Source organism: Aulonocara sp. 'chitande type north' Nkhata Bay, linkage group LG7 (assembly GCF_057382095.1).
Source record: "Aulonocara sp. 'chitande type north' Nkhata Bay isolate Kocher_YH1m ecotype deep benthic linkage group LG7, A_spYH_male_GT1.1, whole genome shotgun sequence".
Taxonomy (NCBI): Eukaryota; Metazoa; Chordata; class Actinopteri; order Cichliformes; family Cichlidae; genus Aulonocara; species Aulonocara sp. 'chitande type north' Nkhata Bay.
Window position 1 is genome coordinate 66,328,633 of NC_141350.1, and position 115,870 is coordinate 66,444,502.

At 40.9% G+C, this 115,870-nt stretch overlaps 5 protein-coding genes across 9 annotated transcripts; 3 read left to right on the forward strand and 2 right to left on the reverse strand.

Annotated features, from left to right (window-relative positions):
* Positions 1–44,499: 44,499 nt before the first annotated feature.
* On the forward strand, positions 44,500–48,248 carry myod1 (myogenic differentiation 1). Its single transcript, XM_086302046.1, has 3 exons — positions 44,500–45,239; positions 45,893–45,974; positions 46,673–48,248. Exons 1-3 carry the CDS (start codon positions 44,652–44,654, stop codon positions 46,900–46,902), a joined length of 900 nt encoding a protein of 299 aa, XP_086158172.1. The 5' UTR covers positions 44,500–44,651; the 3' UTR covers positions 46,903–48,248.
* Positions 48,249–51,704: 3,456 nt separating this feature from the next.
* On the reverse strand, positions 51,705–63,800 carry LOC147326712 (troponin T, fast skeletal muscle isoforms-like). 4 transcript variants are annotated; one of them, XM_086302051.1, is made up of 12 exons: positions 63,678–63,800; positions 61,868–61,908; positions 61,606–61,616; positions 57,869–57,887; positions 57,688–57,733; positions 57,480–57,596; positions 56,941–57,018; positions 56,498–56,611; positions 56,315–56,427; positions 56,027–56,117; positions 54,995–55,035; positions 51,705–51,965 (listed from the first exon to the last, which is right to left on the reverse strand). In XM_086302051.1, the coding sequence occupies exons 2-12, from the start codon at positions 61,885–61,887 to the stop codon at positions 51,932–51,934; spliced, it is 684 nt and encodes a 227-aa protein (XP_086158177.1). In that variant the 5' UTR covers positions 61,888–61,908; positions 63,678–63,800; the 3' UTR covers positions 51,705–51,931. The 4 variants fall into 4 exon arrangements, with proteins under 4 accessions (XP_086158177.1, XP_086158173.1, XP_086158175.1 ...); XM_086302047.1 differs by lacking the exons at positions 61,606–61,616; positions 61,868–61,908; positions 63,678–63,800 and adding exons at positions 58,535–58,552; positions 60,415–60,561; positions 61,024–61,102; XM_086302049.1 differs by lacking the exons at positions 61,606–61,616; positions 61,868–61,908; positions 63,678–63,800 and adding exons at positions 60,415–60,561; positions 61,024–61,102.
* A 4,929-nt stretch (positions 63,801–68,729) lies between these two features.
* prr33 (proline rich 33) lies at positions 68,730–80,285 on the forward strand. The gene is made up of 3 exons (XM_086302052.1): positions 68,730–68,922; positions 69,284–69,332; positions 74,041–80,285. The coding sequence occupies exon 3, from the start codon at positions 74,056–74,058 to the stop codon at positions 77,074–77,076; it is 3,021 nt and encodes a 1,006-aa protein (XP_086158178.1). The 5' UTR covers positions 68,730–68,922; positions 69,284–69,332; positions 74,041–74,055; the 3' UTR covers positions 77,077–80,285.
* Positions 72,123–114,867, reverse strand: lsp1a (lymphocyte specific protein 1 a). 2 transcript variants are annotated; one of them, XM_086302054.1, is made up of 14 exons: positions 114,816–114,867; positions 114,510–114,616; positions 101,533–101,679; positions 96,304–96,691; positions 95,868–96,007; positions 95,357–95,612; positions 94,690–94,827; positions 91,782–91,825; positions 84,946–85,027; positions 83,509–83,646; positions 82,181–82,276; positions 81,604–81,690; positions 81,063–81,171; positions 72,123–72,980 (listed from the first exon to the last, which is right to left on the reverse strand). In XM_086302054.1, exons 2-14 carry the CDS (start codon positions 114,566–114,568, stop codon positions 72,958–72,960), a joined length of 1,707 nt encoding a protein of 568 aa, XP_086158180.1. In that variant the 5' UTR covers positions 114,569–114,616; positions 114,816–114,867; the 3' UTR covers positions 72,123–72,957. The 2 variants fall into 2 exon arrangements, with proteins under 2 accessions (XP_086158180.1, XP_086158179.1); XM_086302053.1 differs by having other exon boundaries at positions 114,510–114,861.
* On the forward strand, positions 84,584–89,122 carry LOC147326715 (uncharacterized). The gene is made up of 2 exons (XM_086302055.1): positions 84,584–85,872; positions 86,158–89,122. Exon 2 carries the CDS (start codon positions 86,908–86,910, stop codon positions 88,135–88,137), a length of 1,230 nt encoding a protein of 409 aa, XP_086158181.1. The 5' UTR covers positions 84,584–85,872; positions 86,158–86,907; the 3' UTR covers positions 88,138–89,122.
* Positions 114,868–115,870: the final 1,003 nt, after the last annotated feature.

Sequence of the window (115,870 nt, forward strand, 5' to 3'; positions counted from 1 at the left end):
TAACTGAATCATGCTCCCACATTTATAAGTGCTATATCAGTGTTTTTTGTGCTGAAAACTGAAGTAGACATTTCATTGTAGTTTGTGCATATTGGAATATCAGAACTACATGAAACATCACTGGCAAGAGCCAGAAACTGAAGGTTTAACACAGATCTCTGCCATCTGCTGTGACGATCATCCTCCAGTCAACAGGTTACCTGCTGCTTTGCAGTGATATTATGTCCAGCAAACAGTCATACTAAAAGAAGCTTGATGCCTGCACAAACTCCACTTCAATTAACCTGAAACAAATGTGATCTAAGCATATAAACTGGATAAAAAGCCTTTTGAGTCACACATGGACAACTAATCTCTGGTAGGACTTCAGACTGCTCAGGTAAAGTTTAAATAATTTGTCCTTCCAGGGTGAAATAAAGATTGAACTGCACTGTAATGAAGGCTGTCGTCCCCCAGTGGTGTCAGAATGGGGTGTGTGGTGAGTGCAGAGGTTAAAGATCATAGGAGATGGGGCGGCTGTAAACAGTTTTGGTGGGCTCTAGCAGGCAGGTACAGCCTGAGTTTTATTTATGAAGCTACAGCCGCGGCCTGGGTCATGGTTGCCAGGGGCGACAAGGGGGTCGTTATCTTGCCCACAGGGATAGGTAGTTGGTCACGGGGCCAAGGGTCAAGGGGGTGGGTAAAGGGGTAAGAAGGGTGGCTGGGTGGGTGTGTGTGTGTTTGTGGGCACGGAGGGGGTCGAACTGACAGGTGGGATGTCGCCGCTGCAGACTGGCCACACCTGCCCCGCCTGTCAATCAGCATCCAGCCACGAGTGTGCAGTTACAGTGAGTGAGCGCGCACGTGTGTGTGCGTGTGTCTGTTTTTCTGAATGAGATTAGAGAAGTTGAGTTAGACAGATGGACCAAACTATAGTTTAGACTTCTTTCACTTCTAACAGCAACAACCTGGGTTTGGTTTTAGAGGCGCGCCAAACGCAGAGATATTTTCAGTTTCCAGAGATGAGTGAGTGATACATAAGATACATTTAAGGTTTAAGATTTTATGAACAGTTATGTTAGAATCAGAACTTGAGTATTTTATGAACATTCTGAGCTTTTTTCAACATGACAAGACCAAAAAAACAAAAAAATATACAGATTTTTTAAAATGAGGTTTTTAGGTAAACATGAGGTTTGACACTACAGATTTTAGGTGCAATAAGTAAATCTTAGATCCTGAGTTGAGAAGTCACTCTGACTTTGTACTTTAAGAGGAAATGTAGAAAGAACATGAATACTATAAAAAGGATGTGTGTGATCAGATTATTGCTCTGAAGATTTAAACAACATGACAGCTGTTTTTCCTGACATGTGACCAGGGTTGAATTTTGAACTAATCTACATCCTTCTGCTTATACAAACTCTTAGAACCTAATGCAACAACTGGTATGTGACACGTGAATTTGCAGCTTAACTGTAAAGCTTCTTATATCTCATATGTTTCATCCACAATATTTCTGCCTCTCAAAATTTTAAGACAAGCTGTTGCATAATCTTTCTGACTCAAGGGTTTGTTCAGAGCTAAAAAACATTAGCAAACATTAAAAACAGAAAAAAGAAACATGAATGAAGTGCAACGGCACACAAAACAGAAGGAAATGAGCTTCAATCTTCAGTTTATTCTACTTATACTGAATCTGACAGCACAAACCAGGAAATTAAATGAAGAAATGAATCTGTGGGAGGTTTCCCACCCTACTATTACAAAATAATCCACTAAAAAGTTGCTGTAATAATTCAATGACAAACACAATAAAGGCACTAAAATCAGTTTCTGGCTGATAGAAGACAAAAGCAGACAACAGAAATGAAGGAGACAAGGGAGGAAAATAAGAAGCAGTAAATGTAGCGTGTATCAGTACAGATGATCCCAGTTATCCAAGCACTATTTCCCAGAATGCCCTGCAACCGGCTCCGTCTGTCTCTTCTAAAGGCTGGTTGTGTGAGTGTGTGCGTGTGTGTGTGTGTGTAGATACATTTGCTGTGTCAGTGGCAGGTGCAGATTAGATGGGCCGTTGTCCTGACAGTTGCAGTCGACCCCAAACAACACATGCAACACACACACATCCACCCTTTGGTGAGTCAGCAGTGTGCGTGTGTGTGTGTGTGTGTGTGTGTGTCATGTCAAAAGTACACTTTCAGTATTACACAGCTTTCATTTTGATTTCAAAGACAACAATATATAATTCAAGGTAACAGTGGTCTCCTTCAAACAAGCCTTTGTTTTTCACTCGTCATTAGCATGATAACGTTTTAGTTATGAAAAATCAAAGTGTCATCCTAAAAGGATTTTTCATGTAATGTTTCATGCAGTCACTACCAGAATAAAGCAAATGTATGTTACGTTGTTAATCACGTTAAACTAAAATTTTCAGTTAAGAACAAATTTAAAAATCTTTCAAGTTATAATTCCAGGAATCCAAGCTTTAATCCCCATCCTGAAAATATCTATGGTGTCCTTGAATTTTTTTGTGTCCACTGATAAAATCTTTGAGTAATTGTACAGTTTGATATCATCACAGGAAACAGCCCGCCAGTGCAAAATAAACTGATTCAATCCCCTTTAAAGGATTTTTGTGGAAAAATCTATTTTCCTTTTTCCTGCAGAGGCAGGGCAGCTCAGCTCATCTTCTAATTAAGTTTAATCTTTGTTTTAAAGTTCTGCAGGCCATGAAGGAAAACTTTTTTTCATCTTATGCTTAGAGGAGAAAAAAAAAGAAACACAAGTTTGCCCAGAGTTCAGACTTCTTGAAAACTCTGAGAACTCCACTAGAAAGATGCAGCTGCAGTTTTATTTGATGCTCAATTTGCACTTATTGTGCATGAAATCAGCCACAATTATTTTAATTTAAAAAAGCACACAAATTCTTTCTGCTGCGTGATTGCAGTTATTACACAATCTGTGCATGAACTTGTTTACCTTCATATGATCACTTTACATCAAGCATATATACTAATGCTATGACTGTCAGCAGTCCAAATTATTCAGGCCTTCACTGCACTGAGGACAAACATGAAGCATGAGCAAACTGTTCTGCACAGAGGCGAAAAAAGCCCTTTCGTCTCCAGAGGGCGCTAATCCTGTTGCACTGCCAGTGCGTGTGTGTACGTGTGTGTCTTTGAAGGCCATGAGGGACCCGTGGGACTCTCCAGTTGCAGGCCTGCAGACTGGCTGGCACCCTCAAAGTAGCTTCTTCATCCTGGAGACAGCTGTTGTCTCCGTGACGACACGTTCAGCCAATGAGGGAGTGGGTGAGGAGGCGGTGGATGGAGGGGGGTGTCGGCGTGTACATTTGTGGATTTATGTGTGTGTATCGTATGTGTGCATGTTGTGCAGCTAATGGCGCTCATATTGAGTGACAACATTCCAGTACGGTTCTTTTGTTTTTGTAAATATAAATAAATGCAGACAGAAAATAATTAAATGTTGAAATGAAATGTAGATCCAGATTCACACACGAACTTCAGGAAACGTGTGTGAATGGATGTGTGTGTTACAGTGTGTGTGCAAGTGGTGCAATCCAGTTGGCTCTGTGCAGTAAACACCATTCCTTCAGTCCCACTGTGGCACAAGAAAAGACTCTACATACATTCAACAACAAGGAAACATAATTCTGGGTCTGATCCTGCAGTTAGCAGCTGGACGTGTAAAGAGCCTGCTGGGACCAGACAAAGGCTTCACTTACACCCAGCTCACAGGCCCCACCACGACTGCACCGTGCCATTTGCCACATGCACGTATCAACAAAACGTGTCTGTCCGGTATAATATTCAAAGGTTGTGTCTGCTCGTCTAAAACAGTCATTTAAAATTCAAACGGTCCCTTATAGTAGCTCTGGAATAATTTAGTTCACAAGAACACATGAAGCAACTTTCTGGACTAAGTATTTAAGCCTGAAGGGCCAAACTTCCTCCAGCAGGGAGTTGATGCTGGCTCCAAAGTATCCCAGGCCCTGTAGGGTTCCAGATCAAAATGTCCAACTTTACAGCAGAAATAACTCTGTTTACAAGCTCTTAAATGTTTTTAGTTATGTGAATAGATACTGCTTGCACAAAACGGGGTGTCAAACATAAGGTCTGAAAAAGAGTTGCCTGCTAGACATCTTTGACAGATGTCCCCCCCCACAGCCATTCATATCACAACAAGGGGATTTTCAGCATTATACCAGACAGTTACACTGTACACTTCATGAATGCAGCTTGCTAACCAGGCTGGCTTGTGTTAACGGAGATTTGATTGGTTGTGCTCACTCATTTACTGTCAGTAAGTCAGTAATCATTAGGTTAAGAAATATGAAGGCAGTGAGCCTGCACTGCAATTTAACTCCAGTTCCAGTTCCAGTACGTTGGTTTGTATGCAGTAGTGCAGACAGGTGGAAAGTTGTTAGCAAATTTACATTTTAATTCAAGCTACCTTTTTAAAATGTAGAAATGTAAAAACTACAGATGTAACCATGTTATTATCGTATTTAAGTCAGCCTTCTTGGGGAAAATGGTCTCCTCTGCTTGTGTAGGCTCATTTTGAGAACTCCCTTTTAGACACAAGAGAGAAAACTCAAAGCAGACATTTGGCGTTGAAATGCCCGCAGGCTGAGGAGACAGGTGATGGTTAGAGATTTGACAAAACCCCAACAATAACCAAGGGAACAAATGCAGAGAAAGCTGAAAGTGATTGGCCAAACGATGATGTAGGGACAGCGTGTGACATTTGCTTCTTAGGAAGTGACCCAACACCTCTAACATGGTGTCCAGTGAACTCATAATAACCTCCTTCAGCAAAAAGTGCTGATGTGGTCGGACGGGGGTTAGGGTAAAACACTAATATGTTCTCAAGACACAGCTTCAGTAGAGAAAGACAGGTGTGTGTGTGTGTGTGTGTGTGTGTGTGTGTGTGTGTGTGTGTGTGTGTGTGTGTGTGAACAAACTGTCTTGTATTTAAATACAAAGGAGAAAAATGGAAATGTACTTCGAGTCTGGTTAAGGCTTTCAGTTCCAGACCCCTGGTTCAAGTATTTGTATCAGGATTTAAACAGGTCAGGTATTTGGCACACAGTTCATTAGATTGTGTATCAGAATCAACTAAAACAGAACATTGTGACAGCAACAAACACGGACAGGAAATAATTTGAACAAAAGCCAAGAAATACATATGTTTTGAAAGCTTACATGGTAACTTGAACCAACTGCTGCAGATATTTTACATTAGATTGACCATATATAAACTGCATCATCGCTCTCTTCTAAAGTCACTTTTCTAACCAGTCCCAAACGTGTCACTCCTGATTTCCAAAAGCCTTTACAGCATTCAACTCTGACATCCCAGGGCTGCGTACTCTGCTCCATAGTTTCCCCTGTGAGACCGTTTTAGATTTATCAAAAATTGCTGAGAAGCTTTCACTGCGTGTACAGTAGCACAGCATGTTGTCATCAGCTCTCAAACTATTCTGTTCACCTGTCCCTCCCCACTCTGTGGCATCCCCGCACACACGGAGCTGTGTTTGACCAACAAACAGACACAGTAACACAAAGTTACTGAATGGAGACAAACGGCCTTCTTCACTACCATGTGACAGAAATGCAGGAGCCATGAAGTAAGAAATATAATATTAAAAAAAAAATTGCTACATTTGAAATCAGTTTAACATTATTAACAGGTTATACAATAGTTTATACGTTTGACCACCATTGTCAATCCTTGTGATCACTGCCAAGCAACATGATTGAATCTTTATAATGTTCAGCTTTTCCTTTTCTGAGCTGAACAATCCATTTCAGCTCACTTAGCTGACATTTGCTTTTAGCTATCACGTTTAATTGGGGCAGGGAGAACACTGTTCATGACTGCTGGTCATTAGAACAGCTCAAGTTCACCTAACATGTGAGTCTCCAGCATCATCACCTGATTTAAGATAAACACATGAACCCAGCTGAATTTCACTGAAAGGGTTTTAAGTGCAGTTAATATTACATGTAATCACTCATCAAATTGAATCTTTTCTGCAGTGTGAGTCACTCCATCTGGTTTTTCTGCACTGCCACATCATCCCAGGCTTCATTCCTAGTAGCTGGACAGAGAAACCTGACACTAAGGATTCAGTTAGGAGAGGTCACACAGAGGTCAAGGCCAATGTCCAAATATCAGGAGCAGCTGATTAACAAGCTCAAGGTGTTGCAGTCGAAGAGTTTGACCCCCAAAATTTACTAGTGTCTGACATCAATCATGATTTTGTACCAGTACCAGACTTTGTAAGTATAGATTTTTTCTGAATGTCAGGTTTGAGAAAGTTGGCTTTTGGTTTGCTATTGTTGTAATTTGGATGACTAGAGTTGTGCTCACAACCTTGGACAATGAGGCTTCGCACTCTGAATACAAACATGTTCTGGTACAGAAAGCAATCAAGTGTTCAACGATGGCAAGAAACCAACATTTAATCTAAAAAGAAAGCCCCAAACATTCATCAGCACGTGTGTTTCAGTATGAAAAAGATAAAAAGATTCAAACCCAGGTTAGTCCCAATTTGATGTTTTCTGAATTGATGTTGACGAAACACATTTGTTTGCCATGGTATCTTTTGTTTTCTCTTCTCACCATCTCAGTAAAGATTAAATAGACTTTTTAAAAATAGATTTTTCAATGGACACAAAGACTTGTGTCTTGGCTGTAAACAGTCTAATCTAAAAGAACAGGAACCATCCTTTGCTCTATCCTGACCCGAGATCCAGCTGTATGCTGATGACAGAGTTATTTAATAGTTGCACAGAGCACCAAGCTGCTTCCAAACTTCCTGGTACAATCGGCTATATTATAATAAAACTAAATCCATAATGTCTAAATTTGGACGGTCAGTAGGAACACTCCTACCAGATTTAGAGCATGATTGATTGGCATTAATCTTACCAAGAAAACTCTTAAATTCATTTATTCACACGTATCTGACATGTAAGGCCATCATGAGAAACCACAGTTCTTACGACCAGGCTACATTTTTATAGAAACACTAATAAAGTGCTCACTTTTACACAGTTTATCTCTTAAAACACACTCCTGTCAGTTTCTGCCAGTCGTTACAGAAACAAAAATGTTGCAGGGACCATTTTCTGGCTACAGGACCAAAAAAAGTGAGTGATGACTTTAACCGAAATAAACGAATGTGAGAGAACCTTAAAACGGTTTAAAACTTTTATCATCAGAATGATTTCGCTGTTCAACCTGTGATCATAAAGACTGATCACAGTCTTTATGATCAGTGATGCACAGCTAGGCTTCACCTTACCAATGAAATTCTTTAACATCTTGACAGACTGATCAACCAGTCCTCCCCTCTCTGCTTCTGGATCTTCCTGGTCAGAAAGTCATTTGTCAGTATTAAGGGGGATCATGTCAGGAGCCACCGTAGGTACCAAGGTTAGGACACAGCAGTTGAGTAAACATCAGTTGGGGTATCGCTTTCAGTCTGGCTGCTGGCCTCACCTCAGAGTAAACACAGGCAGCATCTGAGTTCTGCTGTCACGTATCAAACTGACATACGAATGTGCAAAAAAAGGAAAAAAAGAGAAAAAAAACTTCTGACTTGTGCCACTGACTGTAGAGTAGACAGATCATGGCTGGGGTGTTTATGTCTCCTCTAGGATCCTGTCTGAGTGGAGGCTTCGCTGCAGGTCAACTTGTGACCTGCTGGACATGAAAGTTCCCCCAAACTTTAACCACAGACAAGAAATATTTACATGTTTGTCTAATTAAAATACTGGCACTGGGTTCCATTAAAACACACCTAAAATGACTTTAGTGAAGCTAAAACACTGCAGCAGGAAGTGTTAAATGATATAATTCAGTGTTCAATATCCAAAAACTGTATCCAAGGATGTGAGCACAACTCTAGTCATTCAAATTACAACAAAAGCAAACCAAAAGCCAACTTTCCAAACCTGACATTCAGAAAAAATCTATACTTAGAAAGTCTGGTACTGGTACAAAATCATGATTTGATGTCAGATCTGTGGTTAAAGATCCAGCAATCTTAAAATGTTTTTCCCATTCAATGAGTCAATCAGAGAAAACGTATCCTAGTTGTGTTTCTGAATTCCCTATCCACTCTTTAAAGCTAAAAAGAGGAAATGAACAGAAAGGTCATGACCTTGTTGCGACCATCCTTTTGCAGTTCTGAGTCTGTCATTGAATCAGCGAGTTAATCCAATCTTGTCAGGACCTAAAACACTCAGGGGAAAACAACTTCACTCCAAACAATGTGGACTTCCCTGTGTTGTTTTGAGCGACTTTCAGATTTCAAAAGGACTCTATGCAGTGCTGTGGAATTTGAAAATTAGCCCACTGCTGCTAATCACAGATGATTAACTGATCATCAGCTTCTGTAACCACATCTATCAAAGCAGATGTTTTGGCACTTTGTTGGTCTTAAATATTCACGTGTATATTAACACAATGCCACAATCTTTTAAGGTTTGGACTTGTCAGTAAATTTGTCCCAAAGTTATATCGTGCTTAAGTTGCAAATAACCTCAGACCTCAGAAAACTGTTAAATGTTAAATTTCATGAAAATACAATCAGAACTAGACTGAATGAGTATAGCTTGTTTGGAAGGGTTGCCAGGAGAAAACCTTGTTTCTCTATAAAGAGCAAGGCAGCATGAATTAGGTTTACAAAGCTGCATCTGTCATGGTCCCTGTGCCAGCCCAGTGTGGCCACAAGTGTTTGTTGTTTCTCTCTCTCTCTCTCTCTCTCTCTCTCTCTCTCTCTCTCTCTCCTACCTGTCTGCCTGGGCGGAGCTCTGATTGGGCTCCCGCCCTTGGCCCACTCACCTGCAGCTGATCTCGAGTGATTTGCAGTTGATCTCTGGCTCTTCTTAAGGCTGGGGCTCTGAGCTATTCGTCGCTGGAATATTGAGTAACCCTCGTCAGTATTGCCTGGCTTCATTGTGAATCAGTTGTTCCCGTGCTTGCCGCCAACTTACCCTTGTCTATGTTTATAGGTTTATCTGGACCCGGCCGTTTTGACTCCTGGACCCCGTGAGTGTGAGTGGGTTGCTCGTGTGAGGAGTGCTTGGACAAGGAGCGGAGCAAGTGTGAAGAAGTGTGTTTCCCCGGCCTATTGATCCCCGGGACCCTGGTGTCAAAATTTGTTTCAGTGCTACAACTTTACCGTCTTCCAATTGGGATCAAAAAGGCCAAGACGAGCTGCTTTTCATGAATAACTTGATGAAACCTGATACGTCACATTGTTTGTTGTTGTTCTAATTTGGCATTGAACTTGGCATCCTCCTGCATGTCTGTGACTCACTGTTTGACACTAAACTATCACGTTTCCAAAACAGCAGTGACTCTCCACATGGCCGATGAAATATTCAATGATGCTTGGGTTTCAGTTCTTCTCCGGCCTGAATCCAGCAGCTTTCTCTCTGGCGTCCCGTGAGGCAGTGGCCACAAGAGCATCAGCGTCCTCCGCAGTTTGGCCCTCGTCAGTCAGAAGCGGTCCCCTGAGATCCATTTATAACCCCAACCCAGGACTCGCAGGGCAGCACATATTCTCCTGCACTTCTCTGCAAGTGTTAAAAGAGGGGTTCTTAAAAATGGTGCAGCCATGTATGCCGGCTCAGAGCTTTAAATGAGCTTTCATCGAGATGGGGGTCGACTTTTCTCTCCTTACATCCAAAAGCACTCAGAACCAAGGCCAGCCACCTGCTGACAGGTCAGCTATCCTCGAGGATTTCTCCTGTGGTGATGTGTGGCATTCAGTGGAGAGCACCGATCCACTGCCGGAGGTTGTGTATCACAAACGACGAGATTATAAATCATAAGATTAAAAAAAAAGTTTAAAAACTGGTTTTCAGCAATTTGAAAAAGATTTGAAAATAAGATCAAAACTGGTGAAAACTAGATGTGACAAATTCAAAATAATGATATTCTTACATAGACTGTATATAAAAGATGGTTTTGGACTCCACATTCTGAATGGCCGTTGCCGTGTTGTTGAGTTTCAAAATTATTGACCAAAATGTGTAAAATTGCAAACAGTAATAATAGTACAGGTGTATATTCTGTATACATTTATTCTCAAGGAATTCCCAAATTTTATTTATGAGTTTGAACTTATTAAATGAAGCTTATGCGTAAGTTCAATAAGGAAAATCGATGGTCTCCTAGGTGTTGCTGGCTGAATCCAAGCTTCACATCGCTTCCACCTTCCCATGCTGTCAAGCTGTTTGGGACATCACTGGTCTTGTCCAATCATATTTCTCCCAGCCTTCTTCAGGCCAATCAGCAGTCATGCCACGTACTTTAAATCTGCACATCGGTCATTCTACTTTGCAGACGCCTTCGTGCAATGGTGTGTTGGTTGCTTTCAGTTCTAGGGCTGTCTTTCCTCTTATCAATGATGTCTGATTCTGCTGCTGACATGTTCGAGGATACCTCCTTTACGGGTTCCCTTTCCAGGAGGAGGAGCTCTTTCATTGCTTCCCATCAACAATCTGCTATGACAGTGGTTCCGAAAGTGGGGAGCGTGCCCCCTAGGGGGGCGCAGTGCCATTGCGGTGGGGGGAGGCAGTATGAATAAAAAAAAAGCATAATGGACAGGTTTTTTGACGGGGCTCCCACACAAACGCAAAGCAGAAGATGAAGCATTGCTAAATATGCTTCCAAACCAACTTCCTTTCAAGCCAAAGTCTAGAAAATATGATTAAGCATATGTTGCCTTTGGCTTCACCTGCAGAACGGTGGTACCAAGTGTGGGTTTCAATAATCAATTTTCCAATCGATTTATTAAAAACTGAATCGACTTTTGAATATAAATGTATTTTGCCCAAAACTTCAGAATCTCAGGTCAAAGCTCACAAAACTTTTTCAACAACCACCAAACAGCTAAAACAGTAAATGAGAGCAGGTACACGGATTCCACACCGACGTAAACACAAGCGCGAACCCGACGCATCAGAATCAGTGAGATGTTGGCTTTCTCACCCGACGACACGCACAAGCCGTCGGTGCTGAAAGCCGACATCTCTCTGATTCTGTTGCTGCACGGTTTGTCACTCTCCAATCAAAATTCACTGAACCAGCAGCAAAAGAAGATCATTAATTTCCTCTTACTTTTGCTATTTTGCTTCCACCACAATAAAAATCACACTTCCTGCACAGCTCTCTCTCTCTGTGTAATTCAAAAACAGTTTCCCATCTAAAAATCTCAGTTTTTTCCATTATTTGCTTGCTTATTATGCACGAGTCTACCGTTGTGTACTGGGCTGTCGGCCGCTGTATTTTATTTTATTTTTTCAAGAATGACCTCTGACGAGAAAGCCTCATTTCTGCTGTTCAATACTGAAGAAATGTAAACTTTTTAAAATTATGTCAAACAACAAAACACTGAGCTGTGTCTCTAATAAAACTTTGCTCTGCTTCACTTCAGCAGCATCAGGTAATGTTCATGTGTTGATTCATTGTTTTCTTCAGTTTTTCATCTACTGCAGAACATTTTTAAGGTTATCTGCTATAAAAAGCCAGGCCAAGAAAATCTGCTTCAATGTTTTTCTGTTTTATCCTCAGTTACTATGACACAAAGACATCTGCTGTGACGCTTATACCTCTGATGAAATCTCACAAGTGTCAGTCATGATAAATGATCAGAATTATAATATTTCTGACTGTCTGAGTCAAAATGGAATCGAATCAGAATCCAATTGATTATGAAAATCAGTGACGATGCCCTGCCCTAGTGCCAAGGCAGGTCTCCCTGACAGAGAGGCATTTTTTAAGAAATGTTGATAGCAGTGTTGATTATTCTTACACAAAAAAAACCAACTACACGAACAATAATTACACCATAAAGATGGTTTGTTCTTCTGTTATTTAAAAGAGGTAGTGGTTTATTTTATTGCTGTAACTGTAACTTTTTGATTTTCTTGTAAAACAAGGGGGGAGGCTAGCAAGGAAAGTCTGAGAACCACTGTGCTATGATAAATCCTCTCACCTGCCAATATCAATCCAGTTCCCAGCCTCAGTTCAATTACAGGAGCTTGTTGCTGCATCAGCCACTCCAAGGAGTCACGTCTGCCATTCTCTTCCTCAGGCCCTGTCTCCTGGTGCTTCTGCTCGACTCAATTCTTCAAATGAACATAAAAGAACCAGGACGTACAGCTATCACAGTCTGCAGTTCTTGCTGCCAAGGCTGGCAAAAGCAGTTATTAGGTTATCTTTATCAGGTTATCTTTCAGAAACTGTATTTTGCATTCGGGCTCTTTCAGTGCTGAGTGTTGACTACAGCTGCTCAAGGCAGAGCAAGCTATTGGGTGAAGGTAAGTACAGAAACCTGCATTTCTCTGCATGTGTACATTTAAAAAATGAACCAGCAGCAAGTCCTCCAAGCACACGCACACTAAATATTGCTGTATTTAATAGTTTGAACTTATCCCAGAAGAAAGCACCATTAGGAAATATAGACGACACCTCGTATTTACACCATTCCAAAACAACTGAAGCTGAACGTATAACTTTATACAGAAAAAACCTGTGAGCTTCACATAATTCAGACAGTTTTTTAAAGCTGGAAAACAAAACTCTAAAAGCCCAAATCCTTTTAAGGATCTGCCACAAATGTTTTTTCTTAAATGTTTTCGGAAATCAAACATCTGGTACAATTTGTTCCTGAAGTTTGAACAGCCCAGCTGTTGCCCCGGCCATGACAGAGGCATGTCTCTGTGGATGGCAATGTTAATATCTCAAACTAACACATGGACCACCATGACATTTTCTAGAAATGGGTCCCTTGAAGAATAATCTTACTGACTACCCAAAGACAGGATTTTACCAACATTTTCGCTCATCCAAATTCTGTAGACGTAGTGACACCACATTTTTAAAACTGGCAAAAATCTCCATGCAGCATAGTTAGAGTTAAAGGCTGCGAGAAAGCTCAAAGCAGCAGAATGTCCTCCATCTGGATGTTTTCACAGAGGAGAGCAAAGCGAGAGAGAGCAGCAGCAGCAGCAGCAGCTTTGTTTATGGTAAAGTACTGACCATGGGTTTTGTGCTACATGCTTTTTTGGGAAAGTTAATTAATTTAGTGATGAAACTGTTAAGTTGTGACACTGAGATGAACAATCACCGCTGTTAGTGAGAGATGTGAAGTGATCTAACTGAGATGGCATTTCCAGATGAAAAGTAAAACACAAAACTGGAATCCATCCATCATATTCTGCCGTTCCAAAGTCGGGTTGCAGTGGAAACAGGGTAAGCAGGTATTGCAGTCCTCCTTCCCAGCAACACTTCCTAATAATAGAACTCAAGGCATTCCCAGGCCAGATGACAGATATAATCTCTCCGGTGGGTTCTGGGTCTACCCCAGGACCTCCTTCCGGTTGGGTGTGTCTGGAAAACCTAGAAAGGGATGTGCTCAGGATGCACTTTAATCAGTTCCCCAAATCACCTCGACTGATACGAAGGAGCCAGTTGAGGTGATTTGGGCACCTCAACTGGGCTTTGTGTTAAAGGAAGCCCATACTGGAATATTGAAAGCTTTATACCAATTCACTGATTAAAAGTTTTTTTAATTACAATGTTAGTCAAGCTATTATTTATAGCCTGTAAAGAAAAATCCTTAATATTAACTACATTAAATGACATAACAGGAAGCTCTGTGTTGAAATAGGAGTCATGGCTCTGCAGCAGAGAACCGGAATAGTTGCATGATCCCCAAAATAAACCCCAAAGGTCTGAATGTCTTCGGTCGGGAATGTGCACTATGGACACCCTCTAAGCCCGGGACCAGATTCCTCCTTAAAATAGCATATTGGGTGAAGAGAGACGTTCTGAAGAGGGAGAGGTGTTCTCTGAAGGTATTTACACTTTACACTACTTCATAGCTTTGGTGGACTGTAATGAGACCCGAGAATATTTGTGAGCAGTGAGACTTTAAACTTTGACCAGCTTTTGCACATGTTGTTTTTGCAAAAACAGCAGAAATAAGTGGGATATATTTTATCTTCTATATTGTAAATTAAGTAAAGATTTTGGACATGTCTAACATTGGTTAATAACAACTTTCCAACAAACAAAGCACATGCCCACACTCTACATCTGTATCCAGCTCATTTAAATCCTCTTTAGCTGTAATACCTCTGCTTTCATGAAGCCTGTGAAGACTATGAGGCTGTTAGTCACACAAAGCAGCCTATACTGGAGATCCAGGGGCCACAGGAAGCAACCTACAACTTAAAGTTATCCTCTCACTGGTTACTCTCAAACTACAGAGACAAAATACTCAGCGTATATGATGTAGGCTTTTGCTAGGTATCTCAGCAATAAAGATGAATGAGCCAGTGTGGGAAATGTCACCTTAAAAGTGGACTGAGAAGCTCTAAAGGCCTAAAAGTCACTTCTATAACTGAAAAAGGGAAGAAAAAAGAATATGTGGTGCAGGGTTAACATTTTATATTTTTATTTTTATAGAGCAGCTTTACATTATGCACATCTGAAAACTATCATTTTTTATCAGATATTTTTCACAGTGCATGTTTGAGGTATATTCTTATATTTAACACAGTTTAGCGGACTACATACTGAACTTAGAGGATAGAAACAAAAATATGGTTAATATCACTCTAGTACTGATCTGATATTTGGTTTGATCTGCTTTCCTGTACTTCGTCTGATTAGCTGACTGTAAAGGACAGTAATGCTGTCTAAACCAGGGACACCTTACGTTCATTCTAATAAACCCCACAAGTTCAATCCATTCGAATGCTGCATGAGATGCAAAAGAGGGGAAACCTGGTCAACCAGTTACCATTCTGTGCTGCTCAGGATACAGATGCGTGTGAGTATGGAGTCTTTCTCCCCAGAGTTTTTATTTTTTTTATTTCTTACAATCAACTGTATAATCTACTTTAACCCTCTCAGGCTCAAATTAAGTTTTTGTTGCTAATGCACAAAAGAATACATGCAGTGGTACTTCTGAGTAAAAAAAACTCATAAAATATGTATGTGGGGTAATCAGGTTGTTAGTTTTTAACTGTTGCAAATCTGCAACGCCTGCCTTGAGAGGGTTAAAATACCTGTCAACAGTTGTCATGAACAGAAGATTCTAACAGCAGAAAAATAAGTGACTAGAAGAAGATTACACAAACCCTGTACCTACACCGTTGCCTTAAATGAAAAGTTGAAACTTTCCAGTGACTCCACCAACCTGATTTCTGTGGTTCCAGAGCCTGACTGCAAACACCTGTTTAGTTTTCAGCTGAATCAGACAAAAGACCTCAGCCAGAAGATGCATGTGGTAAAGTTATGGCTACAGGTTCTCTTGCCGCTTCCATACACTTGCACACCAGCAAAACAAACAAACAAACAAACAAACAAACAAAAGACAAACAAACAAACAAAAGACAAAACAACACTCATTAAATAAAATTATAGATGAATTATACAGACAGCTTTGCCACTGTTATTATTTTTTCAAATCAAATTCTCTAGAGATATGATGATAATTTACTACGTATATACATAATTTACATGTGTCTATCCATCAGGATCAGTCAGGGCTGTTAACGGCTCACAGTGAATCAGAGCTGTTATATGTTTCACAGATGGGCAGACACCTGTTATACCGAGACAGGGAGCCACTGTTAGCAGGTCAAAGGTCATAAGGAAATGCAAACACTATGAATGACTTCTGAACAGACAGAAATACAGGCATACAAATATAATTCATCTTTACTGAATTAAGAACTCAGAAACAACACAGAGAATATTATATGTCACATATATGTTAGACATATACTGGATAGTGCCAGATACTGTATATTTGCACAGAATAAAATAATGGGGCTGCTAGAGGAAATCATCTTTTATGATGTTACTGCACTTTTGTCCACATTAACTTGGGAACTTTCAGATTTTTGTCTGGAGGCATTCTTATTATACATTCTTGCATATGCACAAGGAATATGGATATCTCAAAGTAAATAACTGATTTTATGACAAATAAATAGAACAATCAGCCTCAGCTTGTCACTTGTTGCACAGTATGAACGACGGAGATTGTGTCAGACCAACAATATAAAACCCTAAACTGAGGATTAAGTGCACACAAACAGACCAAAGCTGCAGTGTCAGCAGTCCAAACACTGGTGGAGCATCTGGAAACTTCATCCACTTCCACCTCTGACACTGCTGCCAGCCTGCAAACACCCACCACCCCCTTTACAGGCTGAAGGCCGCAGGTTGAGAGCCTACAGGGAGGGAAGGGGACAACAGTAAGCTTGAGGACCCGAGGGAAGTGTGCAAGGAGGAAACTCCCATGGGAGGCCAAACGATCGTGCCATGTTACCAATCAGGGTGACGTGACCTGGAAGTCTTGTTTTCTACATCAGACTCAATATGGTAGACCACTCTCTCCACAACCAGCCTGGGAACCCAAAACATCAGCAAAGCACAAGAGAAAGTAGGGATCCTACAGGGGGAAAAACTGGACACAGCACAGAAATGACGGCAATTTATTTCATTTTTTCATTTAATGCCAGTAAGAAAACGAACAGTAATTTAATAAAAGGTTCAAATAAAGTACAAAAAGTACTAAAGAAGAAATAACAATGAAACACACACACACAGAGACACATATATTCCTACTGGACCCACTGTATAAAACACTTAAAACTGAACTTCATGAAGCGCTATCAGTGAGTGAAAAGCAGAGACCAGGCAAATTTTTTTAATATATATATATACATATATATATGCTTGAGATAACAAAGCACCAAAAATAAAAAGCACAATAAAGAATTTAAACAAGGTCAAAGGTGTGAGCAGAAGTAAAAGGGTAAAATTAATTCAAGCATCCTTTCTGCTGTAATCATGAAACAATAGAAACCAATAAAACAATCTTGAAATCTATTCTGAAGTTGACAGGAAGCCAGTGCAAAGACTTTAAAACTAGTGCTATATGTGCTATAATGCAATGAATAAAATCCTCCTGATACTGATCAGTATTTTTAATTACAATCAGCTTTCATTTACAGGTTTATTTGTTAAGTTTCAGTACTGATGCTTTTTGACTCACTGTATCTGGACTCCATGAAATAAAAATGCCTTGGTGATGTCAGAGGTCAGAGGCGACTGTTGTTGTGATTTGGTGATATATAAATAAAATTGAATTGAAATAGTAGAATGGCCAAACAGTTTCCAGCTGATAGGAAGGCAACAATAACTCAAATAACCACCTGTTACAACCAAGGTGTGCAGAAGAGCATCACTGCAGCAGAAGACCACACCAGGCGCCACTCCTGTCTCCGAAGAAAAGGAAACTGAGGTTTGAGGTTCACACAGGCTGACTAAAACTATTGAAAACTGGAAAAATGGGATTGAGGGTTTTTTTTTTCTGCTGCGACATTTGGATGAAACAAGTGCTGTCCTCTGTCTCCTCACATTAAAGAGGAAGTTTGAGTCAAAACACACCTGAGGCTGCAGTCTAATTCTCCATGCCTGCTCAGGTTACACCCTCAGACCCTGCAGCACTGCTCGATCGACTGATTCTGTGAGCTTCAGTAGGTTTGATGTTAAACCCGAAGGCGACTGGTGGTCCTGCCGTCCAGTGCTGATGCAAAGTCTGAGAAAGAAATCAAGTTCCTCAGAGTCCACCTGTTAACAGAGAGGACTTTAGAGCAGGTGGGATTCCAGTTTGATTTGGCATATATGTTTTTTTAACAACTGAGCTTCCTTCTTCAAAATCCCCTTTCTTTGAGCCATGGTGAGAATCACACATATTTATATCAAAATGATCCGGTTCACTGAGGGGAAAGTTCTGACCACAAACGCTGGTTCAGGAAAACTTTTGTTTTCCGGCAGCCAGCCCAGTTCTCACAGCTTCTTCATCTCTATCATCATCTGGACCCCACACTGCACTCCCAGATAGCCTGTCGGGTGGGTGTGTTCCTGTTGTCCCTGGTTGGTTCGAACTGGGGACCCCCCACCCTGCCCCTGGCTGAGTGCCGGACTGCGGAGGGCAGTACGGCGCCTTCACTACTTAGAGAACGAAATTCACCAGGTTCAGAGCTCTGTCTGCGAGTGGAAAATGGGATTATGTCCTGCGGTTTGTCTAAATCCACTGACTGGGGGAAAAGCAAAGCTCTCACTGTGTTTTTTCTGTGGCTGGTGTCTGATTAAGAGCCTGAAACACCATTACAGAACATTTGAGGTATTCAACTGGCGAGAGAGCAGAGCAACAGGCACTGACTGCAGCAGGTGGAGCTTTATGAGGCTGAAATTCAAACATTTTAATGATATAAACAGTTGAATGTATGAATGAACTGAAATCTGACCTGGTTATGATGAATAAAAAAATAAAAGCAGAAACACTATATATAGAAATGCACAAGGACAGCGGAGACCTCAGCCAAAGCCAATACACTGATCAAATGTTACAGTTATTTATTCAATAACATGAAATCCCTGAACTTTGGTCGTTTTAAGTCCAAGGTAATGTTTTTTAATGTTATGTAATGTTACATATTCATATCATCACATATTCACTCTTATTTTCAGAGAATGGGACTACTGTTGTTTCTGACAAGTTATTTTTTGATGCTACAGTTTACAGATCTTCCTTAAAAGAAAAACATGGAGGTAACCATAAAATTTGTGTTTTTAAAAGAGGAGTGCTATGGATAAAGTAAATGAATGTTTCTGTGGGAATGTGTCAATTTTCAGTGGAAAAAAAATATAATAAAAACACGAACAAATGAATAGAATACATAAATATGTAATGTGGAGATGGAGATGAAGCTAGCCACTGAGGTATGCGGGTGCATCGAGCAACGACTTGTAACTTTCCACAAGCACTTATTTATTTTTACATATCAAAAGTAAAAGTGCCAGCTTTACCACACTGGAGAGCACACCAGTGCGACTACAGGTGGAGGAATCCGTTACATGAGGGTTAACAATGAGGAAGAGTGAAAAAAAGGTGACCTAATGGTCATAAGACAAGTGGCGCCACCATGTGGCGATACACTGTATTGCAACAGCAACAGTAGCAACTGTTACAATATGTATTCGTTGATCTGGGGGCAGGGATAGCTCAGTAGGTAGAGTGGTGGCCCCATGATTGAAAGGTCAGGGGTTCAACTCCACTGAATGGCTACCCCGAGGTACCCCTGAGCAAGGTACCCTACACACTGCTCCCTGGGCGCTGCATTGGTGGCTGCCCACTGCTTCACTGGGTGAATGGGTTAAATGCAGAAGAACTATTTCCCTATGGGGACTAACACATACACATTATTATTATCTGTCCAATTCAATTTTATTTGTTGATAATATTTTACTACAGCCTTTAGAGCATGTCATAGGCATTAACGATACTGCGCTGCAGTGGTTTGAATCATATCAATCTTATAACTCCAGTTTGTTCATGTAAACGGTCACTCCCCAGAGCATAGACCAAGCTAATTATGGAGTTAATAATAAATAATAATAATGGATTGCATTTATATAGCGTTTTTCGAGACCCTCAAAGCACTTTACAATTCCACTATTCATTCACTCTCACAAGTTCGAGTTCTACAGGGTTCCATGCTAAGAACAATCGTGTTTACATTACGCATACCTCCCCTAGCCAGAATCATTAGAAGAAACATACATACAAAGCACATTTTCAATGCTATGCAGATGATACCCAGCTTTACCTATCCTTTATCTGTAAATGTATCTATAAAGCTCTCTATAACACTGCAGGTCTTTATGTCTTAAAGACATAAAGACCTGGATGACCTCTAACTTTCTTTTTTTTTTTTTAAACAAAAAAAACTTTTTTTTAAAATTACAATCAGTTTTCATTTCATTATTGGTTTATTTCAAGTTTCAGTACTCTAACTTTCTGCTTCTTGTAAAACTGAATTTCCAGTCTTACCTTCACCCTCCACATCTTCTCGAGCTCTTCTCGGAGCCCTTGGTATTTCTCCAGCTTCTCGTGTTCCTTCTTCCTGATGTTGCTGACTGCTACATTGATCACTATGGACATTTTCTTCTGTTTGTCTACCACCACTGTATCCGGTTGGTTAGCCACCACCATTTTGTCTGTCTGTATTTGGAAGTCCCACAGGATCTTAGCTCGGTCATTCTCCACCACCCTTGGGGGCATCTCCCATTTTGACCTCTGGACTTCCAGGTTATACTTAGCACAGTTGTTCCTGTACACTATGCTGGCCACTTGGTTATGGCTATCCCATGTATGCCTTGCCTGCTAGCATCTAGCACCCTGCTGTTATGTGCTGGATTGTCTCTGGAGCTAGTCTCTGTGATAGACCCAGCCTCTATGGATCGTGCACACAGAGCTTGTTCCTGTGCTGCCATGATTAGTTCCTCCGTGCTGTCTTTCAGTCCAGCTTTGTCGAGCCACTGGTAGGATTTCTGGGTATCAGCCACCTCCGCTATATGCCATCTGCAGGGGCCTGTCCTTCCATGATGGTTCCTCGCCTTCCTCCTCTTTCTTGGGTTTCTGCTGCCTGAGGTATTCACTGAGCACGCTGTCAGTTGGGGCCATCTTCGTGATTCATGGATGTTCGTTGTCTCATCCCGGACTGTGGTGCTGACATTCACCAGTCCCGGCCTCCTTCCTTCCGCTTAGCGTACAGCCTTAGGGTGCTGGACTTGGGGTGAAACCTTCAATACATGGTCAGGAGCTTTCTTGTCTTGATGTCAGTGGCTTCTATCTTGTCCTTTGGCCAGCTTTTATATATATATATATATATATATATATATATATATATAAAACATTTTTATTACAAACTGTTTAGATATCAAATGGGGGAAAAAAGCAAACAAGTCATGTCATTTGCCTCGGATCACGGCTCGTTGCCGTTGACACAATTTGTCTTCTAGTTAAAATCCATTGGCTGAACAAATCTCGCTAAGTCTAACTTGATAAGAGTAATCTCTGTAGCCCTTTTCAAGTTTAAGAAGTGTAGTCGGATGGTAACAAAGAGAGGGAAGGTAGTCAGAACTGAGGGGATTGAACTACCAGAAGGCAACATTGCAGACATAGAGGACAGTTACAAGTACCTGGGGATCCCGCAGGCAAATGGGAACCATGAAGAGGCCGCTAGAAAGGCTGCAACCACCAAGTACCTGCAGAGGGTCAGGCAAGTCCTGAGGAGTCAGCTGAATGGTAAGAACAAGATCCGGGCCATCAACACGTACGCCCTGCCCGTGATCAGGTACCCTGCTGGGGTAATAGGCTGGCCAAAGGAGGAGATAGAAGCCACTGACATAAAGACAAGAAAGCTCCTTACCATGCATGGAGGATTTCACCCCAAGTCCAGCACCCTGAGGCTGTACGCTAAGCGGAAGGAAGGGGGCCGGGGACTGGTGAGTGTCAGCACCACAGTCCAGGATGAGACAACGAACATCCAAGAATACATTGGGAAGATGGCCCCAACTGACCGAGTGCTCAGTGAATACCTCAGGCAGCAGAAACCCAAGAAAGAGGAGGGAGACGAGGAACCATCATGGAAGGACAGGCCCCTGCACGGTATGTACCACCGGCAGATTGAGGAGGTGGCTGATATCCAGAAATCCTACCAGTGGCTGGACAAAGCTGGACTGAAAGACAGCACAGAGGCACTAATCATGGCAGCACAAGAACAAGCTCTGAGTACAAGATCCATAGAGGCTGGGGTCTATCACACCAGGCAAGACCCCAGGTGCAGGCTGTGTAAAGATGCCCCAGAGACAATCCAGCACATAACAGCAGGGTGCAAGATGCTAGCAGGCAAGGCATACATGGAACGCCATAACCAAGTGGCCGGCATAGTGTACAGGAACATCTGTGCCGAGTATAACCTGGAAGTCCCGAGGTCAAAATGGGAGATGCCCCCAAGGGTGGTGGAGAATGACCGAGCTAAGATCCTGTGGGACTTCCAGATACAGACGGACAAAATGGTGGTGGCTAACCAACCGGACATAGTGGTGGTAGACAAACAGAAGCAGACGGCCGTAGTGATCGATGTAGCGGTTCCGAATGACAGCAATATCAGGAAGAAGGAACACGAGAAGCTGGAGAAATACCAAGGGCTCAGAGAAGAGCTCGAGAGGATGTGGAGGGTGAAGGTAACGGTGGTCCCCGTGGTAATCGGAGCACTAGGTGCGGTGACTCCCAAGCTAGGCGAGTGGCTCCAGCAGATCCCGGGAACAACATCGGAGATCTCTGTCCAGAAGAGCGCAGTCCTGGGAACAGCTAAGATACTGCGCAGGACCCTCAAGCTCCCAGGCCTCTGGTAGAGGACCCGAGCTTGAAGGATAAACCGCCCACAGGGGCGTGCTGGGTGTTTATATATATGTACTAGTAATTAATGGATGGATAAAACTTCATTGGCTCCACGTTCCACGTTGGCCTGTCGATATCAATTACTCTCCTTGTCAGGACACATCAGGACACATCAGGACACATGCCAATTTTGGTAGCAATAACATGGATTCCCTGATTAGTAACATGCTTGTTTTGGACTGACACATTATTAGTCAGCTGGATTTAATACTCTGGTGCATTGCTCTATAGTTATACAACTTCTCCTTTTGAATTTGTGAGTCATTTTTTCTCTCTTTGTCGTCAGTTTTTGGTTGTCACATTGTGTCCCAGAGGCCATGCTGTCTCTCTTTGTGGTTATTTTGAATCTCTTAATGCTAATTTTCTTACTTTTATTGGTCATTTTGGACCTTAGTTATCATTTTGTCTTTTATAGTGTTTTTTTTGTTTCTTTGTGGTTTTCTTGCATCTTTTGAGCTCCATGATCTTTTAAAATAAAAAGTAAAGGTTTGATACAGAGGTTCTGACTCGCCCTCAACATTTAGTTTAAAGCACAACTATATTCTCACAAAGCTGCAGTTTTCTGACTGAGTTCTAAATAAAGGCAGTCACATACACCACATACAGGAATACGCACTACATTTATAGAGATGCTACACACACATGTGACATTTCCTGTGTGAAGCATCTTGCAGTAGCTTAAGCGAAGATATTTGCAGTGTCTGCATCCCCGAAGGGACTCAAACCCTCCACCACAGCCGTGCCTTGCTCTCCTCGTGGAGCTGCACAGGACACTTGATCCGAGTCATATCAGAGGGTTTAAATGGCTTTAAATGAGGGCTCTGGGGAGTGGTGAAGGGGTAAGGAGGTGTGTGTGTGTGTGTGTGTGTGTGTGTGTGTGTGTGTGTGTGTGTGTGTGTGTGTGTGTGTGTGAGAGAGGGGGTGGAGGGTGGCTGGCGAGGGGGCATTCTGGGAACTGGTCATGCTGAGGCCTTCCTTATGGCTCTCTATGAGAAATGGAGAGAGTGTGACAAGAGCCAAATGGAAATGACAGCCAACTGGTTTGACTTCCTCTGCCATTCACACACACACACACACACACACACACACACACACACACACAAACTTCCATCCTCTATTTTTTTGTTTTTGTGTTTTTTTGTCTCTTCCATAATTTTGTTTTGGAAATACACCAGCTCGTGTTTCGTCTCGCTGAGAGCCACCAGCTCTCTCCAGCTTTCATGTGTCCATCCTGCTCCAGCCCTCTGCTACTTAAGGACCTTTGTTTAGCCGCGGCAGAGCTGAGGGCAGATTTTGGCAGACAGGCAAGTGCTGATAGGGACAAACTCCATAATGCAGAGAGAACCGCGTGCCAAGAGGCTAATAGCAGCTTTAAAAAAGTAGAAGCTGGAGGAACAAAGCGTCAGCTTTGGTGGGTCTGCCAGCGGAAAATATCTTCTGCATGCTGTTGTTCTTCAGAAGAGTGATGAGCTCATTATATGTGTACTGAGGGGCGGCTCAATCTCTTAGGACAGGTCACAGTTTAAAACCAGAATCATTACCTTTGATATTACCATCACAGTATTCAGTTCAATTCAATTCAATTTTATTTATATAGTGCAAAATCTCAACAACAGTTGCCTCAAGGTGGTTTATGTTCTAAAATAAAGACCCGACAATAATACAGAGGAACCCCAACAATCTAATGACCCCTTTTGTGCAAGCATTTGGAGAAAGTGGGAAGAAAAAAACTTTTTTAACAGGAAGAAACCTCTGGCAGAACCAGGCCCTGTCTTGATCAGTTGGGGGTGATGGACAGAAAACAGGACAAGAGATAGCACTTCTGTTCTTTCTAGAACAGAACTGTGGCTATATTAGATTAATCACAACATAATGAAAATCCAGACCTCCTTGGGTTAAACAGATGTGAAGGAGAACATTTTCTACTCATTTGTCAAAATTAAGAATGAACTGAGATGATCCAAACTGCTCAAACTTCAGAGAAGGTACTTTAAATTCACCTGACTAGCTTAACCTGCCTGCTTTAAAGAGAGACATTAAATCTATTCCTTCAAGATACCAAATGCTGACACTGGGCACAGAGTACCAGAAAAGGTTCACTGCACAAGCTGTTCTTGCAGAATAGAATAGAATACCTTTTATTGTCACTATACACATGTACAATGAGATACAGAGCATCTCCTAGGCCAGACCATCCCAAAGTGTGTGTGTGTGGGGGGGGGGGGGGGGGGGGGGGGGGGGCAGAGCTAGCACGGGGCGCCCACACAAACGCAAAGCAGGAGATGAAGCATCACTGAATAATATATCTGCCCTTTGGTTTCACCTGCACGAGTGCCGAGGTAGGTCTTCCCTGCAGGGTTGGTTTTCCCTTCGTCGGGAGCAGCGCTGGGCTGTTCAGGTCACGGACAAACAGGATCCTATATTCTTGATCTTTAGTTCACAAACACTTCTTGTAATGACTAACTACTCCTGACATTTTGGAGATGTTAGCTCTTTATACAGTAAAGTTCAGAGGTGTGGACTCGAGTCACATGACTTGGACTCGAGTCAGACTCGAGTCATTAATTTTATGACTTTAGACTTGACTTGAAAAAATGTTCTCAGACTTGTGACTTGACTTGGACTTTTACACCAATGACTTGGGACTTGAATTGGACTTGAACCGGTTTACTTGAAAAGACTTGATATTTTACCCCAAATATAAAATTTAACATGCATATTATATAGAGATTGAAAATGTGACGTCATTCAGGGGTAAAACCGCAAAGGATTCTGGGAACTCGTGGCAAGAGGTACTAGCGCACACAGCCTTTCAATTGAAATCAGTTAAACAGCGATAAAAAGAAACATAAAAATGTCAAGAAGCTGTTGTATTATTAACTGCAATAGCCGGTCGCATGACAGCCACGGGAAGCCGACGGGTAAAGAGATCGGTTGTTATCGGATTACGTCGTTGAAGAGAAATTGTTCAAGCCATGTTTCCGAAGTAACAAAGAGGCGACGGATGGCCTGGATTGCAGCCATTCAAAGATCAAATATAACGTCCCAGAACACTCCAGCTCACAGGTTAGTCTGCTCCAAGCATTTACACAAAGGCAAGTCTTCTGTTGTAGTTAATGCGTCATTTTCATAACATAATTGGTGATATAGGTTACAATCAAGTCTGGCGCTGAACAGAAATGGTCGCGCTATGCTCCTTTATTTATTGTGCATAAATAGTGAATTGTCCTGACACAATATTGCATTTCGCTTCTGTTATTATGGTACACTGACAAAAACATATACTTTTATTCACAGGGTAAAACAGTTGTTTTGTATCACTAATTGCCCAGTACGATTACAGCATACAGTATTATTGTCACTGCTACATTTCTGTGATGGGTACCAGAAATTATTTCCACTGCTAATTAATTACCGTTGAGCTCAAAGGTCCTATTAATAAACGGTTAAGGAATGTGTATTTATGAAGACGATTTGTGAGACTGGTAAACTTATGATACGTACGATGGTCTTTCGTTCTACACGGTGCATTTCAAGGTCCTGCACCCATCCGTCGGTAAACTGTACCTGGGCTTGTTGCAGTGACCTGAAGTTACTAAACTTCACGAGTGTATGCACTCACTCCAAGAAGCGTATAATTATAAATATGCATATAAATATGCTACGATGAGATAGCTGACTTCATCTAACTAGCAAATGTTGTCCAGGCTACGTTGGTGATGCAGTTTTTTTTAATATGTATGATATTTTTGTCATGCGATTTTAAAGCTGGTCCTACAACCGCATCCAAGAATGACATGCAGCTTATCTCAGAACTGTCGGTGAAAATTATTCTTGGAGCTAGGTTTAATTGAGCTGCATTTTAAAGAGGTGCAATTTCACAATTTGTGTATATTTTCTAAGTTCACTATTTTGTCATGTGTTGAGAAAAACACAGATTTAAAAATTACATGGTCTAATATTTACATTTAGCATATAACTGCAACATGCTTTTTTTCGTTTTTTTTTTAAAGACTCGAAAGGACTTGAAATTCAAAATTTCAGACTTGTGACTTTACTTGGACTTTTACACCAGTGACTTGAGACTCAACTCTGACTTGCCTGACATTACTTGAGACTTGACTTGAGACTTGAGGATAAAGACTTGAGACTTACTTGAGACTTGCAAAACAATGACTTGGTCCCACCTCTGGTAAAGTTACACCGTTCAAATCACAGACAAACAGGATCCCACAGCTGTTTATGTTTTTGAACCCATTTTGCACAGAGAGACATTTTTTGAAAAATGTATTGATAGCAATGTTGAATATTATTACACAGGAAAAAAACATCTACACATAAAATAATCACACCGTGACGCCTCTGCCTTTCTAAATGGAGGGACAGTAACTGCGTGTAAATGTAAGCATGTAAAACCTGCAGACAGTCAGTATTTTGTCTCTATCTGCCATTCTGCAATTCATCTCATGCAAACAATAACGTGGCGCACAGCATGACGTGAAAAAAGGCACATACCTTTGACATTGCGTGACGAACTCTGTATTCCTCGTCCACACGTAAACGCAAAAAAAGGAGTTTTGAAAAATCTCGGTGACTCGAAACGGCGTTTACGTGTGGACGAAACAGCTTCAAAAATACCCGTGTAGGTGTAGACGTAGCGTAAAAGAGTTAGTAGTTTATTTTATTACTACCTGTAACTTATTGCAGATTACTTGTATTTGAGGTGTGAAATAAACCACAATGGAACAAAATAGGGGTGTGCGCGCGGAGGGGGGGCAACATTTTTCTTGTAAAACAAAGGGGGGCCTAGCAAAAAAAGCTTGGGAACCACTATCCTAGGCAGTTGTGTAGTCTCTGTTCTTGTCCTTGGATTGGGGGGATGGAATGTGTTGTCAGTGCATGTGCGAGTTCAGGGTGGTTATGGCTTTTAGTAAAGACCTTCCTCACTATGTCCTGGAGACACAGTGAGGAAGGTCTGAGGAAGTCACTGGAGGACTGCGGGAGAATCGATAAGCTGGCATTAAGTGCTGAGTACTTGGAGTGTGATAAGCTGCCATTGGCATGTCGGGCTGGAAAATCAAAGCCACAAAGTGAGAGTAAAGTTAGAGCTAACCATAGCACCAAAACAAAAGGAAAAGTTGCCCTTGAGGTTTAATAGCAGAGAGAAAAAAGAAAGGGGAAAAACACACCAGGCAGTACTTGTATCATACAGATGTTGGAAATTGGAAATGATGTCATTCCAGCCACCTTTTCTCCTTCTGTGCGACCCCGCCTGCGGAGGCCTTGCGTAGCTTGGAGATCATTTGGGGTGTGTGGGTAGTGTAGCTGGTCAGTGCAATGGTAACACATATTTGGAATGATAGCTTGGAGTTTGAAGTTAAGCACACATAAGAACAAGGCATACACAGAGAGGCGTTATATGTAACACATGTAGGAACTATGGGTGGATTAGATCATTATTCAACAGTGAAAGGTGATGCTACAACTTTTCAGCAAGAAAATGATGTTTGTGCCTCCCTAGTCACACTGGGAAGAGAAAAAGCACCGGTGAACAGGAGGTAAGTGGCACTGGACTGATGTTTTGCTGATGGGAAAGTTTCAATAATGCTACTGAAATGCAGACAGCGGTATAATATTAGACAAAGCAGTGCTTAGTGACGTAGGAAGGACCTCTTCCCAGCAAGCGAACACGTGTCTCTGCTATCCAAAACTTACAGCACATATTGGTCAACAGTATATCGTTGTGCTGTCTTGGGAGGGAGACAGGACAAAAGCCACACTGTGTCTCTGAATGCATTCCAAGCAAGAAAAAACAGGAGGTGTTTTGATCCTTAGCAAGGTGGACCAGTACATGCATCATGTTTCTTAGTGTGCATGAAGGAGATTTTTAAAATGCAGCTTCAATCTTAAGCTTAAAATTTGATGTTCTGTATCCCTGCCTGTTCCTTCTGCTGCTGGTTTATTTGCTGTTAACAGCAGGTTGTGTCTCCCTCTCAGACCTCAGGATGTAGAATTCATCATGGTGCACATGCTGAAACCAGATCCCCATTGGTTCCTGGGGCCTCCCTTGTCCTCGCACCGGGCGTTTATGGCAAGCGTGCTACAGTTACAGCACTGCAGTTGAGGCTAGACGGCCTTTTACTGCCAAAGGATGGAGCATTCCTCCATTTTTGTCACAGCTATTTGCTCCTCGCTGCCCCTCTGTCCCAAAGGAGAAACCAGAAGAAAAAGAAGAAGGAGGAGGTAGGAAATTGAGATGATGCAAAGAGCTGGATCACACTCGCTTTGCTTTCCAGGACGAGGGAATTCCGCATCCATGTAAAAGAAACATATGAGCAGCTCTGCTGACTGGCATGTACACAGCACTGCATCATGAGAGAACCACACTGGCATGCAAATGACTCCATTTTACATTTCAGGCTTTACATTTAACCAAGCAGATGCAAGATTATTCTCATCAAACATGCAAATTCTGTGCAGGATGTTAAAAAGTGTATAAAACTAAAAAACTGTCAGAACAACTCACACAGTCTCCACAGGCCTCAGACAGCATGTTAAATATTAAAGTTCATGACAGTAAAGTTATAAAAAGACTGAAAAAGTGTGGCTTTGCTGCAAGTTATTGCTGCTAAAGGTGTTTCTACAAGTAACTGACTGATGATTCAATGATGTATTTAGTTTTTCACTGTAGTGCAGAGAGTCCTCTGAAAGCGTGCTTTTACCTATCACACTTCAACTGAAGTGATGTCAGAGACTCAAACTGTGTCCAACTGTCAAACAGGAAAGAGGTTTGGAGGTGTGATGAGTCCTGATTGCAGCAATTCAGAGGAAGTTAGTTTGTTAGCCACTCAACAGATGAAACAATACTTAACTACTTATTTCCTACCCTTAACCTTTGGATAACAAATGAGAGAAAAGAAAAAAATGGAAAATGATGTAAATGACAAGATAGAGCTCGCTCTGTTTGAGATATGAGGAATGCAGGAAAGAGAGAAACATGATCAAATATAACAAAAGAGCTTTTTTTCTGTCTTTTGTGGAACATTTGAGTCATAAACCTCAGTATGTCTCTTTTTATTGCCTATCTATAACAGCCTGTTTGTAAAAAAAATTAACGTTTTTCTATTCGAGTGTGTAAGCTGATGAAAGAGTGCTGGAAAACTTTGAGTACTGACAATAATTCTTGTTGGTTTTCTCTTTAATTACCAGCTTCATTATTAACAGTCAGGGCTTGCGTGTGTTTGGTTATACTGCAGTCCTGTTTTTTATGATAATGTTAAAATAAGAGTCAGTGATAGGGTTAGGATTGTTCCTAAAATAACTCTGCTTATTGACTCTGGTGACACTTGGTGTACAATAAGTTTTTCTAACCATCGAAAGAATGTTTGGATCCAAACTGCCGACTCTCAGCTCATCAGATGATCAAATGGTCCTGGAAGGGTGTTGATGTTTGATGGATACTTCACCATTTGTACAGAACAAGAATGTAACAAAGTGTGTGGACCACCAGGACAGAGATTACAGGACACCTTTGAGCCATCGTTAGGCTCTGACATCCAGAGGACGGTCATTCTTGGCTTGGATCTGTGTCCGTGTTTGGAGTCCCATCAGATCTGTTGGAGACCTCCTCTTGCTGTGAGTCCCCTCTGGCAGCTCAGCTGGAAGTCTGAGAAGACGCAGGGACTCAAACGGTCAGTAAACACAGGTTTCTGTGATCTTAGCTGCAGGTCTGCTGAGCCCCCACAGTGCCAAGCATCCAGGGGAACACCCTGTCCGCAGGGACCAGACCAACTCCAGTAGCACACAGGTCACCTCTGAAACTGCCTGCACATGTTGTGTTTCTTCTTCATTCACCTCTTTCACTCACCATGTTTACACACCTCTCTGCATTTAAATATGAGTTATTATTATTCTTTCTCCCAACCAGTCACGGCAGATGGCCACCCCTCCCTGAGCCTGGTTCTGCTCGAGTTTTCTTCCTTTTAAACTGGAGTTTTTCCTTCCCACTGTTGCCAAGTGTTTTTTCATAGCAGGTCATGTACTTGTATTATTGTAAGATATCTACCTCTACTGTTGTTGTCATTTGGCACTATATAAATAAAGTTGAACTAAACTAAATTCTCTTGAATTGAATAAAGACTCAAAGATTCCTCACTTTGAGGAGAAAGGGCAATTTGCACCTACGTCACATATCCATCAGGTCACCCCACCATCATATTCTCCATTCTGGACACATTAGCATACATGAGTGCCCCTCGCTGTAGTATAATCTTCAAGTTATGGTTGTAGCTTTTCCCTAATAAAACCACTATTCTTGCATGATTTCATTGTATAAAGTGGCCCAGAAGGAACACACAGAGATGATGTCAGTCACATAGAAGAAAAGTCACTCTGACATCTGAATCTCCACTCTGCTGCTTTCTGTTGTAAGTGGAAGCTCAAAGGTGAACACGGTTTGGTGTGCTTAAAGTGTGAAGCGAGGCTCTCAGTGTGTTGACTCAAACTGTGGAGCCTCCTCATGCCTGCAGGTTAAAGGGTGACAGACCACACAGACGGAGCCACTTCATGACCCCCCCCCCCCCCCCCCCCACACACACACACACACACACACTGCAAAACCTCCAAACACTCGGTGTAATCTGAGTCTCATCTGTGATTTGCTCTCTGCTCCAACAATAAATGCTGTGTCACACAACAAGACAACAAAGTGTATTTACTGCTACTGGTGTGTTAAACATGCCCAAACACACATAGACAACACACTGACACTGTGAGCTGTAACAGGTGGAGAATTTCGGTGGAGATTTCCAAAGACCTCAAACCATCATGAGAAAAACTGAGTCCTCCTTTACGGTTCTAATAAGAATTAAGAAGGAGGTATCAGCCAGGTGCTGCTTATTAAATGCACTTAATTACCTGATCATCAGGAAACAGATGTTTTAGAGGTTTGCTGGTCTGGAGAATTCATGTGTGCTCCAGTCTTTATCCCAGCCCATTCACCTCAAGGTCAAGGCTTCGCAAAGCTACAGCTGATATAGATACAAGATTCCCACAACAAGTCTGTGCACTATTTTTGTCCCTGGATTTGTTCGTACTTCAGGAACAAATCAGAAGTCAGTCTGACCAGGCTTACAAACAAATACCAGCTTGGCATCCTTAAGAATTTAAACATGAATTCAACAAACATGTATTCATTTTAAATTTATCAATTTAAAATGAACACTACTTTTAATATTGCAATAATTATTGTTGTTATTTTTATTATTGCCTTTTATTGGTTGTAGGTCATTGTTAATAGTTTTACAAAACAGTCGCAAAATTCTCAGAATTAAAATTTTTGAAAAGCATGTGAATAAAAAAACCACTAAAGGCCAAAGGTTTATGGTTTAACACTTGAATTTAAACATTTTATTATTTCTTGTCTTAACTTATTGTCAATGTTCTTAAATGTTCTTATTGCTTATTAAAAATGACTTTCATCATTGCTGGACGTCGTCGCTCACAGTACCATTTCTTGGCATTATGTCATCAATGCTGGAGAATCTGGATTTTTTTCTCACTTCTGGCTGACAAACCACCTTTACTCTCTTTTCTTCTTTTTCTTTGAAGTCTGTTTGTCTTTTTCACAACTACTTTGATTGCAGATCTTTTTTTTTTTTTTACACTAACCAGAGTGAGTGTTTCAGGGGAAATAATTGCCGTTGTTTCAGCTCGTCACTTTTTATTTATTTGCTTTAAATTTCCATCACTCCTGTAGAAACACTTTGGAAAGCTACGCCTCTTCTGGCTTCCTCCTTGGATCTCAGACACAATCCTTCCTGTTTTCTACAATCACAGTATCCAAACTCTATAGAGATTGCACAAGAATGCTGGTTCTAAATGATTCTGATCAAAACAGGCCAGTATGCATTTTTCATACATCAGATGGTATTTTTATGCTTTTGGTTTATTTTTTTTCTTCTAGGCAGGAATGCTTTAATGCAAATATTAACCAATAGAAAGGCTGACTGAAATGCTGTGGTGTGTATATAAAAGAATGCTTGTGAAAGTAAAACTGATCCAGAAGATGCCCAAACTACCAACATAGTCACAATGTCTCCTTCAGTTCAGTAAGTTGACTAAGCAGAGAAGAACTCTTGTAGATAATGATAATAATAATGATCTGCAGCTGCTTTTATCAGCACAACTCTCAATCATCCCTAACTTTAAGCCTTCACTTTAAGCACCAACCAGTAGTAGATAGATATCTATAAGATAACTAATCCTCTGCAAGGTTTTAAAAGGAATAAATTAGCTGAAACCAAAATGGGGTTTTTTGTAGCAGGATTAAACATGTTTACTTCTGCTGTAAAGTTGGGACATTTTAACATGCGTGTCTATGGGGACTGACAAGCTTCTATTCAATTCAATTTTATTCAATTTTATTTCTATAGCGCCAAATCACAACAAAAGTCGCCTCAAGGCGCTTCATAGATACAGAGAAAAACCCAACAATCATATGACCCCCTATGAGCAGCACTTTGGCGACAGTGGGAAGGAAAAACTCCCTTTTAACAGGAAGAAACCTCCCGCAGAACCAGGCTCAGGGAGGGGCGGGGCCATCTGCTGTGACCAGTTGGAGAGAGAAGGAAGACAGGATAAAAGACATGCTGTGGAAGAGAGACAGAGGTTAATAACAGATATAATTCAATGCAGAGAGGTCTGTTAACACATAGTGGGTGAGAAAGGTGACTGGAAAGGGAAAAACTCAATGCATCATGGGAATCCCCGGCAGCCTACGTCTATTGCAGCATAACTAATGCTGGGCTTACACTGTGCGATTTTTGGCCCATTTTGAGCCGATTTTTGAGTCGTGCGACCGTTTTGGCGATCGGCCCGATTTTGCCTTCATCGTGCGTCGTGCATCGTGTAGTATACGTGGGGTAACGAGAAGCGATTAACACCTCACGACCAGCTCCCGATCATCAATCGCTTGGTCGTGAGGGTTTGAAATCCTCACGACCGTCGTGAGGGTGGCACCGCAGTTTGTCACACTGCGCACGCGCAAACACAAATGTCAGTGAAAAAGACGGCGCAGCACGGCTGTGCAGCGTGTGATCTGGACGCAAGCGATGGAGGCACAACTTGTAGAACTTTGGAAAGCTCATCCGAGCCTTTTCGATGTGGCCTCACAAAATTATCACGACCACAACAACCGTGAAAATAGTTGGATCTACACTGCTGCTCAATCACAGCTGCCTGATCAATGTTTTTCATTAGCAATTTAGCAAAGTTGATGGTGGTGGTGGCGTGTCTGTGTGAGTGAAAGACAGAGAGAGAGAGCGAGCGACAGAATTTCTGTTATAACCTTCATTTTATGGACGCACAGTGTGAGCACTCAGGTCGCATCAGAGCATCGGGTCGTATAGTGTGAGACCTGCATCGTGACCTATGAACTTCTAACCCCTGCGAGTCAATCGTACAGTTTGAGCAGGAGCTGAATCGCGCGACTGAAGAAATCGCACAGTGTAAGCCCAGCATTAGGGAGGATTCAGGGTCACCTGGTCCAGCCCTAACTATATGCTTTAGCAAAAAGGAAAGTTTTAAGCCTAATCTTAAAAGTAGAGATAGTGTCTGTCTCCTGAATCCAAACTGGAAGCTGGTTCCACAGAAGAGGGGCCTGAAAACTTCTGCATTCACCTTCAAATGGACATAAATAAAAGTAACTGCAGCTTTTGGCTTTTGGTGGCTCCACTTGGTTCCACTTTGCAGCACTTAATACAAATGTCTGTGAATCTTCTTTTGCGATTTTGAATTTGAGTCAGAAACCTGAAAGCTGAATTTTCCTTCATCATGGTGGTCTAATTTCCCACAGACACCTCACATACGTAACAATGTGTTTCTGCCATCTCTTGAAATAGTTCTGGTTTTAACCTGTCCCTCCTCTGAGCATCATCATTCATCATTGTCTAATTTCTGCTACATAACACCACAGCATCCATTTACCCTCCATCCCTTGCTGGAACACACCACGCTATATTTGTCTCTTCAATGAGGAAGGGGGCATTCCACAGGCTTTCTGGGTAATCACAGCGTCTGGCTCAAAAGGCATTCGAGGAGTCTCGCTGGACCTCAGTGCCAACCTTGGATTTACTTTCCTCCTATTTCAGAGGGCAACAACATCTTTTAAATGGTGGGGTTTATTCATCCACAACAACAACAAACCGAACCAAAGGCTCGTGAAATCAGGGCCAGCACTGAGACGGGGTTACGGTCCCTGTAACGAGGCAGAGTCTGGTGTCAGGTACCAGCAGTGAAACGGGGCACCACTGTGGGCTCGGCTGTCCCTGCTCTCTGATCAGTAATTGTATTTACCTTGTCTCTCTCTTCCCTCCATTAAGGGCAGTAATGAGAGGAGTTGTGAGTTGAGGAGTTTGCTGCTGATGACGGTCCTGAGGATTCTTAACAGACAGCTGCTGGCTCGGTGTCAGGAGAAGTCCTGCTGATCGGTTTGACAGCTGTGACCCGCTGCAGGCTGGGCCAGCACCGGCGCTGCTCGCTGATTTCCAAAACAAGAAACTAAAATTTCTGCAGCTGGCTAACACAACTAATATTGATATTAACTGTACCTAAATATTCTCATTCCATCTCTATATTGTATTATTACTTCTGTCTTCTTGTTATGTGGGACTATTCCCTGTCTGTGCATCCTTGATGAGAGATTTCTCCTTACGTTAATCTTTTGTTATATGTTGTAAAACGAGTCTATGACTCTGTGCTTGATACATAAACTGCACCTAGAATTGAATTGCTATTTTTTAAAACCAATATTGGACTTGTAATATTTCTCCCTGTAATCTACTGATTGATAATGTAACTATAACTACAATTTGCTATGCCTATATGATGGAAAGAGTTTGGGGAAAAATCCAAAATTTAGCCCATCTGCATGTCAAGGTCTTCTGCTCGGGCATGTCCGGACAGCTTCCAGCGCGACTCCGTCGTGTGGATCGCAAACTGGAAACTCAGTTTTCACCACCTGTGTGCACTTCACAGATTCTTTCAAACTGACCTAAATTCACTGTGGACTGTCACTGTTGATGATTAGAGTTGAGTCACTGGTTACATCCAAGCATTTTTCCCCAAGGAAGAGACCAGAGTGTCAGGTTTTGCACCATGTTTTTGTTCCCTGGGGTGAGGCTGTCAGTATAGACTTCTACTGTAATGTCCTGACCAAACCATTTAAACTAAACAGTGGCGCTGGCTCAGTGTCATTTGAAAACTTAGCATAATCCTCAGTCACCATCTGGATCCTTCACCAGATCTGCCATCCTGTGACATTGTTAACACGTATAACAGAACTTCTGAGAAATCTGAAAATAGCAGCCATGTTGAAAATAGTACAGAGACGCACACGAGAATGAATGTGAAATTTAATATTTTTTTTGATTTTCTTGGATATGTTCTCAGAACATTTTGATCATATCTCATACATCTTTGATAAAAACGATGGAGATTTTGCCAACATTCAGCAGGAAACTTACAGATTTACTTCAGAAACAGCCCCCTGGGACAGAGTCCTGTAAGATTATCAGCATGTTTCCAGCTCAAAAATTGAGCTTATTGAATCAAAATCTTGCTCAGCCTCAGCAACAGCTCATAAAAAGTTATTGAAAGCAGAGGATTTCTGGTGGTTTGCTGTTATTCTTTGCTGTGGTTTGCTGTTAACACAACAGTTTCAGTTTCACTACTGTCTTCCTTTGCTGTAGTCTCCTGCATTGCTGCCACCTACTACACTGGAGTGGAGCAACCTGTTGCATCGTGCATGTATAACTAAAGTGTAAAAAACAGTTGCTAATTTTTCAGATGTAAACAGACTCTGATGTCTCGCCTTCTAGAGTCTTTAGACTGTGATAGGAAAAGTTAAGTGTCAGAGTGTTTAGATGAGGTCAAAGATGTGCCATCACACTTTAATATTCTGGTTTCTCTGGTTTCTTCTTTTAATATATTACAGGAGCTTGCTGTCATAGATGGGCTTTGTTCAGAATGAGATGTTCAGAATCTTTCAGTAATTCAGCCCCAAAGGGTTGCTTGATGCAACCGTAAAGAAAACTGATGGCATTTCAAGGTCAGACTTGTTCCAGGAGACTGAATCCTCTTCATGACTTTTGTTGTGTTGGGTGAACATTGAACACAAATGTTCACCCAACACAGCAAAAGTCAGAATGTAGTTTGGGGGAGTTTTTGTTTCCCTGCAGGAGTCAGATGATCTGTTTTTGTTGTGTTTAGTGGCCCAGCTGTTCGGTCTAAAGCATGAAAACATGATGCCTGACATGAGTCCAGAGCTGGGACGTATTTATAAGCTGGGTCATGTGATGAGAGACAGGAATTCAAAGTGAGGGCCGGCGTTCCTACACAGCCACGAGTCCACTGGGATCCTCTGAACAAAGCTGGATCCCAGATTTCTAAGGAAGCTGCGGGAATCCGGAGAGGCCGGCATTAATAATCTGCCATGGTCAACATGATAAAACTACAGAACAAGTTGATCTGCAGAGGTTAAGTGAAAGAAAGAAGTATGCTTTCTTTATCACACCCACAGGATTGATATCACTTTCAGTCTTTGGCTGGAAAACGTGCTGAGCCAACCAGAGCTTTGTTAGCAGCATTAGCAACAAAGCTCCGGCTCCCCACACTAAGGTGTCTGTTGGCTTTATATTTAACTCCAAAGATTGTGCAGAGTGTGTGAAAACAAAAATAGCGGTTTAATTGCATATATAACACAATATAAAGCACGGCGCTGGTATGTCAATGCTTTGAGTGGTCAGTAAGACCAGAGAAGCAGTATGAAATTACTACCGATGTTTGCGACTAGGCGTCGCTATTTTCACTAGTCGGTAGCAGAAGTACTAGTCCTTTAATCTAATTGTTTTACATTTAATTGATTCCCAATGATGGTAAATTGCTGTGTCCTAATGTTATACAACCATTCATTAATGAAGAATGTGATTAATGGTTAAAAATGCCTTTGTTTAATGACTATTTGACATTAAACAGTTCTCAAATATAACTTGATATCTGTTTCTTAGTTTTAGACTTTTTTCCCTCATTTAGCTGACTAAGAAATTAGTCACCAGGAACATCTCTAGCAAAAACCATCTTATTTAGTATTTAGACTGCTCCCTGTGGCAGAGAAGGAACACAGTGACAAGAATAGGCATCACAAATGTCTCGATGCATGGATAGGTTCATCGTGAGCTGTTGTAAGTAGAAAAGTACAAATAAAATCTCTCATCTGTACAGTTCAGACTTTCCCCAACCTGATCTGTTACCACGTATTATGGCTATTCAAGCTCCATCATACTAACTCTGCATTTTCCACCTTTGCCACAGAGATTCAGGAACTATAACTATAAAAATAGCTTCCACAAAACTTGATTTTTACACAAATCAATTTCTTTTCTCGAGTCTGCCTTCATCCTTTGAGTCCCCTCTTCTGTCTAATGTAGTTCCCTCTCTGTGAACTCCAGTTGCAGGAAAGTCAATCATATTTCGAAGGTGCTGGTGCCACCCCATGTACCCCCTTTGGACATGTCCCTGCTGTCTTCACAAAAGAAACTTTATACATAATGTAAACTATGTAACTATATGAAATAAACCAAACTTGCATTTCAATATATGTCAACTGAATAAATAAATTGTGCTCTTCCTAAATGTTCTTCATAAACGTCTGGACAAACTGAGTGTATGTTTATGTTTTTCACATCATGTTTCAGGCTAGACCATAATGACTCACATTCTGAAGTATAATTAATGCAGTGTCATTTTAGGAAATAAATACAATGCTTAAAATACAACGAAACAGCAATAAAACCATTGGTGGGCGTGTCTAATATGAAACGCATAACTCAGAAAAACTCTCCAGACATACCTGTTTATTTTATTGTGTCTCGTGACGTCTTTTTCTCGGCTATTATGGCATGTACTTTTTTATTTACTTCACTCTTTTGTGTTGAACAACATTTTGTGACAGTTTTTCTGTTAAAAGCGCTCAATAAATAAACGTTACATGAAGTCAACCTGGGCTTTAGAGTAGAAAAGGACGTTCAGTCTAAAGTCTCAGGCTTCAGTCCACAAACACAACAAACCCAACAACTGTAGAGCAGTAAATCTGTAGCTCCGACCTAATCCTGTTCTGTGTGTGTGTGTGTGTGTGTGTGTGTGTGTGTGTGTGTGTGTGTGTGTGTGTGTGTGTGTGTGTGTGTGTGTGTGTGTGTGTGTAAAGCAATCTGCCAGCAGTGGGGGACAATGCAGTAGTTGTAGTGTTGGTGGTTTACAGCAGGCAGCAGGTGTGGAGGCTGACACCTCTGCTGTCAGTCTGCAGGTCTGGCCCTTTTTATTTTTGTTAGACTTAGAAGTCCATTATTGTCATTAATAAAAATATAAAGTAGAATTTGGTAAGACAAAGCAGTACTTGTTCATTTTTTTATTTGTCGTGTTTAAGACTTTGAAAATGAAATAAAAGATCCTCTGCCAGACCTCCTTTAGCACAGCATCACCTGGTGGAAGCTGAGCGGCCTCCTGCAGTGTGTCTGTTGCAGTGGGGTCCAGCTCAGGTGATAACTGATGTGTCTGAGGGTCAGGGGCAGCTATATCGGTGGTGTGAGTCCTGTTGACCTCGGTCCCAGGCTGACAATCAGCCTTTATTTCCTCCTGGAGACCAACCAGCCCCTCCTGTCACTCATCCTGCCGAAGTGAAACAACAGAGGAGGATGAACGGAGGGTGCTCAGCTCTGAGCCAGTGAGAGGACACAGACACAAGATGAAAAAGATGCAGAAAATTCAGAAATATGGCTGTAGGACCCATCGTCTACTCATACTTAGTTATGGCAAGTCTTGAGCCGTCTCTTTCCGAAGGTCGTTCCAAGTTTTCCTTTGGGAATTGGCTGCTTTTTCTCTCATTTTCAGTCCAATCCTTAAGTTACTTAACACCACAAAAGGACACTTAAATGAATAGATGAACCAGTGGTGTGTCTACACACACAACTTAGCAAAGTATGCTTTCATATCATGTTGATATGATAAAATGTTTATCGAATTTGAATTTTTGACTACATTTCAATCACTTCGGTTGTTACAAAAAGCTAGAACTCTATTTATGAGACAGGATGTTTAGTTAATTAAAAACATGGGTGTTCCCATCATTATATTGATTGGTACTCTAATAAATTTATATTATAGGAATTTATATTAAACCTGAATGAAAAATATTAAATCTGACTATTATTTAGTTTCCTGTCATGTAAAAATCTAACTTGAAATCAGAGCTACAAACACGTCTTCTAAGTCTTTTGCAGATCTACACTCGCTCCACCTGATTCAATAAGTCAGGGACATAAGTTAACTGTTACTGTCCGTCATATTAGTGTTTCACAGTACTTTCATTGCTCAGCTATATGAGTAGTTTATAGGATTATTTAACACATCCTTGACATGTTTCTGATGAATTGCTTTAATAAGAATCTTCTTTTATGTGACACAAACTTGTGTAGTCTCATTTTAGTGTTTTGGTGACAGGACAGCCTGTAATGTTAAGTTGTCTTTTAAAAAACTACTATTTATCATGATGCATTAAATGAATCACTTCAGTAAAGTATTGCAGAAAAACCTGTCACATGTGGAGTGTCATACCTTGATTTTTAAGACTTGTCCTCGTATGAAGTGATTTGCTCATCAAACATCACTTTTTATCACAGTTAGTCATTAGTGGACAAGCCAGGCTCTGGTTGTGTCGATCACCCTCCGTATTTCCGACCTGCCATCTGTCGACCAGCAGCCTCCTTTGCTCCTAGCCGTAGCTTCAATACTTCACTTCAAATTTGCCAGCCGGGTACACATCACTGTCTCTTATTTCACGTATTGTTGCTACACTAACTGCTGGTCTCTTCTGTAGTTTGGGCATTTCTTCCACAGCAGCTCAAAAGTTTTTCATTTTATATAGAAACAGGTCTGAACTCATAGTCAGAGCCTCTGAGCAGGAGGATCCACATCCATGGATTTATCTATCACGCTTTTTCTACATTTTGCAATAATGCGTCTTACTGTCTATTCCACGTTTAACGTCAAACATACAGTATTTAGCAGTACTTGAGTTAATGTACTTTCTCACTTTAAGCCATGGAAAAAACAGACATTACCCGGAGGTCAGGGTCAAGAGCATTTGCTGCCCAGGGACACCTCAGTAGGCACGAGATGCCGTGATGAGCACTGCTGCTGTGGTAGAAGCCTCGTGGGTCCTGATGGCCATTTAAATTATCCAGTATGAGGAGCTGACTTGTGGATCCATTTTGAAACAATATTTACGATCTGAACTTTATCTGTGAGACAGAGAAGCTTCAGTCTGCAACTGCCTTCTCGTTTTACTCCGACAGCAACCTCACGTTCATCCCGGAACGTCTCAGCACGAGGATTTATTTCCCCCCCGCTATCCGTCATTTTGTCAGAGCAGGTGTTTCTATCTCTGCGTTTCTTTTCTTTTTTCAAACGGCAGATATCTCATTTTAGAATGAAGCTCTTCATTTGGGGCAGGCGTTAGTGATCGGACGGAGTGAGGCGGTGGAGGAAAGGGTGAGGGTAGGTTAAACCCCCGGAGACCTGCCCCTGACTCTGGCCATAAGCCAGTCAGGGTGTACATTTCCCCCCCCCCTGAGTTCCGGAAAATTGGCGAGATTAATGCTGTGGCAGAGGGATGGTGGTGCTGATGGCGTTTCCAGATGGCCAGTGGATTCGGCGGTGGTGGCGTTGGCGTGTCACAGCGTGGCCTCCGACCGCAGCCCCGGCTTTATGAGTCGTGTAAAATTGCTTCAGGCCTGAGGCCCGGGCCCAGTCAGCAGCAGTTTGGGACACCTTGTTATCTGTCTCTCAAATACTGTGTCCCTCCACAGGACAGCATTTCCCATTAGTTTGGTTTTTATGTTTCATTTCATTCAGTTAAAGTGCAAAGACTTCTGCTGAGGATCATTTTGCTTTGAAGTGACATAAATAACATCCCCAGACTGCTTTAAATACAGCAAGGATGCTTAAATAACAGGAACATATCATGGAGAAAGACTCAGTTACAAACACTGCAACAAAAGTGGGTCAACTTAGTTGGAGTGTCAAGTGTAAAGAAGGTCTGCCAATCTTTGATACCATATGAAAGTTTTCAGTGAAAAACAAAGTTTACGAGTCTACTGGCCTGCCTCAGAACCTTGAGCAATATGTATCGGTGAGAGAACCATGTTTTTGGAGCCTTGTTATGAAAAGAGTGAAAAATGTAAAGGTCTCTATGAGAGTGGATTAGCACAACACCAGAAGTTCAGCCTCTGGGAGCAGGAATGTGGAAATCTGCACATTAGATTCAAAAGTAGAAGTTCAGATTAGCAGAGGTGAAGCTTAGCCAATAGCTCGAGCTACACCCACCTGTATTTCCACCCACCTGTCATTCCATGTGGCCATGCACCTCATAAACAGAACTGTTTTTGCAGCAGCTTGGAAACATGTTTATTTCTGCTTCAACATTAGACATTTTAATTTCTTCATCTTTTGGCTATAGGGAGTCGCCACCATGGATCATTTGCTTCTATCCCTAGCATCTTCCTCTGTTACACCAACCCCCTGCATGTCCACTGCATCCATGATGGATGATCCAACCGCAATTCAGTTAAATTCAATTCAATGAAAATCAATTGTATTATCCAAGCACAGTTACCGACAATCAGACAAGCACTTAGCAACAGTGGGAAGGAAAAACTTCCTTTTAGCAGCAAGAAACCTCTGGCAGAAGCTCAGGGAGGGGAAAACATCGTCCATAACCAGCTGGGGATGAGGGAAGGAAGACAGGACAAAGACATGCTGTGGAAGAGATCCAGAGATTAATCATAACTAATAATTAAACACAGAGTGACAATCCCCAGGAGGGCTCAGTGTCACCTGTTCCAGCACTAACTCTATGCTTTATCAAAAATGAACATTTTGAAGGCTAATCTTAAAAGTAGAGCTAGTGTCTGTCTCTTAGATCCACATTGGGAGCTGGTTCTACAGAAGAGGGGCCTGAGTGCTGAAGGTTTTGCCTCCCATTCTACTTTCAATATTCTAGGTACCACGAATAAACCAGCAGTCTGAGAATGAAGTGCTCTGCAGGAACACAATCCAACATATTTGTTGAATATTTGCACTGAAAGACACATCCTGGTCAAAAATGCCTCCAAGATTCCTCACAGTGTTCATGTTCTTGAAGCAAACTTCATGTGTATAAGGATCTTTCTCAGCATGAAGCTGTGCTGCTGCTCACTGATCAACGCCTCTTCGCTTGTTAGTACATGTCCATCTCTATTTTCAGTCACTCTAACCTGTTCTCTAAGCAGTGTTTCTGCCTGGCCAAACAATACAAAAACACGGGAATTAGTCAATTAACTCATATTTGAAGCCTCAGATGAACATTGGAGGAACTGCAGGTTCTGGTTTTAATTTCATTTCCTTCATTATTATTTTTTTCACCCTAGAGATTGAAGCTTGGATTAAAAAAAGAAAATAACGTGGAGTTTCAGGGGTCTTTGTGATTCATTTTAACTGGTGCATTGTGTATGTCACAGAACTGGAAAAAAAAATGTGATAAAAAATAAAAAGTATTCTTTGCATTTTCCCCATTTTATCGCGTACTTATAGGAAAACCTACTTCAAGCATCATCTCAGCAAACAGCCTCTAACAACTGTTACCTCTGGATGAGTTCATAGCCTGCAAATTTCACCTCACGAGTAAAGAAGAGCGCGATATTCATCCTGCACACTGATGGCTGCTTCTTCGGCGCCCTCCAGCTGCTGCAGTTGTGCACTGCAGCTGCACAGCTGCCGGCGTGTTTTGGGAAAAGGGATAATGCGCATTTTGCAGTTTGTGGATGCAGCGGGTGCAGCGGTGACAGCTGAGAGGAGGAGGTCAGTCCTGGGTGCAGACAGTCGCAGGGGAAACACTGCATCTAAAAATAAACTCGGTGACATTTAAGTTGATTGCTCGGTTCACACTTTCATGCAGTATTTACACTTGAAAAGCGGCGCAGCAAAGACACGAAGCCTGATCGCTGTATGGAGACTTTCTATACAGTTGCATGAGTGATGCATCACTTATTGTGTTTTAATATAAATATATATTTGTTAATACTATTAATTGTTTTTTGTGTGTGTGTGTTTTAAGCTGTATTTTCCCTTTTTCTTGGAGGAATAACTCTGCTCTGATAGGACGGTACAGAGGAGGTCAGAGGTTACAATTATATCTACATGCATATCTACATTCGACATATTTGTCGAATTAAATGAATAAACAAACAAATAAATACACAGATAAAATAATGAATAATGAAATATGAAATAATAATGAAATAATAAACCCATACCACATTATGACAATAATAATAATAATTATTATTATTATTAATATTAATTGTGATTTTTTTTCCTACATCAGTTATATTTAGCCTTTAATTTGTGTTTTTTTTGTCAACAGTTTTAACCTCCTACCACCAAGTTTAAATCTTCATTTTTTAATAATTAATTTTCAAAAATTGTTCTAATTTCCGTTCTTTGTTATTATTATAATTGTAAACGCCAGTGCATAGACACGTTTTTTACTTTGGTTTACAAAGGCGTTTTATAACTGAACTGTATATATTTTCATTTTTTATATGTTTTGTTATTAATTAACTCGAACATGTCGTCAGTCCATCTTGCAAATTAAATGCATTATAACGCCGTGAATAAAACTATTTAATTAATGACGTCATGATTCCTTAGAGGTCATTAATATTCATTCAAATTATACAAATAAAGCATGACAATGAACCAATACACAGAAAAGTATACCACATGGAATAATGACAGCTATTTAACAGATGCATATTTACTTTGCTGATATCGATACGCATTTTTTAAATGTATGTATTAAACTTACATTTCCCACACGCCCCCCGCCGTGTGCAGCAGTACATTACTGCCCTGTGAGGGGTAATCGGACACTAATTACCGTGAAGCTGTAAACCCCTCCTGCCAGCAGCTGATTGGACAGACCTCGGTGGACTCCATTATCTTGAACCCGCCCCCCACTGTCCCAGGTATAAGGGGATCCAGGTCAACGGCTGGAGGGCAGATCAGTTTGTGACAGGACTGTACATTCCCTCAAAAGCCCCGAATCCTGCTTCACATTTCAGTTCTTCCCTAAAAAAGAGAGAAAAGTTTGGTCATCACTGGATTTTCTTCTTCCTGCTGTGTTCTGGACTGAACCATGGAGTTGTCGGATATCTCTTTCCCCATCCCCACCGCTGATGATTTCTATGACGACCCCTGCTTTAACACCAGTGACATGCACTTCTTCGAGGACCTGGACCCGCGGCTGGTCCATGTGGGGCTGTTGAAGCCTGACGACTCCTCCTCTTCATCCTCATCCTCCCCTTCCTCCTCTTCCTCCTCCCCGTCCTCTCTCCTGCACCTCCACCACCATGCCGAGGTGGAGGACGACGAGCACGTCCGCGCCCCCAGCGGGCACCACCAGGCGGGCCGCTGCCTGCTCTGGGCCTGCAAGGCCTGCAAGAGGAAGACGACCAACGCGGACCGGCGGAAGGCGGCCACACTGCGGGAGCGCCGGCGGCTCAGCAAGGTCAACGACGCCTTCGAGACCCTAAAGCGCTGCACGACGGCCAACCCCAACCAGAGGCTGCCAAAGGTGGAGATCCTGCGCAACGCCATCAGCTACATCGAGTCCCTGCAGGCGCTGCTGCGCGGTGGCCAGGAAGACGGCTTCTACCCGGTGCTGGAGCACTACAGCGGGGACTCGGACGCATCCAGCCCCCGCTCCAACTGCTCCGACGGCATGGTGAGTTCAAGGAGCGACAGGTGTGAGAGAGGCGCACGGAGCCGACCATCTTTTGAATTTAGCCAAAGGAATTGGGGATATTTTACTGTCTGCTCCAACTCTTATTTTAACTGATGTTTAATATTAATTTAATTCTTTTATTATGATGAATCGAGACAAATCAAGCAATTCGTTTTTTCTCTTATTCATGACGTTTAAATTTCATGTAAAATAGTGATTTAAAATAGAATCATTTAGCTGCCTGTGTGTAACTTTTTCATTACTGGCCATTTTGTGTCAGAATCGGAACGAAGCAAATTTAGTTTCAAAGTGTCTTTAAAACATTTTCTTTCGTCTCGTCTCACCAAACACACAGGAAACAGATTTAAACCGTTTTTAGACCCCAGATGTAACAAACGGAGAGACGTGGATGGAAAAAAATAATATCTGAGTTCAGGGACTTTATTAACGTGGTATGACACAAACAGCTACCGTGACTCAACCATTACCACACACACACACACACACACACACACACACACACACACACACACACACACACACACACACACACACACACTTATTTAGATTTATTTTCTAATCACTCTGCGGAGTTTCTCTGGTGGATTCTTTAGTGTCTCTGTCAATATTTAATTTTCTCTTTTCTTCTTCAGACGGATTTTAACGGCCCCACCTGTCAGACAACCAGAAGAGGAAGTTATGACAGCAGCTCTTATTTCTCCGAGACTCCAAACGGTAAGAAATGATTTTAATACGTGTTTAAAATAAACCACGCAGTAAAGTGACGGCAGTTAGCGGGGAAAGACAAATAGAAGACGCAATAAAAGCAGCAGGCCAATAAAAATAAAACAGTTGATGCTGTGCTTTCTTTGAACTGATTCTTTATTTAATTGTTTACAACGTAAAAGTTCAATGTTAATGGTAATTTCAATGTTAGGAGCAACGTATAAAAGTAAGATTATAAACCATACGCTGAATTAAAAGCTCATTTTTAATTTCAGCTGATGTAAAAAGAGAGCGTTTCTTCGTTTTTTTGTTTTTTTTTAGATCTTTTCGACAGTAAATGATTCATATATAATACAGAAGCTGAAATAGTGAGACAATATTCTGAGTTAAATTAAGCTCTGTAAAGCAGCCTAAATACAAAACAAGCGTGAAAACAATTAAACTAGATCTGTGATTAATGCTAACAACTAATTCGAAATAATTTGAAAATAAAGCTAGATTATTATTATTATCATTATTATTATTATTATTGGTTTGGGGTTTGTTTTGATGATGATGATGATTTGATTATGTTTTTTGTGTTTCCATAACAACAGTTTTGTCACCTTTGTCCCCCAATATGAATGATAGAAATAATTTTTTTTTTTTAAACTCATAGTAGCCTAATGATTTTTTTTATTTACTATGATGTCTTGTTTTTTGTGCAGGCGGTCTGAAAAGCGAACGCAGTTCAGTGGTGTCCAGTCTGGACTGCCTGTCCAGCATTGTGGAGCGGATCTCCACCGATAACAGCAGCCTGCTGCCGCCTGCTGACGGCCCAGGATCCCCACCGACGACAACTGTGCCGGTGGGTGAAGCAGGCACTGCCCCGGCGACCACTCAGGTCTCGTCTCCGACTGCCAGTCAGGACCCCAGCCTGATTTACCAAGTCCTATAGACCCTCACACATAGATATTCAACTCGGAAATTACAATAAATTAAAAAAATCCCCAAATCTTGTCAAGCCATCCAGCCATAAGAACACACACACACACACACACTGAAAATGATTATTTACACCAGCTGAACTGAGAAACCACCACTATGGTTGATCAGCTGCTTCTTATGTATTTATTCTCTTTAGATCAATGTATGGAAGCTCATTCCTGCCAGAAAAAAAGATCAGCAGTAAAAATCATTTTAAGTGTTTTCAATTGAGTTGCCAAGAAAAAAATCCCGTGGCTGTGAGGTCTAATTAAAAGTACACATACCTAAGATTTATTTTCAGTTATTAGATATATGTTTAACAAAGGAATGATAAAATCTAGAATTACTGATTTCAAACTTATATGTAAAGAAAGATTTTTTTTAAGCGTCCAAACTAAACATCTCAATGTTTCATGATCAGATGCGGTTTGTTGATTCTACACGGAGACGCTAATAAAAGGAGGAGCCTGAAAAAAATGATTTTAAAAAGTCATAGTCAGGAGCTGAAGTCTTAATTTTGACCTTGTATGTCATACAAATGAAAAGTTGCTTTTATCATTCCAAAGTTACCTACATTAGTTAATTTTCCAAACAGGAATGAGCTTCCACAGCCACCCCAGATTCCTTTTCTTGTTTCTGAAATAAGTCGAGATCAGACCACTTAATTCTATAGTTACGTTTTAAATAGAAACCAGTTCGGTTCTTGCTGTATTTTTATTTAATTTTAAGTTATGAAAAATATTTTAAGCCTCAGCTTAGTCTTTCAGATGGATCCCCCACCTTCCCCACTCCAGCCTTCTGTGTATAGTCTAGCTGATGAAGGACGGAGGCCAAAAACCACCCATTAACATTCCTCCACTTTCGTCTATCTGAAGTCCGAAAGGCCCCAGCTGTTCGATTCCCTCAGGAGGAAAAAGGAACTACAGTAACTGTTTGACATTATAGAAGGAAACTTGATGTAAAAGCACAAATTTCTGCAGTAAAAGCTTAACAGAATCCGGCCTGCGGGTACAGAAGTATTGTAGTGACTTTTTTTCCTCCCGTCAGTTTTGAAGTAGGTTCAGACCTCCTTCCTGTCCAAAACGGATTTTTAATTTCTTTCATTTGTCATTTCACTCACTGCAGCGGAGGACCACTTTTCTGTTTCTGTAAATATTCTGTAAATAAGAGCTGATTTGTTCCTACTGAAAGTATTAATTATGTATTTAATGTTTCTGTCTGTACGTGCTTTTGTTTGTTGTGAAAAATGTTAAACTTTATATTTATACATCTGAAAATGAGTGACAGTCTAAAGACAAATAAATGCTTATTTATACAAAATATATACATATGACTCTGACTTATGATGTCTTGTTTTTTTTTTAATGTCCAGAATTTATTTAGAAAATTTTATAATTTTTTGTGGGAAAATTTTCAAGAAAACGTTTTCATTGCCTTGATATTTAAAATAATTGAACACATAAATTTCAAAGCAGCTGGTGGTTTTTGTCCATAAAACTACTCATCTAAGATTACCACAAAGTAAAAGATCTCTCAGCAAAATTAGCAACATTTTAGGCACTATTGCTCCTATCAAGTCAGTGAGCTGGGATTTTTTATTCTAAACATGAACTACAGTTACAGCAACAGACATGGACGACTGGTTCCCCACACAACAACTCAATGTCCACTATGTGAAGCAGCCAAACACATGCCTGCTCCTCTCGTTAACTGAGATAAACTGCTGGCATATTTGTTTTACAGCTATACTGTCCAGTCTCTCCTGGTGGACATGGCAACACGTTATTCACGGTTACATACAATTTTAGACTGATGTGGGCCAAAGCCTCGCACATACTTGCACATACTTTTCAAAAGGGCTGGGGGGAGTGGTATACGTACAAAAAACTTCAATTTTACAATGTTTATTTATTGGATGAAAAAGTTAAATGTCACCGTTATTATTGTCCGGCCGGAAACAAGCTGGGGATGTCCAAATTCAGAGGCTGCGTCCACCTGAGGACCCGGTGTTGTGCCAAAAAGTGATTGTCTGCCAAAAACTGATTGCCTGTATTTAAACTGCTATAAATAACTTGTTGGTCTATAATATGTGAAACATATGTCAAGTGTATCCCAAATGTATCAAGTCATCCTGAGCAACAAACAACATTCCTGTAACAAGGTAGAAGCCGCAATCACTTTTTGGCAGTGACTTTTATGTATCCTTTATTTATGCAGTTAAAAAAAAATTATTGTTGGCTTTTAAAATGTCTCTTTCAAGAGTAATCTGGCCAAGAGGACAAATGCAAAAATAGTTCTGTAAATATATTTTAAGTGGACAAACGGGAGCTGATTGATTATAATGTAAGTACAATAACACAGTTACAAAGATACTTGACAAACAGGTAAATTTTTAATTTGATATATAACCCCTTTGTAATACCTGTTCACCAAAGTCTATTTAGCAACATACATAACGATATTACACATAAAAAACACACGGAAACATTGGAAATCACTTTTTGGCACAACACCGGCTCAGATATTTGAAGTTTACTCAGCTACTTTCTCCCTGGAAAATATGTTAAAAGTTTATTTTACGACCCAGAAAGAGTAATAAGAGCAATATTAAAACTAAGTAGATGCAGTAGTAGCCATTGTTGGAAACTGGAATTGGCTTGGCCGATATGGGATATGGTTTTTCAATTTTGTTGTCCGGGTGGAAAATCGGGAGAAATTCGGTAGAATGGTGGCTCCTGAAATTCGTGATTCTCCCGGAAAAATCGGGAGGGTTGGCATGTGGGCCTAGCATAGCCTGTAACGTTATTGTGACGGACACATTTTATGAGTGAACTTGACTTTAAGTGAGTTACAGGTTTCTTTGAAAAATACTTTCTTATATCCAGGGTCTTCCTTTTTGCTGCCGTCCTCCTCTCCTCCTCGCAGGTCCAGGCAGCGCAGGCTTGCTGCTGCTAAAACTAAACAGAGCTCCCTGAAAGGCTCAGCCAATCACATTGGATGTTTGTCAAATGAGGAAGGACTCCAGCAGAGAACGTAATTTAACTCTTTCTGCACCACAAGGTGAATGAGACGTTGACAGATCGGTTTTTATCTTTGTATCGGGTAAGTACTTTAGTTAAGAGTGATGGTGACTGTCACAATAACTCTGTTAACAATTATAATATTCAAGTTATTTTAAATCCCTAAATGACTAATGAAGGTTTGAGCTTTAAAACGCTTCTGAACAAACACAAACATTGTCCGATGCTGTTCCTGTGACCTTGACTTACATGCTGAGGCTCTGCTCCGTGGTACACAGACCAACAGCGCCATCATGTGATTCTACAGAAGAACTGCAGCAATTGGCACCTCCAGGTTTTGGTGTGTTTAGTCCTTTGCACTGCTGCCAACATCAGCACACGTGCATTTGTGTCATCACTGGTATTTGTGACTCCTCATACTTGTTTGTGTTTTTCCTTTTTGGTGAATAAAATAATGTTTAGCAATTTAGCTTGTCTTGTCTCCCGCCATTGTCACTGGCTGTGTGGCAGCTTGTGACAAAATAACAGTGAAAGTGATCTTTTTCTTTTTTCCACAAATAAATCATTTTTTCCTAATTTTTTTCTGTTCAGGAATGCAGGTAAATATCAGTAATATGAAAAAATGTAATGTGCTTTCTAAACTTTTTTCAGCTTTTCTTCTAAAACTAATAAAAATGAATAGATAATAACAATAATGATATTTAAATATAATTTTTAGTAAAGTTACAGTAAGTTTTGTGAGGTTATTTAGTAGAAAAAAAGAATATTTTACTCCTAAATATATATTGATTAGTGTGTAATTATGTCTTTCACCAAACTGATGCATTCTCATAAACAGCAGCTGGCACCTGTTTGTGAAAGCTGCCATGTTGCCATGTCAGTGGCCGAGCTGGACATCGCCGTTCCATCTTATCATGCTTTATGTATCTGACTAGATTTCAGACACATATGTAGAAAACCAAAGGCAGAGGAGACAAGAACCTGTGGGGATTTTGAATCCTGGAGTCAAATATTATTTTATAGCTGCACCTTCAGCCTCATGATATGAAGCATCATACCCGTGTTTCATTGTCATCAAAGAAGCGGAAAAGCAAAGGAAAGAGACAGTGTGACAGGCCTCTGAATAAGATGTTATCCTCTTCTGTCTTACCTCAAGCCTCATCTTCTGAAATGATGTCCGGGCTGCAGCTAACAGCAGCTAACAGCAGCTAACAGAGGCTAAATAGCAGCGGTTACCGACAGAAAAGTAGAGGAAATCCTCAACAACTCCCCTCAGCAGCACTGTCATTGGACAGAAGTGAGCTTCACTGACTCATTGACTCATATCAGACTCATGTCACAACATTTACAGCCTCCTCCAGAGTAGCTGGACAGATTGACTGCGGTAAATAACGGAATGTTCCTTGCATTAAATTCAACATTTAATATGCTTTCATAAGCTCCTATCTTAGATTAAAAATAAGATTTTTTTTTTATATAAGTAGTATTATATATAAACTAGTTTCCCTCCCTCAGTTACAAATGATAATGTGCATACTGATCACTTGCAAAACCTAAAATATTTGGAGACTCTGATAAAAGCAGGGCCTCTGTTTCCTGCCGGGTCATTTAACAGTGTTGAAGAAACGACTTTAAAATTACACATCTAAAAATACTGAACTTTATTGATTTACTAAAGAACAACAGATCTACAGACATGGCTTGAAGTGTCACACTTTATTTACAAAAATACTGAGAACCAAACAGTCGAGGGTGAGGAAGCGTGACGGCAACAAAGTTTAATGGTTTTTATTCCTACTGAAGAGCAGCTAAAGGCTCCTGGTTGCATGTTTCATAGTGTGGTTGGTTGGCTGCAGGGTAAACCTCAGCATTACAGGCTTCTTCTGAGCTAAGACCTTTGCCACAGCGTGCATTGCTTCATCAGGCATGTGTCCGAGATTTTCCTGGTTTGGTTTCTGAGCACTGGCGGGCCGAGTTGATCTACTTTCTGCGGCGGGCGGCTCCCTTCTTGCTGCTGTAATGCGAAACGCAAAGAAATTGGACATATTTCAGAACTTTGAGCTGTTCTCACATTGTGCGATGCCGTCGATGCTGATTTGCAAATTTATACTCAAACTCAAACTTCAGAGAACAGCAGTGAACAGCTCAAAGACTCCTTGGTAGAAGTCAAGCACGAGGAGAGTGCAAAAACATGTTTTGCATCATCACATATGAAGCTGAGAGCATTTCACTAGCTGCAAGCATGTTTGTCCAAAATCTCTTGAGGAAACTGGCTGCTTAAAATAAAAATCTCTTCTCAGTTAAAGAAACGGATGGGTGTGTTTTTATCCAACCGTACAGATTTAGATTTTTGTTAAAATTTTGTGCAGCAATCATTCAAAAAAAGTAACTGAAAATATTAAAATTATCTTTTTGAGATATGAAAAATATCTTAATTCAGAAAAAAACATGAAAATCCTCATAAATTGTTTAGGGTCTGTTTAGTGTATGTTTTGAGTGGGATTTTGGAAGCAGAAAAACAACCCAGGAAATTCAGCTCGCATGCACAACTCATGCTGTACTTACCTGCATGGGCTTAATTAATCCAAAGGCACTACCTCAAATCCATCCCCTTTATTTTCGATCGTGTATGCACCGTTACAGTCGTGTTTGCTCTAATTAAGACCTGTGAGTCTGTGAGAAGCTCAGGCCTTAGACTGCTCGAAACGTCCAGACAGTTTTTTTTCTATACTTAATAAAGAGCATATTTCCCAAATATGGTCAACGTAGGCACGCAGCTCAGTCTGTAAGCACCAAAGCTCCGCCCACCTGCTGCCAGAAAGAAAGCGAATGCAACTGACATATCGTGAAAGGTTTCATGTGTCATGTTTGATGTCTTAGGGTGAGTACTTAATGTTCAGGGTGGAAGCGTGATGATGCAGCTGCACCCTTCTATTAAACACCTCTGCATTAAGTACTTGTGCTCGTTAGTCTGGCTGACCAACAGAGTCCAAACAACATGACAGCTGAGATGTTTTTGGCCTGTGTCTGGACCGGGATTGGAACTGAACCATCTGTGGCATGTTACTGAGGTGTTCTTGTGTTTACTGTATGATTATTACTGTTTGAGGGATAAAACTAGTAGTCTTCTATCTAAAATTCATCATAAGATGCATGCTTGATTTTCTAAGACCTTTTCATGTCATTTTATAATGTTAATGATAAATTAAATGGTTAGGGTCAAGGCTAGGGTGTTATCACTGAAGGGTCTAAATCAGGGGTAGGCAACTCCAGGCCTCGAGTGCCGGTGTCCTGGAGGTTTTAGATGTGTCCATGATCCACCACAGCTGATTTAAAGGGCTAAATGACTCCTCAGCATTTCTTGAGGTTCTCCAGAGGTCTGGCAATGAACTAATCATTTGATTCAGGTGTGTTAACCCAGGGTGGGATCTAAAACCTGCAGGACACCGGCACTCGAGGCCTGGAGTTGCCTACCCCTGGTCTAAATTGACACGGAAAACAAATAATGCACTGTGATAACTCAGCTGTTATTCCTGCACACACAATAAAAGGCTGCTCTCTTAGACACTAAAATTTCCCTGCAGGGTGTCTAGTGTTTCATAGCTTGATGTACTCTGTCCCTATTAGTTTTCAGCCTTAAACCAACATGAACTGTCTCAGTGTGATGACAGTTATGTCTTTCCGAGGGGAGAGTTATCACATTATCACGTTATCATGTGGAATTAAATTAAGTTATACTTTGGGGGGGATTATTGGGTGCTGGCGAAGTCAGCAATGACAATACTCACTGCTTCTGCAACTCATCAATGCGAATCCTGTACGTGAGAACCTGGAAATGACACAGCAGCAGCTTTAACTTGCAGCAGGATACCTTTACCTCGGAGAACGACTCCTTCAGCTGAACGGGCTGAGTGGGCTGAAAGCTGCGGGCCAAAGCATCATGGGAAACCAAGGCAGCGCCGTGCATAAGAATCTTTTTGTTACCCAGAGTTTCTTCTGTCCTGTGATGTCACCAAATTAAGCACGTCTGCTGTGGTTTCCCACAAAGGAGCACAAACATTTAATTCCCCTTTAGCTCAGCTGTGAAACTTCACCAAACCCTGACTTACCTTTATGCTCGCTCAAACACATAGCTGAGGCTGTGTGATGTAAAACTGAGCATCACAGTCACTCAGCACCACCTTTACAGACACTTCAGATTATTCATCTGCTTGCAAACAGAGAGTTTGAGTCCAAAACTGGCACCGTGTTCATCCAGTTTCTCTTTGTTTCACCAACGTACAAGCAACTGTGGCTTACGACAAATATTGGAGTTTTACTAATTTAAAAGTGTGGTTGCAGTTCTCTGCAATGCATCCATTTAACATTAAATGCATGACATTAGATGTATATTTTACTATAATGCACAAATACTTCTACACGATCTGGAGTTGAACAACCAAACTTGGTATAGAGGCGCTTCTTGGGCCTATAAAGACTCTTGCCAAGCGTCTAAACGACATCTACCACCCCTACCTTTTTCTTTATTTTTCTCAGTAAAATATCTTATTTTTCTTTGCAGTTGTCACCTGCAAAACAGGTCAAACAGTACAGTAGCATAGTCATGTAGTAGTTATAATAATATAAACAGAGAGCTCTTGTGCTAATATAGAGGCTATAAATAGATTTATATATAGATATTATATACAGGTAAGCCCATTTTTTAAAGTATATGCAGGCAGGACCTCTGTCCACATTTAAACTCACTGAATATAAAATCAGTTCCAGTCATTTTAAGACTGGTTCTCTGAGATCCTTGTTTTAAAAAAAAACAATCCTGGCAAAAAGTTAAAACCCCCACTCTTATTCATAAGAGGTTCCTGGAATCCCATGAGCACGTGTCACCTTTTGGAAACAAACTCCTCCGTCCTCTTTTGTCTTTCTCGCTTTTTAATCAGGTGGTGTGTTGTTTCCTATGTCAGCCAGCGGGGGCGCTCTGCTCGGACTTTCCCCGTGCTAACATGCAGGGAGCCGGCATGACTGCTGCTCAGCTGCACTACTTACAATTTACTGAGCTCCTCGATTCTCTTACGCAGGGTAGTAACCTGGAGGAAATCAAGAGTATATCGAGGGTTCAAATCCCGAGGTGACCTTGGGATGCCAACCTCATCAACCAAAACCAAACTACAACAAACCTGGCACGTCTGAAGCACCGAGTCATTTGTGCTCTTAACTTTAGACTATTTATGACTATTTATCTATATTATTAAATGGTCAAATTTAATTTAATCAAGATAATTTGAGGTAAAGTAAAAGTCTGTAAATAAACATAATGTTTAACAACAATCAAGTAGATAAAAGTTCAACAAAAGCAAATTTGTGTCCTCTGTAGCTGAATGTTTATTATATACTAATTATTAATTTGCATGTAACCAATGATTAATTATTGTATGTAAAAAATTAATAATTCATTATATACAATAATTGATAATATAATTTGTTGCATAAATGATTACTTACATATATGATTTCTTAAGTCATAAAAAATATTAGGTGTCCCACAAATCTTTGGATTTAGTGAACTATAAAAAAATCAAGAGAATCAAGTAAATAAGAACAAACTAGTAGTGAAAGAAATCCCACCTTCTGGTTTTTATGAAATTGTAATGAAATATTTTCAATGTAAAATGTCCTAAAAACCTTAAATTTTTTAAAAACATAATCATATTTTAGCATTCAGTTCAAAACATGTTTAGATTAATGTCAGGATAAACTCATCAACTAATTATGGGAATAAACCAAAAAAATGTGATAAAATATATGGAAAGATAACTTTTTGTCTCATATAAAAGGGAAAACCCAGAAAATGAAATAACACATTTTAAACTGAAATCAAAGAAAAGCAGGAAAATAGTTTTATGGTATTTAAATAAGTATTAAATAATTCAAATGAAAGAAATGTAAAATATTATGCTTTTCTCATCCCACTGACCTCTCTCAAACCCGTCTTATTGTTCTTGTCTAAATGCATGAAATTGGCTGAGAAGTTCTCAGTCAGAGACGCCATCGTGGGCGCTCACGAGGACGCCGTCTCACCTCGTACTTCTGCCTCTTCAGTCTCTCCGTGTGGTCGAACTTCTCAGACTCCAGCTGGGTCATCCAGTCATGCAGCTCTTTGATCTTTTCCCTGCAGCAAACACAAGAACACAAATAAACCAAGCAGTTCTTCTGACAGGTGGATTTTGCTTCTGGCACATTCAGTTCCTTGTCTTTACTTTGTTGAGGTTTTTCACCATTTTCTAGGACATTTCTAAGACGTTCAAACTATTTTACACAGGCGTAAAAGTCTAAGGTTATAGTTTTAGTTTCACAGCCGAGTCGTACTTCAGCTTATCCTCGTTCAGATGGTCGATGTTCAGCTGCTTGCGCCTGGCGGCCAGGATCTTCTTCTTCTTCTCCCTCTCAGTCTCTTTCTTTCCTCCTCTCTTCTGGTCAGCCTGTTTGGACAGATGCAGGTCAACAGCTGATCCCATAGACACGTGTGTGTCTGTCTGCATGTATACTGACTCTCTGCAGGTGACTGCTGTACTGGGAGCCCATGCTGGACAGAGCTGACTTCTTCTTGGCATCATCATCTGCCTTCTTCTTGGCATCAGTCTCCTCTCTGATCCGCCTCTCCTCCTGATTTGACAAAAAATACCTCAGAGTGAGACCTCTGCATCCACCACCCGCTCTCTGATCGTCCCTGGTAACCACCAATTTGAACAGAGTACTTACAACATCGGGTCCCAGGACTAACATTAGCTGCACTTATTCATCCTGAACCTGGAAAAACTGGCTTTAAATACTTTGCTGCCTACAAATGGAAGTCACAAGAAACTCCAACTACGTTCGTTCTTTTCAAGGGAACATTTTAAAAGGTTATGTTTATATATCTGCACCAAGACATTTTGTCTTTGCTCCATATATTCATATAGCAGTCACATTTTCATAGTTTGAAAATAACACACCTCACGTCTGGCCTGGCGCTCCTTTTCCTTCTCAGCGCGGACCCTCTGCTGCTCGGCCCTCTCGGCACGACGCTTCTCCTGTGGGACAGGAGCAAACGTTGGGTTAGAAAACAAAGATAACTCACACACCACACAGTGAGTGTCCTTGTTTTTGCTTTGTATCTCTACTAAGATAATTGAAAGATTTTTTTAATTACAAAAATGTAAAAATTAAAAATATAGTGTTTTATTGTTCCCATGATATTTTTTAGTGTTTTTATTGTTGATGTTTTGTCTTTTCTCCATTTGATTTGTGTCATTATCAGCTTGTCTGTGAGCCAAATTTTATTTAATAAAATGAATCACATTGAGAAGACATGCAGAGCCAGCAGAGCTCAGCCTTTAGAAGCCATTCCTTGGCCAGAAATGAGAGCCAGTCACCAACTGCAAAAGGCAGGAAGTATTTCCTGTGTGGATGAATTATTGTGGAAGGCTTTTTGCAATTTTCCAGTTCCATGGAAATATGAACAGATAAAACTACCCATTAGCTAAATACTTACAATCCTCTCCTTGAGGGCGATCAGCTCCTCCTCCTCCTTCTTCCTGTGCTCAAAGTGAGCATCGATCAGGGCCTGCAGCTCAATCAGATCCTTGTTCTGACGTTTCTTCTGGATGTCCTGTGGGGCGGATCAACAGAAGCAGTATTCAGCTGTGCAAAGAAACACCCGGAAATGAACAAAATCTCTTCTACACTGCAGGCGGACTTACATCAAAGTCCACTTTCTCACCGTCTGGGATTTTTGGGGCGGTGGGCCTGCAAGAGAGCGTGGGGGTTTTGAGTGTACTGGCACACTAATTGGAACCTTTCTTTGTCTTTTTTGCCCAAATAACTCCGATTTAAATGTCTACAGGAATCATTTCAAGTCAGACTACATAAGAAGGAACTTACTTGAACTTTGGCTTCTCCTCTGCAGGTTAAGAAGTGAAGAGGGGATGAGTGAATTTCACCAGATTAGAAAGAAAACAGATTATTTCAGTAAACCCAAGCATTACTCAGTGTGGCTTTGGATCAAGGTGACAGATTAGACAGTTTAAAAGGATAGGCTATTCACTTTTTAAGTTAGGGTTAGAACAACAGTCAAATAAGAGCAAACATGTATTGCAAACAGTTTAAACAGGTGTGCAGTTAAAGTAAACCTGAATTGTTAACGTTGGTCTTTGGTTTCACACTGATACAGAGAATATGTCTTTTTTTGTTTTTGGCTTGACCCCAAGCAAAACATTTCCCTGTTTCCTTCATTTATCTGAACCCAGATTCTGGCGGCTTCATGCCATGCAGATGACAAGTGGCATAGCAAGAGTGTGGGGTTGCTGTGCAGTGAAGCACGTGTTAGCATTTCATATTCATTCACCCTTCCTTCTCCACTAGTGGTTCCAAATTTTTCACCTTCATATTTGGATGCCAATTAGGGCCAGCGCTCCTGGATTCACACAGACAGGTAAAATTTGGACAGACAGCAGGCGTTCCCTGAGTACAGATGTCAGACCTGGACACTGTAGTCCTTCCCAAAACCAGAATGACAGATTTAAGATTGAAGTTTTTAAATCTACATACCTTCCTCTTCAGTGGGGTCTGCATGCAGCAGGCATCCAAAACAAAAAGCAGAACAGAACAGCATTAGCGGGAAGCCTGGGAGCTGCAAACTGTACAGAGTCTAACTAAGGCACACAGCTGATCTACTCAAGCTTAGCATGTTTAAAAAAAATAAAGAAACTGGTTACCACAATCAACTGATTAAGAAAGCCAGCTGCTTATAAGGGCAAAGTTTTACCTTTACTTCGATAACTAAGATGGTAAAACAGTAGTTCAATTTGTACGGAATCACATTTATGTATAATATTTTTCATGTTAGCTTTAAATTACAAAAGAAAACAAACAAACTGTTTACTAAAGTTATAGAAGGGAATAAGCTGTCAAAAAATCCAAACTTATTCATATTTCTACTGAAGGGGTTGAGATAAATACATCCCTTAAATATTAATTGATCATTTATGATTGGCTGCACCAAGTCCTTGTTTTTATCGAGGTCTCAGCTACACCTTACCCTGCATTCACCCTTTTCACCATAGAGGCTGGACTGAGAAGATATAGGGATATGTACGTAGTTTTAAAACAAATTAGCATGTTTTATTTTTGGCATGTTTTGGCATATTTTTTGCATGTTACATGATTGAGCAGAATACAAGATTAAGAGGAAGATGAAAAATGAGTCTATTTTTTAAAATCTTTTTTTCCTCCTATTAGCACTAAGGGTTGTCTTCCCACAGGGAGCAATCAGATGTAGCCTATCCTGCAGGTATGGTACCAATTTTATCCAATTTTTAAATCCTATCAAAGAGAGTAATTGGTTGCATGTTGTGCAGTAGTAAACACAGGGTTGAAATAAAAAAAAATCTATTTTCTATTTTTCTATTGGTTGTCTTAGATTTTTCAACTCTCAAATGATTTTGTGGTAATATTTTAGCATACAGTGAGCTAGGCTAGTGGAAAAGCCACCTAGCAAGAACTGTAAAATTATTTGTTACTAAAGAAGCAGATGCAAATTTAATGGTGTTTAGAAAGATAACTCCAAAAACATGTCCCAGCTTCTCAAAGATAACATTTTTAGAATGGAGAGCTAATGGAAAGTTAAAGTATTAGCACAACTCTATTAGCTATAGCTGAAGGAGTGAGCTTATTAGCATGTTTTCACTTTCTGACCATAGTAGTTCAAACATAGCATTTTCAGCTTCTGCATGAACTCATGAACTCATTCTCTGAATTCATGTGGAGGTAAAAGAAAGGTAGTGTTAGCTTAACATTAGCAGACATGGAGAAGGTATAGACCAATCTCACAGCAAAATGTTCAGTGCTAAGTGTTCAGGATACAAACATGTTGTGTGTTTACAATACAGGGTGTATAACTGTGGACATTTTTTGTGGGAAAAGAAGTTGGGAAAAGGCTAAGTCTGTCTAAAATTAACCAAATGCTTTTAGTTTGCAAACATTGAAAGAGCATAGAAAAAAGTGCGGGTGTGAATGGGTGAAGAGGCAAGTTGTGTAAAGTGCTTTGAGTGCTCAGATAGAGCTATATAAGAAGCAGACCATTTACCTTTTACCATAACCAAAGGGTGATTGAACATAAACTAGAAATGACAGTAAAGTCAAATATAAATAAACTCAAGAGGTTGAATGTCATGTCAACTTTCACTGAAAGACTTTAGGGGCTTTTCAACAATCATGTCTTGTGGAGTTACATGTATACGAACATAATTACATGTTTAAAGCCTTTATTGTGACACTCATGGGGACCAGCATTGCTCCTGCTCATTTTGCAGTGAGACTGGGCTGCACATCAGGGTTAGTTATATCGAACTAACTGGCTGTAGCTGCCGGAGCGCATGTGACGCCTGGGAAAGGATCCAATACCCTCTTCCCCCCTTCATGCCACATACCTTCAGGCTCAGGCTCAGGTTCTGGTTCTGGTTCTGGTTCTGGTTCTACCACTGGTTCTGGTTCTGGCTCTGGCTGTGGTTCTGGCTCTGGCTCAGGGGCCACCTCAGGGGCCACCTCTACCTCCACTACTACCTCCTCTTCTACAGCTACACAACATGCAGCGAGTCAAAAGGGGAGAGGAAGGGCAGTGAGAGGGTTAATGGAAGCAGGAGAAATGGAAGAGGGGAGGAGGCGGTCAGTGGATGAAAGGAGGAGATGTGAGATATGAGATATGAGGAGGTTCGTGGTGAGGCAGTTCAAACGAACTGTCACCGGATGATGCTAAAGCAGGTGAGACCGCAAGCAGTTACAGGAAAGAAAAGGTCAGTCACTCATTGATGAAATGTGATCGATTCCTGGAAATACCTGCACTGCAATTGGATGCAGTCAAAGACAAAAGAGAGATTCTAACCTGTCGCCAACCAACTTTGTTTACAACCTGTGTCTTCACTTATCTCAGGTTATGTTAGAGTTAACTAGCATGCCACAAAAACCTGTTCAGGGACGACTAACAAATTAGTATCAGTGACGTGAGACTTATCATCCGGAGTCTGGAGGTTGTGTCTTACCATCGTATTCTTCACGTCCGTCCGAGAAAGAGAGGAGCAGAAGAACATTATCAAAAGATCCCATATGTACCCATTTTTGACAGAATACAAAAGCAAAATGTGGGTACACTGGGGATCCATGCTAAGCATACACAAAACAGTCCTCATGAGCTGATTGGAGCAAAACTTCCAAGTTGTTTTCAAAGTGTGTTCAGCTCAGGAGGACTGCACATTTGCAGATTGTCATGCAGAGCTGCAGGACTCTCTGCCAACAGGACTGCGCCGCTTTATGCGATTTATGTTTCTAAAAGTTTATATTTTAATCTCACAAAGCATAAAAGGCACTGTCCTGTTGTCAGTGCTGGTGTGGTCATTTGCTTGAAGGAGAGAGAGCATTATTGCACAACTTGAATCTGGAGGAGTCAAGCCAAACCTGCAATTTGTCCAGTTCAAATAACTCTCTACAGGGGATGGAAAGTCAGTTAGACAAGATTCAGAAGTAATCCTGGGCCTTTAGCATGGAACTCCCGACTGTACCTGGACCTAATTTTAGGAGTGGATCATTTTTTTAGATATATAATCAGGAGTGGTGGTGCTACTTACCCTCGACCCCACTGCAAGACAGAACACAAAGGAATGCTTAGAATTGTTGCAGCTCATCAAAATCAAACATGAAAATTTGTGGTTTACAGTGAAAACGGCTATTTGACTAAATCATCTTAGCTCAGGATCTTCTTTATTAGTGTTGTCCAGCAATTTAAGATTCTAGCTCACAAAAAGGCCTTAAGTCAAACGTTTTTTGGCCAATCTACTGCTAGAAGATTAAAATCTTAGAATTTGTGAATAAAAATGTCGGTTGACTTACACTTCCTCTGTGTCGGACATGATGACAGTGGACTTTGCAACCTGAAATCAGAAGAGAAAACAGAAACTTTAAGTGTGTGTAAGAAGCGACTGCCCAGCCTGCATGTATTTATAACTCAGGATTAAGTTGCAGATGTCTTAAATATGTCTCAGTGGCTCCACCCAGACCATACCTCACCCTGCCTGCCTGCACAGTTTTCTCCAACACCTCCACAAAATAATAATATAGAAATCTTTGAGTAGAATTATTTAGAAATGATTGTCAATAAAATTTATCTTGCATGTTGCATTAAAGGCATTCCTAAGATCTGTCGCTTCCAAATCTTCTTCAGTTTATAATTAGACTGTCGACTGAAATTTGAGCCTCAGGGCTGAATTTGCTTCTCTCATGATAAGTGAGAAGGAAGCCAAACATAGATTTATGCAAATAGTCTTTTTTCCAGCTGCTCAGAGGATAGATGTTGGGCTGCTGTCGGGTGAAAAAAAGAAACCTTAAAGAAACTTAAATCTTTTCCATCACCATGTGTCAAAGAATAAAGGATGCTGCCACTCTACAGTCATCAACAGTATCCTGATCCTGCTGGAAAATCCCGGTTTGGATCTAAGATCTAATCAAAAGCCTGCAATGATAAACACACATGACCTGGATTTATGCATGATTTAATTTCCCAGTGATTAGATTTCGGATTAGTTGCCCATTGGCCTCACTAGCGTGAGACCACCATGAAGGCGTCCGACATCACAGCTATTTCCAAGAGACAGCTGCACAGGTCCCACAGATCCAGTTTCAGTGCACCCACTGTTAAAGATTGGGTTCCTTCTCCTGGACCACAACCCATCATTCCACCTTCATTTCCTTATCAGGCTCTCCTCTCACATGGTTCCTTCAATCATCCTTCTGAGGATCCCTATCACCTGGGGGAACTTTGCTCAAGAATTAAAATAAACCCAGGAAGGCCGCCTTGAAGGTCTAATTCCCAAATGTCATAAATTCCAAGCTCGGTGTAATGACAAAATGACGATTCCTTTACATCCACTCGTGAGCCCCTCGGCTCCTGTTCGAGATGATAAACTGTTTATCCTTAAGCTATGTGAGGTTCAGTTTGAGAACATGCCACGCCCTTTCACAGCTTCACCAAAATGTAACGTAAATAAGAGAAAACCTGCAATCCAGAAAAGATCTGAGGTCAAATACCAAAAACAACAACGGGATTAGTCGCCGCAGTTCTCGTGGTGTTATATAACTCGTTAGTGTCACCTTCTGTCTCCTGAAGCGGAAAGCTGCTTCAGAGGCTTTAAGCCAACTGTAAATCCCAAAGGCATGAACCCCCACTGGGTCACTGGACTCAAACCAAACAGCAACAGGAACAACAACAAAGTCCAGCTGCTTGTCTGGTGAGAACCTAGAGAACTTTCAAACGTCTGAAACATCAGCTGAGGATTTTAGATAGATTACAAACTTGCTAAAAAGTAATCCAAAGGCTGAGCTTCTTTTGGGTGCTCACAGATACAGAAAGGCACTAAACACAAGTTGTTTACCAAGGTTTCAGGCACTCAGCACCGTCAAACACTGGACTTCATTAACAGGGTTCAAACACAGAAGAGGGAGGCCTTTTTTACTCCGAGATCCACTATTAATTGTTTCCTTCTCACACCTGCCCTCAGCAGCAGCCTCTGCTACTCATGGCAGTGATTTTAGCACATGTGGACTCAACTGTCCTGAGGCTGGGTGATGTTTGGGGGACATTAGGCCTAAACCTGAGCTTCCTCGCTACCATTCACACTCTCATTCACTCCCCTTACTTCCTTACCTCAGAAAAGCTGAAAGAAACGAGCTCCCGCTGGCCAAGACAGGCTGTAAGGTTCTGCAAACTTACCGCGCTGATTATGTCCTTCTGTTATAGTGATACTCGATCCGCTCGGCCTCCCTATTGGCCAAAGAATGAGCTCAGAGGCGAGGCCGTCCACCGTGGCAGAACATGGTCCACGCCTTTGCTGCCCCCACCTCCTTCCTCTGGCACTCAATAAGGAGATGGATGGGTCGAGTGCTAAGGAGGGAGGCTCAAGTTTGGAGAAGGGGACAGCCAAAATGACCCCAGGATGCTATTCTGGGGCTGCTGCATTAGGCAAGCAAATTTCATCTGAGAGCGAGAGATGTTGGACGTCAGGGAAGCGAGGCAGGTGGTGTTTCTGATCCTCCCACAGAAGTCTGGGACACATAAACATAATGTACAGCATACTTGTGCGAGCATGAGAAGCTGAGAGATTTGTCAGTTCAAGCTGTAAATCCAACATGTTGAACCACCTCTTGTTTTGAGGCTTTGATTCGCTGGTTTAAAAGAATCAATCTGACGGACAAATATAGTCCTGCTAAACAGTGGCTCTGATTCAGATCGTTTTTCTGACTGCAGTAGCCCAGAATGCAAAAGCAAATACTAGATGGAAATGTTTTGCCATCACTAGTGCATGGAAGTATAGTTAAATTTAATGATATAAATATTTAAATTACTACTTAATTAAATGCGACTTATGTGCTGAACTTGTGTGTCTCGCTTAGTTATGTAATTTATTCTGGGTCAGGGCTTCTGTGTTTCTGTGGGACCTTTGAGTTAAGCGACATTAAATTATAGATGAGTGAGAGCTGCATTCTTATATCCTCCAGAAATCATCTCCAGTCTGAACTGTGATGACTGTCTTTCCATTCAGCTGTGAAGTCTAAATAAGCTGCTGCAGGAACCCTTCAGTAAAGTCTCCACTAGTATATGGTCACACAGATACTGACAGAGCCTGCAATTTCCTCCAGGGGGTGCTACAGTAACAAAATTAAGGACACAGAGAGAAGTCTTGGTTACCTGCGTATGTGGGAGGTTCAAACCATCAGTATCACGAAAACACAAACAGATGAAACTTCATCAAGGATTTTATCTTTGATTTTGTTGATGCAGAGTTACAATTTACCTGACCTCCCTGCTGGGTAGAAACAAATGTAATTAATGACAAATATGATTAAATGCTTTTTTATATTAGCTTTAAAAACACACAATTACAAAATCCTTGTAGGATAAAATGTACATATTGCATACACATCCCAACCTTATGATGCATGACTGTAAAACAAGTAGAAGATGTAAAAGGTATTTATGTTAAATTTAACTAAAGCTCTTAACAGAAGAAAACTAACCACCCTGGCTTCATGTTGGAAACATTTATGTACTGTTTTTAAGTGATCTCAGCTGAAGTCATAAAACCAGGGCTGGGCTGTAATTTCATGTAATACAAATTTGTAACACAAGATGGCGAAACAAGTCAATCTAACATTTATTGCCCAGGTAAGTCACTGAGAATTCATCCATTCTTCCTAAAACAGCAGCAGCACACATCAGGAAACATTTCAACACACCAGTGTGGTAAAACAGCGCCCCCGTTGGTGACATGTTTAGAGTTATATTTGTGGAGGGCAGTTAAATTAAATACCTTTAAGAAAATGGCAGCTTATTAGAGAAACATTATTGATGAGTGTAGAAACAGAGATATTGATCTATCTATCCATATATATATATATATATATATATATATATATATATACCAGGCAAGACCCCAGGTGCAGGCTGTGTAAAGATGCCCCAGAGACAATCCAGCACATAACAGCAGGGTGCAAGATGCTAGCAGGCAAGGCATACATGGAACGCCATAACCAAGTGGCCGGCATAGTGTACAGGAACATCTGTGCCGAGTATAACCTGGAAGTCCCGAGGTCAAAATGGGAGATGCCCCCAAGGGTGGTGGAGAATGACCGAGCTAAGATCCTGTGGGACTTCCAGATACAGACGGACAAAATGGTGGTGGCTAACCAACCGGACATAGTGGTGGTAGACAAACAGAAGAAGACGGCCGTAGTGATCGATGTAGCGGTTCCGAATGACAGCAATATCAGGAAGAAGGAACACGAGAAGCTGGAGAAATACCAAGGGCTCAGAGAAGAGCTCGAGAGGATGTGGAGGGTGAAGGTAACGGTGGTCCCCGTGGTAATCGGAGCACTAGGTGCGGTGACTCCCAAGATAGGCGAGTGGCTCCAGCAGATCCTGGGAACAACATCGGAGATCTCTGTCCAGAAGAGCGCAGTCCTGGGAACAGCTAAGATACTGCGCAGGACCCTCAAGCTCCCAGGCCTCTGGTAGAGGACCCGAGCTTGAAGGATAAACCGCCCGCAGGGGCGTGCTGGGTGTTTTTATATATATATATATATATATATATATATATATATTTTAAAAAAATTCCCCACTCGCCCCTGTGGGCGGTTAATCCTTGAAGCTCGGGTCCACTACCAGAGGCCTGGGAGCTTGAGGGTTCTGCGCAGTATCTTAGCTGTTCCTAGGACTGCGCTCTTCTGGACAGAGATCTCCGATGTTGTTCTCGGGATCTGCTGGAGCCATTCGCCTAGCTTTGGAGTCACTGCACCTAGTGCTCCGATTACCACTGGGACCACCGTCACCTTCACCCTCCACATCTTCTTGAGCTCTTCTCTGAGCCCTTGGTATTTCTCCAGCTTCTCGTGTTCCTTATTTCTAATGTTGCTGTCATTCGGAACTGCTACATCGATCACTGTGGCCGTCTTCTCAGGTTTGTCTACCACCACTATGTCCGATTGGTTAGCCACCACCATTTTGTCCGTCTGTATCTTCTTGCTAAACATTCCTCGACATTTTCAGTGCACATGTTGCTGACACTATAAGTGCAAGTAGTCTGACTGTAAAGGGCAATCATGGCAGTCCTCCTGGCAGCTCTGTGAGACCGGAGATTGACTGTTGGTTTCCATATTGTTCAGGTAAGGAGCTATCAGTCATATAGTATAAAACTCGTCATCCAAAGTTATCGGTTAGAAAAAACATGAATGGTTTTTGGTCACTGCCACATTCTCTACACAGCACTTAATATAGAAGAGGACAGACTGAGTGAAGGTCTCTAGGTCCTGCTGTTTAAAGATGGACCAGTCCAAGTAAATTCAGGAACTAATGAGAAAAAAATAAATTAAATCTCTCTCTCTCTGAAAAAGGTTATAAAGCCATTTCTAAAGCTGTGGGAGTCCAGTGAACCACAATGAGAGCCATTATCCACAAATGGCAAAAACAGAACAGAGCTTAAACTTACCAGGAGTGGCCGCCGAACCAAAATTACCTCAAGAGCATAGCGATGACTCATCTAAGAAGTCATTAAAAAAAAAAAAAACAGAACAGCATCCGAAGAACTGCAGGCCTCACTTGCCTCAGTCAAGGTCATTGTTCATGACTCCACCATAAGAAAGAGATTGGGTCAAAATGGCAGGAGCAGGAGTTCAGCGAGCTGGAGGGGCTCGTGCTGCCCGAGCAGGAGCCCAGCGAGCCGGAGGAGCTCAGTGAGCTGCAGGAGCCCAGTGAGCTGGAGGGGCCCGTGCTGCCTGCAGAGGAGCTTGGCGAGCCGGAGGAGCTCAGCGAGCTGAAGGAGCCCATGCTGCCCGTGGAGGAGCCCGTGCTGCCTGTGGAGGAGCTCATTGAGTGGGAGGGCCTCAGCACACCAGAGGGGCCCGCGCTGCCCAAGCAGGGGGTCAGCACACTGGAGGAACAAAGTCCATGTCCAGCACAGCCTGCACGGCCACGTCTACGTTCTGCTTGGCTGGCACGTCATGGATTTGTTGCAGTGCTACGCCGGTAGCCGCCGGAGCTGCCACGACTGTGGCCGCCGGAGCTGCCACCCATGCCGGGTGACATGACACGGGAGTCTAGAGAGCTAACGGGATTTATTGTGTTCTTGTTATTACATTTTTCTAGTTACAGAAATTTTAGAGGGATATCCCTCAATACTGTAAATGCACAAGAGTGTCTTGCTAATTTCATTTTTGACATACACTAATTCTTATATTATTGTGCACAATTTGCAAAAAACAGCATGTGCATTAAAATACACTATGTCCTAGGAGCCATACAGAAAGGCAAACATGAATTTCAATAGCAGCAGTGAACCTTCGATAGGTTCTATAAGGAAAAAAAATACGACATCATTTTTGGTTTCTGCAGGTAATGGCGGCCATATGACAGTTCCTGTTGACAACATGATGATGTTTATTCCAATGTAGAAAGTGCTATGAACACCTGATGTTTTTGTTGCTGCGTGCACAAAGGAAATCACAACCAGAGACATGTTGAATGCATATGTAATTAAATTTTCATATGCAATAAAGTTATTCCTCTAGCTTATTTGGTTGCAATTCTATCCGGATTTAAAATTACTTACCCAAGGGCACCATTTTTGCTCACTGCGTTGAGTCCAACCCGCAGCCCTTTACTGCCCAACTTTCCAGTCAAACATACAAAAAAATAGGAAATCTGGGAGGGGGCAAACACTTTTTCACATCATTGTACACATCAAAAGCACTAGCAGTGAAACCAAATAGAAACCAAAAACAAAAAGCAACACAAAACCCAGGACCAGAGAGTGGTGACGAGTGATAACAGCGCTGAGAGGATGCTTAAATAAAACCTGTTTGAAGGTTTTAAGGTTAGCCACTGGGAGACTTCTTTTTTCTGACTAGAAAATTAAAATGAGGTCTGATTTTTAGATTTAGTTTCACCATACACAGTTCAAAAATGTCAAAAAATTAAAAGTCCCATCAATAAGGACCCTTGAAGCAACAAGGATGCTAATAGACTGATAGAAAGTTAAGCATTTGTTATTCTTGGGAGCACACTTCACAACCCTCTGTTGGACCTTTGGTGCACCCCTGAAGGACCCCTGGGAGGCCCTCAGACCCCAGTTTTAGAGCCCTGAGGTGGTGAAACCTAAGGTGCCGTGGTCTGTCAGTGATGCATCTCGCCTCAGCTCGCCTTGCTGTCACAACTACGCTGCTGTCACTGAGCAGCTCGCAGGGCTCAGGATTTATTTTTGGATTATCATGGCGCCTGTTCCTTCCATTTGCAGAAGGGGGGTCGAGTTGGGCTCAACATGAACCTGCCGCTCTGACACTCCGGGCTGGGACAAGCAGGCAGCAGCCGGCCGGCCGCCCCCCAAGCAGCAGTCGCACAGGTAAACACACCATAATTACGCCTTTTGTTCTCCAAATAGAGCGTAGGGACACTGTTCGCAGGGTTAGTGAGGCAGAATCAACCCCCCCCAACTCGGCACCAAGGTGTCTGATGTGATTGGGGAGCTCAGGGTGCTTTTTCTTGTCCTCAGTGCAACATTAAAGCACCAGCAGGGATGAGCTAGGTGCTAATCACGCACTGTTTTGGCTTCAAAAACACACTCTGTCCTCTCGGTTATTTGTCCTCTTCTGCAATGAGGTCAATGAGATTGACTGTACTCTTATCTTCTTTTGTGTAGTTCTTGAGAATAAAGCTGCTCACTGTTTTACAATGAGCTTGAACCTGTGCTCTGTTCTGTTAAGGGGAACCTGCCTGGAGTGCTTTTGAACATCAGCAACAAGTTTTTACCTGGTAAGCTCTCCCATTTTTCATCAAAAACCACTGTTTGCTGTGATTGATCGTCATAACTTCAGGTTAATGACTTTTTGGGGTGGATTCATTTGCTTAAGCAGGGCATTGTGGAGCAGCTTGGCCTTTATTACACAGCTATTATTACTCTTTCCTCTTTTGAACTAGCATCCTGAAGGCACTCCAAATACCAAAACTACCAAAGCCTTAAAAGGAGCAGTGAGCATCTCATGTGTCAGGCAGGCAGCAGGTTCAGACAGGGAGATGTGTGCATGCAAGGGTGGGTGGGAGGTCTAAAACACAACCAGCACTGGCCTACATTTCACTGAGGTGACACACATAGTAAACTGAGGGTATCAAACACTCGTTTTTGCAGACTTCATGATGTCAGCGTTGCTTTATTTGTAACACGAACCTTCTTATTACTTCTTATCAAAAACATTTCTGCATCTTATTTTAAGCTGACCTCGACTCTGCTGTCTCATTTTCCATTAATTAAAAAAGAACTACAGAACAGTCCATTAGAAAATATATCTCCTAGTCTGAGGTTCATGATCCATTTCTGTTAAGTGGTGCTGTCATGTGATTGGACATTCTCAGTGACAACATATTTCCCAGGCCCTATCAGGCGTCTGGGAGCTGTGATGTCATAAGGTCTATATAGACATACACGTCTATATGTGTGCTTTTATTTATGTGGGGTGAGACATGAGAGGATATGTGATGGAGCTGCCCTCCATTTCTGTCTGGTATTAAATATCAAACTATGATTTATGGCCTGACTGGGAAAGCAAATATAACCTTTTTTTTTTTCAAAATAATAACACCAACACAAGGTAAATATGTTGAATTCTTAAATTTAAAGAAAGAAAGAAAAGTCTACGTGCAAAGTAAATCATCTCACTAAATAATAGGGAGATACCCAAAAATCAGCCATTTATTGATTCTACTGGTTTTGACATTGGAGAATGTACAGGATTATTGTGACTCCATGACATGTTCTCTAGCATCACTATTACCAAGAAATATCTATGCATGAAGCTATATGACACAAGTCAATTAGTTAGACTACAATAAAATAAAGGCCTGGATGTAATAACTTTTTCTATATTCAGACAAAATTGTTCTTAAAAATCTAAAAAAAAAATCACAGAAACATGTTGTCTAAATACACTGGACGGTATTACCTTAGTCGCCGGCAACACTATGGATGTAGCGTCTTTACCTTACAGTATTAAGCCCATTTATGTGGCTGTTGTTGTAATTTGGCACTACATAACTGAACGTGAGGTGAATTAAAACTAATACACATTATCCTCCATCTATGAAAATTATCATATTGCAACTCCCCACATTTTATAACCTTAAATCTTGAACATGTAGAATGAAAGCCATAATAAACTTGACATTATTAGCTCTGATATTGATGTATAGCAAACTGTAAATAATGTATTGTCTATTGGGAATCTACAGATTCAGTTATAAGATTTTAAGGTCACAAATTGACAGTTTCTTCCCGTTTCTTTGACTTTCTGTTGAACTCTGAAAATACTTATACTAAAGATACTAAATACTAAAAAATACTAAAGTGACAATTCTTTAAGACAAAGATATAATTTTGTGAAAAGATTTCTGTGTAAGTCAGTAAGTTTACTAAGAATAGACTACGCGGCTGCAGTCAATGGAGAAATATAGCTTGCATTTATATACATTCATCTTACTCACTTCTCCTGTTACACCAAGTTTGTATCTGATGGCTTTAAGGCAGCTGGTCCTGCAGAGACTCCATCTGAGAATCCGCATCACAGCTCTCTGATTTATTGTATTTAGGAAAGTGATGCGGCCTGTAAAAAACCAGGAGTCTTAAAAAAAGAAAGCAGGTGATTGGCCAGCGTCCGCTTTGCCTTCAAACTAAAATTAGGCTGTGAAACAGGCTTCCAGCATCAGCTGTGAAGGGGTATCATAGAGCAGGAGGAGTTCAGCTTGATTCTTTGGGTGGGTGTTTCAGCCTGAATTGCCAATATCCGTCTTCCATCAGGACATCAGTGTTTGAGGCACAGGAAAAACTTTTCGAGAGAAGTTGATGTATTTTAACTCTTGCCAGACTAACGCCTTGTTCATATGCTAAGAATGCACATCTTTTCCATCTGTCTCCAATGGAATACCTTTGTATTGCTAAAATTGGGAATAAAATATTTCTGAAACAGACTGAAACCTTAGTAGTCTATAGTAACCCAATATCATTTTACCATACTTTGTACACTATAGGTGCCTGGTTAGTGGCTAGTAAAAGCATGCTAGCTCTCTGGTTAAAGGGGTTATTTTTTGCTGTTCATTGCCTTTAATGAAAAATGTAAATAATAATAATGATAATATATTTGTGGTAATAAGTAATGGATCAGTATACTGCTGCCTGTCCAACTGGTTGCTCATCCCATGGATTCCATTTCTACCAAGACTGGAAACAGTCCCTCCCCTGCATTATAGCCGTGTTGAGTTTGGCATAAGTGGGACGTGAACCAATTATATGGTAGTGTTATTACCAATTATAGACTTTACTGAGCAACGTTGGAGAAGCTTCCAAGTCTGAACAATAAAGAACAATTAAAAACTGAATACTACATATTTGTTCAGAAGGCTAACGGAGGGTGACTGCTGTGGTTGCAAAAAGAGTCACATTTGCATTCTTACTAAACACTTTCCAGATGAATTCACGGTCTCAGGTGATAGTTCCAAATTTAACTGCAATAAACAGCAAACTAAGCTAAAGTGAAGACACAACTCAAGTAAAAAAAGAAAGAGATTTTAATTTAATCAAGAAAATGACTTAAAAACACATACAGGTAAACATTGCAGGACATTAAAGGTGAAAAATGTCATTTAGTTTGGATGTTATTAGTCTTCTGAATTGCAGTATCAGTCCCATACACACCAACTTTAACTGCCCCCCTTTATCTTCCTGCAAGCAGAACAAGCTGCTGCATTGTAATCAAAGTTAAACAGTGGAACAGATTATGTAGACATCTAGTGGTTTTGTGAAGAAGTGTATACTGAGGCAGTAAATGTGAAATTAAGATAGCAAATGTCAGCTGTGTTTCAAATCTCTCCCAAGTCCAGCTTCTTTTCAAGATTGTTCTTTAGCAAAGGTTTAAGTTCAGAACATGTAACACGTCAAAGGGTGAACCAACACTTCTATGCAATTTCTAAAATGTAGATGATTTCTATAGGACCCCTCCCCCATACATTTAATATTTCACAAAACATCACCATTCAGTGATCAACTAGACTTGAATTATGATTTACCAAAAACTGCAGAGGAGAAGAAAAACAAATAGCAAAGTTTACAGTCAGATATATACACAATACTAGAAATGCAATGCAAGAAAACATGGAAAGAAAGAGAAAATCGGTTAAATATAAACATTAAATGATCAAATGGTTTTGGGCTTGAGCTGATGCTTTCTTGTATAATTGTACAACCTCCACAATCTTGAGAAACCGCTATTTAACAGTTTCCCTGTAGGTATTAACAAAGTTTTTCTGGTTCTGGTTACTTGTGTTAGATGTCTGTATCACCAGCACATTGTTGTGAGATCAAGATGGAAACCACTTGAAGAGCAGCGCCATTTCAGTAATCACTGTGACATAAATCTGCAAAAAACAACAAGAAAATTGTTGCAAAACAGTCAAACTCCCATTTGCGCAATTTTCAGAAACATTTTCAGGACCAACTTACTAAATCCTTCATTAATTTAAGTTAAGTTAAGATAAAATGCTGTGAGTCTGGTTACATTTCTGAAAGAAAAAGCTCAATGACCAATGTTAAAGACAGAATTTAAATCAATAGTGTAGTCTGTGTATATACACAGACTACACTATTCAAGGGAAAAACTTCACAAAATGTATCCAGAGTGTTCCCCCCTCTGTGAAAAATGCAAGATACACTATGGAAATCTGTTACATTGTTTTGCACTATGTCCAAGGCTTCAGGGTTTTTGGTATGATATTTTTACTTATATGTCTAATATTTTTAAAAGTAAGATTGAACCAAATCCGACAGTAATCATCTTTGGGATTTCCAACGAAACACAAAATTTACAACATTCTCAAAAAAGGTTTATGGCATATGCTTTGATTATTGCAAAGAAATTGATCCTGCAGCTTTGGAAAGGCAATGAGACTCCTGTATTAAAAATGTGGCTTACTGAACTTATAAACACTCTTCACCTTGAAAAAATAAGATATAGTATGAATGACAATGTAAAAGATTTTGAATTAATCTGGCACCCTTTACTTATATACCTTGGGAAAATATAAAACTTTGTTTACTTGTTTCTCTTCCCTTTTGCCGACAGCCGGGGTATTGGGACCCCTTATGGGTGACTGCGGGTTTTTTTTTTTTTGTTTTTTTTTTTTTCTTGTTGTTGTTGGTGTTGTTTAATTATTTGCCTTGTTAGTTTAGAGAAAAAAAGGAGCATAAGCTATGTTATGTCAATTTGTAAAAACTACAATCATGATACTTGCTCTCAATAAAAAATATTTGAAACAGAATTTAAATCAATGATTGACTTACAGTCAGAACTAAAGACGAGGAACCAACCATTATTATAATCTTATTTATTTATTGGCATCTGGACCAGTTTGGTATTGTACAGGTCCAGAGCTGTAATCTTTGTTAGTTTTTGACAGCTTGTGACTTTTTTCTCCTTAGGGTGCTGAAGCACTCATGGCTGTCGCTTATGGTAGTGTCACCCAGCCAGGCCTGCTTTCCCAGCAGTACCCCCCACCCCTGCTTCCCAAGCCTGGAAAGGACAACGTTCGGCTTCAGAAACTCCTCAAAAGGACTGCCAAGAAAAAAGCTTCTGCTCAAGCATCACAGTCTACCGCACTTTTCCGCTCCAGCCTCTCCCCTGTAAATGAAGCAAGCCCTGACCTTGAGCACAGTGACCACTCCACCCCACCTCGCACTCCAGACACACCACAGAGCATCTACAGCAACCAACAGCCACCAAGGTTCATCATCAGGCTTCCGTATCAGCATGTGGCATCGCCATACCCACAGCGTGCAGCTTATGGCAGAGGAGCTAGGATGTCACCTCCAACAGTGGCAATGCCTTCATACTCTTACTCTCAACATGTCACCACAGTTTCTTACCCAGTTTACCCTGAAGGAGTCTCAGCAGCCCTGGGACAAGTCACTCAGCCAGGGCCACCCAAAGTGCTGCTGTTGGCTTCTGAGGTGACAGTATCTGCTGCTGAATTGGACACAGCTGTAGCAACCGCACCTTCAAAACCTCGAAGTCCAGGTCCAACTCCATTTACAATAGCTGGGGGTCAGCCAGTGATTAGACCTCTCACTGTGTTGACCCCACTGGTCAAACCCAGAAGTCCACGTCCAACATTTAAAGCAACCGAACCCTCAAAATCACCCAAACCCATGTTTGATGTCCCTCAAATTAGGATGTACACTGCAAGCACATCCTTTTACGAGAATTCCAGGATGCCACCAGTGTATGACACAGCTGGATTAACTGCTATTGGTAGTACATTACCTCAAAGTAAGACACCAGTTGAGACAAAACAAGCTACTCAGAGAACAACACCAACTTCAGATATTAAGAGAGGCATTACACCAACAGCAGAGATTAATGCCACCATTGTTCCTGCTTTGGAGATCAACACAGCCACATCAATATCTGAAATCAAAAGAGTCACGCCAACTGCCGAAATCAAAAGAGTCACGCCAACTGCCGAAATCAAAAGAGTCACGCCAACTGCCGAAATCAAAAGAGTCACGCCATCTGCTGAAATCAAAAGAGCCCCACCAACAACAACTGAAATCAAGAAAGTCACCCCAACAGCTGAAATCAGAGTTAAAACACCAACTTATGAGTTCCAAACATCAAGAACTGCAGCAGGAAGGCCTAAAACACCAGCGCACCATGTAAACCGCGCTGCAACACCAGTATTTGAGATCTCAAGACCCAATCCTCTCTTATTTGCAGTGTCACCAGTCACAGTAGAGTCAGAGTGGTCGAGGGCACCTCAAACAGTGGTAAGCAGTTCATCTGCTTCCCAAAGTGTGAAGACTACAGTGCCTCTTGAACAAACATTAAATAGGGACATCCACTCAGACATGATGCCTTCAGCAAAACCAATACAACCAAGTATTAGAAAGTCAAAGTCGGAACCCATGCTGTCAAGCAGAAAGAGTTCAACTGGGTCTGAAGAGCCCAAAACTTCAATAACACCAGCAGTGACTGGGTATCAGAGGGCTAAGACTCCAACATATGAGGCATCCCGACTTATTACCACATCACCTGGCTATAAAAGACCAAAGACACCCACCTATGGGACATCACCTTTAAGTGGGTCACCTATAGGCTTTCAGAGACCTAAAACACCAACTCAAGTGTCTCAAAAGTCAAAGTCTGGTTATCGTGGACTCACACCGGCTGAATACGCTGCTTATGGAGGAATCAGAACTTACTCTCCAGCATTTGATATTTCAGTTTCAACTACGCTGACTAAAGAGGATGATAAAGCTAAAAGAGAGATCTCTGAAGAATCAAAAGCCCCCAGCCAAGAACCCTCTGAGCCATCTACAGTCAAAGAAACACCAAAAAATGTTGCTCACTACCACCAGAGAGATGAGAAGGTTGCTGCCACACCTCCAGTCCCTTTTATTGTTGTTACACAAGCATCTGACTCACCTGGAGCGATGTTAACACAAGAGAAGAGCACTGTATCTGGTCTGGTTGCAGCAAAAGGAGATACAACAATCATTCAAGAAATGCCAAAAACTATACTTTCAACAGCAGAGAATGAGAAAGTGGAAACACTTATTCAAGAAACTAAACCAAAGACTCCTGAAACCAAACATCCTTTGCCTAAAGGTGGAGACCAAGATCCCCTGAAGGCAGTAAAGAAGCTTCTAGGTAAAGAAAAAGTCCCGACTGCTGAGCAGAAATCTATACCTGAGAAAAATGCTGATGTCGCAGAAATAAAGGAACAAGGAAAACCTGTAAATGTCACTAATATCACACCTAAAGGCTCAAAGCCAAGTACTGCAGCATTTCCTCTGCTTAAGGTTTCTGCTGCTGTAGCAGACAAAGAACAGGACAGGAAAACAGAATCACCTTCAGGAGATCAATTGGCACCTGAGAAAAAGGACAGTGATGAGAGCCTACCAGCAGGCGAGTCTCTTCTTAAAGCCATATTAAAGCCGAAGGGATTGAAATCTAAAGCGAGCGGTTGGTCAAGGCTCAAGACACACATGGTGGTGGAGCAGGCGGAGCCCAAATTCCCAGATACAGGCTCTGAGAAGGTGGTCACGGGGCAGGACCAGAAGGAGACAAAAACAGTGGAGAAGGCTGGAGACGAGCCCAGCACCCAAAATGAAAACCAAACCAAAGACTCTCCCAAGGCGACACAAATGTGGGACGCTGTCCTCTTCCAAATGTTTTCTTCCAAGGAGAACATCATGCACCAGATTGAGTTAAATAAAAGTGAGGAGGAGAAGAAAGAAGAGGGAAAAGATGAGCTGAAAGAAATACCGTCATTCGCGTACAGGTTGCCTGTGCTGCTTTTCAGTCCAAAATTTGATGCTAAAAAGCTCAAAGAGGCAGCATCGAGGCCGGTCACAAAAATTTCCACTGTATTTGAAATGGGCCTGATTGGGCGAAAAGGTAAAGATGAGGAACCAAAAGACTTTAATAGAACAGCAAGGGGGTTCACCACTTCTTAAGCTACACCCAAGATGAAGTGCCAAGACAAAAGTGTAAAAAACAAAACAAAAAAACAAAAAACCAAAACAGGATTCTATGTTTAATGTACAGATGCAGAAAATCTTAGCCACAGAAACAATGTAAAAGTCTGGAGTCTTAGTCCCTTGTTGCTGCAGTGCTGAAGAAAACTTCGGTCAGAACTTTATACTTGACAAATGCTTTGTGTGACTGGCTGTCAGGGTGTTAGCATACATGTCTGTATTTGTGGATTAGCTTGAAAGAGAGCTCTCTTTGTCTTAAAGTCATTGAGACATCACACCAAGTGTTGTAAGAGCTTCTCGTTTGTTCTTTTCTTCAAAGTGTTCACAATAAACAGACACTGTTAGATTATGAATTAGCGAGATTTTAAAAGTGCCCTGTGGAGTTTTCTATTAAGAAACATACATGGGGGAGACCGGGGATAGTTGTAACATTTTTGACATTTCTGTCTGTAAATTGGAGCTCTTTTAAGGTAGTGGATTCAAAATGTAATGCAAAGTATTTACATGTCTCGGCTATTAAATAGTGCAACTATTTTCTCTGCAGCACAATTACCCATTGCATGGTATGGTCTCAAACACAAAGAGTGAAATGTTCCAATTAACCCCATAGTCTGGGTTAGTTGTAACCTATCCTGGGGTAAAATGTAACACAATGAAATAAGGGTACTAACAAAACATTAACATGTAATCTTTGTTTATTCAACACATGAATGCACTTAGAGCCATTTATGTAGTTATGTGTGTGTGTGTGTGTGTGTGTGTGTGTGTGTGTGTGTGTGTGACAGAATGCAGAAATCTAGCTTTTGAACATATTCCAACCCCCCAAAAAAGACAAATTATGGAATTTTCTGCAACTGAATATTTCATTCATTTTGGTTGGTCTTCCTTGAGTTTGGCCTCATTGGCTCAGTGGGCATTATAACCTACAACTCTTGCACCAATTTTGAACATAACAATGAAGCTGAAAAAATGTAGTTGTTCACCAGCATCGCAATTCCATTACTTTTTATCATGGCTTACCTTGGTGTGGTTTGCAAAGTGCTTCAGAAAGATGAGGAAATCTGTTTCGTGCACCCATCCTGATTTATTTCCACTACCAGTACTTCCTACTGGTCCATCTCTGACACAGTGGTCTGCATAATGTATGTGTGGGAACACAAACAGTGGAGGAATTGTGTTGCCAATGGCATTAACCGCATATACAAATGCGACCAGTGAACCTCTCTCTGCTGATGTCGTTGCCCCAACTTGTTTAATATAAGTTAAAGTAATAGTGTGGTAAGTTGTAACATCTGCATTATTGTTACAACTGACCCAGACTGTTGCTGTTACAACTGACCCAGACTCCTATAGCCATGAACTAGCTAACATTACAGCCAACGGCTAAAACACTAGCACTAAAGACTTACACAGAATATATCCCCATAGACATACAAATAACATAATTTAAGTTTGATGAGTTTAACTGCAAAGCAGATAATGCTACTAGAAATTGAAATAAAGTAGAAAAACTTACTTTTTGGCATACAAATTACTTTTTTTCGTGTTAAATTGTTTGTGTTTGACAAAATGTGCTGATTTTTCACATGTGATAGCACAACTGAGTTGGGCATGCACAGGATGAGTCACATCATTTGAAACTTAGCTCTGATTGGAGAAATTGGAAGTGTTACAACTGACCCACGTTACAACTATCCCCGGTCTCCCCTACTGTTAGGTGTTTAAAAGGTCAGGGTGTTGAGTGTAATTTTCATTTGCAAAGCATTTTGAAAATATGGTTCTTATATTTCTGGTTCTTAGCTTTCATCTTTTCTGCTTTGTTGGTGCATTGCTACAAATTTAGGCTTTGGCTTCACTCTACCAACTGTATTGAAAAGGACAAAACCTAAGAGAGATTAAAATTGAGATATTCTAACTGCATGAAACAGGTCTTATAGTGTATGTAAAAACCACAACATACTGCTAATAGTGATCAGAAAACTCCATAGGGTACTTTTATTACAGAAATGTGGATGCTTAGAAAAATAAATTAACTTTTAGTGAATAAAAATATGTTTTTATGGCTAATAAATAAAATGTAAGTGATTTTATGATACATAATTTGTTCAATTATTATTCAAATATGCAGTTTTATTCAAACTGGTGCTACTTACCTTAGGGTAAGACTTCTCGTTATGATTTTGTTTTTCAGGCTGTAGATGGTTGTGTTTTGCGAATAAACCCTCTTAAAATCACACTCCATGAACATTTTTGAGATAATTTAAAATCACTATGATCTAACAAAAAAAAAGGGCAAATTGGAGGGAGTTTATTTAAATCTGACTAATATTATAATTTTCATGTTTACAGGTTACATATTGAGCCGCAGTACATTTTTACACATGCTTACTGGTAGCTGTATACGGTGGTAAATGCTGCATAAATAAAGCACTGGGCTTTGCTATGAAAAATATAATTCCCATATAAAGTTCAAATTACTATAAAATAATTTTAGTGATTTTCAGCTCAACATGTTAAATTTTACTGTGACTTAAAGACGGTTGATGAGCTAAAAGCGTGTGAAAGTTGTTTGAAGAACGATGAAGAGCAGCCTCCACTGTGATGGAGGTCAGTGGGATAGTGATCTGTGAGGTCAAAGGTAAAGATGCACAGAAGGGATTTGACTGTAATGCATGGTAGGCACTCCAAACTTTATTTTAAAAGCTTTGTTTGTTTTTTGTCCAGCCCGAGTCAGGAGAAGTCTTTCACTAGTGATCTTTTTAACGTGTGTGTTGGAGCTACTGATTATTCTAGGTACAGCTTATAAAAGTCATCTTTAGTTGCTGACACTGTCAAAATAAATCTTAAGCAGAGTTACCCTCATGTTCAGTTTATTTACAGTAACACAGGAAATAAAAACTGCTCTGATTTTTTACTTTCCTACAGTTGGAAAATGTAAAAGAAATCTTTCTCTACCAAATTCAGTTCTTTTCATTTTCATATCTCTATCTAGGTTACTCTGTTTGAACATAGCTTAGCATTTCATAATAAAACCAAATTGTGACTTCTGTCTCTGTTGCTGTATTTTCGTTATCACTGCTGTTTTATTTAAAGTGAAGCACTTTGAACTGTTTTCTTTTTCTTACGTGAAGCTTGCTGTACTGCTGCCCTGCACAAAAGGTAATGAAAAATAAACAGTCTGACTTAAATGTTTCTCAACATGTACATTTTTCTTGCCCATAGGTTCAATTCAGCGTGGAACATCAGGGGCAGAGATAGCTCAGTAGGTAGAGTGGTGGCCCCATGAAGGTTGGGGGTTCGATTCCCCTGAGGTACCCCTGAGCAAGGTACCGTCCCTACACACTGCTCCCCGGGCACCCAGTGGCTGCCCACTGCTTCACTGAGTGAATGGGTTAAATGCAGAGAGGAATTTCCCCACGGGGATCAATAAAGTATACATTATTATTACATCAGTATATTTTTAAGTCATGCAATGAATTGAATGAAGAAAAGAGACAAGCTGAAACAGCTTCCTGCTGATCACAAGCTGAAAGACACTTCTGAACATCACAACAGATCAGCAGTTTACCCTTTACCCTGATTCACACGCTTACATGCATCAGCCAGCTCGCCAGATGGTTCAGGCATCATAGTGGAATCAATGCTTAGAGTTTAATGATGCTTTGATGTAGAATAAACTTTAAACTGCCAGGGCTGCACACTGCACATATATTAAATACAAAAATGCTACTAATTTTGTTCTGCCAGCAAATTCTCTAATGAAAGTCACTGAACCAAGCAATCCAATCTGAAAACAGGCTCCCTTTGTGCTCTGTAGTCAAGATGGTGACCACTGAGAGTAAGAACAGAGTGCTTACCATCTTGCTACTCAGAGGACTTTGTGTCATCATATCTGTAGGAACGGTGGTACACAGTTTAAGAGACAGCTAGCTCTTAGTCTTTTACTTCCTTGTCTGTGATCTTACCCGACTTTCCATTGGTGAACGTCCCTTCGTTCTCGTCGTCCACAGGAATCTTCTCATATTTGCCGTGTCCAGTGACGACAAATTTGTACTTTTTATTAGCCGCTGAGCTCTGAGGAGATAAGCAAGAGCTCATTTTGAATATTTTTTACAGATTAGAAATCTGAAGATGAAAATCCAGGTCAAGATTTTCATATCACCATCACTGATGACATTTTTAAAAAATGATTCCTCCACCAGGTGAGAGTGGTGGAGGCCTCTGAAGTGTTCTTCCCTTATAAAAAGCACACTAGATGAGGAATGATGTGCCAGTTTCTCTAAAATGAGAAAACTGACTAACTCAGGCATCAGATAACTGTACCGTGAAGTTGTGAAAGGGACTTTTTTAAATTAAATATCCTTTTCCAGTGTTATATAGACCAAACAATGAACACTTCTGATGTACACAATAACAAAAGAAGCGAGGTAAATGCAAAGAAATTATTCTTAATTGAGCTTTACTTTACATTTAAGACTCTTCTGTGCTTGTATTCTATGTTTATACCTTCATGTTTTGTCCGGGCCTCCCCGACGAGTCTCCGATGACCTCCCACATGTTCTTCTTCTGCATCACATCTCCGGGTCTCAGATCCTGTTTTGTTTTTTAAAAAACATGGCTCAGGAGTCTTCCATGAAATCTGGTGCATAGACTGAATAAATCTAGCTGTTCTTGATTTGCATTCCACTTACATAAAAAAGGAAAAGACATACTTTTATTGCTTTTTTTCTTAGTCGTTTCTAAATATTGAATTGTTTATGTAATTTCCTGATTTATTTTACATTTTTAGGATAAAGGAAATGGAGAAATCCTGTTATATAGAGTTATCTCTGACGTTGCCACTAGAGGGAAACCTCACATCGCAAACTGCACCTGAACGCATCACTGTGAGCTCAGCTATTACACAGGAGAGGCGAGTTTAGTGCAGCTGCTCTTTTCCTTAAAACCGCACACACACACAGATTTCCTTTGAATACATAAAAAACAGCTTAAAGGACAATCACGCTGCCTGTGAATGCCAAACAAAACTGCAGAAGCATCATTAACATCTGAAACCACTCTTGTTAGAGTGAATGTGACTTACAGCGGGTCTGCTGCTCAGCTGTCTGCTGCCGTCTGAGGGGCCTTTCACCCACTGATTGATCAGATTGGCCACGCCCACCTTCAGACCCTCAGTGTCCTGATTGATGAAGCACAAACAGGATGAAACGTTTCACTTTCATCTTCAGCTAAACTCAGATGTTTAGTTGAGTATTTAACTTTGTTTATTCAGTTGTTCCGCACTTTCATTAAAGCAAACTAGGTTCATTTAGCTGGATAACAGCGTCCTGCTCTGTGGAGGCAAAACATGCCTCAAAGGGAGAGGCATAATAAACCTTCAATACAGCAATATATTTAAATAATGATGATGATGATAAGAAAATATGAAGAAAAGATAGATGAAAAATTAAGTAAAATACAAAAGTTTTAAATTATGGCCTGTTTACATTTTTTAAAGTATTATTTTTAATAGATTACATTTTTTATGTAATGTATCTTTAAAAATACATTAATTTTCTTTCATTTATGAAATTGTTAATGTATTAGACTTTTTAAATATAAAATTAAAGTAAAAAATATCTATTTTTAATTTCCTTGGGTGGATAAAATTAAATGTGATTATTATACATATTAAAAATATAGTATAAAAAATTAAAAATGACAATTCAATTCACTTTAGCAGTAATTTTGCTTCTTTTTAAGATATAAAATGTTTAATTGGTGTAATTAAATTGCAGTCAGTGCTGGACCTGCAGAATAAATTCGATGAAAACTCCTTTGTAATATCCATAATATGTGTTTGATAAATAAATATATCTCCCTTAATTTGGTTCTTCGCTTTTCTCTTCATGACCTGCTGAGAAAAATCAAAGCTTGGACAAATTATTTTTAGCCCATAATAACCGCTCTCTGTTTCACTAACAAGCGCCTGTTTGACCGTTCACATCAAAGAATTCCCGTAAAACAGAACATATGAAACAGGTGAGGATGGATCTGTTTGCCAGACTTTAAATAAACACGTGAGGTTTTAGCCGTTAGGTCAGACAAACATGACGATCAAAGAGGCTTTAAATGGGTAAAAATTTCAATAATCCTCCACAAGCACATGCAGAAAAACAGCATGATCGGGTGAAGCAAAAGGGATTTGGTTCTAAAGTGCAGTGTTTTAATGTGATGCTAGCAACTTTATGGTCATCCTTAAACCCCCTAAAAAGCTTGTGATTACCTATTAAAATGACCAAGAGAAGTTCCTTTTAGGTCAAACTGGCTCTGCTTTAACTACATACCACAGATCATAGCTTTACATGCATTTACATGAATGTAAAACAAAGCAGAAATCTAAAGGTACCCCGTTAGATTGTTTCCTCTCACCTTGCAGGTGGCTCCCTTGCTGGGACTCTGGCTCCAGGCCTCTCCAGCCTCAAACAGGTTCTTCTTGGAAGCGACAACCTCAGGTGATTGGGGCAGGTCATTCAGTGATGCCTTCACTGCCCGAGCCTCCTGAGAGTTCTGCACAAAGACAAACCTCACAGTTAGCAACAAGTGGCAGCATCCAAGGCTGAAAGATGAACATCATCTTATTGACATCTTATCTTATTATCATGTCCTGATATTTAAAACCTTAGAATTTATTTCAGAGAGGGTGTATTTGTTAAAAACGTTTGCTAGAATAAGCTGGAATGCTATGTTTCTTTGCAATATACATCTAACCGCATTCAAATTGTGGTTTATATAAATGACATAGTTTAGGCAGATTTATGTGAATCACAGGTGTAATCTCAATCTAAAAGATTTATGGTGAGAATATTCTCTCTCCTGCAAACCTTTAATTTATGTTCTTTTGTTAAACCTGTTCTTGTGCTGCAGTCTATAAATCAGCATGGGAACCACCTGAGGTGAAAAGGAAAACGAGGAATGGAAAGATAAAAATAAAAAGCTGGGATCACCACGTTTTCCTGTCATGCATCCGTTTTACACGCACAATTGAAAATATGTGCGGGTGATGTAATCGCCCAGGTGCTGCCGAGGTTTGTGGCCGCTGCACAAAAAGGGTCAGAGCAGCTGCTGCTGCCCCCAGCTGAGTCCAAACAATGTGAGTGCAAAGTTTCAAACCTGCAGCAGAGCAACCATCATGCGCTTCTCGCTGCGGAAAACACCCGAGGGTTTGCAGAAAATTCAAATCAGAGGAAGGAAGCAACTAGTGCACAAACATTATCCTGACGAGTCAATGCTTTCCGCATATTGTACCGAAATTATCTCAATGACTTTTTATTTTTGTGCCATTCTCACGCTTAACCAACAGAAAGGATAATTGTCAGTCTGTTGTGAGGCCGTGCCTGTAATGAACACTGCAGCGAGGCAGATATGAATGAGACCAACAGGCTGTGATAGATATCTGTGGGCAGGAGGGGGGGTTGTGGTTCGGGGGCTGATGAAAACATTCATTAGCTTCATCAATGCTCCCTCTGTCTGCATGCGTCTTTGTACAAGTCATGACTGAATATGGTTACGTCATGTCTCCCAGAAACATGAGTGGAGGTTTCATGTGAACACGAGGAGAGTCTGTGGGGTCTTAACAAGCAAGTGAAAAAAGACGGTAAACCTTGAAAATCAATAAAATATTAATGCTAAGCGACCTGCCAGTGAATACTGGTATCATTAAGCTGTTTGAGGAGCGGCTGGTGACAGTGAGGGATGGACCTGGAGAGCTGAGAAATTATTTGAGGTTACAAGTAGAGTCACAGACGTGTGTGTGTGTGTGTGTGTGTGTGTGTGTGTGTGTGTGTGTGTGTGTGTGTGTGTGTTGACCTCCACAGCGTGGGCGTACTGCTCCAGCTTGTCGTCGATCTTGGATGTCAGGAGGAGAGGCTGCGTCTTCTTGAAGCTGTTACTGAGTCACACAAAGCAGCAGGAAATTAAAACCAGAGACACGGAGTCTGCGTCACATTAATTTTAATAGATTGCTCCCTTAAATTTAAAATAAACATTTTCTATGTTAGAGAGCATTACTACCGTAAACTAATTAAAATGTTTCAACTCTAAACTTTATTTTTATGATCCTGTCATTCATGTATCGTCTGCTGCTGATTATCCGGGTCACAGGGGGGCACAGTCTCCATGGCCAACTCTTCCAGCTCGTCTGGGCCACACCAAGATTTTCCCAAGCAATAGGAGAGATATAATCTGCGGGTTTAACTGGGGGTCTCCAGATCTCTCATTTGAACAGATCTTACCTAGGAGGAGTTTCCTCAATTGTGAACAAGTCCCTGAAAAACTTGAACTCTTTTATTTGATTAGGAAGGGCAGAAACTCCTTCCCATTCCGGAGTCGCCATGCCATTGTTTCCGGACTCGGACCACGTCCTAACACTTGGTGGTGCTAATTTTTTATGTATGTTTAGATCAAAGCGCTCCCGGGCATCAATATAATCAATATATTGAAAAATGGGATATTGGGGGTGTCAATAATGCAGTTAATATGATTTTTTTTTAAAAATAAATAAATAAATAAATAAAATAAAAAAACGTGACAACTCTTCCTGTAGGGGAGACCGGGGATAGTTGTAACGTCGGTCAGTTGTAACACTTCTAATTTCTCCAATCAGGGCTAAGTTTCAAATCATGTGATTCACTCTGTACATGCGCAATTCAGTTCTTCTATCACTGGTGAAAAATCAGCACCCTTCGACAAACACAGACAATTTTAGAAGAAAGAAACTAATTTGTATGCCAAAAAGTAAGTTTTTTGACTTTATTTCATTTTCTAATAGCACTAACTGCTTTGCAGTTAAACTCATCAAACTTAAATTATGTTATTTGTATGTCTATGGGGATATATTCTGTGCATGTCTTTAGTGCTAATGTTTTAGGTGTTAGCTGTAATGCGAGCTAGATCGTGGCTATAGGAGTCTGGGTCAGTTGTAACAGCAACAGCCTGGGTTAGTTGTAACAACCATGCAAATGTTACAACTTACCCCACTATTACTTTAACTCATATTTTTTTGTTTTCTTTGAATTACAGTATGCCTAGGTCATGGAAAAGACAGACTGACCGAGGGGTGCCTCTCAGTATTTTGGAGAGAGCATCAAATGATGTTAGAAATCAGGGAAAGTCCACCAGATCTGTGGCAAAATTGTATGGCATTTGCCATGTCACTTTGCACCGATTTTGTAAAGAGAGGAAGAAGGTGGAAGAGCAGGGATCAATGGAACTCCCACGTGTAGGATACCATAGTGGAAAGAAGGTCTTCACTGATGAACAAGAGAAGGAATTAACAGAATACCTGATGAGAGCTGCAGATGCATTTTATGGACTATGTCCACGTGAGGTAAGCAGATAGGAAGCAATAAAGGATAAGACAAGGGAAAGTTAGAAATTTGTAATGGTAGCAATTTAAAATATAGTATATCAGAAATACTAACATATTTCGTGATTAAAATGACAGGTAAAAGAACTGGCATATCAGCTTGCAGTGAAACATGGATGCAAACATCCAAAGTCATGGGACAAATTCTCAAGGGCTGGACCAGACTGGTTCTCAGCCTACATGAAACGAAACCCAACTTTGTCCATTAGAAGTGCTGAGGCTACAAGTCTGGCACGGGCCACCAGTTTTAATCAACACAACGTAGCAATGTTTTTCAAAAAATTTGATGAAGTGCTAAAGAGACACACCTTAACAGCAAATGACATATTGATGAGACTGGCATAACAACTGTGCAAACCCCAGACAGAGTGATTGCAAAACGTGGCACTAAACAAGTTGGTGCAATGACATCGGCAGAGAGAGGTTCACTGGTCACCCTTGCATGTGCAGTTAATGCCATTGGCAACACAATTCCTCCAATGTTTGTGTTCCCACGCATACGTTATGCAGACCACTTTGTCAGAGATGGGCCAGTAGGAAGTATTGGCAGTGGAAATAAGTCAGGATGGATGCAAGAAACAGAGTTCCTCATCTTTTTAAAGCACTTTGCAAACCACACCAAGGTCAGCAATGAAAGAAAAGTGATTCTTCTCATGGATAACCACAGTTCACACCTGTCAATTGCAGCCATTGACTTCTGCAAGAGCAATGGAATTGTGATGCTCACATTTCCCCCTCACTGCAGTCACAAACTCCAACCACTTGACAGGAGTGTTTATGGCCCACTGAAAAAGATGGTGAACAGTGCAAGTGATTCCTGGATGAGAATGAATCCAGGAAAGACCATAACAATATATGAAATACCAGGTCTTGTCAGGACGGCACTTCCAGCAGCAGCTACACCAAAGAATATACAGGCTGGATTCCAGTGCTGTGGAATTTGGCCATACAATCCAAACATATTTGAGGACAGTGACTTTGCTCCATCACAGGTCACAGATCGTCCTTCTCCAGCAGTCCATATGGACATTTCTCCAGCTGACCAACAGTCCGCTCCTATTGCTGCTCATCTCACCAGTCCTACAGCTGACGACATGACCACTCCTCCAGATGCTCACATCTCCAGTCTCCCAACTGACCTCCAAGCTGCTCCCTCATCAGGCTGTGATGAAAACCCACAGACCTCCTTGGGCTTTAACCCAGAAGATGTGCGACCCTTACCAAAAGCTGGACCTAGAAAAACCCCTTCAACGGGAAGAAAAAGGAAACAAACAGCAATACTCACTGATACACCAGTTAAGATGGCCCTTGAAGCAGACCAGAGAAGCAGGAAAATAAGTTTTCCAAAGAAGAGGCTGTGCCAGAAACAAGGCAAATCCACTCCCACAAACCTAAAACAATCCAAGCTTTCCACATCACGAAAGAAAAATCAGAAAATGAATAACACTGAACAGGACAACACAGATTCCTCAGATGCTGCTGAGAATTTCTGTATTGTGTGCATGGAAAACTTCAATAACTCAAAGCCAAAAGAAGCTTGGGTTAAGTGCCTGACCTGTGCACTGTGGGCTCATGAGGCCTGCACTCCAGGACAGCCATACATCTGTCACCACTGTGATTCTGATGGTGATTAAAAACTTGACAGAAACACATACAGTTCATTTGATGAAGCTGGTGCACAGCTACATTTTTTCAGGTTAATTATTATGTTCAAATGTGGCAAGAGTTGTCGGTTATAATCCCCACCGAGCCAATGAAGACTCAATGAAGGCCAACCAAAATTATTGAAAAATTCAGTTGGTGAAAAGTTTTTGTTACAGTATGTTCAAAATCTATATTTCTGCACTCTGTCACACACTCCTACACACACTCACAAACACACAAATAGCTACATAAATGTTTATAAGTGCATTCAGGTGTTGAATAAAATAGATTACATCTTAAGATTTTGTCAGTACCCTTATTTCATTGTGTTACATCTCACCCCGGGGTATGTTACAACTAACCCAGACTATGGGGTTAATTGTAACATTTCACTCTTTGTGTTTGAGAGCATACCATGCAATGGGTAATTGTGCTGCAGAGAAAATAGCTGCACTATTTAATAGCAGAGACATGTAAATACTTTGCATTACATTTTGAATCCATTACCTTAAAAGAGCTCCAAGCTACAGACAGAAATGTCAAAAATGTTACAACTATCCCCGGTCTCCCCTACTCTCTCAGCGCACACACTTGTACGTTGATTTGAATAAATTGGCCAAAAAAGACAACGCACACTTAAACCAAAGTTATGGTCTGTGAAAATCTATTATTGTGACAGCTCTAGTCCAGTCTGAGAATGTATGGCAGCAGGATTTCATTAAGCTGAAATATGACCTTTATATTTAAACCTTAAAATTTGATTGATTTATATTGTCAGTTCAAAACGTGTGGCTCTCAGGTTTGGCCTCATGGTTCACCTGATGATTTTAGAACCTCCGAGGCATTTGCAAAATAAAGTTTGTGTCTGTCTGTGTCTACATTTTTACAACTTCCCAGTTTTCCATGTTCACACTATAATCAAGATCAAAAACGTTGGGTCAGACCAACTCACGTTGGCTCCAGAAACTGAGTCAAAGCTGGATTTGCGGTTGAATAAATTAAAGTCTGTCTGAAATGTTTTTGTCTTGTGGTCTTTGCAGATCCAGCAGATCCTCCTCCCTATTTTTTGGCTTTCCCCGGCTTCAGATAAGAGCTCTGACATTATTCTTTCATGGCAGGAGGGAAAAACTCATTTATCATCTGAATCTTTGACTTTGACATGTCTGAGGCGCCATCATGGGGCAACACCCGCTTTTAAAAGGAGGTTTGACCTGATGATGTCATGCAGCTGAGCAAACATCAGAGGCTGCTGCTGAGGTTGTCATAGCTGGAAGCCGTCACTTAGTTTTAACTTCTGCAATAAATTTTAAGGAGGGAAAGTTTCTACCTGTCAATAAGTCTAGATGTTAAATTCAAACTTTCAGCTATGTAGTAAACCACATGTCCGTAGCACTAAAACCACTACACAAACGTAGTAATAAATAAGTACAAATCCTTTACAGAGGTTTTTATGAACTTATACACCTCTGGCCATGACACAAGATGTACCAGACTTAATTTATGAGGATGATCAAAAAAATGTATGGCTACCTCCAGGAATCCTCCCTCCTGACAATACTGCAGTCATCACACATGAGCAAAGCTCCTGCTTAGAAAAAGCCCCTCTGGCATTCATCCATCCAGACCAGACATGTTTCATTAAAGGCAGACACTTATCAGCACGGTTGGATATGAGCAGGGCTGCACATACGTGGTCCGCATATGCGCATTCGCTGTCAAAATAAAAGACGCGCACCAGATAAGAAGTTGCAATGCGCGTTTGTGTCCATAAGATTTTCTGGAGGAGGACAGACATTTGTTTAGAACTCTTAAAGATGTTGAAGAAGCAAGCTCCTTTAAGCAATTACTTTGGTGTTCCTTCACCTCCAAAGAAATGTCAGAAGGAGTCCGAACCACAAAAGAAGCGCGTATTCTCACGTAAAATGGGTTAAATTCACAAAACTTCACTCTTCATAATTGGTGCCAGGCAAGGATGTCCTCTCTCTCCATTTCTCTATGCACTATTCATAAAACTGCTATGTGCAATCATAAAGATAGTAAACTTCTAATACCAAACATAATATTCTCCTTTATGCAGATGATGTGCTCTTATTTCATCGGGACTCCCATTCTTTGCTGCCACAACCGTTTAAGTCCAGCTGCTCTGTAAACTGGTCAAAATCCATCATTTTACTTCTTTGTATGAATGAGAGGGTGTGGAAGACCTTTCAACTCCTCCAATTGCTTTAATCGCAGACTAAATTCAAATGAGCACCCACACACTCACAGTTACACCTCTCATTTTCTGTACCACCTCTGCCCAGCCTGTAAGTTTCTTGCTTCATGTAATTAACTATGTATTTTAACTTCAGCAATTTACAGTTCACGAGTACTCTGCAGGCATTAACACTGTGGGAGTCAAAGGTTGAGCTGCCTGATGCCATCACACCTCTTCTGAACACACAGTTGTCTGTAAATTAAAGCATCCTCATAGAAACGTTCCTCCTGCTCAGAGCTGATAATATCCTGCTGCAGACTGCCTGGAGCCACCATACCTCACTAACCACGAGAGAAAACACAGCCGCCTGCATCTGGACAGAGTTAAGAGGAGCCATAAATCACAGCTTAGGAAAGGCGATGCACTGAGAGAGGTGGAGAGGTCACCTCCAACCCTTTTCATCAGGGTTTACGTTCAGACGGTGGAGAGTTAACCAGCAGCCAGAAAACTGAAAAAAGAAGCGGGTCACTTACGTCAAAAGGATTAGCTACTTCTTCAAGTTTATCAGTGGAAATACTTGCTTAGCTTTAGCATAGCTAGTCAGAAAAAATAACTCCGTTAAAATATGTAGACACGTATTTTATCTGATAACATCTGAATTTGACTCTCTGTGGATAAAGTTGAATATCACATGCTCCTCCACTATTCAGATGCTTGGATAAAAAATTCTGCATTTTTCTTTGATCTGGAAGATTCTGAACAACATTCAAACTGAAGCTACACTCAAGATTAGCTCATTTGTACATAAAGGCCACAGTTCTTTGACTTGTATCCTTCCATTAAGGTAGCATTCAGATAACACTCAGTTGACCTGATTGACTCAGTAGAAACTTTGAAATCAAGCTGCGCTCTTTGTCTACCTGTCAGACTGTGTCTCAGGCTTCTAGCAGGACATTGCTGACTATGCAGCACTGTGATAGCATGAAAATCAGAGTGTGTTGGGAATGCCAAAAACAACTAAGGTACAAAGGATTATATAAAGATGCAACCATTGCAGATGTAAACTTCCCTAAAGTGCAATCCCTTGGGTGAACAGGCTAAAATGTGTAGATTGGTGTAACTGTGGCATTTTTTGTTTCTACCCACAAAAAACAAACAAAAAGGAGCCAAAGAACTGACATTGCAGAGTCCAGAGTGTTATATCACACTCACTACTTCCATCCTTTATATACAGTTTTATAGGAGGCGGAAAAAAATAAATAAATAAAAAATAAATAAATAAATTTAAAAAAAGGCTGCCTGCATGCTGTCAGGATAATGAGCCCAAACACCATTTATTAGGTTGAATTATTTAAGAGATTTTAATAGTTTTAATATTTCTATTTGGTGAAATAATGCATATGTAAATCTGATCAGGATACTGATAAAGATCCTCACCTTTTCTTCAGTGAGCGGTTCAGGGACTCTGTTCTCTCTGTGATCTGAAACAGAAGAAGAAGTATGACGCCTTTTGTTTTTCCTTTCGGATGAACACGTTTCTCTCTGTGTCACTGCTGCAGTTCATGAATGTGTTAATTAAAGCTCAGCTCTGGGTTTGGCCTTGGACCTCCCAGTCCCAGACAAACAGCGCTGAGGTGGCTGGCCTTCATCAAACCGCACGAGTCGTCAGAGAGTCAGAGGATGATGGAAAAATGTGGCTTTTTAGAACATAAATTTATAGAGTGTTACATTACCTTAAGGACATACACCTACAATAAAATTGACAGAGTCACTGGGTTAAAGATGAAGAGCAACAACTGAGAAAATGTATTATACTCTGAAGAAAACTTGAATTCAAGGGCAAAATCATCTCTCTGCATTACTCTGTATTGATTTTCAGTCCATGTTCTTTTTATTTATCCCCAAACTTTTCCATCAAAATGCCCACACAGAGTAAAAGATCTGCTGTGGGAGGTGACGATTTTCCTTTAGTGTACAGGCTCAAAGGGCCTGCATTATTCAGCATTCTTACTGGTAATGCTTGTTTCCCCAGTCTAAGTAAATGAAACTGGCCCTAGATGGACACCAGCACTGGTACCATCTGTCGACAGAGCTCATCCAGCTGACCTGGACAATTTTGCTGTTTTTTTAATCTGCACTCAGGGGTCCGATTTTTAGGACAGGAGCAGTGTATCTCTGACCTCAGAGGTCAAACATCAAAGTACACACACACACACACACACCTTTTGTTACTGTTTTATATATAGTTATAGTGTTGTGTGTGTGAAAGCCTGTTGTTTGAAATTAAATTAAAAAATGACACTGCATAATTTCTTCTGGTAAAGAGCCATAAAATGTGCTTCCAACATGCAGCAAAATGCATCAAACACTGGACATAAATGACAATATTTAATGTAGAGGTGAAGCCTGCCTAATGTGAAGCATGGCTAGATTTGAGTTCTGTGGGGAAAAGTCACAATGTCAGATTTAACAACTTAAAATAACACACAGGATGTTAATCTTAGTGTTGTACTTACGTGGTGCCATTAACACAACTGAGAAAATAAACCTGAGGATTTCACTTAATCTCATAAGTTTTTACCCATTGTTGTAAATGTCTCTTTTGCTATTTGGATTCATTTTTTTTCTGTGTCCTTGGACATTTGGTTCGTTTGAATCTGTTCATGTTCACATAAATTCAGGAATAGAAGAAGCAAAAGACATGCCAACATGCACACAGTCATGCACGTGGACGAGCCACTCATCAAAAATTCAAATACAGAACCCCAAAGTCTCAAACATGGTTTGGTTTCTTAATCTTTATGAACCAGATTTTTTTTTAAATAAGAAAAGAAATGTCTTCCTGGACTGAGAGGGCTCCATAAACGACCGCAACGTGCTGAAAAAACACACATAGGCATTTACAGTTCACACAGATCATCAAGCTCAGACAGTGAAACATTTCGAGTGGCAGTGAGATCGAGGACAACACCGCATGCTTTTCCTGGTGCAGTCAGGCTGAAGTGGCTTTGCAATCACACACACACAGAGGTACACACACATGCAACTTACAAGCTGAGACTGAACCCATCTGCTGGGAAGATAACACACAGCGATTAGTCACTGAGTTACTTGTTTTTTTAACCCAACAGGTCAAACAGTAGGCTGCATTTTGTTAAATCAACATTACAGTAATGGGCTAGACGGAAGGACGGATCACCCGAGACAATTAAACTTTTCTTTTTCAAATTCCTCTTTATCTGCTCACATGATAGCTCTTGCTGACCTGAACAGGTAAGATTAAATTCTGACAGCATTCATGGCTGTGCCAGTGGGTTCTTAAGTGAACCTTTGATGCTTTTTCTCTCATATATCCATTTTATATCCACATATATAATGTGAATGTGAATTCACTGTGAACCACAAGCTCAGGTTCAGACTGATCTAAATGCTCAGTGCTGCAGCGCCTGTTTGAATATTGGATCTGACTGCTATTCATGATCATCTCAGGAACATAGCTCTGCCTGTGAGGACAGAAGTCCACCCACCTCAAAACTTTTGTTTGAACTTGACTTGTTTGCAAATATGATTTATTAACAAGTAAATACAACCAGCTTTCGATACATTAGGGTTTTATGACCAAGTTACTCAATCAGAAATGTTGTTTAGGCCTCCGTCACATCAGCCTAGAGACCAGGTGGTAACCCTCTGGCACACCTGATGACTAGGGGAAAAATACGCATATCCCAACCCACCGGTGGTTGCTGCATGTTCTTGCTGTCACTGAGGGTGCTGCACCAAGGCCCTCCTTGTGGTTTGCTAGCAGATTTCTACTGTTACCTGTAGTTTGCATGAAAGATGCTGACTTGTCTGCAAACACTTGGCATTTAGCGTGATGCCAAAAAGAGATAGAGAATGTTTGCATTGAAAGTAAAAGAGTAACACCTTTTTTGTCGCACTCTTCAGACTTAAAAATACTCTCTGAGCAGACATGTAAGTCTTTATCTTCTATGCAAACTGCAGGCAATATGTTAAAAACCAAAGCAAATCTAAGGAGGCCTTCAGTGCAGAACCGTGTGTCTCTTTGTGACCATTTTCAAACTAGCAATCACCAACCAGCTGGGGAATACACATTGTTCCATAGCGACCGGCTGTAGCCAGATAATAATAATAATAATGATAATGGATACTTTATTGATCCCCATGGGGAAATTACTTGTTTTTCTCTGCATTTGACCCATTCACTGGTCAGATGGTTGCTGACCAGTCTCTAAGTTAGAAAAGTGAAACAGTCAAACAAAAGAAGAAGCAGTTACCAACAGATAGATTTTATAACCAGCGTTAGAAGCCGGTACACGCTCTTTACCTTCTGTGTGGAAACTTTTGGGCTGAAGGGACTGAACATCTCGTCTTCATCGACACTGGACGTACTCAGGTTCTTCATCCTCTCTGCTGCCTCCATCCTCCTCCTCTCGATTTCTTCCTTCATGCGTCTTCTCTCCTCCTGGGAGTCGGATTAAAAACACTCTTCAGCCCCAAAGCCATATAGATCTAACAGCTGCTAATACTAGAGACTAAGTAGCCATTGTTTTACTCTTGAAGCTGAATTAGTTACTTTTAGGCAAGGCCGTGATACCTCCATAATAAGCTAAAGATGTCCCTACTGTATATCCCTGATATATTAAGAATTTAGTTATGAATTTTAGACATTTGGCATGCTGCATTCTTCTCCTTCTTTCACATTATACATCCTCACTGATATGATAAACATATGGATAAGACCACAAAGATGATCTTTGTAACTTTCTTAAAAAAATAAATCTGAGGTTCACAGGCTAGTAGATCTTTTATTACTAGCTCTTAAAATATGAAGAAAAAATATGAAGCTTGCACTACATTTAAACCCCAAATAAAAATGTTTTACTTGAATCTGAGCGTCATTTACCAAATTCCTAACCCCCCTCCTGCAGTTGTGTATATATCTCTGTGCATATAGCATTTCAGATACTGAGCTTTTATTGAGACATGGTCACCTCTTCTTTGGCCAGCCGCTGCAGCTCCTCCTCCTCCCTCCGACGTTCCTCTTCCTGTCGGACCTGCCGTCTATCCTCCCTCCTTCTCTTCAGCTCCTCCAGCTCTTGCTCAGCCTCAGCCTGTCGTTGTCTCAGTTGCTCCATCTCCTGGCTCTCCTTCTCTTGGAGGCTCCGCCGGATCTTCTCCAGACGTTGCTCTGTCTCCAGGATGGCCTCCGACTCCTCTGGTTCAGCAGCTCTGCTACACACAGCACTACTGTATAGGATATAAAATGCTTTGATTTACGCCCTGGCTGTGGAGCTGAAATAAGATCTAAATATTTTTGTCCAAAGTCTTTAAAGTACTTTTGGGATTCTGGAAAATGTAAACTTGATATTTGTAGGTTTTTTTGTGTTGTCTCAAGAAATGATTTACTTCTGCTTTGGCTTTTAAAGTCAGTGTAACAAAAGCTACATATTCAGGTGAGTGGAAAGGCACATAATAAGATAGCAAACAAAACTTGTTACACACATGGTGGATCTCTTTGTTTTGGTGATAAATGATGTCACTTCCTCATTGGCTGCATTGCCGTTTGAGTTGCTGTGTTTTGGCTCTTGGTGAAGAAAAACCTTGGATGTGTAGGAGATTTTGACTTCTTTTCTTTTCTCCACCTGTTAATGAAAGATCGAACGAAATAGATTTTTAAATGCATGTAATAATATATACGCTGAAGTTTGCTCTTCTTTCAAAGTAGGTCTTCAAATCTTTTTGAACACATCAACTCTTTTCTTGAATCAGTTGAGACTCAGACTGTTCTAATATGATTTTAGACCTTATATGAACCGTCTTTACCATCTATCAATAACTTGATATTTGAATAAGTAAAATCCTTATCTAGACTAATGTTGAATATTTTTATTTATGACACTTCCACAGAAAACTCAGTTTTCCAGTACGGAAGTCCTACCTCTGGATGTGGCCTTTGACTCTCCTCGCTCCTCCTCGAGATCAGTTCATCCTTCTTTCTTAGTTCCTCCTCCCTCTCTTTCTCCCTCCTTGCTCTCTCAGCTCGAATCATTTCTTCTTCATGCTCCTTCCTCCTCTCCATCTCCACCCTGTCTCTGTCTTCCTGCTCCTGCCTCTGGAGTTGGAGAGAAGTGATGGAGGCCTTCGTGCTCTTTATGGGCACAGCTTTTTTTATCGTGTCTTCCTCTTCGTACTCGTCTTCATATCCTCCCTGGCTGAGCTCCTGCAGGCGCTGCTGCCTTCGCCTCTCTCTGCGTTGGGTCCAGTCACTGAAGCCTTCGTCCTCCTCCAGAGAATGAGAACTATTTGGCTTCAGGCTGCTGCCATACCTATGGAGAGAAGAGATGGAAAAAGAGTCAAGACAGGCAAGATCATGAGATCCCAAACGTTTTTAGCAAAATTCCAACCCTCGGACATATCCCATTTGCATCCTCAGGCAGTACTCAGGCTTTCAGTGTGATGTGTATTATAATAAAATACAACACAGCGTGAGACAAATTGAGCAATGCTTTGCTTAAACCGTGTTGTTATTATGGATAAAGTGCCCATTAAGTCAGTTAAATCTACCAGATTTGCTACTCTGTGGTCTCTGTTAAAGTCTCTGTTTTTCCATTACTCAGCAGCTAAGTCAACAAACTAGCTGATTAGTTCCCAGCCGGGAACTTGGCTGAAGTTCCTCAGGTTGCTCGATTCCACAATTTATGTCAAACCTCAAAACAGGGAATACAAATTTGATACTTCAATAGCTCAACCCCTGCTTTGTACACCTCTCTATTAAAATTGAAAGAAAATAACGACACAACAAGAATATCTTTAAATTAAATCTGGAGACAACTCCCCTTAAAAAAGAAGAAGAAAAATCAGGTGCAGGATGTCGCCATGGTGGGGAAAATAGTCCCTGTAGATTTCTAGTCTGGAAATAAATCACGTGCAGCCACGTTTCAGCCAAAATGTGACGCAGTCCACTCAAGACAATGCATGCAATTTCACCTCCATCTTAAATGGATACAAAAGTAAACCCTGGAAGAAGCCATGACTTCACCCAGTTTGAACAGTGAATGCATGGTGGAAAACGTCTGCTTTCACGTTCCAATACGTTCATTTTGAAAAACAACAAGTGTACAAATGCAGCATTAATCTTGAAAGTCCTGTTCCTGACGTAAGGAGCAGAGCTCAGTTTCAGTCAATCAAAAGGCATTAAGTGATTTTAGCAACAAGGTCTGTAGTGCTTTGTTGAACACAAGTTTCGACTTGCTACAGGATGGCTTTAGTCTGGGAATCCTCTTGACTGGGAAAAAACCCACTGCACCGAATGCATGGAAATCATCCTAGCCCAAAAAATTGCAGGATACAAAGATAACAGTCACTCGTCAGAGGTAATCCATCACATTAAGTGTCCTTCAGTAAAATATTTTGGGAAGCAGTTGGCAGACCACCATATCATGAGAGGACAGATCACCACAAGCAAAAAAGACAACATTTCCTACAAGACCTAAAAATATAATAAGCTGAATGGCCGTAGAGCCACAAACAAATTGCATGCAGATGCCAACTTGACCCTGTTCAATCGCAAACTGATAGCAGGCCGATTTTGCCTTTTTGCCATTTTCTGTCGCTATGCAGACAGAAGCTGATTACGAGTGGTCACAGACGTGGTCCCAGTTTTTTAGGCAACCACTTCAAAAACAACGTGCAAGTTCACTGCAAGTTGTTGCAATAACGTCAGCCGTGCAGCCGTCTTCAATCACTGTTTTCCCTGGTATGACATTAACATTAACCTTAGACCAAAGAACACTAGCTTACTGCAAACACATTGACACATGCGTTATTTTTAGCTCGTTTTGAATTAAAAGGACAGGTTACTGCAATACCATCCTACAATATAATTCAGACCTTAATGCGTCATTGAAAAAAATTCCTGAATAATGCACGAATCCTTATCTTCTCAGGGACACCAACGTAAACAGGACATTTGAACACATTATGAAACACGGGGTTGAGATCATCTCATTCCATAAAAGTCAGATTTTAAAACACAAGTGTGTGCACTTTAATGCTGAAGCTATTCCACATTTCCAGTCTAGAATATTTGTCACATCTGCAGCTGCTCACACAAAGGTGCGAGGTCCTCGCTGCCTGCTTCCCTCTGCACACATCGAACAGCCACAGGAGGAAATCAGCATGTAACATGCTATATACGATCTCATATTCTACTATGAAATATTTGAACTTCAATTTAGACGTTAATTATTATGGAGCGCCAGTTATGTTTTGTCTAAATGGACTTAGCCCTGAACACTTATTCAACAGTCAGAAGATCTCCCACTCGATCCTGCTGATTAAACTAATAAGTGTGCTTCGTGTCTTTGGGAGCTGGCAGAGAGGAATTCACTCAGCATTCCCCAGATGATTAAGACATTCTGGTCCGTGGGGCCCCAACTGTAGAGTGGGAGCCTCCGCCTGAGCTCTCAGAAACTAATCTGTCCAAACAAACAGCAAAGTTTCTACTTCAGAATAAAGACGTCCAACATGAAGTCATCGAGTCCTGATAGGCAGCACTCGGTCATGCTCGATGACCTCTCCTGATTTACTGCATTTTATGAAAAATGGTACCGTTCCCTCTGAATGAAGGTAAGTGCAGTTAACGGCTACTCGAGGCCGGCTCTAAAAGCGAGTCGTCACTCCTCCCGCCTAATCAGTTTTGGACAGCAATGAATTTGTAAGTGCTCAGAATATTTCTTCTCATCGATGTTAACAGAGTGGACAAAATATTATTAGATGATCGACAGAGCTGATGTTTATCTAATAAATATGAATTAAATTGTATTTAATGAATAACAGATTGTATATAAAAGATTGGACCTCCTCAGTGTGACCAAAGCAATTGATTGATGCCATTTATAGCCAAAACCCCCCATAGCTAATGGCTCTGGCCATTAGCTATTAGCTATGTGGCTACACCCCTACTTATCCAAAAGAATCAGAAAAGAAAGCAATTCCTCATACTGATATTAAGGAGGGAAATCATGTGCAGAGCAGGCAGTAAACAGGGCTAATCCTTCTGTAACTTTGGACACTTTAACATGGGAGTCTATGGGGACTGACTTACTCTTGGAGTCTAAAGTGGACGTTAGAGGAACTGCAGCTTCCACAGTGGCTTCATTTTTCTGCCCTGAAGGTTGGTGCCTTGTATCAGTGCACTAAAACATATAGCTAATGTACATCAGTCTGAAAATGTATCTGCAGACTTAGAATTTTCACATCTTTTTGAATAAAAGAATATATTTGAGTTGTTTCTGATCATTTTTCTTCAGTGGAAACCAATGGGCTTGATGCTTAGAGCCACAGAGAGAGGCTAGTGGAATCAGAAATGGAGTCACTGTAGATCCAGTAAATGATAAAAGGCAGCATTTGCTTCAACCAACATTCACAAGCTCAAAATCTGTCAGCGCTTCTGAGCTCACTGATCTCGGGGTGAAACCAGCATTACGTCACCTGCATCTCACAGAACACCTTTCAATTACAAACCACAGCAGTGGAGCTACCTCATACTGACTCACCGCAGCCTGAATCCAGCTGAGCCTGTGACGTGATGAAGGAAAAGGTGTTGAAGATGCAAGCTATAATTAAGAGCCTGAAATTAAAAGTCAGCTGAGAGACCACGAGCTCCGACATGGAGGCTTGGTAGTAAACATTCTTTGGCGGTTGTGTAATGAGAAGGCAGCTGCGTGTTGGTCTTCATGTCAATACGACAGGATGGAAGAGGTTGTTTGTGGCATTTCCCAGTGGAAACATTTGTTTTATGTAACCAGACGTCTGTGAACCCCTGTAAAGCAGCCAGGCAGGCCGGGGGGAGCGTAACCGCTGCAGAAACAGGCTGAACTTTGAGGTTCGTGACTGGGAAACGTGATGACAAAATCTTTTAACTGCATCATCAGGAAATTAAAGAAAAACAAAACATGCAGACACAGTTAGCAGCTTGTTCAGGAAGTCATTGGACATGAGATGAGTGAATGAATAATGTTTGCACTTAGTAGCTTCCTGGGTTCTCATGACTGCATGGAGAAGGAATTCCACCATATTTAGATTCCTCCTACTTCCATGATTTAGAGTGAGAACATAGCCAGATTAAGCAAATTCAGGCCTTGAAATGGAATTGGATATCTAGATATCCACTGAAATCTACGGACTCTCAAGCTTCAGACCTTTTTTTTTATTATTTGTTAAAATTAAATCCTGATACCAGGGTTCATCTACGAGTGACTATGGCTAGAACGCCAGTGGTTCCATAACTTTGAACAAAACCTAACAGAGCTTAGTGCAGGGCAGGTCGGAGATGTAATTATACCGTTTCTTGAGCAGGTCTTGAATAATTGTTGAAGCCCAGCACTATATGGGGAGAAGATCACTAACTCATCTGCATAATATTCAGTCAGTCATGTTGTTGAAAGGTTAAAAGCTCAGTTTGCAGCTCCGTGATGAAGACCCATGTGTGTCCTTCACATAACACAGTGAGAAAGTGCTTTAAACCTCCATTTTCTCTGAGGGCCAGCAGGAGGTGACTGCTGAGTGGCAAAACAAACTGCACAAAAGTTCTATGGGGAACAATGTCCCCTTAGCTTATTAAGCCTTTCCTGTGCAGTCTTAAATCATGAATTTTAAGTCTTACCAACGACAACATGATGTAAATTTTGAACTTTACGTCACCCACTAGAGTCAAAAAGGAAAAAATAAAGCAGGGTGTGATTTCGTGCGGGCCTTTGCAAGTATTGAAAGAGTGTGTCTCAGTATCACAGTCAAATCTATCTCATTGCGTCATTGCATCTGGTTTCAGTGATGACAACATTCAGCTCGAAGCTTCAGAACGAGACTTCACTAAATAGAAAAAAAAAAGGGGGTGAACACAGACACTACGTCCCTTATATATGAGCCAGAGCTGCTTATAAGCAAGAAGTCACGTGTTGCAAACTGTTTAAAGAAAGAAAAAATTCTTTCTTTAAACAAATAAATATTCCAAAACAGCAACTAAAACCCACCAGCATGTTCCAGATGTCCTACTCGGAAAAAGGCTGCTTTTCGTACAAACACCATAACCAGAGATCACATTCTTTATATTTTAAAAGGAAGCGTTTGGGATGTAAAGGGCCTCTGCAATATTTTCTGTACTCACGTGTTCTCCTCTGGCGGCATCTCGCCGTCCAGTGATGACTCTCCGGGTGCTGAGCCGCTGTTCCTCCGGCGTAAAGACTCTCGAGCTCTCCGACGACGCTCCCTCTCCACCTCCTCGGCATCCTCGATGCTCCTCTGGGCCGTCAGCCTGGAAAGAAAGGAGCACTCCATTTCACTAAGAGTGCAGGCAGGTTTGAACACGTTCCATTGCCAACCATGTCATGATCTTTGGGACTTTTGTAATATTTCCTATTATGTTATTCATCCCTAAACAGCACAGTTTGGTGCACATGAGCGGGGAGCAAAGACCGAAACAAAAAAAACGAGTCTACCTTTTTTCCCTAACATACAGTCTGAAATGTTTACACCAGTTTTGTACTTCAGTAATCAAAAATACTGCCTGTATTTTTCAGTCTTATTAATGTGTCAGATCAAAAGACGTGAATTTTTCCTGCAGTAACTGAAGTAATTACTGCAGTAACTTTGAGACTTTTTGGGGGAATAATTAGTACTTTTCCATGTGGTATTGCTCCACATGGCGTACTTCTTTCAACAGAGGAGGTTGGGAAATGTCACAATCTTCATCATGTATCACACATGACCCAGATTCCTGACTCGCGGTCGTCTCTTGAGCCTCCTGGGTTTCTGAACAGTGAGTCTCTGAGGCCAGAAGAACATCTGCCGGGCCTCGGATGAGAAACACCGCCGTCTGTTTGCGCGTCAGATAAACACAATCGTGCTACGCTTCATGTCAACATGAGATCACAGTATTTATTACAAACACAGTTGATCTTTATTTATCAGAAGACAGCGAGCCAAACGCGAGCACTCTTTGCAACAACGCTTTGATTTACACCAATGTCGGGGGATTTAAAGACAGCACCTCCCCTCACACGGAAACGGCAACATAAGAAAAAAAAAGTGCAACGTTTTCTTTGTTTATTTGATGGCCAACAATGAAAAAAAAAAAAAACACTAGATATGTTGGTTTCAATTAAAAGAAGCAATTTGCAAATCAGCTTTCAGAGAAAAATGAGCTCACTGGTTATACAGGATAACGAATAACAAAATGAAGCAAAGTAAACAAATTAAAACCTAAAGAAAAGTTAATGTAAAGTGAGTGACATGAATCAATGATTTGAAAAAAAAAACAAAAGGGACCAAGTGATAAACCATAGAGGTTGAAACACGAGCAGAACGGTGGTCACCTGTGACTTCTGCCCTCGCTACCTCTCCAGGCTCCTACCTGTAGTGTCTGATTAACCATCGTTTAACTATCTGCCTGATTAGTCATTGTTTTTGGCAACAAGTATGGCCATTTCCTCAGTGGCACTTATATTATATTCCATTGTTTTGACATCAGATTTGATAGAACTGTAGATTTTTCTAATTTAGACTGAAGGGCCTAAATAAAGTGTCTTTTTACTCTTGTCCAAGTTTCTAGATAAATAGCTGAAAGCATTTTTTAATTTTTTTGAATTATAAAGTATATTGCTGAGAGTCTTGTGTTTATCCAGCTTCTTTCCCAGAAGAGGCATGTGGAGGACTAACAGTTGCGCGAGCTCAGGTGTCGAGTTACTAAGCTCACATTTGGCTTCTGTGTCACTAATAGATTGCTAACGGCTCCAAGGCTCCATCTGCTCCTCCGCCCTCATCTTTTCTTCAAAACAATGGATTGATGCAGGAGAACCGGCTGCATGATCTCTGATATTTACAGATAAGACTTATTTTAGGCACAGTTTGGTCTAAGCTGCGTTGTCAACTCCTTTGACTCGTCCTTCTTCCTGAGATCTCAGAGATTTAGTCTATATCAACAAAGTGAAGCTGCTCTTTGTTTTCAGCTCCAGTTTACTGGGAATAAACGTCTGTTCAGAATGAAGATCAGCTTTGGGTTCGGTGTTTTCTTTATGTTAATATCCTGCTCCTGCCAACTGAGAAGCTTCAACACTTCAGATTTCCTCTACTCTGGCTTTACTAAAGTCTTTGCAACTGAAATGTGCAAAGTTAGTCATTTAATTTCTGTAGGTATTGAAGTAGGAGGATGTTGGTGCAAGCCTCGGGACTTAAATTAAATGCGGAACAGCTCATTGGGATGGGTGCAAACTGCAAAGAAACAACAAAATCTGCAGATCTCCTCACCCTCAACGAGGTCACTTGAATAATGTGTTTCCCACTCTCTAAAAAGCATGGTTGGAAACTGGCTGGTTGACCTTTTCACAGATCATTTCCTCAAGGGTGGGTGGACACCAAAAGCATTTAGTACAAGCACTTCAGATGAATGATCGTGTCTCTGACGTGGCATGTGGTCACACTGATGGCTCAGCTCATAGCTTTGAAGTGTTTTATACTCCACATTGATGTATATTAGTATACATCTTTGTATATTAATACGTCTGTCATCCTGACATCGAATAAACTGTCCTGACACAATGACCACTCCTACCTGCACATTGAAAGCAAACACTGCTTCCCCTCACTTTCTCCATTTCAACACACAGACTATTAGTTTCTGGGCCACCTCAGCAAAACACCCTGCTGACCCACATCCATCTATGCTCGGGCCTCTCCACCCCTTTCCATTCTTTCATTTCCTTTTGCTGCTCCCTGCCTACAGGAAGGATGAAAAACTGACTGAGGGAGGAAGACATATCAGAGCTGATAAGAGCAGAGTTCATCAGCACGCTGGTTCAGGAGATATGATTCAGCACACACATCTTAGGTACTTTTCAAAGATTCTATGTTTCCTGTGCAATAAAGGGCCAAGTATCACAGATTGGATAGTGGCCTTAAAAAGAGGAGGAGCTAAAACAGCTAATTTTAGATAGAGGACAAACTGACTGGCTGGACCAAGGCCCAGTACAATATGGGCAAGGATTATTTTGAACTGTGAATCATACAAAATGACTTTAGAATTTATTTATTTTTTTAAAGTGGCTGTAGTCATTATCATGGGAGGAAAGGAGGTTGGGGTGGATGGGTCATGAAAATAATCAAGATGGCAGAACTTAATAATATGACTTTCCAACTCCAACAGGTGGAATGTTTCTGAGTAAAACTATCAGTACAGTACCTGCGTGTAATATCTTGTGGCAAGTATAAACCAAAATGACCTACAAATGCCAAAGAACTATTCAATAATCCTATGTGAGCCCTAAAGTGGAGCACAGTTGGCACATAAAACCTGGCTCTGCTTGATTTGCTGCTGTCAGCAGTTTGGGTGTTGAAAACTGCCGAGCTTTGACCCAGCAGACTGTTTAAGTGAAACTCACCACGCTGTCCTCTCATTACGTTTCCTTTCTGCAGTCAGCACTGTGGGATTCTGTCATGCCTGGCAGCTGCTCAGACTGATTCGGGCTAAATGATTAATCTCCATCAGAGTGTTTCTAAAATACCGGGATTACAGTTAGCTTTACTTCCTCCTTCTCATGATTTGTGTCATCAAAATCAAATCATTTGCAATGTTTAATCATTGCTGCAGAACAGAGATGTCTGCGCTGGTCCTAAACCTGGCTCACAGCTTGGAGTTGCTCTGTACTCTGTCAGGGTAGTTTTGCTTCTCCAGACAATTAAAACAAGCACAGCGCACTTGTTCTACCTCAGCAGGAATCAAACAGGTTTTTCTCCAGTCTTGTGTTGCTCTTCTGTAAACTGACACCACAGGCATGACCGAGCACGCCGCTTCCCTGAACCGGTCCTCAGATAACGGCCGACAGAGCGCCCTCCAGCCCTTGAGGTCAGTGTGATTGACAGATTACACAAATAAACAAGAGGGAACATATGAAAGCAGGTTCAAGTGAGGAAAGTGGTTACAGTAAACAGAGCAGCAGATGTGCTTCATGAAGGTTTTTATTAAAACATTTATTTCTTCGCTCTTGTGGTGTGTGGCGTGCAATGATATTGGCATTTCCACTTTTTCCTTCCATAATAAATATCTGTGCATCCATTCTTCAGTTTTCTTAACCGCTTATCCAATCTAGGGTAGCGGGGAGGCTGGAGTTGTCCCAGCTTTCACCTTATGTGGTCAATCGATATTTTTGGAAGAAAAATGAAAAAGGAAAAGCAACGATGGCAAATCAGCCATCAGAAAAAAGGTCACAAGGTCAGCCAGAGGCAAGACCAAGCAGGCAGCTGTTGGCTACAGCTGCAAGAAATCTAAATGCATTAGTTACAGCCAGATTTATTTTTTGTATTTCTGCTGTAAAGTTTGGCATTTTAACAGGTAGTCTTTGAAAACGGACTCACTTTTGGAGAAAACCTCAAGTGGCCATTAGAGGAACTGCAGCTGTGTACACTTCACTTTCATTTGGATGAAATTAATCCAATGCAACTCTAACGGGAAGAAACTTAAAATCGTCGCATCCCAAAATGCTGTACTGCTTCTTTAAGAATAAACTGCTTTCTTGTGTTTTGGAGACACAGCCGGTTGCTAGCGGATCTAATAAGAGAAAAAGAAACCCTAAGCTTTGTAATCACCAGCATTTGTAGCAACCAGCAGAAAGAACCAGAAACACGACACACAAAGCCACAAACCAGATAAAAGCTTTGCCACCTGCCAACAGAGTCACTAAACTGCACACTGCCATGCTCTCCCTGTCTGAACTTGTCCAGGCTTTAACTTTATTGTCCAACCATGTTTCACCGGAACAAGAACAAAGGAGGGATTCATCTCAGGAGAAGTGAGGTTAATGTATTAAATCCTCCGCTGCTCTTTCGCAAGCACACACTTTGTCATCGCAGGGCTGACTGGCTTCAGTGGCATAATAACATGGTTTGCTCTCAGGCTGAAAGAGTGCCAGGCCTCGTGGGACAGGCACGGATGATGGGAAGACGTTTGCAAGATGAGGTCATGGCAGTGTTGAAACAAGTCAGGACAGCGAATCAATTACAACAGAAAAGATTTCCATTTTCCTATTTGAAAAAAAAAGTTATGGGAGTCACCAGACGAGCAGCGAAGAAGCAGCCGAGCATCACAGAACCACAGGGTCAAAGTTCACAGAATTTATGAAGAAATATCCCCCATCTGTCCAAACACGGGTTATTTATATTTGAGGCCCCAGATATTTAAATACAGTGGAAGCCCGACTTACGAATGCCCCATTTAACGAAAAATTCAAGTTACGAAGGTACTTAACGGCAATATTTCTGCCCGTGTTACGGCAAAATGCCCGTGTAAAGAAATCCGCTGGCTCTGATTGGCTGAGCCGACAATGCCCACAATGCCTTCCGAATCATGTGACAACCCCCTTGGCTTTCGTACTTGCGCTTCGCTGTTCCCCTTGAATGACGTATTGTTGTTGCAGTTAGCAATTAGCCGATAGCCTATCGTTCACTCAAAAGGCGCGACGGGTGCTTCGACTTACGAAAGACCCTCGGGAACGAATTAATTTCGTAAGTCGGGGTTCCACTGTATTATGATTTAACCCCTGAAATTATTGCCAAGTCTGCATTTATAGCTCAACCTCATACCTGTTCTTAAAAATGTTTCGGTACATTTATAAAAAAATTAAAAAAAACTGAGTGTTGTCCGAAATAATGATTGCATGTCACACAGAAAACCTCTCAGCACAGATTCTGCAGCTTAACCTGACCTTCAAATATTTGTTTCATCAGGGAAGTCCTAACGAGGTTAGCAAACTCCAGGACATCAGCATTACATACTCTGTGCATGCATACAGACAAGATGACACTAATAGACACACATGTCACACAAAAATTATGACATGCATGAAATTGTATCAATCAAGCAAATCGTTATTTCAAACATAAGTATCAAATATATTAGAAAAGTGGTGATAAAAGAGTTTAGAATTTATCTTTACAATAAATACATATCAGTGTTGTTTTCCCTTTGTTTCTATGCAAGAGACAGGGCGCTAATGCTACAGTGTCACAGTCACTTAGTCAATGTGCTCGTGTCAGAACAAATTCTTTGGTAGGGCAATCAACGGTTTCATAGGAAAGAAAACAGATGATTTTACAGATGATCTATTCATTCAGAGGTCTGAGAAATGGACTACTAGTGAAAAACAAGCCCAAGTTTGCGCAACTGTGGACTAAAACCAAACATAACAGTGACATCTGGCTTAACTAATGTTTGCATCTACGTGACGTTTCCTCTAAGTCGACTCCAAATTCACTGACATCATGTTAAACATTTCTGTTTTATTAAAACTGATTGCTTAAAATTAATATTTTCAACACATTTAACATCAACACTGGAACACTCTGTTTATGCTACGGATTGTACCTGTAATGTGATTACTGCAGGAATTGCTTTGTGTTGATTTTTAACTTTGCTTTGTGCCTTCAAAGAAAGATATTCTGTATACTCATTAGGGAAAGTTGTGAGTGGAACCGTACCCACAGGTGTTTATTGTTAACTGGTAATTAGGTGACATTTCAGGTCATTTTAAAGAGAAACAAGAAAATAAGGTAACAAAGTACTTTCTTTGGTGTACTGCATTACTTTAAGTACTGATTAATGCGTAACACTTTTTGATTAACGACCCCAACACTGAAACTGATAGTGGTCCCAGCACAGAGCCTTGGGGCACAACAGTAATCCAGTTTCAGCTGCACCCATCAACTTTCACACAGTGAGTTCCTGCTTGATGGACAATTTGAAACAATATTGTGACTTTAACGAAACAAGTGTTTAATTAAAGCCTCAACAATATTACAGCCGGCCATCTGCCTTGTTGGAGTGAAAGAACTCCAACAAGAATTTATTTTTTATTTTCTCCAAACAATAAAATTGATGTGATGATCCAAACTTTTTCCTGCAGTGGCATCAGCAGGTGAGAACTCCAACATATTGGCAAATGTCTTAATAAGTCTTCAGCGACTAGGAACTGAATTATATACATTAAAGGGCTCTCAGAGATGAACAACAGTTACCAGTATACATTCAACTTTGGATAAACTGGTGATCTCTGGTGATCCTCTTATTTTTTCCATCCAGCAACATCATTAAATTCTTAATTTTACCATTAAATCGGTGCTTAAATCAGGACCTAAATCCCGCAAACCATAAGCCACAGCTGCACTAAATTTATAGCATGCAAACACAGTAATCATTGCCCCTGTTCAACATCAGAATGTTACCTTGATGTTTTGCTTAGATCACTGCTATAGTAACTACAGGGGCAATAGCATGCCAGTAGACTCTGTAGTGTGTTATTTGTATTAATTCCCTTCCAAAAACTTGCATCATTACCTGGTACCCATAAAACAGGTTGTACTGAATTTATTTCTAGAACTGTGTCCAGGGAAAGAGAGGAAACCAAGGAAATAAACTTTATGCTTCTTTGTGCATTTAAATGGAGGATTGCAGCATCTGAAGCACATGTGCCTCTTGTTCCTCACCATGACAACGGCTCAAACATTTTTGACAAGGAAAATGTGCCTAAATATTTCTGTTCCAGCCTGGGGCTCTTGAATCAATAAACCTATGACACTCACTGTCCCTGGAGGAGAATATTAAACAGGCTAGAGCTGCCAGATCTCTTTCGAACTAGAAACAGAGCCGCCATGTCCTGATTCAAGTGATTCAAATGTCCTCAGCTCTATTCTGGTATCTTTTCATTCAGAAAAGGTTCAGTCAAAGACACCTGGACCTGCAGGTGTTTCTTTAGTTCAAAACAAATGATTATTTTAAATTTGAAGAAATCTACAGACAGACCGGCAGCTTCAAAAGCACTTCTGAATAACTGAGATTCTGCACAGTGTTTTGTAAGGTAAGTGCTTTCTCTCTTCTTTGTTTCAGGCATTTTAATTAGTTTCTTAGTTAGTGATGACAGAATAAATGCCAACTGAAAGTAAAGCAAAGAGATAAGAGAAGATATATTTCTGCATTGCAGTAAAAAAGTGGAACAAATCATCCCGCAGTCAGACACAAATAGTCTCGATTAGAACTCCAGCAACATCGCCAGAGACAGTAATCACCATGTTATGGCTGGATCTCTGGGTGTCCAACCCCCCCATGCAGAGCACAAACAGACCACTTATCCCCGAAGTCTGGGAATCCTGCAGGTTTGCTTGCACACAGGCTTTAAAGGAGAGGGCGAGTGAGAAAGCTCCTGCCAGTAAAATGTAACCCAAAAAAGTAACTTCAAGCAAAAGTTTGTCATTCTATAAATGTTCTATAAACTATTCTATAAATGTGGATCAATGGAAAATTAAAAGAACACAGGGACGCAGCAAAAGTGGAAAACAGAATCTTGTGCGATCGCTCCATGAGAATCCAAACAAATCCGGAACCCAGCAAGACCATCTATCCCCAAACAAACAAACACAAACTGTGTATCTGATTGCATCTAAACCTTTATTTTACATTAAAGAGGCAGAAAACAAAAAAGCAACAGGCGGAGAGGTGAGTGGCCTGAGAACAGAGAAGCTGGGAAAGCTTTTTCCATGTGAAAATGTCAGGGTGGACTTTTAACAAAGTTCAAATTACTTGAGTGATTCATGTCTCAAAATTACAAGATTTATCCTGAGAAATTAAAAGGTTATTCTCTGTGTCTACCTTAAATGGAACTTTTCTAACATTTTCCATGGAATTTAACACATGAGATGTTTTTACTGCATACATGTGTGACCGTGAACTTATTTTACTGCTAACAGTAAAATAAAAATGAAGCCCATGGCTCCACGTGTAAAAGTTCACCATCCACTGGCATGTAGCACCAAATCACAACAACAGTTACTTCAAGGTGCTTTATACTGTAAGGTTAAGACCCTACAATAATATAAATAATACACATCATCCGGGGGAAGAAGGATTTCTTATCTAGTGTTGAATGCTTTGTTATGTTTTAATGTTGAGTGTATTTTAGTGTTGCATGTTCTTATTGTATTTATTGGATCTTCTCCTGGAGAGACTCCGCCCCCTGCTTTCCCTAATTACCCTCGCGGGGTAAGTCCCGTTGTAAAAATGCATAAAGACACCCCTGGTACATTAGGATGGCTGACTGTTGCTGCTTCACTGTGTTTAGCGGAAGCGGAGCTTGCGAACTGCGGAATCGACCTTTATTGTGCTTAGTTTTCTTTGAATTATTCTTTCCCCTGATCAGGATACATTTTTTTATGCTGTAAACAAAATATATATTTTATTATTTTAACCAGATCTTACCAGATCTTTTTATTTTTTTATTTTTTTGCACATGTCGAGGAGCGTGTCAGGCTACATTTCACTGTGTGTTATACTTGTATAACTATGCATGTGACAAATAAAGAACCTTGAACCTTGAACCTTGAACATGTCTTTCTGTTCCCTTCTAACTTACACCCTCGTCAAAAGACCGCATTGATATATTGAACGTCCAAGGGAACTAAAACCTAGGTGATGCTACAAATGGCTCCTAACAAATTTAAATTTACAATAATGGGTGCAGTTTATGAGCTGAAAAAACAGATGTTGCCCTCACATGAGGGCAGATAGCAGGAACGTTTTTGGTTCCTGGGTTTTTAGGCTATCATTCGATGTTTACTGAAGTGAGAGCGATGAAAACCTGTCATCTGTTCTCAGAGATACGACCCCTGGAAACAGGAAGCCCCGCTGTGTTTACTTTCCCTCCATCCCTTTAATGAGGACAACCTGCAGAGGGAGGGAGAGTTCAGGGCCCCCATCACTCAGCAACTTACGCCACTCCAACTCCCTCCAAACATTCTTCGCTCTATCTCCCTGCACCATAAACACTCAGGAAACCCACCCAAGTGTGGGGGATTCGAAGGTCAGAGGTCGCAGCACTCAGGCTGTTTTGAGGCAGGTATGCCTCCTGGGTGACATCACTGCTGCGGGCTGAGCCAGGCCCCACCAAGCTGGCAGGAGGAGGGCAGTGTTTGTCTCCCACGCAGAGCTGATTAAAAACAGATCAACTGCCTGCCTCGACCCGATCCAATGATTTGAGCTCACACTGATGACATATTCTGTGTTTGTGTCCCTGTTGAGATCTATCGTGAAATAATATTTGTATCTAGTAAACAGTGTCAGCTTGTCAGATACACCAATCCTGCTCAGGTGGAGGAGAAAAGCTAAAATATTTCAGAGGTTTGCTCGCGTGGCATCGACAATGTTTTCCCCTCACGCCAATCGGTTGTTCCTTTAAGCTATGTTACGTGCTTATTACACAGGTATTTTTAAGATTAAACCTTTTCTTTGAGTTCTTCTGATCACACACATCTAGTGTTAGTGCCACTGAAAAGGGACATTATGGAGAAGTCTCTGCAGAGCTTGCATTTCTGATTGGTCTGGGTGATGTCACTGCCTGTAGTCCTGGCATGCTTTTGATTGAGTTTCAGTTTTGTTTCTATGCATACAAAGACTTTTTTTTTGTTTGTTTTAAACTTAAACGTTTTAAGCTTATCTTTATATAACAAACATGGAAAACACTATAAAGACTATTCATTGTTATGAGATAGCTCATGCCCAAGTAATCCTGAGTTGGACAGAAGGTTAAGAAAATGGATGGAGGGAGGTCTGGTTGCTTCATTCTTGGCAATGTAACATCAGTTTCCAAATTGTGCATGCCAGATTTTTGAATAAACTGTCCCAGAAGTTTCATGTTTTTAGATTCTTCTGTTTAAGAGAATTTTAAGAGGGCACAAAAGTAAAATGTTTGCATAAACAAGCGCTCCACCCCTGTGCTGACTGAAGGTGCACACACAGACTGTACAAAAGATGTTGCTATCAGATTTTAAAAGGGAAGAACTTTGATTTATCTTTAATGATCAGAGGGGGCGACTCTTCTGGTTGTACTGTCGTCAATAAATACTTCCAATTTAAGTTATTTGATAATAAATTTGTTATGAAATTTATGATCAGTCAAAAATATATTATCACGAGTAAGCTCACTGGCCAATGACCAGCCAATCAGTGTGGAATGCGTTCATTTTCTCAGTCGCACACTTTGCTCATCACGTCCATCCCATTTTTAATGTGACCATGATGCTCAAGTTAAAAATGACTCTTTTATATACAGTCTGTGAGTGTTACCTATCTACAAAACAAAAGATTGATTCAGATTGTTGCCAACGAATGTTAAGTTGATCTAAGCTAATCAGTTAATGTTTTCCATGAATAAATTGACTCACTTTAAGTCACTCGAATGTTAATAAATTCCTAAAACATATGTGGGAATCTCTGAAATGATTATAGATCAAATAACAGGAGAACACATTTGTATCTGGAAGAAGACACTGGTGTAAAAACTCAAGAAATGTCTAAACAGTCTGGATGAAACTGACCTGTTTGATAACAAAAGACACAAAAATGCCAAGTGAATCACTGCACCTTCAATTTTGAGCTGTGCAGTCTTTCTGGTATTACGTCATTGCTCCCGTCAGCTCCCCAGACTGAGGACATCTGCTAAGTGGACTGAATCAGAGTGACACACTGCCTCCTCCAGCTGTTATCTGTGCATAAACAAAGCCTGAATACCGTTCTCACTGTGACTCAGAGGTTTACTCTGAGCCCCCTGATTACGACACCTCTAGAGTCGCCGAGGCACCACGAACGCTCGTAAGTGAATACTCAGCAATGTCAGGACAGTCTATGACAAATACATGCATCAGTTCTCTGTGGAGAAACTTTGAGTCAATGGAAAGTCTCCAAATAGAGAGATGAGTTCAGACATTTGTCAAGCATATGATGCATTTCCTTACACGACTTCAACAAACACAACTGGGACTTTTACAACACAGAAACACCTACTCAAACTCCAGCGTTCACAGATGGAGCTCAAACACTAGAGACCTGAGGACAGTCATCAATACATGCAAGGATTGTAAACCCAATCCAGATCACAGTGGACCCAAACAGATGCAAAATGCATAATCTCCACTGGGAATTCATTAGTTGAGCAATACTGTTATCCCAGAGTGACACATTCTCAAAGTTAAGAGTCACACATGCTTACAGGTTGCGCTGAAATGACCAAGATTAAAACAAATCCACCTAAATGTGAATATAAAACATGGCATGAAAGAGCTGGATCTCAAATTTGCTTGAGAGGATACCTCTATGGACTGAGCTAACACTCGTTAATATGGGTCATGACTGACTTTATCCTGAGTCGCTGCAGAGACCGTTTTGGATGATGTAAAGTTTTGTCTTTACTTTGGTTTCCCTCGCAGCTTCCGTGGTGCACCAACTGCTCTGAAGGATGTTACCTCCTATTTAATTCAAACCGTCTGTTTTAAAACTCATCTGTACAGATGTGGCAAAACTGAAAGCCAAGTCAGCCAATAATTTATGTCTATGAGGGATAAAAAAAGATAAAACATCCTCCCTCTACCACGTGAGTACCTCAGCATGTGAGCGTGCGTTATCATCTCTGTTAAAAACCACAGTCGCACTGGAACCTCACACAGGATGAAAAACAAAATCTTTCCCAATAGACAGGACGTGCTGCCACCCGTACGAGCCCAGAAAACAAAAGACTGACTCAGGTGACCTTTCAACTCTGACACTGGTCACTGACACCACTTCCCTTCTTGGTGAAACAGAGAAGCCCTGGGCGTGGGGCTCGCCTCAAACCTCCACACTTTACAGTCTTACATTTCCTTTTAAGTGTGTTTTTAATAGAAAATAATAGAGTACAAAGTAGATTTTAATATGATTCCTTTGTTCTTTTTTAGGTACACTGAAAGGAGGTAAGGCGATTCAAAATCCCTAAATCCCCCCAAAACCCTGCATGACCCAAAACACTCCCAGTAATCCCACTGTTCCCATTATGTTTACAGTACAAACACACACACTCTTTATCTTGATGTGCTGATATGAAACCCTTCAGTCATGCTCCAGAGCTTTACGGGAAAACCTCACATGTCCTGTTTATTGACTGAAGCAGAAAAAGAATGAAGAACTGAGTGAGTGAAATGTGAGTGTGTTTGTGTGGTGTTTAAATATTAACCCGATTCTTTCTCTGCGAAACAAACAGGAACCAGCAACACGAACGGAAAAACGGATCGACCACATACCTCATCAGGTTTTGTAAACCCTGTTTGCTGGAGTTTCTCCTCACCAGAGCGTTGGACATGCTTTCACTTCTTTGCTTCTTCTGCTGCTTGGAAATCTTCTTTTCTCCCTGTGGTAGAAATAAAACAGACCACACCGGCCGCTGAGATTAGCTTTCTCCTCTTGTTCCAAATCGACAGTGAAGGCAGCTGTCTGTCCTGCAGCCGTATCAAAGCCCAGAGCTCAGAATGAGTGAGAGAGAGAGCGTGTGTGATACACTGTTAAAGACTCTTCACACACACACACTGTCTTATTGTTGTAAATCTCACCACAGTGCTCTCCCCTGCAGTGCTGGTTGGGAATGTCAGCAAGGCTCAGAGGGACTCCCTCCTCTATCTCTCTCTCTCTTTCTCAGAGGCTGGGTTTTTAGTCATTACACTCCCCCCCCTCCCACACACACACACACCTCACCCCCCTCCCTCTGTCCTACATGTGGTTTTCATTGAAGAGCTCAGAGCAGCAGGGCCCAACATCTCTCTCTTTCGTCTCTTTCTTCGCTGCCTTTCCCTGTTATTCTGGGTCATGTGGTCTCCCCCGAGGGGGTATGAAAGATGATACCCTCAACACCCCACCATCAGCCCCCCCAAAATATTCACTACTGAAACATCCTCAACTCCTCCCCAACATTTCAATCCCCCTCCAAATGCCCTAACAGCACTTTATCACAGAAGAAAACATGGAATATAATAAAAAGTGTACACAAAAGTACTGATATTGGAGACAAATACAGCTTCTATGGATGCAAGGAGTTTTGTTTGGTTTACATACTATACTTGAATGTTCTAGTGACTTTTGTCCACCAGCACTAAAGCAGGAAACTATTCTGCAGAAAGGTGATAAGGCTGGATGACGTGCCCAAAAGGTGATATTCTCTGGTATTACAAAAAGGTAACTTGCAGTGTTGCAATTTCATGAGCTGCCACTTGAGGCCAACTCCAAAAAAAAGAGTCAATTTCAATAAACTCGAGTTTTAAAATGTCCAACTTCACTGGAGAAATAAACTTCTTTACAATGTAGGGAAAAAAGAAAAAGTGTTTTGGCTTCAGACGATTCATCTTGGAACTGATGTGGATTCCCGCCCTGGAGTGGATCTGTTCTTCACAGTCACAGGACCTGTGGAGGGGTCATGGTAAAGTCTGCTGAGGAATGGGGAACATCCACCTTTTAAATACCACGGGTGGTTTATTGTCTGTTAATTTAAGTCTACACTGAAAGCTGTCAATCTGTTAACCATGACTGTTATGATCCTCTAAGTTGCAGCTCCCTGGTCTCACAGGTACAGAGTATTAGGGCCACTTTAAGAAAAAGAAAATATTTTGCTTGT

Excerpts from the sequence above, each read along its gene's own strand:
- lsp1a (XM_086302054.1), bottom strand. The coding sequence starts at position 114,568 with ATGTCCAACGCTCTGGTGAGGAGAAACTCCAGCAAACAGGGTTTACAA. Across the intron at positions 96,692-101,532 it reads ATGCCGCCAGAGGAGAACAC|GTATGGCAGCAGCCTGAAGC; the intron begins GTGAGTACAGAA and ends TTCTCTCCATAG. Across the intron at positions 96,008-96,303 it reads GTCAAAGGCCACATCCAGAG|GTGGAGAAAAGAAAAGAAGT; the intron begins GTAGGACTTCCG and ends TTTCATTAACAG.
- LOC147326715 (XM_086302055.1), top strand. The coding sequence starts at position 86,908 with ATGACATCGGCAGAGAGAGGTTCACTGGTCACCCTTGCATGTGCAGTT.
- LOC147326712 (XM_086302047.1), bottom strand. The coding sequence starts at position 61,087 with ATGGGATCTTTTGATAATGTTCTTCTGCTCCTCTCTTTCTCGGACGGA. Across the intron at positions 56,612-56,940 it reads AGCGCCAGGCCAGACGTGAG|GAGGAGAGGCGGATCAGAGA; the intron begins GTGTGTTATTTT and ends TTGTCAAATCAG. Across the intron at positions 51,966-54,994 it reads ATCGAGGAGCTCAGTAAATT|CAGCAAGAAGGGAGCCGCCC; the intron begins GTAAGTAGTGCA and ends TTCGCATTACAG.
- myod1 (XM_086302046.1), top strand. The coding sequence starts at position 44,652 with ATGGAGTTGTCGGATATCTCTTTCCCCATCCCCACCGCTGATGATTTC. Across the intron at positions 45,240-45,892 it reads CCAACTGCTCCGACGGCATG|ACGGATTTTAACGGCCCCAC; the intron begins GTGAGTTCAAGG and ends TTTCTTCTTCAG. Across the intron at positions 45,975-46,672 it reads TTTCTCCGAGACTCCAAACG|GCGGTCTGAAAAGCGAACGC; the intron begins GTAAGAAATGAT and ends TTTTTTGTGCAG.
- prr33 (XM_086302052.1), top strand. The coding sequence starts at position 74,056 with ATGGCTGTCGCTTATGGTAGTGTCACCCAGCCAGGCCTGCTTTCCCAG.